Source organism: Oncorhynchus mykiss, chromosome Y (genome assembly GCF_013265735.2).
Source record: "Oncorhynchus mykiss isolate Arlee chromosome Y, USDA_OmykA_1.1, whole genome shotgun sequence".
Classification (NCBI taxonomy): Eukaryota; Metazoa; Chordata; class Actinopteri; order Salmoniformes; family Salmonidae; genus Oncorhynchus; species Oncorhynchus mykiss.
The window spans coordinates 19736414-19859782 of NC_048593.1; the positions used below are offsets into that span (position 1 = coordinate 19736414).

The 123369-nt window shown below is 41.7% G+C and overlaps 6 protein-coding genes and 1 long non-coding RNA gene across 17 annotated transcripts; 3 read left to right on the forward strand and 4 right to left on the reverse strand.

The window, feature by feature from the left end:
- Nucleotides 1–2171: 2171 nt before the first annotated feature.
- Nucleotides 2172–49479, reverse strand: LOC100136307 (atrial natriuretic peptide receptor 2). Its single transcript, XM_021590867.2, has 22 exons — nucleotides 48134–49479; nucleotides 43587–43768; nucleotides 38892–39005; nucleotides 38458–38593; nucleotides 38224–38318; nucleotides 36357–36492; nucleotides 31998–32082; nucleotides 25718–25838; nucleotides 23697–23771; nucleotides 22586–22663; nucleotides 20603–20707; nucleotides 20115–20186; nucleotides 16463–16622; nucleotides 16185–16340; nucleotides 15575–15743; nucleotides 13873–14019; nucleotides 13010–13133; nucleotides 5791–5859; nucleotides 5527–5701; nucleotides 4206–4304; nucleotides 3108–3199; nucleotides 2172–2696 (listed from the first exon to the last, which is right to left on the reverse strand). Exons 1-22 carry the CDS (start codon nucleotides 48834–48836, stop codon nucleotides 2634–2636), a joined length of 3156 nt encoding a protein of 1051 aa, XP_021446542.1. The 5' UTR covers nucleotides 48837–49479; the 3' UTR covers nucleotides 2172–2633.
- On the reverse strand, nucleotides 43643–56481 carry LOC110509772 (anaphase-promoting complex subunit 2). 4 transcript variants are annotated; one of them, XM_036968341.1, is made up of 15 exons: nucleotides 55962–56481; nucleotides 55446–55704; nucleotides 55012–55324; nucleotides 54746–54878; nucleotides 54288–54498; nucleotides 53993–54112; nucleotides 53714–53831; nucleotides 53336–53514; nucleotides 53036–53177; nucleotides 52756–52831; nucleotides 51948–52151; nucleotides 51689–51821; nucleotides 51322–51563; nucleotides 50935–51177; nucleotides 43643–43768 (listed from the first exon to the last, which is right to left on the reverse strand). In XM_036968341.1, exons 1-14 carry the CDS (start codon nucleotides 56037–56039, stop codon nucleotides 50965–50967), a joined length of 2421 nt encoding a protein of 806 aa, XP_036824236.1. In that variant the 5' UTR covers nucleotides 56040–56481; the 3' UTR covers nucleotides 43643–43768; nucleotides 50935–50964. The 4 variants fall into 4 exon arrangements, with proteins under 4 accessions (XP_036824236.1, XP_036824235.1, XP_036824234.1 ...); XM_036968340.1 differs by lacking the exon at nucleotides 43643–43768 and adding an exon at nucleotides 50108–50172 and having other exon boundaries at nucleotides 50916–51177; XM_036968339.1 differs by lacking the exon at nucleotides 43643–43768 and adding an exon at nucleotides 50112–50172.
- Nucleotides 56482–68948: 12467 nt separating this feature from the next.
- Nucleotides 68949–70441, forward strand: LOC110509364 (Sjoegren syndrome nuclear autoantigen 1). Of its 2 annotated transcripts, XM_021590268.2 has the most exons (3): nucleotides 68949–69189; nucleotides 69327–69526; nucleotides 70021–70441. In XM_021590268.2, the coding sequence occupies exons 1-3, from the start codon at nucleotides 69147–69149 to the stop codon at nucleotides 70111–70113; spliced, it is 336 nt and encodes a 111-aa protein (XP_021445943.1). In that variant the 5' UTR covers nucleotides 68949–69146; the 3' UTR covers nucleotides 70114–70441. The 2 variants fall into 2 exon arrangements, with proteins under 2 accessions (XP_021445943.1, XP_021445942.1); XM_021590267.2 differs by having other exon boundaries at nucleotides 68949–69526.
- Nucleotides 70442–70846: 405 nt separating this feature from the next.
- Nucleotides 70847–98856, reverse strand: LOC110509773 (taperin). The gene is made up of 4 exons (XM_021590869.2): nucleotides 96588–98856; nucleotides 74848–75046; nucleotides 73756–73880; nucleotides 70847–73588 (listed from the first exon to the last, which is right to left on the reverse strand). Exons 1-4 carry the CDS (start codon nucleotides 98778–98780, stop codon nucleotides 73526–73528), a joined length of 2580 nt encoding a protein of 859 aa, XP_021446544.2. The 5' UTR covers nucleotides 98781–98856; the 3' UTR covers nucleotides 70847–73525.
- Nucleotides 98857–100821: 1965 nt separating this feature from the next.
- LOC110509775 (transmembrane protein 203) lies at nucleotides 100822–104271 on the reverse strand. 4 transcript variants are annotated; one of them, XR_002471482.2, is made up of 3 exons: nucleotides 104165–104266; nucleotides 101314–102114; nucleotides 100822–100912 (listed from the first exon to the last, which is right to left on the reverse strand). XR_002471482.2 is itself a non-coding variant. In XM_021590873.2 (2 exons), exon 2 carries the CDS (start codon nucleotides 101798–101800, stop codon nucleotides 101384–101386), a length of 417 nt encoding a protein of 138 aa, XP_021446548.1. In that variant the 5' UTR covers nucleotides 101801–102013; nucleotides 104165–104271; the 3' UTR covers nucleotides 100827–101383. The 4 variants fall into 4 exon arrangements, 2 of the variants coding, with proteins under 2 accessions (XP_021446548.1, XP_036823465.1); XR_005040396.1 differs by lacking the exon at nucleotides 100822–100912 and having other exon boundaries at nucleotides 101642–101782; nucleotides 101868–102114; XM_021590873.2 differs by having other exon boundaries at nucleotides 100827–102013; nucleotides 104165–104271.
- LOC110509774 (delta-aminolevulinic acid dehydratase) lies at nucleotides 103253–108402 on the forward strand. Of its 4 annotated transcripts, none has more exons than XM_021590871.2 (12): nucleotides 103253–103436; nucleotides 104866–104988; nucleotides 105147–105197; nucleotides 105955–106051; nucleotides 106167–106302; nucleotides 106407–106490; nucleotides 106620–106708; nucleotides 106867–106922; nucleotides 107029–107116; nucleotides 107229–107315; nucleotides 107525–107654; nucleotides 107756–108402. In XM_021590871.2, the coding sequence occupies exons 2-12, from the start codon at nucleotides 104873–104875 to the stop codon at nucleotides 107812–107814; spliced, it is 993 nt and encodes a 330-aa protein (XP_021446546.1). In that variant the 5' UTR covers nucleotides 103253–103436; nucleotides 104866–104872; the 3' UTR covers nucleotides 107815–108402. The 4 variants fall into 4 exon arrangements, with proteins under 4 accessions (XP_021446546.1, XP_021446545.2, XP_036823462.1 ...); XM_021590870.2 differs by lacking the exon at nucleotides 103253–103436 and adding an exon at nucleotides 104206–104339; XM_036967567.1 differs by lacking the exon at nucleotides 103253–103436 and adding an exon at nucleotides 104439–104473.
- Nucleotides 108403–110609: 2207 nt separating this feature from the next.
- Nucleotides 110610–112737, forward strand: LOC110509777. Its single transcript, XR_002471484.2, has 2 exons — nucleotides 110610–111893; nucleotides 111993–112737. It is a non-coding gene; the product is annotated as an uncharacterized LOC110509777 (long non-coding RNA).
- Nucleotides 112738–123369: the final 10632 nt, after the last annotated feature.

Here is a 123369-nt window from a genome sequence, read left to right on the forward strand (position 1 = left end):
CAATTATCTCTGTTTGTTCATGCTGTTATTTTTGCTTGTAGGTTATTTTTTCTCCACTTATGCGGTCTCATTTGCAACCCCAAATTACCACAATTGAGCACTGCTGAACAACAGAAAGCAACATTTTCCTCTTTCTCCTGCGCTAGGCAAAAATTGATCTGGCTATTGACCTTCCACAAATGACAGAAGCCAGACATTTTCTTAGACGAGGAAACTGTTTATCCACCTTTAGGAACAAGAGAGGCACACAGAAGCCTCCACTGTACCGATGTCAGACATACTGATGTTCATGCAGCCACCTTACATCAGAGAGCAGGGCTCAATTCAAATACGTGTTCTGTTGATCAGAGGACAATTTTACATGGTGTTACTCTCTCCTCTCCCTTTCAGCAGAGATTAGGAGGAGGTAGCTATGGCAACAAGTAATTTTAGACTACATTTATGCAGCTTTTTTCCCAAACATTTCAGTACCTCATGGGATTAGATGGGGAAACAATTGGTGTCTGAAACAGATGCCATTTAGCTACTTACTGCCAAGTGAAATATATTGCCACCTAATTTAAATTAAATGTGATTATGTAAATATTCCCTTCTTGAGTAAAAGTGACTACTCATTTTTCCCTTGGTTAGATTAATAATGTCTGTTGATCTATCCATAAATGTACCTCTGTTTAGGTTTATAAATGATGCATTACAGTACTTACATCACTGTATTCCCCTGTGAAAGGGAATACTGCTCTGCTTAAAATGGATGTGGTGCTTTTGTCAGGGACCAAAAGCACATACCTGAGGTGCAAATTCAGTCAGTGCATTCCCCATCGAAAGCTCACTTCTAAGTTGTTGTTGTCTATCCTCCCAAGCAGCATACAAAAAAGCTAGTGAAATTCTTCTCCCTCGCTTCAAAAAGATTAAACCAGGAGACCTTGTTGACTCAACAATAAGTAACATTTATCCTTAATTAATTCTACAGTAAAAGTCAGTCTATGGCAAATAAATTGTAAATGTATACGCACACACGTACAGAATAGCAAATTGTACACTCCCTGAAAGGGACACATAAGTGATTAGTCTTATGAGACACTGTTACTTGGTTGATAAGTGAATTGGAGCGACTGAACATTTAGTACTGTTAAGGGACCCACCACCTCCTCACTTCATTGTGCGACTTGCTAACAGGCACATTCAGTGTGGCAGTAGAGCTGAGGGGAGTGGGTGGGCGGTAATTACGACTCAGGCCCAGAGGGAAGCTGTTCCCTGCAGAGATGAAGAGACACACATGATGCCATGCCACAGGTGATAATGGACTGGTGAAGTCATTGCAGCTTAACACAACTACATCCTGCACCCCCTGATATTGGCTGTCATTTCTTGATTAACTGTTGCTTTTGAATGAGCTTCTTCTCATCTTTGACATGCAAACAGTTCATTGTACGTGCTTTTAATGTGCAGTTTTTGACAACGTTGCAATGTGAAAAGACAAGATTTTTCTCAATGGTGCATATGCTGGTGTTCTAAAATGTAATTGGAGGTTTGTAACACTGTCAGACAATGCAAATACTAGGCTATGGGTGATTGTATCATGGGCCTTTGGTTTAATAAAATAAAGACAAATGTAACACTAATTAGCTTGGCATAACTTCTGTTATTCATTTGTGAAATGCAATATATTAAAGTGGTACGCTAAAATTACAATTCAGGCTCTCTAAGGTACCATAGCAATTTCAACAGATGGGCCCGTTCAAGATTCCCAACAGGTTATGCTGTGTGCATACAATTGGTTGGATTTCCCTTCAACTGAATAGCATACACTTTCATTCTTAAAAAAGACTAATCATTCAAGAAAGTTCTTACATTTTTAGAGAACGGCTTTAAGGAAACTTAATTCAGTAGGAGTTCAACCTAGGAGAAAATATTTGGTTAAGCATTATCAGGGGAATATGGCCCAGTTATAAATCTTCTGACGTACAGCCAGAAATAAGTAATTAGCTGGCTACAAGGAATGTCCCCCTTATACCGTCAATCATGACACTTCAAAGTGTTATTGTTTTGTAAACAATACTAAATCATGAAATGTTTGGATCAAAAGGACATTAACAGTGCAGTGCACAGACCCACACAAGACTATGAAAACACACTAGGTTAAACCATAAATAATATTCTCTGAACAATGATTTGTTGTATTTTACTCCGTTTATTGAACAAAATATCTTGGATGTACATATATACATATATCATCTTGTACTGTATGACATCACTGTGGAACTCTAACCTCTGCATTGACATTGATCATTACACTGTGCCCATCTGTTATGAACGCTGTATGAACTATTAATACATCATTGACTTCCAAACACATTATACAAATCTTGATATAAAGCACAAAAAAATATGAATTCATCATCATCGAAAAGTACTCACTCTCAGGACAGAAAGATTCTTCATACAAAACACCTTTACAACTTTTTGCAGTTACCGTACACAGGTATTAAACATACCATTAAATATCCCTTCTTTTCGTACTTTAGGAGGGTATCACCTTTAGGACTTATTCTAAAACAAATAAAGCAGTGGCTGGCTGTGCCACTGTGTAGCCTCCTCTGTGGTTGGCTCCAATGTGAGTACAGCAGCGCCTCTCAAATAACGTACACGTCAGTCTTCTCCCCCTGAAGCCAATAGGTTCTCATTTTGCCTTTGCCCTGGAAAAACACAGAAATCAATAGGGTGTCATCAATGGAGACGAGTGGGAGTGATGGCTACACAAAAGGGCTTCTCTTCCTTAAAGGGTGACCCTGACATCTGCAGGTCCTGTTAGAACCCATCTGACATCCCTAGAGAGTATTACTACTCCACATAACCAGATATTATGGTTCTCTTTCATTTTGACAGGAGAGCACGGACATCTTTTCTTCACGACACTCAGAACCCAGAGCTCCACATCTACTGACATGCAATGCATTCTTCCACCAAGAGAGGGAATAAACAGGATGGGAATCACAAGACCACATTTACCATTCGTTCATATTCCTTTGTCTATCAAACAATACTCAATGCGTGAAGCCATTAAAGATAACGCTGACAACACATTCATTCCTCTTTGTTTGCCTCACCTTCATTTCCACGTCTCCTCTTAACTGGAGATCAAAATAGCCAAACTCATCCAGCACTTCTTTGGTGGCTGAGGAGAGGTGGATCCTCAAGGCTGTGAAACACATCAATGAGACAATAGACACATCACAGTGAGTGTTTTGCAGGGAGTGAGACCCGGTTGCATTACATGCAAGCATTTACCCTCTGCCATACGCACTGGGGCAGACAATAACAATTATAATACACACGCATACTGTACGTTAACCAAGTAGATCTGTCTATGTTAGGTGGTCAAAAGTAGAAATGAACAGTGAAATTCCTTCCTGCTGCTATGGATATAGTGCCTAGAAACAACTGTGGACAGTGCAGTCCCAGAGGTGATTCCTACCACTATAGGATATTTTATGGTATACAGTTTTATCACTACGGATGTGACATGGGTATAAGTGTTATTAACTATTTATCAATGGACGTGAAAGCACACAGCAGGAAATGGGCAGGAAGGGAGTGGGTTAATCAATAACGTGATGAGTCACTCACAAAACCTCCTGGCTGGCACAACACCAGTGGTCCCCTACCACCACACCAGTTAAGAACAGCTGCCAGTAATACCAGTCCAGATAATCACTCTTAAACTACGATGACAACCTCCATCCTGTCTGTTGCTTTGTGACTATAAATATCCCATTCCCTGTCTACTTTATGCATCCCTTGACGTTTACGTTTCTTACAGGGACGCACGTGCAAAGAGCTAGTCCACAATTTGTATAATTGGATGGTCATGGACTCTCAGACACAAGATATCAGTCAGATTTAGTTAAGACAAATAATGACGGTGAACCAGTCTTTCACAACACCATTGCATGAGACCAATACAAAAGGGAATACTCGGTGGACGAACAACCACAAAATCCAAATCCGAGCAAATACCACATAAATAACAAATAATGAGTACTTAGTAGTCAGTGTGTCAACTGAAACACATTTATTTTTCCCCAATTGAATTCTAGAATGTGACCATTGTTCCATGCAGCAGCATTTCGTTCAAATATTGATTTATTTAAAAAGCGCTGACAGCCACTAAAATAGAACAGCAGAGATCCGAATCTGACACTCACCCTCTCCATTCGATTCCATCCGAGACGCTGTGTTGACAGTATCTCCAAATAAACAATATCTGGGCATTTTCAGACCCACCACCCCAGCACAGACAGGTCCTGAACAGAAGAAAGGCAGTGAATTATACTGGAAATATACTCCATGGAAAACCATCATTTAGATAAAGTAGCATTTCTTTCATTACCAGAACCTCACATGATAAGTTAAGTGTACTTAAAAGCATGAAAGATTAGATTGAACTCAAACAACGCATGCAAAAAATGATGGGATTCAGCACCTCCCACGCAGACTGTTGAAAGACCTATCAGTGATGTTCATGTCAAGTGTTTGAATAAGAATATACTGTACATTCTGCTTGCATGAGATAATGTCCGAGAGCTACGGACAAAAAAAACCCAGAAAAGCTTGACCTGATCCGCCTGTACTTGTTGAAATATTGTCACTACTGGAGAAATTGCCAGAGATTTCTTAACTGAAATACAGTATGTCCTGAAACCTAGATATTGTAATCAACGGTCATAACCATTCACAACAGTTTATAAAAATGACTGAGCAAAAGCCCTATGCGATCATGAAGCAGGAATAGGCAGGATACGTAAGTGGGCAATTGAATCACAGATGAGTTCTTGGCTAGTCGACTATTTGCAATAGTGATAAAAATAAAACGTTTTATCATTTAAACATTTTTACTCAATAGAGAGTTAGAATAATAGAATGTGCCATTTCAAAACATGGTTGTGCATCAGCGATGACATAATTAGCCCATATCAGCAAAAAAAAAATTATTGGTAAGTTAGCTGGCCGCTAGACTATCTAAACTTGTAGTCAGTTGTCATATTAAAAACTGCAAACATTTTCCTACACCCTATGGCAAAATGTGTAGAATTGCATGAAATGAGTTAGAAAATTGCTAAATCTTCTCCACGCCCAATGGCAAAACAAGTACAATTGCAGGAAATGTACTTTAAAACCCATGAGGCACTGCAGCCCCTCATGAGTACCATTTGTTTTGTGGCCCCCACCCCCATCAAAGTTGCCCTTACCTGGTTTAAGCTATTTGTCATAGAATTAAATAAACTGACAATGGCTAGGGCAGATCATGTAACATTTAGGAGGTATTGAAAGATTGAACTTTTATGATTTATTCAAGTTTTTTAGGCGGTAACTATGTAGGGGCCAAGGATAAGGGAGTAGGATTGGGCAAAGACACAGATTAATTCAACTGGACACAAATCTTTTTATTTTTAAACTGCCAGCTTCCAACAGTAGTTAAGCATAAAACATTTTAACAATAATTCCAAACTCCATGTGAAATGATACCTGTGTGGATTCCTATCCTTAGCCGTAGCTGGTCTTGGGGTCTGTGTCGAATCTTGAATGTTTTCACCTGTTCTAGTAAGGCTAATGACATCCCAGCGATCTCTCTTGCGTGGAGTTTACCATTCCTTACCGGAAGCCCTGACACCACCATGTACGCATCACCAATGGTCTCCACCTGAGATATACATGACAACATGTCAGCAGGTAAAACAGGTGATTTTTCACTGGTTGAAAATAACGAAAAACATAACTACCCTGACTTACCTTGTACACATCAAAATTATCGATGATGGCATCAAAGCAGGTGTAAAGATCATTCAGCACCGTCACAACCTACGGAGAATTTAGAGATACTTTAGGTACTCAGGTAAACTAGAAACAGTTGTTCACGGTTAAAACGGTCAGAAACACCACCACTAAAAGCATATTACCGTTATTCTTCTGCTCCCTCAGTCTCTATTTCAGAAATACTTATTTAGCTAGTGGCAAACTTTTGTGAAACGAAGCAATTTCAAATAAAGTGTCCAAAGATAGTAAATTCCACTTTGTGCGTTCATGAGGCATGTTCCATTTGGTTTGCCCCTGTGATTGACGGAGATGTGGTTCTGCATGAACTCCCAATGGTTCCCCCAGTCAGATGAAAATATGTCTGTCTGTTCCCCCGCCTTGGGCCAGTTCCCAGAACCTCAGATTACTGAGAAATGCATTTGCATGAGTAAAACAATGCAACAGACTAAATACTGGGAACACATTTTCAAAAAAAGGATTCAGAATTTTAAGATAAATAATTACGTAAAATATCAGCTGTTTATTCAAAAAGAGATATGAAGTGTTTCATGTTCTCATTCGTCAAACGACTGTTTCACTATTGTAATGCCCCTGAGTAGCTATTAGTTAGGAGATTCAGTGTGCTCATGGAGAGAGAAATGGGGTTCAGAAAACTATTTCAGTGCTAGTTTATACATTTCTTTATTTCACCTTTATATAACCAGGTAAGCCAGTTGAGAACAAGTTCTTATTTACAACTGCGACCTGGCCAAGATAAAGCAAAGCAGTATGACACAAAGAACACAGAGTTACACATGGGATAAACAAATGTACAGTCAATAACACAATAGAAACATCTATATACAGTGTGTGCAAATGTAGTAAGATTAGGGAGGTAATGCAATAAATAGGTCATAGTGGCGAAATAATTACACTGGAGTGATAGATGGTGCAGAAGATGAATGTGCAAGTAGAGATACTGGGTTGCAAAGGAGCAAAAAAAAAAAAAACAATATGGGGATGAGGTAGTTGGGTGGGCTATTTACAGATGGGCTGTGAACAGGTGCAATGATTGGTAAGCTGCTCTGACAGCTGATGCTTAAAGTTGGTGTGGGAGATAAGACTCTATCGTCAGTGATTTTTGCAATTCGTTCCAGTCATTGGCAGCAGAGAACTGGAAGGAAAGGTGGCCAAAGGAGGAGTTGAGCTTTGGGGATGTCCAGTGAAATATACCTGCTGGAGCATGTGCTGCTATGGTGGCCAGCGAAGACTTATAGATGACCTGGAGCCAGTGGGTTTGGCGACGAATATGAAGCGAGGACCAGCCAACGAGAGTATACAGGTTGCAGTGGTGGGTAGTATATTGGGCTTTGGTGACAAAATGGATGGCACTGTGATAGACTGCATCCAATTTGCTGAGTATAGTGTTGGAGGCTATTTTGTAAATTACATCGCCGAAGTCAAGGATCGGTAGGATAGTCAGTTTTACGAGGGTATGTTTGGCAGCATGAGTGAAGGATCCTATGTTGCGGAATAGGAAGCCGATTCTAGATTTAATTTTGGATTGGAGATGCTTAATGTGAGTCTGGAAGGAGGATTTACAGTCTAACCAGACACCTAGGTATTTGTAGTTGTCCACATATTAAGTCAGAACCGTCCAGAGTAGTGATGTTAGACGAGCGGTTGGGTGCGGGCAGCGATCGGTTGAAGAGCATGCATTTAGTTTTACTAGCATTTAGGAGCAGTTGGAGGCCACGGAAGGAGTGTTGTATGGCATTGAAGCTTGTTTGGAGGTTTGTTAACAGTGTCCAAAGAAGGGCCAGAAGTATCCAGAATGGTTTCGTCTGCATAGAGGTGGATCAGAGAATCACCAGCGGCAAGAGCGACATCATTGATGTATACAGAGAAAAGAGTCGGCCCAAGAATTGAACCCTGTGGCACCCCCATAGAGACTGCCAGAGGTTCGAACAAAAGGCCCTTCGATTTGACACACTAAACTCTGTCTGAGAAGTAGTTGGTGAACCAGGCGAGGCAGTCATTTGAGAAACCAAGGCTGTTGATTCTGCCGATAAAAATGCGGTGATTGACAGAGTCGAAAGCATTGTCCAGGTCGATGAAGACGGCTGCACAGTATTGTCTTTTATCGATGGCGGCTATGACATCGTTTAGGACCTTGAGTGTGGCTGAGGTGCATCCATGACCCGCTCGGAAACCAGATTGCATAGTGGAGAAGGTACGGGGGATTCGAAATGTTCAGTGATCTGTTTGTTATCTGTAGTTGAAGTTAAACCATTTCGACTTAATCTAATATTTAATTATATACAGTACCAGTCAAAAGTTTGGACACACTTACTCTTTCAATATTATTATTTCATTTTTTATTACTATTTTCTACATTGTAGAATATTAGTGAAGACATCAAAACTATGAAATAACACATATGGAATCATGTAGTAACCAGAAAAGTATTAAACAAATCAAAACATATTTAATATTTGAGATTCTTCAAAAGCAGCCACCTTTTTGAATTGAATTCAATTTATTTTGAGCTACAGACATTTACAACATGTGGACCCAGAGGATATCAAAGTATTAATTAAAATGCTTATTTCCAAAGTGGTCCTTGATGGTAAAACAATAACACAATTAAAAGAGAAGACAAAAATACAAACAACCATAAATACATTCATGTATATTGACATCCTAAAAAGTGTCACTTTTCAATGCACTTCTCCCTAACCTTAAAAATCAACCATATTCATTTCACATTATATCAATCTATTAACTGCACATCGTATCGATCCTTCAAATAAATACACCGAACCAGCATTAGGGGCACAAGGGGCAGTGGAGTAGTTTCCCTTACTTAGACAACCTTCCCCAAATTAAAAACGATGCTTTTTAAAGCCGTTTTTACTTTTTATTTGCTTGATCTCCAAGGGAAGGCTATTACATTTAGACAAATGCCTGTATGGAAAAAAGTGCTCCTCGCAGTACTGTTTACTTCTGGGATTTTTAATGTGGTCAAAAAGGTGGATAAGGCAAGTATCAGTGGAATGAGCTATTGTAAAGCCAGATTGTAGATCATAAAGTAGTTTGTGCTCAAGAAGGTATCCCTCAAGTTGATTAAAAATACATCTCTCAATAACTTTGGATGAGGTGCTAAGGATTGACACAGGTCTGTAGATTCCTACATTTGTTTTACTGCTCTTCTTGTGGAGTGGAACCACCCGGGCTATTTTGAGATCCTTGGGAAATGTACCACTACTAATAGAAAGGTTTCCAATATGTGTTATCATTTTAGCATTGACAAAAGCACTATCCTTTATGATTCTTGGCAGGAAGATTATCCAGCCCAGTTGCTTTGTTTGTGCTCATTAAGCATAGTAGATTGTTAACTTTGTCTTCTGTTACCATGCACAGCTCAAACAAATAATTTGTGATACCTTTGCTATGGTAAAAGTTATTAATGAAAGACTGGCCAGTGTCCAGAGCAGATGGGTAACTTCTTAACCAGAGATGAGGCTATAGTAAAAAATGTGTTAAAATAATTTGCAACCTGTGCCTGGTCATAACATAAAACATCATTAATATCCAGGCCAATACTACAGGATTTTACCTTATGGGAATTTTTTAAGCCAATGTCCTTAAAAAAAATTCCACAGTTTACGGGGCTGATGTAAGTTGTCAGTAACGGCATATACCCTTTGCTTTGATGACAGCTACTGTATGCACACTCATGGCATTCTCTCAACCAGCGTCATGAGGTAGTCACCTGGAATGCATTTCAATGAACAGGTGTGCATGGTTAAAAGTTAATTTGTGGAATTTCTTTCCTTAATGCGTTTGAGCCAATCAGTAGTGTGGTGACAAGGTGGGAGTGGTATATATAGGATTGCCCAACTTGGTAAAAGACCAAGTCCATATTATGGCAAGAACAGCTCAAATATGCACAGAGAAACAACAGTCCATCATTACTTTAAGACATGAAGGTTCGGCTCTCATGAAGACCACCACAGCAAAGGAAGACCTTAGTTACCTCTGCTGCAGAGGATAAGTTCATTAGAGTTACCAGCCTCAGAAATTGCAGTCCAAATAAATGCTTCACAGAGTTCAAGTAACAGACATCTCAATATTAACTGTTCAGAGGAGACTCTGTGAAAATCAGGCCTTCATGGTCAAATTGCTGCAAAGAAACCACTACTAAAAGACACCAATAAGAAGAAGCCTTGCTTGGGCCAAGAAACACGAACAATGGACATTTTTCATTCCATTTGAGATTTTTGTTCCAACCGCTGTGTCTTTGTGAAACACAGAGTAGGTGAATGTATTATCTCTGCATGAAGCATGGAGGAGGTGGTGTGATGGTGCTTTGCTGGTGACATGGTCAGTGATTTATTTAGAATTCAAGGCACAGTTAACCAGCATGGCTACCACAGCATTCTGCAGCGATACGCCATCCCATCTGGTTTGTGCTTAGTGGGACTATCATTTGTGTTTCAACAGGACAATGACCCAACACCCCTCTAGGCTGTGTAAGGGCTATTTGATCAAGAAGGAGAGTGATGTAGTGCTGCATCAGATGACCTGGCCTCCACAATCACCCGACCTCAACCCAGTTGAGATGGTTTGGGATGATTTGGACCGGAGATTGAAGGAAAAGCAGCCAACAAGTGCTCAGCATATGTGGGAACTCCTTCAAGACTGTTGGAAAAGCATTCCAGGTGAAGCAGGTTGAGAGAATGCCAAGAGTGTGCAAAGCTGTCAAAGGCAAAGGGTGTCTACTTCGAAGAATCTAAAATATGTTTTGTTTAACACCTTTTAGGTTACTACATGATTCCATATGTGTTATTTCATAGTTTTGGTGTCTTCACTATTATTCTACAATGTAGAAAATAGTACAAATAAAGAAAAACCTATGAATGAGTAGGTGTGTCCAAACGTTTGACTGGTACTGTACATCACACAAGACTGACATATAATACAACCGTTCTACAAAGAAATAGAGCACTAAATGGTTGATGAGATACCTGAACCTCAAAGCCACACTAATGTTAAAGAATACTCTGCGTTCTGTAGTCTTAATTAAATAGATCCGTGACCTGAAAATCAAATGGGTAGAATAACTGACATTCAATATACTGTATTACACTGCTACTAAAAGCTAGTGGATGGATTCTTAGCTCTGGGCTATATGAACATTTGCTGAAAGGTAGATGTATGACTGTTCTTGTAAGTAGCTTTCTGCTGGATGTATAGAATTGATCAGTCTGGGTAAAAAAAAACAGTGGTCCTTCAACTGGTTTTGCCTCGGAACCCAAATTGAACCAGGTTGTCTCAGTTGCGATACAATATTCACATCATGAAAAATAATTGCCAAAATACAATCTGAAAAACAAATTTTTATGCTACACAGATAGTAAATGTAGCAATTACATGACAAGGGAACAACATTCCCACCTCTTTCATTGTTAATAATACAATTTTGCTCATATTCATGATAAAGAATGTTAATAAACTTACTGGCTTGAGACCACAAAATTAACCAAAATAGTACTGCTAACAGCACTATATTGAAAATATTGTGATTGAAGACTTATTGTTCTCTAAATCAAATTATTTAAAACATGTAACCTCATCATTTCTACACACTTTCTACTTGATTTACGTTGCTTCAATTCAGAATGCAGTATTTTTAAAATTATGATGTTTTTTTTACTGACACCCGCAAGCCACTCAAAGCCTCAACACGCCAGTGTAGAATCGCTGCTGTAAAAGTATCTTCACAACTCTAGAAGAAACACTCCAGTAACACCATCTTAATTCCTGGCACAAGTTGCATCAAGAAAAAAACCTGGTTCCTCTGGATACATTTCAGAGTTCTGAATGACCAAAATGTTTGGGGAAAAAAATAACATGTTAGGGCACTGCACTTAAAACCATTGAGACCATTACAACCATCCCATCGGCCTTTCATCCTCAAACAGTACATTTAGACCCTGTTGAAGGGAGTCTCTCAATGATATGAGTGGTCTTGAAATCTTCATCTGAGAAAGAAATTCCATTGCAGCTATGGCATCCAGTGACTCAACAATGCGTCAATACGGTCTCAGCTCTCAGTACTATTTTGAGTTGTGGCCTCAGTGTAGGAATGCTTTATACTAGGAGACATACGGTAGGTGCTCTAATAGGCTCTGTGAGGTTACGTAAGTGACAAAGAAGCTCCTCTTCACATTCTCTTCTTTTCTTATAATGAGCTGTTGGATCAGCATATATTTAAACTTTCATGTCAGCTGCCTCGGAGTGTCTTGGGAGAGTTGACATTGTAGTCATTTAGCAGACACTTTTATCCAACGCGACTTAGAGGAGCAGTTAGGGTTAAATGCCTTGCTCAAGGGCACATCAACTTGATTTTTTTACCTAGTCGGGTCTGGATTAGAACCAGCGACCTTTCGATTACAACATTCTTATCCTCCCGAAAGGCGCAGCGGACTAAGGCACTGCATCTCAGTGCTAGAGGCGTAACTACAGACCCTGGTTCGATTTCAGGCTGTATCACAACCCGCTTTGATTGAGAGTCCCATAGGGCGGTGCTCAATTGGCCCAGTGTCGTCCGGTTTGGCCGGGGTAGGTCGTCATTGTAAATAAATAAATAATGTAAATGCCTAGTTAAATAAAGGTTCAATAAATATAAACGCCACCCATACAGGAAGTCTAATTTCCCACTGTGAATTAATACTTTGACTCAATAAATATTGAGTGCATTTTACTTAACAAAACTAACTGCACATACATATGGTATTCAAAGTCGGGTTCGACACATTTAAAAAACAAAAAACAAATAACACACACACACACACACACACACACACACACACACACACACACACACACACACACACACACACACACACACACACACACACACACACACACACACACACACGAAAGATAGACAAATAAGTAAATGTATTAATTGGTTCTCTTAATTTGGATAAGAGAGAAGAAAATGCAGTGAATTAAAGATCATTTTTTGATGTAAATTTCTTTATCTACCGATTTTATTTTTGAGTCATTTGATTTGGGGTGGGTTCCCAAGAAATTATAGCAAAAAAACAAACAAAAAAATGAGGCTCCCGATAATAAAGTTTGAATACCATTGTGTAAGGTATCTGATGTTGGTTAGTGGTGGATATCTCTACGGACAGTTGTTTACCTGCAGTGGTGTACTCTCAGCTGACATTGATGTGAAGCCCACAATGTCACTGAAGTAGATTGTCACACTGTCAAATGCCTCCGCTTGGACCGTCTCCCCTCGCTTTAGCTGCTCTGCTACTGAGCTGTGGATAAGAGAACACAAATTTAGTAAAACAATGCAGAGTGAAATGCTAATACAGACCTATGAATCAACAGTGACAGTAAGCTTGGCAGCTACGGTCCAAAATGAATAAGGGAAGTTATAGTATAAGCAGATCCTAACAGTATCACTTCCTTTTCATTCATATTTTAAAGTACAGTAATTACATTAAAGAGGCACAGTGTAGCACTAGTAGCTAGGTTAACCCAGGACTCTGGTCAAATAGGCTGAATTCTGCAGTGAGAGAAGGTATCGCTCCATTTTCTCAGGCCCTTTTCTGCCTGTCAAAAGGGCTTAAAGTTGGGGGGAGACATTTGGGCAGACAATGGGATGGTAAATGAGTGTGACTACACCACTGAGACAGACAGCTTAAATAGACTGAGGACATGGCTTGTCATTTGCTGCTTTCGTATTATCAGAGGTGCTTAACCCCCCTATCACATTTCTCCTCCTAGTTCTGGTTAATGAGAAGTTTGCTTGTCAGCTCCCATCTTGCCCTTTCATCTCCTCTCTGCTTACGTAACTGTAAATGTGTATATTTAAAAAAAGTGTGAGATAGAAGTGAAAGCTGATGCACTCTTCCACGCCGTGGAATTTAAACAATGAATAGGTGGAACGGCACAACACAGAAAATAGTCTAATTTTCTCTGTTTGATAATCAGAAGTTCAGATGTATAAACATAATAGTGCAAGAGGAGAATCCAAATAATAATTATTCTGACTGTGGCAAGATCTGGTAAAGTAGATTTTCGGCTTTTCTCTTCTCCTCCAGGTAGGCTTGCGTTCGTTCCTCTACCAGGTTCTCCAGGTTGTTGGCGTACTGCTCCATCCTGGACAGCAGGTTGTTCAGAATGCTTGTACTTCCCTCCCTGTGACACAAACAGACAGAAAGATGACATACCCATTCATTTGTTGACATTCTAAATGACAAATCTTTCCATTCCATTAACCTCACTTAATATGGTCCATTCAATGCGTATTTCAGAACTGACTTCATGGTCGTACTTTTCAGACCCTTTGTCTATACAGCACAGGGGTTGAGTCATTCAGGGCTATACTGTAGCTGTCCAGTACTGTACACTCAGTGTTTGGAATCTTTCCCACATCTCTAATGGGTCATAGATCATACACCCACATGTAGAGGAACACGACGGTAAATCAAGACATTAAATACAGACGGTGGTAAATAGCAGTGCATCAAGGGTAATCACGTGAAGGATACACAGCTTACTCTCTTAAAGTACACGATAGACTGGCCCCGGCCCTGAATCATAAGGATTGTCACTGAGGACCCATAGGAGGGGAGAGATTTCACATTCTTTACCCAGCCGAATGGTTATCATAGTAATCAAGGTCACTTACAGAGAAGTGAATTCAGCCATTTGTAATACACAAAGTGAGAGCCCCTTATGTGGGCTACATCAGATCGTTTACGGCACTGATTACTAAAGACCCTGTTTGTTCTTGTGTCCTTCAGCCAGTGCTTCACACACCAAAAATAACACGCCATCAGCCACTACGTCAATAAAATATATTTACGTAATGAAATGAAGTGCTTCTGAGAGGTATCAATCATGTCTCTCTTACCTCAGGCCAGTGGAATTGGCCAGAAGTATCACTGAGGCTAGTGGTGCCAGTGGCTATATGTTAACGTGACAGACAGACCGATCCAGAGCCCTGCTTTGAGCCACACGGCCAAGCCGCCAGTCAATATAATGAACCACAACCTGTGTTGTGATCTCCCTGTCACAACTGTCAGAATTCAAACGGAGTACGTCTAACTCGCCAAAACAAACAGCCTTCGTACTTGTAAGAAATACAGAAGCGTTGAATGACATGAAAACAGTTCTGCAGCAAGGGGACACATCTGATAGTGGGGGTGTTGTAGGGAAAAGGAGTATGGCCCTGAAAGCTTGATCCGGTGACAAAACAAACACCAGGGTCTGATTTCCTCCCACGGCTCATAAAGCACTTGGTTTTCTTGGTTGCAGAGGTCACTCCACATCTTCAAGGTTTTCTGGATTTTGATCAGCAGGTAGATCACATATTTCTCCTTCTGTGACAGGTCTGCCCAGCTCAAGGGAACACGCACCCACACAGAAACCAAAATATGCATCTGAATAATGCATGGGGTAGGCCATGAAGAACAACAAGATAAATATAAACTCCACACTTGTGGAGGATGAAGACTTCCTATCGCTCTGATCTGAAATTATTTGTGTGTGATAAGCAGCACCACTTTCTTTCATCTTATTTATATTAATGCTATTCCCTTTTCTAGCATCTCTTGATAATATCAACTTCTTTCAATTATTTCCTCCATTCTCCTTTTCAAACATCTTGATAAAAATAAATCCAAAGAAAATATGATCTACATGGAGGAGCTAGGCAGCCATTTTGGGCATGGTGGTGATCAGTGCTCACTTGTTGAGTTTGGTGATGTAGATCTTGATATGGCTAAAGTCAGGCCGCTCGACGGGGTCCTCGGCCCAGCAGCTGTCCATCAGGATGGTCAGCTCCTCACAGTGGCAGCTGTTGTCTGTGGTGGGCCGGAAGTAAGGCTTCTGGCCGTTACGCACCTTCTGCACTATCTCTGCAGTAGTCAAGATAGGGGAGTGTTAGTGTGTGTGTGTGTGTGTGTGTGTGTGTGTGTGTGTGTGTGTGTGTGTTCGTGTGTGTGCGTGCGCACTGCAGTCTCTGGGAAATTGATTGATCCATAAAGTCCTAGGGAGAACTGAAACCAGCAGTACTGCAGCCCTTGAGCCAAGGACTGGAGTGGTCCAACCCGGAAGATGATTTTCTTTATGCATTAGGGAACATGCATTAAGGAGGAAATGGGGCAAAAAGGTTAGTCTTTTTGGTCTTAATTCATGTTAAGGGTTAGGCATTAGGGTTAGCAGAGTGGTTAAGGTTAGGTTTAACATTTGATGACTTTGTGGCTGTGCCAGTTAGTGACCACTCTGCAGAGCTGCCTCCAGTACATGAGTCATTACAATAAATGCCAACCTGCATTTATTAGCATAATTAGTTTTACCTTTGGGGCTCAGATCCATGCCGTCCACATAGAAGGGTCCATTCCTCAAGGCTATCTCCTGGAGTATGATGCCAAAGCTGTACACGTCTCCTTTCTGGGTGCCCTGTGGAGGGTGTCTGTCGTAGATCAACAACTCAGGGGCCGTCCACAGCTTCTCTGGAAACACAACAAACTCACATTAACCACTGAGCATCTTCTCCTTTATCCAATCCTCCATTTTGTTGTCTTCCATTGGTGAAGAGGCAAAGTGATCACCTCGGCTGGCAATGTTGACCTACTTGCATAGAGTGCGTGCGAGTCGTCATTTTCACATGATGAACGGAAACTGGCCAGGCCGTAATCCGTAATTTTCAACACAAATCGACTGTCCACCACACAATTAGATGACTTCAGATTTCCATGGGAGCCAATGTAGCTGTTGTGAAGATAGTTCATTCCCTGACGAAGCAAGCATTAAATTGACTGTTCAAAAAGAAATGTCCTCCAGTATAGCACACATGAAAACATACACATCTGATCATGTGGAAATAATGTGTTTTGAGTTTGATCGAAATGGAAATGTGATGGAAATTCTGCACGGAGCTAAGTGTTTCAAGTAGTACATTTCACATGGGAAATCTAATTCCTACGGGGACACAAAAAGTGCACTGTCATGGGGCGGCAGGGTAGCCTAGTGGTTAGAGCGTTGGGCTAGTAACCGGAAGGTTGCAAGTTCAAATCCCCGAGCTGACAAGGTACAAATCTGTCGTTCTGCCCCTGAACAGACAGTTAACCCACTGTTCCTAGGCCGTCATTGAAAATAAGAATTTGTTCTTAACTGACTTGCCTAGTTAAAAAAATGTATATATGTCTAGTATTTGTAGGAGCATATGTCAGAATGTGGCTTATAGTGCCTTTTGCTTGTTAGAAAGTCCCTGTTGTTGACAGCTTGACGGACTGTTATTTTAACAGTAATTTGGTTAATTTCCTCCATGATTCACATAAAAAAATAAGCAGGGTAAAAATAATTATTGAAAATACATGGATGATTACATTTGATTAAGCGGAAGGAATTTTGTAGCGAGGTTGTCATTATGTTGCTTTCTAAGTTTTCAACCTGGACTCAGGGGTAGATGTAACATAGTAAATGTAAATCTGTTTCCCTGTAGCATGAAATGTTACATTACATATGATGTTACAATTTGTATGATATGTTACAAATTGCAATTCGTACAATATGTTACATTTACAATGCGTATAATATGTTACAAATTCCAATTTTTTTGTGGCTTATATTAGGTAGGTGGCTAACGCTAGCTAGGTGGGTGACGTTAGCAAGGCTAGGGTTACGGTTAAGAGTTGGGTTAAAGGGGTAGTCCTTTCCTGCAGTCAAACGAGCTAGGGGCCTCATGGGTGGAATGTTAAATGTTAAGAATTCCTTAATTACTCAACATCATTTTGAAAAGCCGCCAAAACTCTGGTGTTTCTTTGTAGAACGGTTGTATTATATGTCAGTCTTGTGTGATGTACAGTACCAGTCAAAAGCTTGGATATACCTACTCATTCAAGGGTTTTTCTGTATTTTTACCATTTTCTACATTGTAGAATAATATTGAAGACATCAAAACTATAAAATAACACACATGGAATCATGTAGTAACAAAAAAAAAGTTAGAAACAAATCTAAATATATTTTAGATTTTTCAAAGCTGCCTTGATGACAGCTTTGCACACCCGGCATTCTCTCAACCAGCTTTATGAGGAATGCTTTTCCAACAGTCTCGAAGGAATTCCCACATACGTGGAGCTCTTGTTGGCTACTTTTCCTTCACTCTGCGGTCCAACTCATCCCAAACCATCTCAATTGGGTTGAGGTCAAGTGATTGTGAAGGCCAGGTCATCTGATGCAGCACTATATCACTCTCCTTCTTGATCAAATAGCCCTTACACTGCCTGGAGGTTTGTTGGGTCATTGTTCTGTTGAAAAACAAATGATAGTCCCACTAAACGCAAACCAGATGGAATGGCGTATCAGTGTAGAATACTATGGTAGCCATGCTGGTTAAGTGTGCCTTGAATTCTAAATAAATCACTGACAGTGTCACCAGCAAAGCACCCCCACACCATCACACCTCCTCCTCCAGGCTTTATGGTGGGCACAACACATGCGAAGATCATCTGTCCACCTACTCTCACAAAGACACAGCGGTTGGAGCCAAAAATCCAACATTTGGACTCATCATACCAAAAGACAGATTTCCACCTGTCTAATGTCCATTGCTCGTGTTTCTTGGCCCAAGCAAGCCTCTTCTTATTATTGGTGTCCTTTAGTAGGGGTTTCTTTGCAGCAATTCAACCATGAAGACCGGATTCCTCTGAACAGTTGATGTTGAGATGTGTCTGTTACTTGAACTCTATGAATCATTTATTTGGGCTGCAATTTCTGAGTCTGGTAATTCTAATGAACGTATCCTCTACAGCAGAGGTGACTCAGGTCTTCATTTCATAGCGCATGATGGTTTTTGCAACTGCACTTGAAGAAACCTTCAAAGTTCTTGAAATTTTCCGTATTGACGAACCTTCATGTCTTAAAGTAATGATGAACTGTCGTTTCTCTGTGCTTATTTTAGCTGTTCTTGCCATAACATGGACTTGGTCTTTTACCAAATTGGGCTATCTTTTGTATACCACCCCTACCATGTCACAACACAACTGATTAGGTCAAATGCATTAAGGAAAGAAATTCCACAAATGTACTTTTAACAAGGCACACCTGTTAATTGAAATGCATTCCAGGTGACTACCTCATGTAGTTGGTTGAGAGAATGCCAAGAGTGTGCAAAGTTGTCATCAATAAACTCAAATATAAACTATATTTTGAGTTGTTTAACACTTGTGGTTACTACATGATTCCATATGTGTTATTTAATAGTTTTCATGTCTTCACTAATATTCTACAATGTAGAAAATAGTAAAAAATTAAGAAAAACCCTTGAATCAGTAGGTGTCCAAACACTTGACTGATCCTGTATATAAAATGTAATATTGGGATGAAAATTCTAAATGTAATACATTTCAACTCTATATCTGACATGCTACAGGCGTCTTCTTTTTTAAAGCCCATAACCATGTGTGTGAGGTGTATACTTTAGTTTCAAAGTAAATTTGTTTAAGACTACCAAGAAAAAATTATGTGTGGGGGAAGGGTTAGCTAACATGTTAAAAAGTTCGAAAGTAGCTAGAAAGTATTAAATAGTTGCAAAGTTACTAATTACCTAATATGCTAAGGTGGTCCGTAATGAGATTCAAGCACTCAACCTTTGGGTAGCTAGACGTTCGTGTTATACGCCCAGCCACTGCTGGTTTTGCCTTAAGTAACCGTATGACTTATGTAACCACACCAAACATAACATATCATACTAATTTAAGTGTCCCGGATTTAAATTTACTATGTTACTTCTAGTGTATGAGACCAGAGAGAAGTTTTCGGTCATACTAAGTGTGATGCCAATGTAAAGGGCGTCACACTGCTTGATTAGTGAGCAACACCTCCTCCTGATTTAGCTCATGACGAGGCTCGAACCCAAGACCTCTGTCTTGCTAGCACATGTGACCGACCTCCTGAAACGTGTTACGAGTCGGCGCCACGCAAAAACCTTGCTATTCGCTGGTGTAAGTGGGGACACTTCAGCCTGAGAAGTAAGTTTCACACATCCACATGTGCTAAATCAATACCTACTCTCTCTAATATTCATTAGACATTCTTATTGAACCTTTATTTAACTAGGCAAGTCAGTTAAGAACAAATTCTTATTTACAATGATAGCCTACCCCGGCCAAACCCTCCCCTAACCCGGACGACGTCAATTGTGCGCCGCCCTAATAAGGTACCCAACTGCAGTTACAATCGTAGTACATTTATTGTTGGCTGCTGTCAAACAGGACACATACCTTGACTATGTCGTTGATGAGTGAATAGCGGAACATCCAGTCCAGATTGATGCTCTCATTCTCCAAAATGTCCTGGAAGTAGAAGTACAATTTTCAGCTGACATCACTCTAATTCATCTGACATGTTTCACAATTTTTTTTATTTTTTTTACCTTTATTTAACTAGGCAAGTCAGTTAAGAACAAATTCTTATTTTCAATGACAGCCTAGGAACAGTGGGTGAACTGCCTGTTCAGGGGCAGAACAACAGATTCTTGTCAGCTCGGGGGTTTGAACTTGCAACCTTCCGGTTACTAGTCCAACGCTCTAACCACTAGGCTACCCTGCCGCCCCTCACATAACGTATCCATCATTTGAATGAATAATAAAATTAGCAAGACCACACCGAATGGTCATTTCAATATTCTAGTTGGTCCAAGTGATTCTACTTGGCAAAACATGCAAACACAATTGAAATGCCATTAAACGGAATGATTGTGAGATCTTACCTGAAGACTACCTCTGGGACAATATTCAGTCACTATGCAGTTGTTGGGAGGGTCAATGCAGGCACCGATGAATCTGGTTAAATGATTGAACTGCACATCTCTCATCTGTAAACAAACAAATTGACATTCAAATCTCTCTCTCTCATATGGCTATAGATATGGTTTTTCCTTTCTAGAAATGCAACCCCAAAAAAAGCACCCCCTCAGAATAGTCCATTTACAGCGTGCAGGTTTTGGTACAGTGTCTTTTCTACACGTTGAGTATAGCATTCCCTCATTGGCCATCCAGTTGACACGTGCATGTGAATAACTTGGGCCGGGAGGTTATGAATGAGGCAGTGTTGTGGGAACTTACAGCATGTGAAAAAATGCAGAGGTGTTGAAAGGAGGTACTGGCTCTAATATGAGTGCATAGCAGTCAAACGTGTAAAAGGCACTACATGGAAAATGATCATTAATTCCATGTCCTCTTTTTACAACCTGGGATCTCATCCAAAAATGAATCATGTCAAATAAAAGCATACAAAACAAAATCCTATAAATGATGTTCGGGCTTGTCACATAGGAAAGCGTTGCGTGCTCTGTATTTAAAAGTTCCATATGATGTGTATGTATAAACAACAGAGCGAAATTGAATCCAGTCCACACATCCTCTCTGTTTCAATACATCCATGCCCTGGCAGGGAGGATGTACATAATATCTCGGAGCAGTGTGAAACTTCCAAAAACAGTGAGAATAACCTGTACAGTGTGTTTTGGTTTGGGGCCGATTCACTAACAGAGGTGAGTGACAGCTGCTGAAACACCAAAACCAGGGAGTCAGTTGCTCCTGTTTCACAGCTCAGGAGAAGTTAGCATACCCTTTGGCCTATATAATTTCCCCTGCGGAACACTAGCAAAGGGAGGATAGGAGAGAAGAGGGGGAGGATAGCCTCAAAGACAAACGGTTAAGTTTCCATTGGCAGGCCCCTCTCTCCCTCATCTGGTCGGCTCTTTCATGAGCGGGGAACTGACAGCCGATCAGGTCCCTGGGGCGTCTGATGAGCAGCCAGCTCAGACTGGTGTCTCTCCTGAGTGCGCCGCCCACCCGCCATCGCTGAGTAGAGGCATCCAGGGCCTTCCCATCCACTGGGCCACAGTTCAGAGCGAGAGAGCGAGGGGGTGGGGGCTAGGCTGCCCAGAGCCTTATCCATGGCACAGATGATAACTCAATTAATACAGACCCAGAGATCCGATAATAGCACTGACTAACGTCTGGCCTTTCATTAGCCTCAAACTAATATGTTTCAGCAATGTTTTGTCTTTCCCACATCGTGTTTCAAGTCGGATGTATTCTTCCCCCCCCCCCCCCCCACATTTCTCTGTCACTGTCTCATAAAAAGTAATTCCCAAAATGGAGATCATTTTCTTCATCCACAGCTGTTGCAGCTGATGTTGGAGGACGTTTGAGGATCTGAGTCTTTAACAGCAGCAGTACAGGTTCAGTAATAAGACATCTCTTGTAGCGGCGTGAAAGAGGCCCTCCTTCGAACAACTTGGTAATGATTCAGCACATACCCCCCAATGCCCACACTGGTTTTACCACCTCAGTGGGAGAGCCTCATTCTAATACTGCTGCTGCAGAGGGGTCATAAACAGAGGCATGCTCGCCTAAAACAACATGAGGCAGGGCCCGGGTAAAGGGACATTCAACTCTAGTCCAGGAGGGTCAGACTGTTTACTAGTTTAGACCCAAGTCCTTTCATCGGTGACTGGTTCAAACCTGGGGAAATCAGGTGAGTGGTCTCTATAGCAGCCAATAACACTAAATCATCAATGACGTATAAGAGGGAAAAGACTAATCTTAACAAACGCTTCAGGAATGGATACCCCTCTGCAGTGAGGCAGTAAGGAGCTAAACAACCCACCAGACTTTATGACAATAACTTTAAGTAATAACAGCAGACATACACAGTAAAACATTGGGTACTGGTCTGGACTTACATGTTTGAGCTCGAACAGCACTTGTCTGGTCAGCTCGATCCTCTTCTTGTTCACATGTTTGATGGCCACCAGGTTGCCCTGTGTCAAAGAGATAAAGAGATGGAGATTAAAAACCTTCTACTGCAGGTTGAGCGACAGACTGCTGTGTAGTGTACTGGGACTATAGAGATATGTTCTTTAGTAGGGTTTCCCAAACTCAGTCCTGGGTCACCCCCCTGGGTGAACATTTTAGTTTTTGCCCTAGCACTACACAGCTCATTCAAAGAATCAACTCATCATCAAGCTTTGATTATTTGAATCAGCTGTGTGGTGGGCAAAAACAAAATGGCACCCCTGCGAGGCCCCAGGACCGAGTTTGGGAAACCCTGGCCTATAGTATTATTTTTCTATGACTGTGACAATTCAATAGGAGAGACCTAAATGTGACCATCTATGGGATCTGTGTGACGGACAGGCATCCATTCGTTGGGAAGAATGAAAAGGACAAATATAATGCTAATGGGAACATATCTACGTATATTTTTCACAGAATTCTTGAAAGGTAAAGGGGAAAACACACGGGACAATAGGTGGACTATAGTGTAGATATAATAGTGTATGGTATATATGCCAGCTATATTTAACATCTGTTCTATGCTACCGAGATGGAGAGTTATATCTGTCACTTTGATATGTAAAGATAAGTCAATCTACAGAGAAATACCATCAAATCCAAGGTGTGAATTCTAACTAGAAAAAGTGAGAAAAATACACAAACGTTGGATACTTGATCATAGGGATATAATCCTATATGGTTGAATAGAAGAACAAACTAAATTGTTACATGTAGCCAACAGCCACGTATCAACATTCAAGACCTGACATTGATATTATATTCCTCCACCCTCTCAATAGACTCGTTAAACAGAAACATTAACAACAACAACAAGTTGCTAGCGGTGTCCAGACTGCGAGGTGGGATGTGAACCACACTCTTGTGTCTCACCAGCCATCTGAGCTGAGCTCTGCGGAGCTCGCCCACTCTCCTATCCATCTCCTCTGTGAGCATGCACATGTGTGGGTGTGAAGGAGTGAGCAGGAGTTGAAAATATCAGAACTCAGAAAGCCTTACCTTAAAATAGCCTGTTTTAGCAAATAGCTGATATTTTCCATGGGCAGTTATCAAGGAGCCGTAGCTGGAGCCTCTCTGGAAGGAGTAACAAGTATCCTTTCTCAGATAAGATACAGTCAGAGAAATGTTCAGGTACACTACAATTAGGTTCAGTTTGGTTATTATTAAATGTACAAATATACAATGCAACGCTACAACGTTCACTGATACAATTGAGTTCTTTTCAGAGATTTGACATTTTATTCATATCTCAAAACATTTTTGAAAAAGGCTCAGTGTATATTTGCCAGGTAAATGAAGAATTGGCATGTTTTCATATGCAAAACAGAATTCTGGGGAGATGTACGTGTAGGAACGAGCGTGCACAGGGTGAATGAAAAGGGAGTGAGGGAATATATTAAGTGTCAGCATGCACCACATATTAGTAAATAATGCAAATATTGGCAACACATGGCATACTGGAAAATACATTAGTTTTGAAAATCAACATGCTTTCCACAGTTTTATCCCAGGAATTGGACTGAAAACTTGTAATGAAGAAAGTGTGTGCATGAATTCCTGTACATGTGTACTGTAAGTGTGTAATTATTGGCACCCTTGATAAAGATGAGCAAAAAAAAGACTATGAAATAATACAAATACTGAGCTAAAAAATATATAAATTGTTATTTTATACTAATACAATTGCTCAGAGAAATAGATTTTGTTTAACAAATAATAAAAATATTATTAAAAAAATTAGCAGCACCCCTGTTTGAAATTTTCTCACTCTCCCCTTGTGAGGATAATGACACTGAGCCTTTTTGAAACAAATTGTATGAGATTGGAGAACACATTGGGAGGGATATTAGACCATTCCTCCACACAGAATATTCCAGATCCTTGATATTATTTGGTCTACTCTGCTCTTATGAACTGCCCTCTTCAATTCAAACTACAGGGCTTCAATGTTGTTCATGTCCGGAGACTAAGATGGCCATGGCAAAATGTTGATTTTATGGCCAATTAACCATTTCTTTGTGGATTATGATTAGTGCTTGGGGTTGCTGTCTTGCTAGAAGATCCACTTGCAGCCAAGTGTCAGCCTCCTGGCAGAGGCAACCAGGTTTTGTCTAAAATATCCTGGTACTTGGTAAAGTTCATGATACAAGGGCCCCAGGACCAGTGGAAGACAAAACATAAAAAAGATCCACAACCACATTTTTCTGCATATGCTTCTGTTTTTCAACGCCAAACCCACCACTGGCGTGTGTGGCCAAAGAGCTCTATTTTCATGTCACCTGACCAAAGCACCGGTTCCAATCCAATGTGCCAACGCAGTTGATCAAACTCCAGGTGGTGCTATGGTCAGATAACATGAAAATAGAACAGGGGTGCCAATCATTTTGTTGACAAGCTATTACTTTGTTAAACAAAATCTCTTTCATATGAATTGTATGTATGTATGGGCCAGACTTAGGGATATTTTAACAATCATTTAATATGAGTCTGCCATTGCAAACCCAGCAACCTTCAATAAACCACTGGGAAGACTTTCAAGAATGTGTAAACTAACAAATGATTTGGACCGTCTTTCACTCCTTCTCTGTCTTTCTCTGTTTCTCTCTCAGTGTAAAACATGTTCTGTATGTAGACACTGACATGTTAACACATGTTAATGCCATGTTTGCTATTTTGTTTGCTACTAAACAATAATGACACCAATAATAGTACCCAGAGACAGATATCTATCCTCTGTGATACTTTAGGTCTATAGAGAGGATGAGCCTTTCATTTCACTGACTAAAATGGAATTCTAATCTGCCAGAGAAACAAGAACGTCTTAATCTCTGACGCACTGCAGTGCCAGGACTACTGATAAATTGAAATTCAATATTAAGATCAAATTGTGAGGAAATCTTTTAGGCAACCAGCATGTCATAATATGAGATTGCTCTGAATGACTAATATTCAACATACTACAGACCATTCATTGGTTTGAACTCTTGAGTCTTGACAGGATATTTCAGAGACAAACGTACCTGTGAGAGGGTCAGACGGCTGCCTGCTTTTTTGGGGTATTTGTTGGGGCTCTCAAACTGCAGGTCCTCCCACTTTATCCTCCACAGCATTCCAGCCAACTCCTTCTCTAGCTTCAGCTTCCTTCAACAGGAACAGCAGGAGGACACATTAATAAAGGGGTTTACAACAAAGGCACAGAACTGAACGCTCACATGTGGATGCAGTATGCATGGAATGGTTGTTATCAGATTGGCGAAACAGAAATGACAGAATCATCAGCCATGACAGAATCATTACTGATGAGCAATGTATTTGTGATTTTTCAACAGAATTGAAACTTGCCATTTCAAATGAGATATTCATCTTTTTGTCAGTGATATTTTCTCAGATACTATCTGTTAAATGCAGTTGTTGAATGATTTGGGTTCAGTAGTCTAACACTGTCAGAGGGTATAGTTTGAATTGTAAACAGTTCTACTAAAAAAATGATCAAATATAAGTTGTGGTATAGTGAATAATAAGTCTGTAATAATGTAACGCTACAATGCGTCCTCCGTGATGTTGATCGAACTGCAAGTTACTGTAACTGCAAGTTAACAGGCCAACAGAAAATACTGGGTGACCAAAAATAGCCCACTTAAATATTTATTGACATTTTAATTTTCAGGTCACTGATTTCAGGACATTTTTTCTGGTGTTATTTTTAAAACACCAGTATAACTGGCAGTCACTCCGAGACTTGGAAAAAAATATCCAAGTGAATCAACACATCTGGTGCAGATCTCTCAGGACCTGGTGTTTCTCAGCATTCACCGATTTGCTGCAAAAAGTCCATGTTTTTAAAATTAAACTATTTTCCTCAAGCATAGCTCAAATGTTGAGAAAGTGAGCATTTTGAGGGGGAAATCCTTATTAGTTTGACACATTGAAAAGAGCAGAGCCCACACATTCCAGGCCAATCTAAAAGGTGTAAAACACTTCCAGATGGTGGCAGTGGATTATTGCTGCGTTTGCATATTGGTGGATTTTATGCTTCTACTGAGCCACCCGAGTTGGCCCCAAAAGAGACTATTATTTGTTTCTTTTAGAGCACATTTTCAAGTCAAACAGTCCAAAAACCTTTCGCTGGGTCCTAACATTGAAAACCTCCATGGCCCTGCATTCCAGGCAGTTTAGAGTATTAAAAAAAGGCACTGGGCTTTCAAGTGACTCCTTGACTAATCAGGAAACTGTTTTAAATTCTGTTTTTAATAGGGTTTGAATTCAGAAACTTCAAAAACAGACATAAGTTGTACCAAACAACAATAAGAACTACAAGATAAGTTGGTGTCTGATCAGATACAATTAGTAAAAACAAAAACCAGATACACAAATCAACAAACAATTCATTTTGTAACGTTATTTGTTCCATGCCGGTGGGTATATAAGCTCTCTGGACTGTGCCCGTATGGAAGAATGGAAATTTCACATCATTGCAGGGGAGCAGCGCAACCTTTCAGGGCAGGAAACACCATTAAACCAATTATCTCTTCCCAAAAAGTATTTTTCTATTTAAAGGCCTTCGTTTGCAGGCCTCTGGCAGCCGCAGCACCAGAGTGTGGGGCTCCACACTAGCTCTATTGTTTCATAAATCCCATATGTGAATACCTTTGCTGGACCAACTCTCCATTAAACTACATAGCCTAGTAGGTTCTGCTCAACTTCCCCCTCACACTGCACACACATTTAAACCCTAGTCAGACGTCATTAGAAAGCTAAGCTGACCCTCCTTTGAATGGTGCACGATACACATGGAAGAAAATCACACAATAAATGGTGACGTCCGTGAGAGAATGTGTGTTCACATTTGGTATAAGAGAACCCCATATATGACCAAACCATGGAGTTTAATTTAAAGCTAATGCTCCACAAATATGTCTTTATGCACTTGTTTCTGTATCACTTTTCAGTCTCTAAGGCATACATTTTTTTTACCCCCTTTTCTCCCCAATTTCGTGGTATCCAATTGTTAGTAGTTACTATCTTGTCTCATCGCTACAACTCCCATACAGGCTCGGGAGAGACGAAGGTCGAAAGCCATTCGTCCTCCGAAACACAACCCAACCAAGCCGCACTGCTTCTTAACACAGAGCGCATCCAACCCGGAAGCCAGCCGCACCAATGTGTCGAAGGAAACACTGTGCACCTGGCGACCTGGTTAGCGTGCACTGCGCCCGCCACAGGAGTCGCTGGTGCGCGATGAGACAAGGATATCCCTACCGGCCAAACCCTCTCTAACCCGGACAAGACTAGGCCAATTGTGCGTCGCCCCACGGACCTCCCGGTCGTGGCCGGCTGCGACAGAGCCTGGGCGCGAACCCAGAGTCTCTGGTGGCACAGACCCCTAGACCACTGCACCACTCGGGAGGCCCAGGCATACATTTTAAAGAAACTGTGATAAGGAAAGATAAAGATTTGGTCATTAACATCCTGACAAATAGAGAGGCAAATTAATGTTTTAATATTTAAAACATAATTAATATGAATTATCAAGGTTCCACCTGTGACGGACAATATTAACATCAATATTTGGGGTGACAGCAGATGCTTTTATTTACAGCTCAAAACTCCAACTGCATGAAGAGCAAGCGCAAACATTTCCATGTTTCTCTAGATAAACAGGGTTCAGAGTACCAATTATTTTTCCAGCAGCTGCATAAGCACACGGGCGGGTTTTTTTTGCCACCGCAATTAAAAAGCCAATTATGCAAAACTATAACTTATTTCTGAAAACTCACTACAACTCTAGATCAGTTCACAAAGTTCAATACAATGTGAGTGGGGATCAACCAAAGATCTCAGTCTACATTCAGTGTAAAGAATAATAACAAAGTAACGTGTTAATGATTATTATGCGAGTGTAACGATGCAGGCGTTACAACTACAGTGCCTTCAGAAAGTATACATTCCCCTGGACTTATTACACGTTTTGCTGTGTTTCAGGCCAAATTCAAAATGGATTAAATCAAATGTTTTTCCTCACCCATCTACACACAATACCACATAATGACAAGGTGAAAATGTGTTTAGAATTCTTTGCTAATTTATTTGAAATGAAATACAAAAATATCTCACAGAAAAATATCTCACATGATTCCATATGTGTTATCCATAGTTTTGATGTCTTCATTACTTTTCTACAATGTAGAAAATAGTAAAAATAAAGATAACCCTTGAATGAGTATGTATGTACAGTTGAAGTCGGAAGTTTACATACACTTAGGTCGGAGTCATTAAAACTCGTTTTTCAACCTCTCCACAAATTTCTTGTTAATTAACGAACTATAGTTTTGGCAAGTCAGTTAGTGCATCTACTTTGTGCATGACACAAGTAATTATTCCATAATTGTTTACAGACAGATTATTTCACTTATAATTCACTGTATCACAATTCCAGTGGGTCAGAAGTTTACATACAATAAGTTGACTGTGCCTTTAAACAGCTTGGAAAATTCCAGAACATTATGTAATGGCTTTAGAAGCTTCTGATAGGCTAATAGGCTAATTGACATAATTTGAGTCAATTGGAGGTGTACCTGTGGATGTATTTCAAGGCCTACCTTCAAACTCACTGCCTCTTTGCTTGACATCATGGGAAAATCAAAAGAAATCAAAAGAAGTCCTCAGAAAAAAATTGTGGACCTCCACAAGTTTGGTTCATCCATTGGAGAAATTTCCAAACGCCTGAAGGTACCACGTTCATCTGTACAAACAATAGTACGCAAGTATAAACACCATGGGACCACGCAGCCGCCATACTGCTCAGAAAGAAGACACCTTCTGTCTCCTAGAGATGAATGTACTTTGGTGCGAAAAGTGCAAATCAATCCCAGAACAACAGCAATAGACCTTGTGAAGATGCTGGAGGAAACAGGGACAAAAGTATCTATATCCACAGTAAAACGAGTCCTATATCGACATAACCTGAAAGGCCGCTCAGCAAGGAAGAAGCCACTGCTCCAAAACCGCCATAAAAAAGCCAGACTACGGTTTGCAACTGCATATGGGGACAAAGATCGTACTTTTGAAGAAATGTCCTCTGGTCTGATGAAACAAAAATAGAACCGTTTGGCTATAAGGACCATTGTTATGTTTGGAGGAAAAAGGGGGAGGCTTGCAAGCTGAAGAACACCATCCCAACCGTGAAGCACGGGGGTGGCAGCATCATGTTGTGGGGGTGCTCTGCTGCAGGAGGGACTGGTGCAGTTCACAAAATAGATGGCGTCATGAGGTAGGAAAATTATGTGGATATATTGAAGCAACATCTCAAGACATCAGTCAGGAAGTTAAAGCTGGGTCGCAAATGGGTCTTCCAAATGGACAATGACCCCAAGCATACTTCCAAAATTGTGGCAAAATGGCTTAAGGACAACAAAGTCAAGGTATTGGAGTGGCCATCACAAAGCCCTAACTTCAATCCTATAGAAAATTGGTGGGCAGGACTGAAAAAGCGTGTGGAGGCAAAGAGACCTACAAACCTGACTCAGTTACACCAGCTCTGTCAGGAGGAATGGGACAAAATTCACCCAACTTACTGTGGGAAGCTTGTGGAAGATTACACAAAACGTTTGACCCAAGTTAAACAATGTAAAGGCAATGCTACCAAATACTAATTGTGTGTATGTAAACTTCTGACCTACTGGGAATGTGATGAAAGAAATAAAACCTGAAATAAATCATTCTCTCTACTATTATTCTGACATTTCGCATTCTTAAAATAAAGTGGTGATCCTAACTGAACTAAGACAGGAAATTGTTTACGAGGATTAAATGTCAGGAACTGTGAAAAACTGAGTTTAAATGTATTTGGCTAGGGTGTACGTAAACTTCCGACTTCAACTGTACATAAGTATTCCCACCCCTGAGTCAATACTTTGTAGAAGCACCTTTGGCAGCAATTACAGCTGTGAGTCTTTCTGGGAAGTCTCTAAGAGCTTACCACACCTGGATTGCCCATTTTTCTTTTCAACATTCAACTGTTTGTTGATCCTTGCTAAAACAACCTTTTTCGGTCTTGGTATAGATTTTCAAGCAGATTCAAGTCAAAACTGTAACTTTAGGTTATTGTCCTGCTGAAAGTTAAATTAATCTCCCGGTGTCTGGTGGAAAGCAGACTGAACCAGGGTTTCCTCTAGGATTTTGCCTGTGCTTAGCAACATTCAGTTTATTTTTTATCCTGAAAAACTACCCAGTCCATACCCATAGCATGATGCAGCCACCACTATGCTTGAAAATATGTTGAGTGGTACTCAATGTGTTGTATTGGATTTGCCTCAAATATAACGCTGTCACATTTTTCACAGTATTAATTTAGTACCTTGTGAACAGGATGCATGTTTTGGAATATTTTTTATTCTGTACAGGCTTCCTTCATTTCACTCTGTCAATTAGGTTTGTATTGTGGAGTAACTACAATGTTGTTGATCCATCCTCAGTTTTCTCCTATCACAGCCAAATTCTTATTTGCAAATGGCGACGCTGGGCCAATTGTGCGCCGCCCTATGGTACTCCCAATCACGGCCGGATGTGATACAGCCTGGATGATTACACTTTGTAACTGTTTTAAATTCACCATTGGCCTCTTGGTGAAATCCCTGAGCGGTCTCCTTTCTCTCCGGCAACTGAGTTAGGAAGGACGCCTGTATCTTTGTAGTGACTGGGTGTATTGACACACCATCCAAAGTGTAATTAATAACTTCACAATGCTTAAAGGTATAGTCAATGTCAAATTTTTATACCTTCTTTGCGAGGCATTGGAAAAACCTCCCTGCTCTGTGTGGTACAATCTGTGTATGAAATGCACTGCTCAACTGAGGGACTTTACAGATAATTGTATGTGTGGGGTACAGAGATTCAAAAATCTATATATAATTTTAAAAACACAATTCCACTTTGACATTATGGGGTATTTGGCCAGTGGCAAAACAATTCTCTATGGAATCCATTTTAAATTCAGGCTGTAACAACAAAATGTGAAAAAAGTGTGAATACTTTCTGAAGGCACTGTATTTAGGCCAGGTAGTGTAACGGAGTTTGCCTTGGCAACTGACATACTTCTGCACCATCAGCTGCTGAGCAGTTGCTCCTGGCAACAGTCATGTCAATTCCATGCTGGCACCTTTGTGTTCCTTATAAATAAATATCTCACTCTCTATCGCTCTCTCTCTCTCCGTCTCTCCGTCCCCTCCCTCCAAGATGAAAGATGTTTATTTCAACTACTCCGTCTTCAGAGCACAAGCCTGCGTGAACAAAACAACTCACCTGTAAATGAGGAAGCTGGAGATTCCAAAAATGATGAGGGCTAAGCCAGACCCAACAGCTACAATCCCCAGCACTGGAAGGTGAGCTGAAAATACAGCGAACCAAATTATGATTTAAAAAACCACAATACATTCCTGAAATAAATATATTCTGTATTTGCACTTTCAGGCACAATATCCACCAGGAACATTTCAACACCCTGAAATTCCTAAAAAATAACTAATTGTACTGCCACACTAGCCTAAATTAAACTCAAACTTGTGGCTTCTTGAAGATATATTCAAACCACCACTTGTTACATCGTATTTTCAAATGTGTCTTTTTCAACCATTCTTCTTTAAGTGACCATCTGTGGGGCGTCATTCCAGTTCCCCTTCAGTCCAACTCGTGCTAATTAAGTCAGAAGGTCATTCCTAAACAAGGCAGGATCCTATTGGTCTCTTAACCTTGTTCACCAGGCATAATGTATAGCAACTAGATTCAGCCGTGGGCCGATTTTCTCTTGAGCGTATGGCCTGGGAGCAGGAACATAATTACTAATCATTTGTAGACTGCAAATTAACCGAAAGAAGCCCAAACAGATAAAATATTTGACTAAAACATAACAATTTCAAACATTATACACAGTATGTGATCATATACAAATGTACATAATATATATATATATATATATATATATATATATATATAAAATGCATGGGAATACTTTGGAACAGATTTCCAAAATTACTTGGAGCTGACTTGCTGTTGTTTTTAGTGTTGTATATAAAAAATAAATGTTTTATTTATTTTTATTCCACTTTTATTTAACCAGGTAGTCTAGTTGAGAACAAGTTCTCATTTACAACTGCGACCTGGCCAAGATGAAGCAAAGCAGTGCGACACAAACAACAACACATGGAATAAACAAGCATACAGTCAATAACACAATAGAAAAAAAATAAAGTCTATATATAGCGTGTGCAAATGGCGTGAGGTGGTAAGGCAATAAATAGGCCATAGTAGCGAAGTAATTACAATTTAGCAAATTAACACTGGAGTGATAGATGATGATGTGCAAGTAGAAATAAGTAGAGGGGGGCAAATAAAATCATGCCAGTTGGGGAACCATGCTGTATATCATCATGCCAGTCTTCCTCCTGTGCCACTGGCAACAGACAGCCAGATTCGTACATCAGATCATTATTTGTGGATGGACTCCACTTGTTGGAGAGATTGGGAGGGTGATGAGAAGCAACACTCATTCGTTATCTATAGATACCATATCACTTCATTGCTGTGGCCTACCTAATTATTCTTTATTATCTAATACATGTACATTTATTCAAAAGAAGTGTTTCTCCTTACACAGTGTTCAAATGTTTCATCTATACATGCCTTCCATGAAAAACCATGTTGCACATGAAATACAGCTGAAGTCGGAAGTTTACATACACCTCAGCCAACTACATTTAAAATCAGTTTTTCACAATTCCTGACATTTAGTCCTAGTAAACAAAATCCCTGTTTTAGGTCAGTTAGGATCACCACTTTATTTTAAGAATGTGAAATGTCAGAATAATAGCAGAGAGAATTATTTATTTAAGCTTTTATTTCTTTCATCACATTCCCAATGGGTCAAAAGTTTACATACACTCAATTAGTATTTGGTAGCATTGCCTTTAAATTGGTTAAATTTGGTCAAACTTTTCAGGTAGCCTTCCACAAGCTTCCCACAATAACTTGGGTGAATTTTGGCCCATTCCTCCTTACAGAGCTGGTGTAACTGAGTCAGGTTTGTAGGCCTCGTTGCTCGCACACGCTTTTTCAGTTGTGCCCACAAATATTCAAAAGGATTGAGGTCAGGGCTTTGTGATGGCCACTCCAATACCTTGACTTTGTTGTCCTTAAGCCATTTTGCCACAACTTTGGAAGTATGCTTGGGGTCATTGTCCATTTGGAAGACCCATTTGCGACCAAGCTTTAACCTCCTGACCGATGTCTTGAGATGTTGCTTCAATATATGCACATAATTTTCCTCTCTCATGACGCCATCTATTTTGTGAAGTGCACTAGTCCCTCCTGCAGCAAAGCACCCCCACAACATGTTTCAGATCAAACTAATTTTATATTACACAAATATAACCCAAGTAAACACAAAATGCAGTTTAAGTGATAATTTGATTTATTAAGGGAAAAAAGCTATCTGAACCTTCATGGCCCTATGTGACAAAGCTGTTAAATCATGAATTTACTGGTGGTTAAATCACATTTTTTGGAAAGCTGAGTTCAATTTCACTATCACACCCAGGCCTGATTACTGCCAGACCTGAAATCACTTAAATAGAACCTGTCTAACAAAATGAAGTAATCCAAATAAATTCAAGAACAGATGAGAAACAAAGTAATTGACATCTATCAGTCTGGAAAGGGTTACAAAGCCATTTCTAAAGCTTTGGGACTCCAGCGAATCACGGTGAGAGCCATTATCCACAAATAGAGAAAATTTGGAACAGTGGTGAACCTTCCCAGGAGTGGCCGGCCTACCAAAATTACCCCAAGAGCGCAGCGACGACTCATCCAAGAGGTCACAAAAGAACCAACAACAACATCTAAAGAACTACAGACCTCACTTGCCTCAGTTAAGGTCAGTGTTCATGACTCAACCATAAGAAAGAGACTGGGCAAAAATGGCATCCATGGCAGAGTTCCAAGGCAAAAACCACTGCTGACCAAAAGGAACATAAAGGCTCATCTCACTTTTGTCAAAAAACATCTTGATGATCCCCAAAACTTTTGGGGAAATATTCTGTGGACTGACGAGACAGTTTTTGGAAGGTGTGCGTCCGTTATATCTGGCGTAAAAGTAACACAGCATTTCAGAAAAAGAACATCATACCAACAGTCAAATATGGTGGTGGTAGTGTGATGGTCTGGGGCTGCTTTGCTGCTTCAGGACCTGGATGACTTGCTGTGACTGATGGAACCATGAATTATGCTCTCTACCAAAAAATCCTGAAGGAGAATGTCCAGCCATCATTTCGTGACCTCAAGCTGAAGCGCACTTGGGTTCTGCAGCAGGGCAATGATCTAAAACACACCAGCAAGTCCACCTCTGAATGGTTAAAAAAAAAAAAAAAAAAAAAAAAAAAAAATGAAGGTTTTGGAGTGGCCTAGTCAAAGTCCGGACTTGAATCCGATTGAGATGCTGTGGCGTGACCTTAAAAAAGGCGGTTCATGCTCGAAAACCCTCCAACGTGGCTGAATTAAAACAATTCTGCAAAGAAGAGTGGGCCAAAATTCCTCCACAGCAATGTGAAAGACTCATTGCCAGTTAACGCAAACGCTTGATTGCAGTTGTTGCTGCTGAGGGTGGCACAACCAGTTATTAGGTTTAGGGGGCAATTACTTTTTCACATAGGGCCATGAAGGTTCGGATAGCTTTTCTCCCTTAATAAATAAAATCATCACTTAACTGCAATTTGTGTTTACTTTGGTTATCTTTGTGTAATATTTAAATTTCTTTGATTAATTTAAACATTTAAGTGTGAGAAATGTAAAAAAAACAACAAAAAAAAATACCTTTTCACAGAACTGTACTTTTGTACCGGTTTCCTCCAGCGTCTTCACAAGGTCCTTTGCTGCTGTTCTGGGATTGATTTGCACTTTTCGCACCAAAGTACATTAATCTCTAGGAGACAGAACGCGTCTCCTTCCTGAGCGGTATGACGGCTGCGTGGTCCCATGGTGTTTATACTTGCATACTATTGTTTGTACAGATGAACGTGGTACCTTCAGGCATTTGGAAAATGCTCCCAAGGATGAACCAGATTTTATTTTCTGAGGTCTTGGCTGATTTCTTTTGATTTTCCCATGATGTCAAGCAAAGAGGCACTGAGTTTGAAGGTAGGCCTTGAAATACATTCACAGGTACACCTCCAATTGACTCAAATAAAGTAAATTACCCTATCAGAAGCTTCTAAAGCCATGACATCATTTTCTGGAATTTTCCAAGCTGTTTAAAGGCACAGTCAACTTAGTGTATGTAAACTTCTGACCCACTGGAATTGTGATACAGTGAATTATAGGTTAAATAATCTGTTTGTAAACAATTGTTGGAAAAATGACTTGTGTCATGCACAAAGTAGATGTCCTAACCGACTTGCCAAAACTATAGTTTGTTAACAAGAAATTTGTGGAGTGGTTGAAAAACGAGTTTTAATGACTCCAACCTAAGTGTATGTAAACCTCCAACTTCAATTGTAGCATCAACAAAGACGGTACAACACTACAAATAATTATTCAAACTGCTGTAATACTATATAAGCACCTGACTTAACCATTAAATCACTTGTACAGGAGCCAACCTACTTGACCTACCATCAATGCAGATAGGCTCATCAGAAGAGAAGACGCACGGTGGGTTATCCAGAGGTGGGCTCCCTTTGGGCCAATGAATCCTCTCCGTTGAGGACCAGATGATCTCTTTGTTAGTTCCATTGTAATGGGCCACAAGCTGCAAAACACCAAGGAAAAGTTTTTGCTTTGTTTACAAACTCGATTCCCAAATGATACATTCAGAGGGATGAATAAGAGGCATGTTACATAATCAAAAGGAGCCCTTTTTCTCACACTTCCAATAAATATCACACCGCAGAGTATTATGAAAACGAGAGCCTGTTTAAATTTCACAGTAGCATTAAAGCTGCATATTAAAATAGCTGCTACTCTCCTTCAATGCCTTTAAAACATGAAAGCCCATCAGTGAAGAATGCAAAAGTTTGGCCTGAATGTTTTGGGGGCATGCCCATAATAAATAACCATATGACTAAAATGTGAAACATTAAAATATGCTCATGTATAAAGCAGGACAGGGTATCGTTGACTTACTGGTCCTTCTCAGACAAATTGGTAGTTTTGAAAAGGTTGTCTGAGAAACGGTGTTCTTTCATCTCAGGCGGCGGGAGCTTTATTGTTTGATGATATGGCATTTGCCAGCCCTGTTAATAGCTTCCCTTGTTACAGAAGGGCATTGTGAAACATGACTCCAGTGTCTCTAACCAGCTGCTGGAGAATGTCAATATAGCCTGCCTCCCTTGTGGAGGGCCAGACAGGCATGTTGGGCTGGGTCCTCCCTGCTACTCAGTCTGTGAAGGAGAAGGGCAGCCCCACTGAGAGGGCCACAAGAACTATGCAGGTTGTACAAGTTTGTTGAGGAGCAGGGGGGCCATTCAACTCAACCAGTCATCAATGGCTTCAATAGCTGCTGGTTTCAATAGAACCGTGTCTTTCGAATCAGTGATTTATTCACATCAAGGAGTTTTAGTTAGGTTAGTGGACTCTGATCAATTACCCAACTTATCAGTAAGAGTAATGACCCCAGAATATCTCCCAAACAGTAATAGCCTTTAGTCTTTGCATGATGTTGAACATTTGCTTTTAAATACATTGATGGCAAATTGGCAATGCACAAGCAAAGCATTGGGTTTTCAGCTCCCCAATTCAGTATGCGGAGAGTAGTTGAGGGAAATTCTTGTTACAGTAATTACAGAAAACTAACATCTGGAACGGATTAGATCGGTCCCCCGAAAGTACTGCTCTCACTCACTGTTGTTATTTATTCTCACCGTGTTTACTATTGAGATCCATTTTAAAATCATAAAGTGCACAAATTGATATTTTGACAACAGATATTTTTGTAGTTTAGAAATATACATTTCTATTGAAATGTTGGCTACAGCAATTGACAATAAATAAACAAGAGGCTTTAAAAGAATAGCTCTGCATCCATCTCCACTGTGGGATATTGTAAAAGCAGGAATTTGAAAATGAACACTGTTATTGAATGTTTACATAGGAAAACACATTGATACTGCCAAGTGTTTACTTGGGGAACTCAAGGATTCTCTTGAAAGTCACACTCAAAACGAACCTGAAAGTACCTTCGTCATAGTGAACGTATGGCCACTCATCAGAACATATTTGCATAAAGTATAAAATAATGGTGCACTGTCTACCACTATGGTAAATTAGCAACAAATTGTGTAATGTTGATAAACGATTGGTCCTTTTTGGAATAATAATAACTGTCATGACTTTAAAGTGACTGTAAAGTTAACTTGCCTGAAAGACAAAATAGCAAGTTGTGTCTTTTTGTGAGAGGCTTCTAAAATAGCAAAGCTTTAGATGTCTTGCCTAATTAAATAAAGGTCAAAGAAATAGATCTACCTGCAGAAGTAACACTTACCCCATACTCTCCAGATTCCTGGTTTGTCATTGCCCAGAGGTTGAAATCAGTGTTCCTAGCATTGTTTTTGTCTGTGGTCACAAGTCCTGTAACCCCTTAAAACACAAAAAATCTTCACATTTAGACTTTTCAAATCAGTCATAATGCAAAAATAGGTTTCCTACCCAACTGACACAAAAAGGATGATTGCAAAGTCAACTAAAAGCAGCACCATTATCAACTCATAATATTCACCCCAAAATCGCAGGTTTTGCATCCTCTGTGTGATGTTGATTCCATCGCTCTGGGAGCCCCCCTCCGCCAGCGTCTCCTCCAAGGCCTTAGCATACATCACAAAGCCATCATAGAAGCAGCCAGCGATGAAATCCATCTGAAAGAAATGGAGGTCTGTACATTAGCCAGCAAGAGAGTAGTCTTCATAATCTTCATTCACAAATGCAGCTTTTGTTTACTATTTGCATGGAATTATGTTTTGACCCTAATGTGCATGGCTCTACTCCCTTTCTATCTCGATTTAAATATCTGGTTGAGCCCAGTTAGATGCCAAAACGCCATTAATCTTCACAAAGAAGGAGTCGAGTGTTTAATGAATCAAAGAAATCCATTAATTACTATGTATAAATGATTATAGCAGTGGCTGAGATGTGGCAGGATTTCACACAACTTACCAGAGAGGGTTCTATGTTCACATCAAAGTCCTTCTGGGCTCTAATGTGGAGCTCATCTTGGAACTCTTTATACTCTGGATTATCAGGCTCCCTGTATGTTATTACCAACACAGACTGGAAGAAAGAGAGAGACAACATTGAGAAAGTGGAACATTACTGGGGAATTACACCCAGAGCATCATAAACATGTACCAACTATGACAGATTTATAATCATGGCATGCAGACGGATTTCCTACTGGGTGGAAATGTAAATTATACAATTGTAATTCCAAAATGCTTTGAAGTAGGATTACAAATGAGCAGATGTATCCTGTTTTATAATCTAAACAGTCTAATGAACAGTCCCTTGTGAGTAAACGGCAACAACATTTATGGTGAAGAATGCACAATTAGCTGTGTCCAAATGCACTTAAACGCATGGACATGTCTTGAAGACTAGGGTGAAAACGTTAAAAACCAAACAAACAGCTGTGGTAACTATATACAGTGCCTTGCGAAAGTATTCGGCCCCCTTGAACTTTGCGACCTTTTGCCACATTTCAGGCTTCAAACATAAAGATATAAAACTGTATTTTTTTGTGAAGAATCAACAACAAGTGGGACACAATCATGAAGTGGAACGACATTTATTGGATATTTCAAACTTTTTAAACAAATCAAAGACTGAAAAATTGGGCGTGCAAAATTATTCAGCCCCTTTACTTTCAGTGCAGCAAACTCTCTCCAGAAGTTCAGTGAGGATCTCTGAATGATCCAATGTTGACCTAAATGACAAATGATGATAAATACAATCCAACTGTGTGTAATCAAGTCTCCGTATAAATGCACCTGCACTGTGATAGTCTCAGAGGTCCGTTAAAAGCGCAGAGAGCATCATGAAGAACAAGGCAAACACACCAGGCAGGTCCGAGATACTGTTGTGAAGAAGTTTAAAGCCGGATTTGGATACAAAAAGATTTCCCAAGCTTTAAACATCCCAAGGAGCACTGTGCAAGCGATAATATTGAAATGGAAGGAGTATCAGACCACTGCAAATCTACCAAGACCTGGCCGTCCCTCTAAACTTTCAGCTCATACAAGGAGAAGACTGATCAGAGATGCAGCCAAGAGGCCCATGATCACTCTGGATGAACTGCAGAGATCTACAGCTGAGGTGGGAGACTCTGTCCATAGGACAACAATCAGTCGTATATTGCACAAATCTGGCCTTTATGGAAGAGTGGCAAGAAGAAAGCCATTTCTTAAAGATATCCATAAAAAGTGTTGTTTAAAGTTTGCCACAAGCCACCTGGGAGACACACCAAACATGTGGAAGAAGGTGCTCTGGTCAGATGAAACCAAAATTGAACTTTTTGGTAACAATGCAAAACGTTATGTTTGGCGTAAAACAACACAGCTCATCACCCTGAACACACCATCCCTACTGTCAAACATGGTGGTGGCAGCATCATGGTTTGGGCCTGCTTTTCTTCAGCAGGGACAGGGAAGATGGTTAAAATTGATGGGAAGATGGATGGAGCCAAATACAGGACCATTCTGGAAGAAAACCTGATGGAGTCTGCAAAAGACCTGAGACTGGGACGGAGTTTTGTCTTCCAACAAGACAATGATCCAAAACATAAAGCAAAATCTACAATGGAATGGTTCAAAAATAAACATATCCAGGTGTTAGAATGGCCAAGTCAAAGTCCAGACCTGAATCCAATCGAGAATCTGTGGAAAGAACTGAAAACTGCTGTTCACAAATGCTCTCCATCCAACCTCACTGAGCTCGAGCTGTTTTGCAAGGAGGAATGGGAAAAAATGTCAGTCTCTCGATGTGCAAAACTGATAGAGACATACCCCAAGCGACTTACAGCTGTAATCGCAGCAAAAGGTGGCGCTACAAAGTATTAACTTAAGGGGGCTGAATAATTTTGCACGCCCAATTTTTCAGTTTTTGATTTGTTAAAAAAGTTTGAAATATCCAATAAATGTCGTTCCACTTCATGATTGTGTCCCACTTGTTGTTGATTCTTCACAAAAAAATACAGTTTTATATCTTTATGTTTGAAGCCTGAAATGTGGCAAAAGGTCGCAAAGTTCAAGGGGGCCGAATACTTTCGCAAGGCACTGTATATTGCTTATGTTATATTTAATTTTCTATTTGCACGACTTGTTACAAATTGCTATTAGACCACAGTTGTTTAATTAATTCTGTTTGGATGGAGGCATATTGTTTGGATGGAAAAGCACCGCTTCGGCCTAAGATTTAATATATGGTCATCATTTGAGTTTTGACTTGGACTTTGCCTTGTTATTACTGATACAAGCTAAATCTGTCTGAATGGTCAGATTCAGTAATGATATACAATCGACAAGTAACTTCCAAACGCAATCCACGTTCGATGAGCTGCATATTGCCATAAATCCTTTTACTGCTTGTAGTCAAATGAAGATGTTGTATAATCAGTAAAACAGGGCCAAAATCGTATATGTTACAAGGTAGAAGTATATCACGAGCAGAGGCATCAATTTGAACTAAGTATTAGGTCTCAACAAAGTGCTTTATGAAGAGCTTATCTATCTCCATCTAAGTGCCTTCATATTGTGTCTGTTATATCTAGCCTTTCTATTGTAACGCTTCAGAAAAAAATACTAGCAATAACCTGACAACAGCACACACTATTTCAAATCAAATCAAATCACACTATTTCAGTCAAGTTAATAAGCTTAACTTGTCTTTATCAATCCAAAGCCATTTGTAGCGCCTTTCATTAGGAGTTCTACGCCGGAATGTCTAATACTAAGTGCAGCGAAATCAGTGACATTTAACGACCAAATTGGAAGAGAAGCATCTGTACCCCCCCCTCCCCCCCACTTACTTATTTCTCAACACATCAACATGCAGGACTAAGTGGCTTTTAGCTGAAAACACATGCTCTCCTTTATTAACTCCATCCAATCATTAGTCCTCTGAGCAGAGACAGATTCTTGCCTGCCGAGTCAGAACCGTTATGAAGTTCGTTATCATGTTGATCAGAGAAGCGCGTTCATTTGACATAACTGTGATTCAAATAAAAGCTTTGTCCATCTGCACAATGCAATTTCCATTTGACTTTTGTGGGAAAAAGCATTGTTATCATAGGCAAAGGTCAGTTATGATTTGATAGGATGACTAATGCAGTGAGAGGCTGGTTTAGGGAACGTTTTGGGGTTAGATTGAGAGGATGCCTTGTAGGCCTACTGTAGAGAGAGGGACATGGTTCTCGTTAGCATCCTCATTAGGTTATGAACAATGAACCATAATTGTCCCAAGCTGGTTGTCAATGGCTGGTGACAAACATGCCTGGAAAACATCTCCAACTCTGACGAACAAAAACATGCATTGTAAACAAATACAAATATGCATGAGGTACAAACATCCTAAACGTTTTATAATAAAACTTGACAGCAGTGCTGAGCGATTAGTGTTTTTTGAAGTTGGTTTGGGTTAGATTATTAGAAATTAATCACGTTTTCAAACATTTTTTAAACATTAAATGCATTATGAAATAATGACAATTATTTGTTAGCTTTTTAATGGAAATTCCAAAGCAAAAACCTTGAAAATATTCCATTGTCTCCATCAGGTCCGCACATCAACAGAAAAATAGGAAGTTACTATGAAATAAAAAAAAACATTTTATTGTGTATATTAATGAATTTTTATTTGATTACTTTATTATTTTTTATTCCTTAGGTCATCATCACATCTCTGCTCAGGCACTAGCAGCCAGACAACATTCTATGTGCTCCCCCATACTGTCTTTAGTCATCCTATTTAGTAAGGCTAACCTGCCTACATATGCTGCAAAGCTGTCTGATGAACTAATTGTACTTCTTCAAAGTAAATAATGCATACTTTCACGCACTCTCTCTAGCCCTCTTTTGGTTGTCTTGTGTACATTCCTTTCTCATGCGGTCTGTGTGTATCTAACCTAACATACCAGGTGTAAAAGTGTATCCATCTCGGTCAGAGCTGTAAAAAACAGGCACAATGGATTATGGTCATTGTAGTTAATTACCACGTTCTTGCTCTGAATTAGGTTGAATCTTTGCTTAATGAAAACTAGAACTCCCTTCAGCCCAGTGCCCCACATAGTTATTGGCATGATTTCTCTCATTAATTATTTGATTTCTCTCTGAAGAAACGGTGCATTGGGCTCACAAAAAAAGAAAATTCACTAAATGGAATTCAAGTAATTGAACCGATGTCGCTCGGTTCAAATTAAATGTTGGTTAATCGCTCAGCACTACTTTACAGTAATTCATACTCGTCGGTAAACCTTCAATCAACTTGGTGAACTTTGTGTTCCCTTTGATACAGGTTCAGTTGGAACAGAGGGATGTGGAATGATACTGTTGATGGACAGGCTTGTGATGCACACACAAAGTAGAGGCTTTGAATTGAATTTCCTCAGTGAGAGACATCCATTTCACAGGCCAAATGGCAGTTTCAGACTAGTAAACTTGTCTGGTTCCAATGACCGGAGGGGAAAGGCATTGACAGTTCAACATCAAATTAGGGACAGAGTATTTGGACACAATTACTAAAAAAGGTTTCTGTGATAAATTAAATTAGCAAAACGTAATGAATGAAAGGGAACAATGGCAGGAATATTTATCTGTCTCCATGTCTCTATCTGTCCAACTCTCTGTCTGTGCAGTTTACCTTGAAGACCTTGATGGGATCAATCCAGAGGCTGTCGTTGTTCAGCCAGGGTTTGCGCTCCGTTAGGCTTTCCGCAAACACATCCAGATAGAAGATGGCGTAGTTCTCAGGGTCTGGGATCTCACTCTGGAAAAGCTTCATGATACTCAGAAACGTGTCCGGAGGCCCACAGATATACACAACTGTAGGGAAGACAAAAACACAACACAAAGGTTTCTTATCACTCTTTATAGGAATTATGTTAGCACTATTCAGTGAAATTGCTCCTCTTATCATTGTTAGACTAGATTTAGATATGAACCATAGATATGAAATCAATCCAAATCTCTAACTTTTGGGAAATGCAGTTATGAGGAAGCATGTGTAGGTATTTAGGGGGAGTGTACATGTGTGTTTACAGGGTGTAAAGCTGTCTGTGCTGTTCGCCTGTCTACATTACACAATCCCATTCTGTTTGCATTCCGTCTACTCCATGGACAGCATGTCTGTAGGCATTATTTCCATTCACTGCATGTCAGAGTGACTTCTGCCAGGTCTAAGACAGTCCTCCCAGTTAGCAGACATTTCCTAAAGTGTTAGACCAAAGTCGGCACAGAACACCGCTCAGACCTCAACTCTCATCTCTTCCAAAACAGCTCACAAGGAGCCATGCCAAGTAGTCCTGCTGTCTCCTGGACATCGTCCAAAACAAATGTACAAAAAGGCAAGGAAAAAGTCCTCCTGTGTTGTAGAAATCATAAGGATCTGCCTGGGCTTAAGTTAATACAAAGCACTTCAAATTGTTTGGTACATTTTATTTCACTTCGTGGCAGACAAAGATGGCAAACAACCAACCTCGTCTTCATTTATAATGACTAGTACAAGGCTGCATTCTCTCCCATGACTCACACAACATCTACATGCAGAGAAGGATAATGCTGCACTATTCAACACATCCCTATACAATGAATACATTCAATTTCAGTATTTTTTTCTCTCCAGGTGAGACGCTTGAAAAAAGACCAATAAAACAGTCTTTACAAAATTGCATCTTTAGAATGTAGTCAACTTTCGTGTTTATCTTACTTAGTGTTATATAAATATGACAGAGTATTTTTAGACATACATATGACCTATGAGATCATGTTAGCATTATGGTATAACCATTATGGTATCATGTTAGAGGGACTTTAATAACTCTTGTAAGAGGACTTGTATACTGTACACCTTAATCGCATGTCTTTGTTCTCTTCCAGGAAGATAGTACACAACTACATAAGGTCAGCCATGAGAGGTGACTGTATAGTTCCCCTAAGGAAAAGCACCTTTAGTAATTCTGCATTCTCTGTGAGAGCTTCCCATGTCTGGAATACACTGCCATCAGACACACATAACTGCACCACATATCACACTTTCACAAAATGCTTGAAGACATGGCTAAAGGTCAATCAGATTTGTGAACATGGTCCCTAGCTGTGTGTTGCCGCTTTCCATGTTGTCTGTTGTCTGTAGCTTGTGAGGTGTGGAAACACTTTGTTGCTTTTATGAATTTTGTCTTGCTGCTTTTTGTTTTATGTTGCTCTGTCTGTATGCTACGTCTTGCTTGTCCTATGTTGCTCTGTCTGTATGCTATGTCTTGCTTGTCCTATGTTGCTATGTCTTGCTTGTTCTATGCTGCTATTGTCTATATTGTAATTGTTTTTAATAACCTGCCCAGGGACTGCGGTTGAAAATTAGCCGGCTGGCTAAAACCGGCACTTTTACTGAAACGTTGATTAATGTGCACTGTCCCTGTAAAAATAAAAAATAAACTCAAACTCAACTCAACTTTCACAAACACATTTCCAACTATGAGGAAACTCACTTTGTGTTTGTAGTGAGGGGTCTATACTTTACCTTCGCTCCATTATGTGGGCACCTGTGTTAGCACTCATGTAGCTTTTCAAATCTACAACAAAATATTCACATATGTACCTCCACAAAAAAGAAAACATAGCTTGATGTATTCTTCCTTTCAGCCATGTGGCATTTCCTTTCTCTGTATGTATGCTTTCTGTAGTCTGACAAGCATCAAGTGGTGAGCTTTTCCAGGGGCAACCTGGTGGGATTTTAAAACATAATTGGCTTCATATTAAGTCTAGGAGTTAAGGTTTGTCCATTTGAAGCAGGTAAATGTGTTTTTTTCCATGAACAAAGGTCATTCCGTTTTCCAATAATTAGACCGGTTTCCCATCAGAAGACAAAATAGGAAGGACTGTGTTGAAGTGCATCAATTCACATCTGTACCTGACAACAAGAGGCTGAAAAAAAACAATTGAACTCAAAACTAGACATTATTGCCAAGCCGACTAAAAAGGAGAGACCACACAGTTGAGGTAAAGGTTGACAGCCCAGGGGTTATCTGTTGGTGATCTCATCGGGATAAAAGTGAGTGGAATGTCGAGCCAGAACTCCAAGCCTGGACAAGCCCAGACAAAACCATTCACTTCTGTGACCCCAAGCTCACCATGGGCGTGCCTATAATTCGGCTAAGAGGTTTGGCAGCGTTCAAAGTGCCTGTTCCTGATATAACATCAGTTTGGTACCCCCATATGCAGTGTTTTTAATCATCTTACTGCTGGAAAAAACATTTCAAGTGGATAAACCCAGTCATTTACATGAGTCACTCATCGGCCACACAGTCCCATCTGTGCTATGTTGTTTAGTGCAGAGTCACTCTATAATGTTTTATCTACTGATTTCTCAATCAGTACCCTGACAATAACTACAAATGAAAACAGTGTGCCAAGAGTAACATTTAGTGGTTAGAGTAATCTTTTGGGGTTATTGAGAACACTGGAGGTCAGTATCTACCCAGAAGATGTGAAAGAGTTCAGTGCCTTTACTTCTTCCAGAAGCACTTAAAAATCAACAGAGCATTAGATGTTTCCAACAAACAGAACATTTCTGGGCCAAAGTACACATCAAATATCACTTGCCTGCTTCAGAACATTGAACATTGATTTTTAGCAGCATTGATGTTTCTCTGTTGAACTTTCATCTACTGGTATTTTATCAATATGTTTATATTACAGTATAATGCTAAGGTCCAAGGTGATTTATGCAACCATGTCAGTAGAATGTATCATTAACATTATTCATTCCAATTTTTAAGGATTCCCTGAGTTGCCAACAAATAATCACTGAAAATGTAAAAAGCTACCAATTCTTGAAATCATGTGTGAAATCGAGGTTCAAATAAACCCATATTGAAGCCACTCGATCGTGTTGATAAGATAAACAACAAGGAAGATGTTGACGTGAGAGATGACTAACAGAAAGCAAACACACACAAATGACTGGTATCAAACAATTTAACCAATGTCAAGCTTTGATGTGCCAACACAACTGGTCATTTGCCATGTCCAACAATAAATCAGGGAACAGCACTGTCACTTTCATCTGGTCTCATTGTGACCCTCTCTACAGACATTTCTTAACCTAACGACAATATTTTGCTATTTATCACAACATTGAAATAATGTAAATGTACTGTGATGTGTATAGGATATGGTTATCTGAACTAATTAAACGTTTGAATTATTTTACCATTAAAATTATAGTTTTAATAAACATGTAATAACATCCTACAGCAAGCATTACCATGTGTCAATAGGATTTTAGACTAGGTAAATAATCTGAATATATTGAGCTAGCCTACTAATTGTCTAATTCTAAGCATTTCTTATAAATGGCTCTGAAATAAGCAAGACTGTACTGTGGACTCAGATGGCTTACTTTTAAATAGAATGAGCTGCAAATGTAAAAAAATAAAATATGATTGCGAATCAGCATTCCAAGATATTGTAAATTAACATGGGGCCATTGTAATTAATTAACGTCAACAATACATACATAATATTTACAACAATAATTTACATTTCAGGTTAAAATGTCTGTCTACTAAATTGGAATATATGTGATAAATAAAATGCATGCAGGGACCCTTGAAAAAGAGAAGAAAGAACCCACGAGCCCATCACAGAGAGAGAGACAGGCACACACTTATTTTTCTTCAAAAAATACGCAGGTGGACAAGAGCAATAAACCAGTGGTCTGGTCACACACGGTGGTGCATAAAAGTGTATTCTTTCTCGTCTACCTGTTATTTTAGATAAGAATGGCAAGAACAGGTTTAAAATCCACTGTAGGCCCATGTCAAAACCAAGAACTCAAAACTAAATATTATTGTTGGCTAATATGCTTACCTATCACCAACACCAAGTTCACTATGCTAGTTAAAGGCCCAACTAGTATCTCATTATTGTCGAGACAATGTTGCATGCATTTTGGAAATCTGATCAGATTCTTGGAGCTAGGCTATTATGAAAACATCTACATTTCCATATGGCACAGGTGGTCAAAAAGCACATTTTTGTTTTCATGACTTTTTACAATATAGCCAATTTTGACATTGCAGCTGGCCTAGTTTAGGGGAAATTACTCAGTTCTGCCTCCAGGACCAGACTCGTGACAATACAAGTCAACCTGCTATCGCACATGTGTAAATAGCCAACTAATAGACTTACTTCTTCCGTGGTCTTTCATGAAAGTAATGATTTCTTTATAATAGCTTGGTGAGTCTTCATATGGAAAGGCACCAACTGTGACATTTTCATCCTTCAAATTTAGGTAAATTCCTTCAGAGAGGAAGTAGTGAGGTCGGTCATCTTTTTTCAAATCGTGGAAAATCAGAATGGCACGAGAGGTCCAATTATAGTGCGCGTGAATAATGTTTGCAAAGTCTCCCAGTTTGGTGGTCGAGGGTCCGGTGCGAACAATCGTATTGTACTCGTCCCCTTTATCAAACCCATATGCAGTTCCTCCCGCAGTTATCAATGGGAGTTTCCAATGGGATGCAAATCTTCCAACTGAGGCCACTGAATACACGCAACCTGGTCCAAAGAAAGCATCTGGTTTATTATAAAGTTTGGTGTCCACGGCGATAATCTGTGCCTTATTTTCTGCGCAGACACCGGTTGAATCCTCCGTGCTGAAATTCAAGAGTTGAATAGAGTGGCCCTTGAGAAGTCCGTGCTTCTTCTGGAGATTCTCGTTCGCCATAAGAATTGCTGGGAAAACCCGAGGCAAAGCCCATGGATACTTGTGGTAATTATCGGGAAGCATCACCGCAACTGTGATATTATTTTCCATATTCATTCGACACCTGGATATGAGAGAATATGTGAATAACACAAATAAACAATATCCAAGTTCCGTTTTATATCCCATTGCTCAAATTTGACGTTAAATAAATCCAAGAAAACGGACCTCGTGAGTTCACCTGGGAAGTGGTAAAACGCCTTACTGTCCTGAAACCGAACCATATGGTACTCTATTGAAATGCAATTTCAGTCAAAATAATAAATGCTTAGGTAATCCATGTGTAATTTATCCTCTATAATTTTGTTCTAATTGTTCTCCAGCAGCGTGATTCCATGAGTTGTTCACTTCGGTGCACTAATTGTTCTCTAGCAGCGTGATTCCGGGAGTTGTTCACTTCGGTGCAGTTTTCGGACTGATGTTCCTCAACTCCCCCCTCAAAGTGTGATAACATCCATCCATATGACTATAATCACTGCAACCTTCAGTACACCCCCCCACACGTGATATCACAGGTCCGAGAAAGACAGGGATGAGGCGCCCCCTGCCTGCTGTCACAGTTCTTCAATCTTGGTCCTGGAGACCCACATGGTGTGCAAGCTTTTGTTCAGCCACAGCACTAACAGAACGGATTCAACTACCATTGAATCAGGTGTGAGTACTGGGGGCTGGAACAAAAAACTGCACACCATGTGGGTCTCTAGGACCAGGAAAATAGATAATCAGTTAAATATAAACTGGCTTGGACAATAATCTGAAAGACAATTTAGCAGTTGTGTTGAAGTAGTACACATGACAAACTCCGATGCCGAATTTGATATACACAAATCTAAGATTCCACAATGATCCACTAGAGGTCAGGAGTTCCTCACAGGACTTCATTTCAGCAAGCTCTACTACATCAAATCAAATGTATTTATATAGCCCTTCTTACATCAGCTGATATCTCAAAGTGCTGTACAGAAACCCAGCCTAAAACCCCAAACAGCAAGCAATGCAGGTGTAGAAGCACGGTGGCTAGGAAAAACTCCCTAGAAAGGCCAAAACCTAGGAAAAAACCTAGAGAGGAACCAGGCTATGAGGGGTGGCCAGTCCTCTTCTAGCTGTGCCGGGTGGAGATTATAACAGAACATGGCCAAGATGTTCAAATGTTCATAAATGACCAGCAAGGTCAAATAATAATAATCACAGTAGTTGTCGAGGGTGCAGCAAGTCAGCACCTCAGGAGTAAATGTCAGTTGGCTTTTCATAGCCAATCATTAAGAGTATCTCTACCGCTCCTGCTCTCTCTAGAGAGTTGAAAACAGCAGGTCTGGGACAGTTAGCATATCCGGTGAACAGGTCAGGGTTCCATAGCTACAGGCAGAACAGTTGAAACTGGAGCAGCAGCACGGCCAGGTGGACTGGGGACAGCAAGGAGTCATCATGCCAGGTAGTCCTGAGGCATGGTCCTAGAGCTCAGGTCCTCCGAGAGAGAGAAAGAAAGAGAGAATTAGAGAGAGCATACTTAAATTCACACACAACACCGGATAAGACAGGAGAAGTACTCCAGATATAACAAACTAACCTTAGCCCCCCGACACATAAACTACTGCAGCATAAATACTGGAGGCTGAGACAGGAGGGGTCAGGAGACACTGTGGCCCCATCCGATGATACCCCCGGACAGGGCCAAACAGGAAGGATATAACCCCACCCACTTTGCCAAAGCAGAGCCCCCACACCACTAGAGGGATATCTTCAACCACCAACCTACCATCCTGAGACAAGGCCGAGTATAGCCCACAAAGATCTCCGCCACAGCACAACCCAAGGGGGGGCGCCAACCCAGACAGGAAGATCACATCAGTGACTCAACCCACTCAAGTGAGTTGAGTAATAATCAATGTTTTATTAGCTCAGGCAATTGTAATGTTTTCATAAGGGAACCCCAAATGACAAAGTCCAAACACATGTCAATTCAATATGTCCCCAAAAGTCATGACAAGCAGTCCGAAACAAAGTCAAGCAACCTGGATGATCAACAATAAAGAGAGAATAATTGGTTCATGCTCATTATAGCCATTTGTATTGTAAGACATCGTAATCAGCACAATGCTTGGCACTTTCAGTTGCCTTCCAAACCTTTTCCTGAACAGGTTAATCTTGGAAACTGTAGCCTCTGACTGCAATGCTGCATCATATACATTTAGAAAACAAATCAGATACCTCCGTTTTTCAGTTCTACCTCTTTCCTCCTCCTCATCTCCTCTCCCCATCAGTTGGTGGACTTTGGCAGTCTGTAGACACCTGCGGACACGATGAGCTGATGGTCTCGCACTTTCCTCTGCAGGAAGGCCTGCAGCTCATTCACGTCCATCTCTGTGACAACGGGTCCCGTGGCAACGAACATCCGGAGCATGGAGTGGATGCGCTCCAGGGTCATGGTCTCCAGGTTGGTCAGCATAGCCTGGATGTAGGCCCAGAACAACTGCACAAAGAGGAGAGAGAACCTGTGCTGTTAGGGATAGCTTGATTTGTATTTGACAGGAAATGTGTATTTATATTTTAATTACATGCCTCCAATGTGTGTGTGTGTTTGTGTGTGTGTCTGCGTGTGTGTCCGCCTGCATACCTGTAGTTTCTCTTCCCTCTGTTCTGAATGGGTGGTGGTATTGGAGTCTCCCTCCTCGTCGCTGTCGATCAGCATCTCCCCTCTCTCAGGTTTCTCCCGGGACGAGCCGGTCTCCAGGATAGAGTAGTGTCCCCCAGCCTCCTCCTTCAGGACCCCCTGCTGCTGCCACAGAGCCAGCTTCCTTCTCGCCACCTCCTGCGGCACCCCCAGGACCCCACTCAGCTCCTCCAGAGTCCACGAGCCTTCAGGAGAGAGAGATAGAGAGAGAGACAGATAGATGGCAAAAGTTAACCGTAGTTACTCATACAATGTCTGTATACAATGATAAGTTGCACAAAAGGCAGCCTGTGACGGCCAGAGTTCTGACTTTTGTCCTGGAAGTGCAGGATGATGGCAGCGTGGATGGGGGACACAGTCAGGTTAGTCAGAGTCCTGTCCTCCAGCTCCACATCTAGTGTCACTGAGCCCAGATGAGGCTTCCAGCTCAGTGTCCTCATCGCCTGGGAAACCATTTGAATTATGGAATTATTTGATATCAAAATGCAATTTCCCTATTCTCTGTTTATAAGGACTTGAGTAAAACAGACACAGACTGGCACCTATGCTACATCTTCATCATCAGGTACCTTGAGTTTCTCATAGCGGTGTGTGTAGGCCTCCATGGCCTGGGAGGCCAGGAGCGGGAGCTCCATCTTCTCCTCCTTCAGCGTGGGCCAGAACTCAGAGGACAGGATCATGGCAGTCAGGGCCATGGGGGGCTGCTCCTCCTCACCTAGCCTGGACTCCTCTTCACGGATGTTGGTGTTGATCCTCCGTGAGTCAGCCACGTCCTGAGAGAGAGAGGAAGAGAGAAAGGGAGAGAGAGAAAGAGAGAGAGAAAGAGAGAAAGAGAGAGAGAAAGAGAGAGAAAGAGAGAGAGAGAAAGAGAGAGAGAGAAAGAGAGAGAGAGAAAGAGAGAAAGAGAGAAAGAGAGAGAGAGAAAGAGAGAGAGAGAAAGAGAGAGAGAGAAAGAGAGAGAGAGAAAGAGAGAGAGAGAAAGAGAGAGAGAGAAAGAGAGAGAGAGAAAGAGAGAGAGAGAAAGAGAGAGAAAGAGAGAGAAAGAAAGAGAGAGAAAGAAAGAGAGAGAAAGAAAGAGAGAGAAAGAAAGAAAGAGAGAGAAAGAGAGAGAGAAAGAGAAAGAAAAAGAGAGAGAAAGAGAAAGAAAAAGCGAGAAAGAGAAAGAGAGAGGCTTTGTCCTAAAGTGTTTCAATGGTCTCTGTTCTTTGTCTTGGTTCGTTAACTTGTGTCTCCATGCCTTATTCTATGAAAAACACTGGTAGGTGAAAGGACTATACATTTTCAAAGATACTAGGAAGTCACTTTGAGAATCATGTTGTCATAGCACATTCTAACATAAATGGTACCTCAAGATTTCAAAGTCACGCCCTGCTTTACCTTCAGCATCACCTCACAGTAGTGCATGTGGGACTCTCCGAATCGCAGCTTGAGTAACTCCACGTTACGTATCTCCCTGGAGGCACATGAGAAAAGTTAATTACTATAAAAATAAAAATATATTATATATATTGATTTAATTTAACCAAAATGTCCACACAGAAATACCAACACCAATATGCACATAATATTAAGAGTGACTGCAAAAAGTTGAGTAATGTACTGTATAGTGCTGAGATACAGATGCTGGTACTAGCTACTGTAAATTAGTGTTGTGTACCTGGCGGTATTGTAGTTGAACTGGTGGAGAAGTCTGTCTGCCAGGACAGTTCTGTACTCATCTATGAAGATCTCTTTACTGCCGTATATGCTGACCAGCAGACTGATGATGTCAGACGAACGCCGCTTGGAGCCCGTCTTGTCTAAAGGGTGAGAAAGAAAGATGAGTGTATTTAGTAAAAGAGACGTGACAGAGAGGTGAAACATGTCTAGTTCAATACAGCAGAAACAGGAAAAAGCAACGGACACAGTTTGTCTAGTCTAGTGTGATGAACTTTGTGGGTCCACTGAGGGTACTGACCTGTGACAGCATCCTTAGGGTCTGGGGTCCATTCCTCTGGGTCGCTGCCCTCGTCCTCACTGTCCTGGGTCTCCAGGGTCACAGGGTCGGCACAGGACAGCTCATTGGCCAGGTCACTGCAGCCCTCCGCATCCCCAGTAAGACTGGCCACTATCTGACGTACCGTGTCCTCCCGCGTCCTGGCAACAAACCACAGACATCACATCAATGTCACGTCAACAACAACACAATATGCTATGGGAGTCAAATCAGTAAGTAAAGAACAATCTTCTCTAACATTTTGCCTCCCAATAAAGGTTTGCTTTGTACATAAATACTCATGAGGGAATAAAATAATAGATAACTAAATAGAGATTACGATAATACACATGCACCCACCTGAGGTACTTGCGGATTGGTTGGCAGGCAACCTGCAGGATGACCATAGATGGGTCCAGCTCCCGTAGGGCCTTTATGGCTGAGATGTATACAGTGATGATGTCAGAGGTATGGACTCCTAGAAGCAGAGAAGAATGTTGTTGAGAAGGGATTAACTAACACAAGTCTTATCACTCCAGCTTCTTCTGCAAACCTGTATTTGCAAACAAAACGTAAGTCTTCACATCAAAAAGAGCCAAACACCAATCACTGTTCCTAACCCATCATTGGTTCACTGACCTGGGTGAAGCAGACGGGTCTCAAAGGCTGTCTTAAGGGAGGTGAGGAGCTGCTGCCTCTGATTGGTTCTCTCTAGACAGAATTTGAGGTCCTCAATGGCAGGCTTTGACTCAGGGAAATCTGACAGGGACAGAATGTGAGGGCAGAAGAAATGACAAAACACTTTCTACCTTCTTTCCCCCTTATCAAATCTCTTCCCTATGCCATCGACACCCACAGGTGACAGCTTTATGTTCTTACTCTCTGTTTCATAAACCATCACCCTATCTCCTCTCTCTGTTCCCTAACCCCTCACCTCTAATGATGCTGAAGAGCTCCTCGATCCTCATGTTGACATAGATCCTGCAGAAGAACTGGTGCATGTGACACCTCCAGCGCTGCAGCACGGCGTTGGCTGGCTGGCCCACCTCCCCAGCCCTGCTGCCTGTGCTATTGGGCACCGTACCCAGTCCACCCTCTTCACTGGCAAACACCCTGCTCAACCAGCCTAACACCAGCTCTAGCCACTGGAGAGAGAGAGAGAACAACAGAGGGACTTGAGAAAGTGTTTGTAAGTAAGTGTAAAACAGATAAATGATCACATTTCTGAGATTTGGACTTGGTGTAGTAAATTGTTTCATAGACAAATCATGTTTGGTCAGCAACCTATTCTGTTAAATAATGCAAGCTAGAAAATAATAACTTGTTGATAGGTCATGTCACATTATTATGTTAAGTGGTCCTCTCATAGACAGGCTCTCTAGTATACTGTACCTCCTGAAAGCTGAAGAGGAAAGAGCTCTCGTACTCCCCCCTGCAGTGCTGCTCCATCCGCTGCTCAATCAGTTTGTGTAAGATGGACGTCACTGCCTCTGAACTAACCCGCTCCAATAGCTGCAACCTGGACCTGGAGGGTGGGAAAAGTGGGTAAAGACAGCTGCAGAGACACTACAAACACGGCTGGCACAGATGTAGACAATGGTTGTTCTAGCACAACGTATAGAGCATACAGTGACATGGCCACGCCTCTATTCACTCACAGTATGTGGCTGAGCTCTTGCAGCTGCTCCAGGGCCTCCTGACACCAGCACTGCTGAGTGGGGACAGTGCAGCCCAGACAGACACCCCCATCAGGCCCCCTGACCCCTTCCTCAGCCTCCCCCTTCTGGCTCATGTGCACAGAGAAGGTCCTGCTGTAGAACTCCAGTATTCTCATCTGGAGCACAGCCGAGGGGGAGAACAGTAGAATGGCCCTGATGACGGAAAAGGCCCTCTCCCGGAGACCCCTGGCCCCAGGGCCACACAGACCACCCCGGCCCTCATCCTGCCAGGTACCCAGCCTCTCCAACCCTCCTGTGAAAAGGGACAGAGGGCAATTCTTTTACGCATTTGACAGCATTCTGTTCAGTCAAAATTCCAGTATTAATTAAGGGTGTAGTCAACTGTAACCTGAATGTTTAATGTTGGAACCCACCTAGGAAAGGTTCCAGTCTGTCCAAAAGGGTACGGAAGGCAATGAGTAGGATCCTGGTCCTATCCTTCTCCCCAAGTTCATTCTCTGGCTGCTTCAGTCCAGCCCAAAACTCAGGGGCCACTGCAGTGGTCAAACGCACCTGCAGAGTCTCCAGGAGCCATCCCTCCAGAAACTGACCCAGACCATTTGAGCACAACAGGCTAAGCCCCTCACAGAGAGACCCATCAGACATTGTGTCGTCATTGGACACTGGAGACACCTACAGACAGAGGAAATTGGTCATGTTCTTATAAACAGACACGGACTATGGTTTGTAGGTATATTGATAGATAGATCAACATTGGTCTTAACTAGCTATGTAATTCCTAATATCATGTGAATGTGTTAGCTAGCTACATGTCCAGCAATCAACTACAGTAGCGCAATTGATCTAATTTCATTCTCACATAAAAGGAAGGCAACCTATGTCAACAACACAAGGTACCTTGCGTAGGCAAGTTAGGTCCATCTACTCACCAGAGCTGCAGTTACAGTGTCCCAAGCAGAAGGTAGCCCCTGTGGTACTGAGAATAACCTCTCAGCGGAGTCCATCATCACCACGGTTGGACCAAATTACTCAGCGAGAACCATTCGATTGTGTATTGTCAAAGTTATCGTCTGTGTTATATCACTCATCCATATTAAGGTGTACCTAATATGGCTCATAATACTAACATGTCTCTAATACTAATATGTCTCTGAAGTTATTGCGCTCTCGCGCAAGCCTGTGGCGCATAATACTGACGTATGTGTGGTTGCGGAACTTAAAAAGTGTAAAAGTGTGGCGGAAGTGTACGTGCTATTTTGTTCGTTGGAGAGATTTTGAAGCTACGTGGGTGACGAGAAGGATTTTATTTCGACTGCCTCAGTCTTTACAAATAATAGCCTATTTGTCAACTAGTTAAACCTAGCGCGAGAGAGAGTTAACTGTAGCACAATTGGCTTCAAACTAGTGATGAGAAACCGAAGCATTCGCGTGCTAGTCCAAAATAGGAAACGTCCGACTTGCTAATTGGTTGTACTTATACACGTGCGCGTTTATCCAATTAGCGAGTCAGAAATGTCCGAGTTTCCTCGTTCGGAATAGTATGTCAACGCTGCATTTCACCAAATTGTGCAGAAAATGGCTAATTACTGAGCTTTTTTTAGTGACATCTGCTAGTCAGTAATGAAAAGCATCGTTTGATGTTGAGATACTTTTGGTAATGTAGTGTATGTGGACACCTACTCGTCGAATATCTAATTTCAAAATCATAGGTATTAATTTGGAGTTGGTCCCTCCCTTTGCTGCGACAACAGCCTCCACTCTTCTAGGGAGGCTTTCCACTAGATGTTGGAACTTGCTTCCATTCAGCCATGAGCATTAGTGAGGTCGGGCGATTAGGCCTGGATCGCAGTCCCGTTCCAATTGATCCCAAAGGTGTTTGATGGGGTTGAAGTCAGGGCTCTGTGCAGGCGAGTCAAGTTCTTCCACACCAATCTCGACAAACCATTTCTTTATGGACCTCGCTTTGTGCAGGGGGGCTTTGTCAAGTTGAAACGGGAAAGAGCCTTCCCCAAACTGTTGGAACAAAATTGGAAGCACAGAATCATCTAGAATGTCTGGAGGGTAAAGATTTCCCTTCACTGGAATTAAGGGGCCTAGTTCATCCACCAAACTTTACAGTTGGTACTATGCATTTGTCCATCAGACTACCAGATGGTTAAATTTGACAAACTGACTTGTTGGAAAGGTGGCATCCTATGACGGTGACACGTTGAAAGTCACAGCCCTTCAGTAAGGCCATTCTACTGCCAATGTTTGTCTATGGAGATTGCATGGCTGTGTGCTCGATTTTAAACAGTTGTACACAACAGGTGTGGCTGAAATAGCCGAATTCACTAATTTGAAAAGGGTGTCCACATACTTTTGTATATATAGTTTATATATATTTTTCCACAATATTAAGTAAATCGCCCCATAATCAATTGCCATTGAAGGTTCGCCCCTTCCATCATGCTTCCCTCTTTTGCTGTCAAAAACGGAATATATGCCATTATTTCGGATGCTTTAAACATAATCGTATACTTGACTCAAAGCGAATTGTTTAAACAATGTGCTGAAAGGGTGGTGTCACAAAACGATTCTCAAAATATACCTAGTCTGGTCCCCAAGATCCCAACTCTACCTGCTGAGCAACTGTTCAGGTAACAAACCCTGGATGAAGAAATACTAACTACATTGAAGTACGGTGTCCAGTAGAGGTCGTTGTTTGAAAGCAGCTTGAAATCGAAGAAAAACCCGGAACCACGTTGAAATTGCTGTCAGAGGAAGGCCCTAAAAATGATCAGAGACTCCAGCCAGTCTAGTCATAGACTGTTCTCTCTGCTACCGCACGGCAAGCGGTACCGGAGCGCCAAGTCTTGGTCCAAGAGGCTTCTAGCCACAAGACTCCTGAACATCTAATCAAATGGCTACCCAGACTATATGCATGCACCCTATTATACGCTGATGCTACTCATCTATGCATAGTGTTAGTGTTCAAATACTGGAGAGTTGAGACCAAATCACGGACGCTGGACAGAGTGGATTTCAGTTGTAACAAAAGACAGTTTTAATGAGTCAGAGATATCTTGTCCCGCAGTTTTACGTGCACGGACCTAGTTCACATGACTCGGCAAGGAGCCAGGTGAAAAAGAGGCCTATACAATGGTTACACACATTTTTATACATAGAATAAAGTAGGTGGAGTCTTGTCGTTTCGGTCTTCTTGACTGGTCGGAGGGTTGGAGGCGGGCCTTGCTCTAGCCAGAGCGGGCCCCATTGGTGCACAGCAAAAGTTCTTTGCTCTTGGGACCGGCCAGTTAGAGGGAGATGAGATGTGTGTTTATATAAGGAAGAGGGGGTCAGTCTTCTGGCTGGGTGTATGTGTTCTTACGACGGAATGTCTTTGTTTATATGAGCTATGTGTATGAATATTTATATAACAAATCCCCCTCTTCACGTCTATTAGACGTGAAACTTATAGCAGAAAGGTGGCGGTTGCAATCGTGGGTATACATAAGGTGGTGCTCCTAACCTTGTCTGATTTGCATGGTGGGTCTGTAGGTGTAGTGCTACGTTTGGGACGGGAGTGATTGGAGGGAGTGATATCAGGAAAGGAGTTAGGGACATGTGTAGGGGTTGGTGTATGTGATGTGGCAGGGTGAAATAGTTGTTCAATTAACCATGTGAAAGTCCTAGGGTTACTCCAAATATCAGTATGAATATCACAAATAAGGGACCAGATATCCCCAGCCTCACCCAGAGAGGGAGAAATTTCCCTCTAACTGGGCGAGGTTCCCTTCTCAGGGGAGGCGGAGTTTGATGCCGCATCACCTGAGGAAGGAGTGTCTTCATTTGGAATCGAATTTAGGCCGCTCAAATCAGCTCTGACTTCAGTCAGTGTTCTAGAAGGAATTGGGGCTGGGGTGCAATGTGTAAGGCGGTGTCAAGGTGTGCCTGATTTACCTTTGACCTGGACTGAGTGTGAAGTAACCTCCTTCACTTCGTACGGTCCAGTCCACCTGGGTTCCAGCCACTTTCTCTTGTGGACTGTAACCCTCACCCCGTCACCAACCTTTACCTTCAGTAGTGTCGTGTCCCCCGGCAGCTCCCCCTCCTGGACCTTGTGAACCTGGGTAGAGAGTGCTGCAGAGAGAACCGTCAGTTTTTCACATAATTAGACATTACAATTTGTTGTACATCAAGGGCGGGCATATGACCTCCCTCCCTTGGTGGACCATGCATGACTCTACCAGTCATTATCCCATGAGGCACATACTTTAGCTATCTTAGCTTTTGCTTTTGGTTTGACGTTCCACCAGATTTTGGGATTGGGGCCTGTACACAGATCCAAATCTGTGGGTTATGCCAAATCTTTCTTCCACCTGTCTCAGGTGTTTGTTAAATGTGAGCCATTTGTCAAATTTGATTTGTCTTGGGATGCCATACCTGGGTATTAGTTTGGTTTGTAGCCACTTAAAAGACTGACCTAGCATCCTCCCCTTTTGTTAGTATTGCCTCTACCCATTTGGAGAACCTATCTACTATGACTAGGAGATAGAGTTTGCCTTTAGATAAATTTTTGGGGCCCATGTCGGTGTAGTCTATCCTAATATCCTGAAAACATGCATTAGGTATTACGTATGAGCCCATTGGTGTTTGATATGGTTTCTTTGGGTTGTGTCTGTCACAACCATTGCATTCGTCACAAAATAAATAATCGTCATAAAATAAGTCAGTCATATTTTTTATGTGAGGGTGCCACCAGATGTGCAGGGCTTTTTGGAGGGTCTTTAGTTTGCCTTCGTGTGTGGGGCCATGTGCTTCTCATAAAAGTTCTGGGTCCATCAGTGTGGCCTGCTTCATGGGCATGGGCTGAGTCTGTATAGATATTCAGTCTTTCCTTTTCCTCTGATGAGGACCTGCGTCAATCCGATGATTTCAGCTAATTTGGCCGATGCTGGTTGAGGGATGATGGCTGATTGAAGGGTGACATCACGAGGTGAGCTGTTTTTTCAATAGCTTTTGCTACTGCAGCAACGTATCTGGAGCATGTTGACTGTCCTACCACAATGTGGTCAAGTTTGAAGAGTAGTACATCAAGACCCTTCTCTCCCCCTCTTGTTTCTGGAATAGGACGGATGAGGTGAATCCTTCCCTTTCAGAAACATCCAAATGGAACTTGTTCTTGTAGTCAGGTGCAGTCAGAGCTGCTGCCGCTGATAGATCTGTTTTCAGGAATGCTATGGCTGTTGATGCTTCAGCCGTCCAGGCCAGGGGTGCATGGAGGTTCCTTGATCGTAGGATGACCGGTGCTGCCACCCCCTCTGGGCCACACCCAATGGTACAACACCTGATAGGTGGGGTCAGGTGCATCATGTCTTCGTCCCAGTCTGCAGTGTAGAGGCAGTCATCAGTTTCTGTTGCATTGAGTGTGCAATGGATCTCAGCTTGGGGAGTCTTATATGGGTGCAGAGTGTAGATTTGAGCTTTCAGTTGGTTGAACTTAAACTGGATGTGAGGGGTGGCAGGCCCTGTGGGTAGGCATTTTAGCCAGTACACTTCTTGGGCTTCAGACAGTGTGGTCATCGGCAGGAGTGGCATCCTCATCATTCTTACTGGGTGATCAGGTGTTGAAGTGGGAGGGTTGGTTGTAATCTTGCTGCTCCTGTTGCATGTGGCTAGATTCTGGGTGGTTGTATGCTGGCTGTTGCTGATGCATGGGTGTGGGTCCTGGTTGCTGATGTTGCAGAGGTGGGTTTCCCCCACTTCCTCTTGCTCTCCATTGCTGTTGCTGCGGGGAGAGTGGTTTCATGCAATCTCTGGCAAAATGACCGGTAATTCCGCAGTTAAAACACTGGTAATTTCCCCCTCTGTGTTGTCCAGTGTAGGGACCCCGTCGAGCCCATACTGGGTGTTGTTGTTGCAGGATATACTGCTGTGGGTGAGGGTATTGGGGTGGTGGGGCTGCCTGCTGTTGGATCATCTGAGAGACAGTCTGTGCCACGATTTGGGAGATGTCTGTTTTGGTTCCCGGCTCCTTCGTTTCTTCCGCCACCATCTGTTTCTTAGGTTTTTCTCCTTGTTGTGCTTCCTTCAATTGGAGTTTCAGGAGTTGTACCTGGAGGGACTGCACCTGGCTCTCAGCACCCCCTCTTTCCTTGTTGTGCTGGGTCACATGGTGGTGCACATGCGTATTGAATTGGGTCAGAGGAAGTGCAATCAACCCTACCGTTCCTCTGAGTTTGGTTTTAACATCTCCAGGACACCCGTTGACCACCATTTCCTTCCACATGCTGAGTGTGGTATCAGTGTGATCGAATGGTTCTTCGTGGACCGATCTCCATGTGGTCTTAGCCCTGTCCAGGTATGCTGCAGGTTGCTCACCTGGGTTGATTGTAAAGGAGGATAAGGTGGCATGGTTTCTTTCTGTAGGGTATGCTCTCCGTAGAACTTCCCATAATCTGGTACGGAAGTGGTCTATGGGCAGTGTTGGGGCCCGCCATCCAAGGTCAGCTGCTGTCATGAGGGCCTCCATGGTTCCGTGGTCGGTGGCTCTTGCTAGAAGTGCTTTCATGTCTCCTAGGCAGAGTTGCAGGCCTGACGTAAGTGTCTGCAGTTGAAGTAGCCACGCTGAAGCTCCTCCATGTAGGCTGGGCATCTGTCCCATCAGTGTTGTTAAATCAGTCATTTTCCAGGGCTGGTACTCCACAGTGTGTGCATCACCTGGTGTCGGTCGCAGGGGGTACTGTCCTGCCATCTCCTGCTCTCGCTCTCTTCTATCAGCAATTCTGGAGGACCGACGGAGTGTTTCGGACCCCATTGATTCGGTAACTTTGGTTACTGTTCCTCTCCTTATGCCTACCACACGGTAGGCTCCCTCTCTGTTGTTATCTTGGTTAGCTATTAGCTCCCTGAGTTCCTTAGCTCGAGCTATTGATGATTTCAGCAGCTCCTGCATCTTAGTCACGTTTGGAGCTCCCATCGGAGCTGGGGTGAGCACCATGTCAATTTCTTCTTCGTTTTCGATGTCCATGTTCTGATGACAGTCCTCCCTATCCGTCTGATAGAAGTGGTTTGAATCTAATCTTGTTTGTAGGTGTCCTCTGGTTTCAGAGGTGAGAGAGTTCACAGAGGAGCATTGCGGCCTCCGTTCCTGGGGGAGGTCTCCTGCTCCTGGAATCCCAGTTTCGAACTGTTCACATACCATATGGCCAGCCGTTATCCCCAGGGTAATTTCCCCTTTTAACTCCCCTTGGTCTATTCTCAGAACTGGAGCCTGTATTGTGGGAGGTGCCCTGGGTAGGAATGGGTTGTGTGACGGGCTCCGGTGATTTTGTCCCTTTGAGTATGGCTGGGGCTGAACTGCCTCCATTGTCAATTGTGGATATAGTGAGGGAGAAACGGCCACAGGGGGATCCGTGGGCAAGTTCTCAGGCGGAGCTTTAACATCCCCCGACGCCACAATAGCCACGCCCATCATGTCTGGTGTGTTTTTGGGCAGCACCCTCCTACTCTCCTGTATGGCCCATGTACCTATCTTGAGCTCCCCCTCTGCTCTCTCTCTCTCTCTTGTACCTACTTTTTTGAACATGTGTATGTTGTTTCTCTCCGCCTCACTCGCTTTTGCATGCTCTACTGCGTCCTCTAATTCTGTCTGCATATCTTGGAGTTTCCCCCCTGTAGGTGGTCCTCCGCTAAAATAACCTGCTTGTGTCCATCTTATCCGTAATCCTTTCCACACTTTCTCCACTTTCCCATACTGTTTTTTACCTCCCGCTCTATCAATCATACTCTGATCTAAATAATCATTGAATTTTAGTTTGGGCGTGGTAGCTGCAGACATTTTATCTAGTTCGTCTGATAATGTGTATAATGCGTTATTTAGGTATATTCAATTCTTACTATGTGGTGTTTATTTCTATCGTTGTATGCTTAGCCTGTCCCTGGTCGAGACAAAGGGGGTTATCAGTATGTGACGCCCGCCACGTGTGTATTTCACCGGTATTTTATTTGAATTTGTTCAGCGATTCGTTTAGGTATTTTCTATAAATGATTCTGCGATTTCCTTTTGGAACAATATATCAGTGATGCGGTTCTATAACAATTTTCAGAGTAATTCTAGCTCTTTAGGAAATAAAGATAGAATTTCTAGACAACTAAGAGTTGTTCAGTGAATTATTTAAATACTTTCTGTAAACAATTCAGTAAATTCCTTTATGAACTTATATCAGTAAATTCCAGCGATTCTATAGCAATTGTCAGAATAATTTTAAACTTTAGGCAATATCAACAGGAATGAAAAAAAAAAACGAAAATCAGTATTCCAGCCCGGCTGCTGTCAAAGTTGCACGGCCATTCGATACTAAGGTGGCTTTGTCTTTCAGCACGTGTGCCTAATAGCCCAGTTACGTATCCCAACCTACTCCGCGACAAACGTTTCTTTCAATTTAATTTCCCCCATTCCCAAATCATGGAATGTCAACTCTGGTTCATCTTATGTTTATTGTTTGATGTGCAATAGCCACATCATTCCCGATCTCTGTCTAGTGGAAGGCCAAACTTACATATCCTGTATCTACTCGACTACACCTCTTACAAAACCTATTAAATAATACACAGCTTTTTTAATAGGGCATTTTTCATGCAGATTCATTCAATCCAACCACACCTCCACAAGACCTATTCGATGTTATATGTATCAACAGGAGATTTTACTTGCAGATCCGGTTCATCTATCATTCAACTATAACCACACCTCCACAAGACCTTACTTGCAGATTCGGTTCATCTATAACCACACCTCCACAAGACCTTACTTGCAGATTCGGTTCATCTATAACCACACCTCCACAAGACCTTACTTGCAGATTCGGTTCATCTATAACCACACCTCCACAAGACCTTACTTGCAGATTCGGTTCATCTATAACCACACCTCCACAAGACCTTACTTGCAGATTCGGTTCATCTATAACCACACCTCCACAAGACCTTACTTGCAGATTCGGTTCATCTATAACCACACCTCCACAAGACCTAACTTGCAGATTCGGTTCATCTATAATTCATTCATTCGTATGAAATTCTCATTGAATTTCCAACATCCATAATTGTGTCCATTACGTGTTAAAACACAGCCACTATTTAACGTCACCTCTATACACAACCCAATACATATATAATTAGGACAGTTTTCTATGCAGATTTCAGAACAAATAGGGTCCCTGGAGGAATTTAACACATTGGTCAATCACAATTCACACATTCCTATTAAAATAACTGAGTATAGGCCCATTAATAAGAATATATATATATATATATTTATTTTTTTTTTTTACAAAACAAGATATCTTTAATCAATGTCTTAGGTTCTTATGTAAAAAATTTGGGCACCGATTCATACTCACGCCCAGTACTTTCTGATCAAAATTTGGTTTAGACTATAATACAATATGCAGATTTCGATATAACGGGCTCTGCTCACCTTTATATAGAGCGCTCCGATCAGATTTCCTGAGGCAAGATGAATGGCTGGGGAAGTCACTCTTCCGTCTGATTTTTAGCCGTGATCAGTCTCGTCCTCTCACACTAACTTATAATAGATCGAATTCAAGAACAACCATCCTCTGCTACCAATTCTGTTAGTGTTCAAATACTGGAGAGTTGAGACCAAATCACGGACGCTGGACAGAGTGGATTTCAGTTGTAACAAAAGACAGTTTTAATGAGTCAGAGATATCTTGTCCCGCAGTTTTACGTGCACGGACCTAGTTCACATGACTCGGCAAGGAGCCAGGTGAAAAAGAGGCCTATACAATGGTTACACACATTTTTATACATAGAATAAAGTAGGTGGAGTCTTGTCGTTTCGGTCTTCTTGACTGGTCGGAGGGTTGGAGGCGGGCCTTGCTCTAGCCAGAGCGGGCCCCATTGGTGCACAGCAAAAGTTCTTTGCTCTTGGGACCGGCCAGTTAGAGGGAGATGAGATGTGTGTTTATATAAGGAAGAGGGGGTCAGTCTTCTGGCTGGGTGTATGTGTTCTTACGACGGAATGTCTTTGTTTATATGAGCTATGTGTATGAATATTTATATAACAATAGTCACATTAATAACTATATTTACATGTACATATTACCTCAATTACCTCGACACCGGTACCCCTTGTATATAGCACCGCTATTGTTATTTTACTGCTGATCTTTATCTGTTTGTCTCTTATTTTTTTAAAGGTATTTTCTTAAAACGGCATTGTGGGCTTGTAAGTAAGCATTATTTCACTGTAAGGTTGTATTCGACCGATGTAACAACAATTTGATTTTAAATCAGTGGGATTTTGCAACCAATTGAACTACAATCCCCAAAGCACACACATCCCTGGATCGTTCCTCTTTTCAATTCGCTGCAGCTAGTGACTGGAACGAGCTGCAACAACCACTCAAACTGGACAGTTTTATTTCCATTCAGTCATGTCTCTTCATTCAAAGACTCAATCATGGACACTGACAGTTGTGGCTGCTTCGCCTGATGTATTGTTGTCTCTACCTTTTTGCTGTTGTCTGTGCCTAATAAGGTTTGCACCATGTTTTGTGCTGCTACCATGTCTTCGGTCTCTGTAGTGCTGTGGTGTGTTTTGTACAATATTTTTAATCTCAGCCCCCGTCCCTGCAGGAGGCCTTATGGTAGGCCGTCATTGTAAATAAGAATTTGTTCTTAACTGACTCGCCTAGTTAAATAAAGGTAATAAATAAGACCCAGAGACAGCCTCCAAGATGGCCGACCGTTGTTATCAACATACTTTAACTCACGGTCGCATACGCCGATTCGTGGGGTCTGACATCTTACTAGTTACGGTTTCAGAAGTCCATTATTATTATTTTATTGCATTACACGAACCAGTGGTGGAAAAAATACTTAAGCATCATACTTGAGTAAAAGTAAAGATACCTTAATAGAAAATGTCTCAAGTAAAAGTAACCCAGTAAAATACTACTTGTGAAAAAGTCTAAAAGTATTTGTTTTCAAATATACTTGAGTATCAAAAGTAAAAACATCAAAGTATACATCGTTTTAAAAATGATTATATGAAGCAAACCAGACAGCCTAATTTTATTTTTTATTTATGGATAGCAAGGGGCACGCTCCAACACTAAGATATCATTTACAAATGAAGCATGTGCTTAGTGAGTCCGCCAGATCAGAGGCAGTAGGGATAACCAGGGATGTTCTACCATAGGGCGGCGCACAATTGACCCAGCGTCGTCCGGGTTAGGGGATGGTTTGGCCGGGGTAGGCCGTCATTGTAAAATAAGAATTTGTTCTTAACTTGCCTAGTTAAAAAAAACAAGGGTGTGTGAATTAAACCATTTTCATGTCCCGCTAAGCATTCAAAATGTAACAAGTACGTTTGAGTATCAGTCAAAATGTATGGAATAAAAAGTACATTATTTTCTTTAGGAATGTAGTGAAGTAAAAGTAGTCCCAAATGTAAAGTGAAGTACAGATACCCCCAAAAAAGACTTACGTAGTACTTTCAAGTATTTTTACTTAAGTACTTTTTTCACCTTTATTTGACCAGGTAGGCTAGTTGAGAACAAGTTCTCCCTTTACACCACTGACATGAACATTGTACAAAATAATATACAGATATCACACATAGGAAGGAGCCCATTACTACATGCACACTAGCACTGGAGCCCAGCATGAACCGTGAGCTAGAGCTGGGTTCTGGATCTTGGGGGGGAGGGGAAATATGCAGGCAAGAAGCACAATGGAGGACCAAACCTGCCATAATTAGAATTAAATACATTCACACAAATGTATACATAAATATATAAATCCACACATAATTAAATAAATGAGCAAGGAAATAAAAAACTGCCAAATGTAATTAATTTTCTCTACATATCTGTATGTATTTAATTATTTATCTATGTATTATAATTATTCAAACTTTAATTCATTTTATTAAATATTTATTTCGGTACTTCTTCCTCCAATATGATAATGAGGGTTGTCAGTCAAACGTCTGTAGGCGGTATCTAACAAACTATTGGTTGATCAATGTCACGTGTTTCTCCACTGCTTTTTCCTGCTTTTGCACCACCTATGTGAAGCTAGCCACAATAACGATTTGCCAGAATAGTAGAATTTACGGTTTGCCTTCAAAATAAAAGTCCCACATTGAAACTGTCAGACAGACACAAATACTGGAATCATCCCATATTTTAACTGGATACTGCTTAACAAGTTTGGAATGTTATATCAATTCAACAAAAGACAATTTGCCCCCCAAAAATTGTTAATCGCACTGTGGATTTATTAGACTTCACAATTGCAAAATGTGTGGGCTCAAAACAGGTGGGGCTATTAAATTAATCATTGTTAATTAACAGCAAGCTGGAGAGGTCACAGTCAAACTTAGATGCATAACGTGAGCTCTGTTGAGGCTGTCCCGTTAGATCTCTTATATACTACTTACACAGACAAGTCACATAGGCATTTTTCATAGGATTGGTTCCTGCAAAAAAATAATACAAATTTCTGCAAATTTGTATTTTTTTAAATAAACATTTTTAAAAAAATGATTGGTTCCTGCATGTGTCTGGCACGTCTCCTATCTTGATTTATATAACATATTCTGGGCGTTCTGCCAGATGGTCCTAAAGAGGGGATCATGACGCCCCCCCCTCATATCGTTACCAAGCACAGGCAGGAAACAATACTTTTTTATGACACGAAAGACAAGATGAACATTTAATGCTGTCTCTTCACATGATACATTTTCTCTCACAAAATGTTATTAACTGTGAAGAGTTTACACAAATAGTAGCGTCGTAGCTCTTTTTGAAGGACTTAAACTGTGGGAAATCACCTCACTATTCAACATATTGCACATTCGTATTGCAATGTACAGCTTTACCTGCGGATCTTGGGTACATGAAATGGGGTGTCCAGAGCACAACTGTGAAGAGTTTACACAAATATTAGCGTAGTGGTTTAAAAATGACATGATCAAACTAAGCTTCAGACGTCATTAATCACGTAATAATGTTACTTTGAAACGAGCATCAGTACATTTGGTGCTTTCAGGACAACTGGTGCCGCGTTCAAAACAACTGGGAACTCGGAAAAAACGAGGTCAAATCATGATGTCAGTGATTTCATATCGGAAAGTTGGAGCCAAATTGTGGTCGCGGGCCAAGAAAGTTAGGTAACACCTGGTTTAGTGGGAGGGGATATAACTCAAGAATGCTGGTATCATCCAAGTAGTATGCTATTGTGTGTGTGTGTGTGTGTGTGTGTGTGTGTGTGTGTGTGTGTGTGTGTGTGTGTGTGTGTGTGTGTGTGTGTGCGTGGACTGCAGATACACTGCAGCCCTTCTATGCTACAGCAGACCCTTGGGAAATATCCACATACTATATTTCACCTTGCTGTAGCACTGCCATAAAACCCCTGACACTTGGGGTTAAAATCAAGACAAGGCATTCTGCTTATGTATAATTTAAATGCTTCCAACTCTGAGTAACTGTTTCAATCAGAGTCCATGTATCAGAAGCCCATTCGATGTAACTGTCTGACATGACTGGATAAATTAACCAGGATAAATTATCTAACCATGCAGACATGTCTCCTGTCAAGTTTAGCCCAAGTGATCTTCGTTATTTTTCAATGACATTGTCTCTGAGATCAATTGTACCCTTGATTCTCAATCCCAGTTATTTACAGTTTTGCTATATTTCATGTCAGCAGTTGTTATGAATCGTAATGAATGGCTTTGAAAATATAGGCTAGTGTTATGGAGCTGGTTAGATGGAGTGTTGGTGCGAATAGAGCCTCTCTTAAACCGGGAAGGAGATCTTTAGTCGGTAGCTGTGGTTTGAATTAGACGTGACCTCTAGCAGTGGGATTCAGTTAATGTATGATTGACTCTCTGTCACACACACACATCCTTCATCCATCATAGGCTGGAATGGGCTGATTCAGTAGGAATGGCCTGCTGAGTGAGTGGGACCTCAGCTTAGACATCCGCCTCCCTTTTACATTGTGCACAACAAGTCTGACACGTATTTAGGAGGATAGGCTATAGGTCTCTAGGTTGTTTTCTCTTTGAAATACCCAGATTTTCTACAATTTTCATGATGTTCGGACTCGGAATGCAGGCCCAGGCTATATTTGATGGTAAGCCTTCATAATTATAAATAATTGATCTAGGCTACAGCTCAAACACTGTAAAAACCGAGAAGTTGTTTTCATGAGTACCTTGGTTGTTTCCACATTCCACCTCTTAACAGCCAGTGTTGTTTCTTTTACCTCAGGTATCGAGAAGCTGTGTTCTAAGAGGGATGAGCTGAACCGTCAGATCCAGCAGGAGGAGGAGGAGAAGGGTCGTCTGCAGCACGACATCCATGTCCTCACCGAGAAACTACGCCGCGTCAACGAGAGCCTGGCCCGACGACACTCCGTCCGCGCTGACTTTGACCACACCATCGGCGAGACCGAGGGTGCCTTTATGAAGGTCAGGACCAGCCAGGGTTTAGGGTTTCTATTTTTCATGAGAATTTTTTAAAATGTTTTTCAGTGTTATTTAAGTCTCACAAAACCATGAAAGCATATTATGTGAGCTTTACAGTACATATCAATTTGACTGCAAAAGGACCTGTAAATGTACTGGGTAAGATAACATTCTCCATGTCTTCTGTTCTCAAAGAACACTGGATGGAATTATTTGCAGCAATTCCAGACAGCAAACATCCCACGTGTTATCTTAATATCCAACTCCCTTGGTGTTACTAAGAGCATAATAGCAGAGCAAACAAACGCCCGTAAGTGTTGTTAATTAAAAACCACTGAGTGCTCAGAGTCAGACTCTTCAAATCAAATTGTTGCACAGCAGATAGTCTGATTAAGTGGTTGTCTAGCTGTATCCCGATCCCACTTGACTCAGTCTATGGTATTTCATACAGTAAATGCAATGAATCTTATGTTGATTCATGTCTTACTCTCTCTAAGATTCTGGAGAGCTGTCAAACACTGCTGAGTGTAATAAAGAAGGAAGCAGGAAATCTCGGCAAAGCCACTGAACCCGGAAGGAAAGACCACTGACATCCAGACTACCGCTCCTAAACCTAACCTCTCACCCAGGCACCAGCATTTCCCCTCACCCTTGTAACTGTGCACTGTTTGTACACTGAACAAAAATATAAATGCAACATGCGACCATTTCAAAGATTTTACTGAGTTACAGTTCATATAAGGAAATCAGTCAATTTAAATAAATTCATTAGGCCCTAATCTAATTTGAAGGTGTTCCTAATATTTGTATATACAGTATATTTATGTAAAATGTTTTGACTTTGTCTAATACTGCTGTTCACTGGCATACTTATTTTATACCAATTGAATCATTTTAATAAAGATGATCTGTGAAGAATCCGGTCTCATTTGCCTATTGCAGTGTATGGGACACGCCCAGAAGTCATTCCTTGGGTTGTTTTTCTTGAGTGCTAGTGTCTTTCAACAGCGGCACACGAGACAAACACACACACACTCCCGGTGAGATGCTGTCTGACACTTTGATATGTAATTACAGGTAAATATAGCACAGATAAATATAGCACAATGCCGGTTTAGGTGGAAGCACACTGCTCTATTCTTTCTACTAGTAAATCTCCTTCACAACAAATAAAAGCTATTCTCTGAGATTTCTGAAGCTTTCTGTCCGCTTTGTTGATGTTGTTTATTCGGTCAGGTTTAACAATGCATTTATGAGTTTTGGCAGGGTAACGTTTCGCAATTGGGAGATCAGAAACACGATAACAGACTATTCACACGGTCCTTCAAGGCTTCATCTATTTATTGAGCTTTTATTTGTACAGTTCTGACATCTTTTTTTGCCCAAAGCGTTAACAAGTACACATTTTACAGTAAGCACATCTCTTTGATGCTGGAGATTTAGACAGAGGAAGAGAAAAACAAGATGAGATGGGGCTTCTAGCTACAGTATGACAGACAAGTACTGTTTCTTCTCAACAGGACCAAACAGATAGGACAATATCAATCTTTCAAGTGAAGCAGTCTTCATCACGATAATAGCCATCTCAGTCTTGCTTGTGTCACATTCAGTATGACCACGGGAACATCCAATGATACAGCCCTGGCTTTTGGGCCTCCACTTTGATGAAAGCCAACATTAGAAGCGCATGATTCCCAGGAAAATCTGTCGGCCTCCTTAGGGATTTGGTCCTCAAAGACAGCAGTTAGCACAGATGAATGGCATGCGTGCTCTGTATGCTGTGTGAGATAGTCCTTCGATCTAACAGTAGACACTAACCAGGGATCATTCTCTGGTCTTCCACTAACGTTTCAAGGTTGTGGCAAAGATTTTAAGAGATCATGGCATTATTGGGCAGTGCATTCTTCATATTCACCTATTTCTATCTGATGAGATGATACATATATGGATTGATGAGCACCTTCACTGTATTTCTTCTGAGGTGCATAACAAAGCTAATACAATGACAGTGCAAATGGAAATACAATCTTGACATAAAACATAATCCAAGTCTGTCTAATCATGATACAGTATACAGAAAAATGTAGCCTCCCAATAGCGCAGTGCTTTTGTGTCTGTTCAATCTAAACCCGTTCTTTTGATTGAAGATATGAAGAAATAAAAAGCCCTAAGAGATGCAAGTAATAAATTATTCGTATGAAAACATCATTGTAGATTATAGAAACGACATCAATACTGGCCAAAGGAGAACATTGGAAAATTATGAGAATGCGAGTGGTGGCCACCACAGCAATAGGTGGAACACTTGAGTCAATTGGCATTTTAAGAAAAATTCTTTCGAAGACATAGGAGCAACCTTAAAATAAAAATAAAAAAAGCTTTTTACTTCTTAATCTTTCACCACAGGTCTTAGATATACACACAATCATTAGTTTCATAATCAATGTCGTCTTCATTACTAAAATGGACCAGCTCACGCTCTATGGAACGTGAAGGTTTATGAGGTCAGGCTGTAAAGGTCAAAAGATATTCAATGGTCAATGTGAAGGAAACACACACGGCCATGAGGACGCACCCTTCCCTTCTTACCAGCTATTTGATCCATATACTATACACGAACGAGTCTCTGGCATGCAAACTTCAACATTAAGAGGATAACTCAAGCTTTCACAAACCAACGTGCTGGCGAATGGGTTCTCTCAATATTTGCTATTCGTGGTTTATGTTGGACATTTTTATCTTTCACACTTGGTGTTCAAACATTAACACTGAAAAGGGGAAATTGTTCTAATAACATTGTAGACAGTGAGTCTAACACCAAGGCATTTATGCTCTATGCTTCTTGACATGAAGCTTCTCTCAGAAGATATTCATAGTATAAAATTTCCTGCCAAGGCAATCTTTTAAGCAGTACATCGCAGATCTTTGATGATAAAACATTAAATTGAGTAGGTCTACAGAGCTTTGCATAATCTTAAAAAGGGGGGAGTGTTGAAGTTTGCTTGCTCCTGAAGTCTCCAACACAGCATTGTTGTAAGGAAACATACAAAACTAAAAGCATACAGTACGAGGAACCAAGTCAATAGAAATCAGAACATGCAGGTACAAAACAACAATAAACTAGGCTTGTGGCACCCTTTCACTATTTCAGTCTTCAGTTTTTTTATTTTGTTTGTCTGCCATCCCCTACGGAATGTGGAGTCCTCGGCCTACGTCCTGGGACTCCAGGACACGATAACGCCGAGTCTCTTCTTCACCATGATAAGGACGGCACTGATGGCTTCCTTGTTTTGAAGGAATTTGGTCACTTACCTTCACAAGGTGATCTCCACCACTACATACATCCCCTTCAGAAGGACACATGGAGACCATAAAACACATTATGTATATTATGACATTATTGATGGGAGACACAAAGGCTGCGTTTAAACAGGCTGCCCAATTCTGATCTTTTTTTTCACTAAAATTGGTCTTTCAACCAATCAGATCAGCTCTGAAAAAGATCTGTGATTGTTCAAAAGACTAATTAAATGGAGAAAAGAAAGAAGGATTGGGCTGCCCGTAAAACACAGCCTTAGAGACATTGAGGCAGACAGATTGGCTTCTTCTGGGGACCGTAAGCCTGGGAAACCGCATTATAATGCATGTTTATCTTGAAAACAAGATTTATTTTGACAATCAAATAGTCTGTCAGATCTGGTTCAGACTTCACTGCTCAATGGCAGTCAATGAAAGTAGGCGGAGGTGGAGAGCAAAGACAGATCAACTGTACAGGTAAGGTGAGGACAGTCCAGCTGCTTGAATCTGTGGTGGTTGATTGGTTGGTTAGTTGGTTGGTTGGTTGATGTCGGTGTCAAACTAAACTTGAAAAAGAGGAGTGCTTTGAAGTGCGATTTGATGTCCAGTTCTGTTAAGTCTCACTGGTCCCAGGTGGGGGTTGTGGTTACGGCTGCTGGTTCTGGTACTGGAGGGCAGTGGTCAGTCCTGTTTGGTCCAGGCAAATCAGAAGTACAGCGCAGGTTCACTGTTGAAGTCTGACAGAGAGGAGCTATCTGCTGGGGTGAGCTAAGAGATAGATAGGGAATGAAGAGCAGGGAACGGGTGGGAAAACATTTAGCTACCTTTGTAAATAATGTGCTGGTAGGTAAATCTTATCGTGTACAAGTATCCCTGTACAAGTTAAGGTTGATGAATGAATGCGTCAGTTCATATACTTTAAAAAGAAGTCTCACCATAACTTCCTCTGACATCTGTGCGTGCTGGGAATTGGTGGCCCCCTGGTAAACAGGGTCATCAAGCTTATGTTCCTGCCAGGTGTTAAAATCCACAGTGTGCCTGGGAATGTAACTGGACAGATCTGAAGACATAGGAAACAGGGCAAAGCCCAATGTAAATCTGTAGCACAATGGGAATACATATTCTGCATGAATTCTTGCAAGAACATAAGCATGAGCTCATGTACGGGTTAGTTAAAGATTGGCAATAAGCTGTGTAATGAATAACTAATGTAGAGACATACTGCATGGCTACTGTTTACTGTTGATCAATTTTATGGGAGAGCAGATAAACTTGTTCAGTTACATCCCACTAAAAGATTGCTCTTGCCTGCTCCTGAGTGGCACTGCATCTCTGTGCTAGAGGTGTCACTACAGACCCTGGTTCAATTCTAGGCTATATCATTTTTTATTTTATTTTACCTTTATTTAACTAGGCAAGTCAGTTAAGAACAAATTCTTATTTTCAATGACGGCCTAGGAACGAACAGTGGGTTAACTGCCTGTTCAGGGGCAGAACGACAGATTTGTACCTTGTCAGCTCGGGGGTTTGAACTTGCAACCTTCCTGTTACTAGTCCAACGCTCTAACCACTAGGCTACCCTGCCGTGATCGGGAATCCCAATTGGCTAGTGTCGTTAGGGTTTGGCCGGGGTAGGCCGTTATTGTAAATAAGAATTTGTTCTTAACTGACTTGACTAGGCAAATAAAGGTTCAATAAAAATGAAATAACAAATAAAAGCAGAGTTCCTATGTGTTTGGATGTAAAGCTAACTCTGACCAGTAGGTGTCTCCCATGCTACATTATAACCATGAGCAGTAGTTCAGCACCATTCAGCCACTTCCAGATTACTAATAAATTGGAAGAATTAATTTCTCTCCCTTTCCTTATCTTACCCTTCTTACCATGAGAATAGGTTTCGCTTAGTCTGTTCGATTCATTTTCCTCAAACCATTTATCCTTCTCACTCCTCCGATTCCATCCCCTCTCTCATCCTATCCATTTCCTGCTTTCCTTTCCCCCTCCCCCATTCCCTCTAGTTCTCTCACCAGTGCTGTTGCTGGTGTGAGATGGGGAACTGGTGAAGCTTGGACGAGGGAGGTGGATACGGCCCACCATGCTGGGCTTATCTTCCTCTTCTCCTCCCTTCACGTCCTCCTCATCCTCCTCTTCGCTGTCCCATACGCTGCTCTCGGAGGGGTACTCATAGGTGCTTTGGATGCTCGACTCATTGAACGAGATATTCAGCTGAAAGAGGGGGAACGGAGGAGAAGTGACTCAGTGTTTAAACATTCAAAACATAAAAGACGGTGGTTAAATGCTAGGACTGTTGTTCTCTTTAGGATTTAGTGCTATGCATTGAATATATCAGGTCATTTCAGCACTTTTAATAGTAAGTGCAGCAGAGGGAAAATGTCTGCTTCAGTTTAATGTACAAAGCCTGATATCATTAGGCTAACTCGATGCTTGGGATTTCCCATAGCTTGCCACAAGAAGCATTAGTTCAGTAATGACAGTGCCACCGGTTTATTGTGCATACTTAACTTTACCCGCCTATGATGACAGAATCATTTTATGACCACAAAACAATAAAGCATTTTGTTTCCTTATTACTAATAATTAAAATCAGGCTGGCCTACTTTGATTGGATGCATTTCTACACCAGCATTATATGTATGCATGTGTACATGAACCAAACTGAACCCAAGCACAATATCTTTATTGATTGGGATTACCTTAAAAGGGCACATGTCATTTATGATAATCTGTTCTTGACCTGTGAGTTTAATTTCCCAGTTTCTGTCTCTAGTACCATAGCACAGGGCAGGTGGCAGCCTTGCAGGGGCTGCTGGCATTGTGATTGACGGCTGGAGAGCTCGTAAAAATCTCCATTTGGCAACACTCCAGCGTTCTACAAACATGCCACCGTGGGGTGAGACTGTTGCGATATGTTGCGGAACACGACTGTCAACTTCACAACAGCAAACAATGGTCTTAAGGCTTAAAGAAGCTCTAAAGAATGTTCAACTTCAACGTCCAATAAGTTGTGACAATTAAGAGTACAATGCAGACAGTGCACACAGTGTACTGCTGTGTCTCCCAGGAGTCAGCTGATATCAGTGCTGAGGATCTGATGTACCCCTCTCCCCCATCCCCTTCAGTAGGCACTGCTCTAAATCACCCCTAATCTCCATCACATAGCCCAGCCCTTACCCTTCCCTAGCCCCTACCCCAGCTCCAGTCTGGCCTGCTAGACTTATGGATATAGGGGCCAGACAGGGAAATCTAAAATGTACACGGGCTAAGCATTGCTTCAATGCAACCACAAAAGATTTAAACTTTTCTCCTCTACTGACAGAATTTACAAGATGGATTAAACTGTTCTAAAATGGCTTCCTTTTGATCAATATTATAATTTAGTTGAATCAAATTGAGAATAGGCTCTACCTCATCCCATTCAAATAACTCAATGCTTTCTCAAACTTGTCATTTGATGAAAATCATGAAAATCATTTGATTCTTATTGCCTTAGAGGTCATTGCTAATTTGGGAAGTGCTTTAAAAATATTTACTTGTGGTGCATTCAGCTAATCATTAAAACACGTGCTTTGAGTGAAGGGAAAGGCTAGGGCTGCAGAATATGGGCAAAACATTGCGATTTGACGTGCAATAATCGATCAAAACACTTGGGTGAACTGTTGGAAATCACAGAAATAGATTGACTTGTCATATTAACAAGCGAAGTGGAATGCGGCATTGTCTTGTTGGAACAATCAGTTGACCTAACAGAACAACATGCAAACCTATAGTGACTAACAGCGAGGAGTAGTAACTGCGCTGCTTGAGTGGGTGGGGCTTGGAGAAGAAAATATACTAGAAAAATGGACATGCTGCTGAGATGAGTTTCAAAATATTGCGTGCGATATGGATATTGATGTGAATTTGATCAATTGTGCAGCGTCAGGAAAGGGCTAGCTAGCAGAGTTAAGTTGTGACACGTTTGGGTGCTGATATCCTTAGTTCTTTATAAAAAACGAGTGACTTCAAAATGTGCACTACCACTCCATACTTAATGGTATTTAACCGGTACTTTGACAGAGGCGTGCTGAAAAGGTCTCTTTTACAGATACGAAAAAGCACTGTTTTACATTAAGAAAGGCAAAACAGATTCAAAATCATAGAAAACTAAATACATTCCTCAGTAAAGGAAAAAAGGTCCTCAATGAGCCATCTGAATTGCCTTAGAGGCACCAAATCAGAGTTTGTGATTATTCCACAAGTAAGGTGAAAAAAACTAAAAACTAAAAGCAGATTTATCTAACTCAATAGAGATCGAAGAGTTAGCCATCCCCGAGACCGGGTCTGGTAGCTCGTACGTCTGTAGATTAATAACGAAGTAAGGTATGGCAGGTTTATGCAAGACGGCTGTATAAAACAAAAAGAGTACAATGCATTGATCTACGAGACTTCAAGGTAGGGCCAGCCTTCTTTCTGGTACAGAATGCTGTGGTGTATACTGAACCTATCGCCCGTAATAAAGCTACGATAAACAGTGTCCAATAGCTTCAATACAGTGGCAGCTGCATTAATAGACAATCTATAACTATACTTGTCCTGATTGTTATAGAGTGGTCAGTGAGAGTTGGAATCCATATTTTTTTACTACCCAAAAAATACATTAACAGAGACACCTTGGCAGAGGTCGGGTAAAACAGTCATTTTTAAAGGTAAATGTTAAAGAATGGACATTTAAAAAAAATATTGACTGATAGTGACTCGATGTAGTTGGCAGTACACTCTTCTGGATGTGTCAGTGTATGACTAAGAAGAGAAAGATTTGTAAAATGTATTGTTAGGAATACTGTAGATATATACCTAGAAAATAAGGCTGGGAATTGCCAGGGCCCTCACGATACTTAGGTGCAGACATGATATGTATTGCTATTCACACAATGCTATATGTACTGCGATTCGAAACTGGGGTTTTATAGGGCTGGGCGACAAGGCAGAAATATATCACAATATTTTTCACATTGATGATGGCAGAGGATTATGTTTTTGAATAATCATTTAAAAAAATTAAAAGGTCAGTGCACACAAGGGGCACTATTTGTTCCTGTACTCCAGTGAGGCAAGGGCCCCTGAGCTTTAGGAAGGCCCCAACCAAAGCTGTATTGAAAACGATAACATGGGTATTTCAAAATACCCCAGCATTAAAGTATATCGTCCAAGCCAAAAACACTTTTTTAATTCTGTGATCCTATCATACAGTTGCTGTGTGTTTGGCCTCAAATGGCCATGGCTGATCCAAAATGACAGCCGTGGCCTATCAGTGACAACGACCAAATGAGGTGCACAAATACTATTATTTCGGGGCACATAAATCCATTCCTTTGGAGTCTAAAACCATATCACTGGATCTCTAGCCCCCAAAACACCATCAGCTCTGTCTAAAACCCTCCAAGGTTCCTGCTCAACTTAATCTCACCAAAGCATTTTGGTGAGATTAATGTCCTGCTTTAGGAGTCTCCATGCCAGAGGAGTGTATCAATAAAATCAGACTAGCCGCTGGGTTAGCTTCCTCTCTGTGTAGATCTGGGCTGAGACTTCAAGGCTGCCCCCCCTCTCTCTCGCTCTGCCCACCCGTGGCTATGAAGGCCTGTATTATTGAAGCAGAAGCGATTGCCCTCCTCCTCTCTGGGCACTGAAACAGGCCAACAGAGGGCTGATTCAGGCCCCAGACTCTTCCAATTCACCAATGCACACTTCAGCAGGACGGAGACCACAGAACCGGATTGTTTGAGCACTCTCGCTCTCCAATAATGGGACAATGATCAAGAAATGACTCAGCGGAAGAGAAATGGCCAATTTGAGTATGTTTGGTGTTGGTTGTTCGTGATTTTTTTCCCTCAAGACACTAGTGAGTGTATAATTGTGGTGTGTTGAATATCATGTTTCTTTGTTTGCAAATCTTTGTGCGGGAGAGAACGAGAACAAGCGAGAGAAGGAGTAACAAAGCAAGAGAGGGAGAGAAAAAGCAACAGAGGGAGAGCGTGGGTTGTCTGTATGAATGTGCCTTGGCAAATAGGCGAGATGGGAATCGAGACAGAATTGAAGTTTTACAGGCCACCCAAACATGCTCTGTCCTAGTTTGGTTGAGGGTAGAGAGAGACATGTTGCCCACTGACAGACGCACAGCAACACACACAAGCGAGGGTAGAGTCTGGTCGAGTTCCTCCAGTCTGGCAGCAGATTGGAGGGGAGCGCTGCTGTGGATGTTGGGAAGGAGCTACAGCAGCAGTAAGTACAGGGTTTGTGTGGGTGTGTGTTGTGATAGGAGAGGGGAGGGAGGGATTGCCTTGTTAATGCCTCTCATTGAGGTGTGGGACAGACTGACCAGATGCCTGATTAAAGCTAATCTCCTGCCAGGCAGTTGCAATTAGAATCCTACTACACTCAAGGACCCAGGCAGCCACACACATACATTGTCACATAAGGAAAGAGGAGATTGAGCATGGCTTGGAGTTACTCTACTAAATCACCCACCTAAAAATGTTCATTTCAATTCCAATTTTGAACAGGACTCAAAAAGGAAAACCATCTACTAAACAGAATATAAAATAGCAGCAGGAATAATTTGTTTCTGAACTCAAACAAGCATTAGAAAATCTTAGGGCTGGTAGAATTACTGTAGAAACCATGTAAATAACCATTTCTGATGAAGACAGTGATGAAAATAAAATCACCAACATAACATGTTCAAATGGTTATTTATTTTTTAATTGTGGAATGAACAGCTGACTGAAGACTGGACGGTGGGCATTTGTGAGGAAAACAGTCCTAATGTTGGAAACACGCAGCTTTATGTTGTCACCCAGAATCCAGTTTCTTTTCCGAGCTATAGCGCACAATATTTTACATAAAGTATGTTTTTTAAAGGACCAAAAGAGTTTAGTCTGCTTTGTGTTTTCCTTTTTTCTAAGGAAAATCAGGTATCGTAGGATTGCGATACTGGTATCGTGACAACCCTACTCAAGAGTGTGAGTCACTCCACAGTTTGCCCTTTGTAGCTGTGTGTCTCGGTCGGTCGGTCCGACCATTTTTGTGTGCGTACACCTGTTGGGCAGAGAATAAAGGTGTCTCTCTCCAGGCTATCATAGAGGGATTACAGTGTTATGAAGCTGAAGTGAGTCAGACAGAGAGAGGGAGGGAAGATATTACAAAGTGTTTGTTTGCCGCAGTGTGAGTTGTCTCTTAGATACAGTCGAAGAAAGAGTGAGTGTACGGGTGAGAGATGTCAAATGAATGACAAAAGTGAGCTACTGTGCCCAGCCCCAATTAAGAGGAATGAAATGCAGAAATATGAGTCTCAAGATGAATCATCCACTACTTAATTACAATGTCAAAGCTAAGGTGAATATAAGACTGGAGTAAGAATGTGTACACAGTGCCTTCAGAAAGTATTCCCACTCCTTGACTTTCCACATTGTTGTTGTTTCAGCCTAGATTTAAAATTCATTAAATTGAGATTTGTGCCACTGGTCTACACACAATACCCCATAATGTCAAAGTGGAATTATGTTTTTAGCAATGTTTTCAAAATAAAACCTGAAATGTCTTGGGTCAATAAGTATTCAACCCCTTTTATGGCAAGCCTAAATAAGTTCAGGAGTAAAGATGTGCTTAACAACTCGCATGGACTCCCTAATAGTGAGTAACATGATTTTCGATTGACTACCTCGTCTCTGTACCCCACACATACATAATTATCTGTAAGGTCCCTCAGTCGAGCAGTGCATTTCAAAACAGATTCAACCACAAAGAACAGGGAGGTTTTCCAATGTCTCACAAAAGGGCACCTATTTGTAGAAGGGTAAAAAAAAACATACATTGAATATCCCTTTGAGCATGGTGAAGTTATTAACTACATTTTGGATGCTGTATGAATACACCCAGTCACAACAAAGATACAGGCATCCTTCCTAACTCAGTTGCTGTTGAGGAAGGAAACCACGCCGGGATTTCGCCATGAGGCCAATGATGACTTCAAAACAGAGTTTAATGGCTGTGATAGGAGAAAACTGAGGATGGATGAACAACATTGCTGTTAGTCCACAATACGAGCTTAATTGACAGAGTTAAAAGGAAGGAAAAGGAAGAATAAAACATATTTAAAAAATGGCTCCCGTTTGCAACAAGACACTAAAGTAAAACTGCAAAAAATGTGGCAAAGAAATGTACTTTTTGTCTTGTATAGAAACCGTTATGTTTGGGGGAAATCCAGCACAACACATCACTGAGTACCAGTTTCATATTATCAAGCATGGTGGGGCTGCATCATGTTATGGGTATGCTTGTCATCAGCAAGGACTGGTGAGTTTCTTTAGGATAAAAATAAAAGTAATAAAAGCTAAGCACAGGCAAAATCCTAAAGGAAAAACTGGTTCAGTCTGCTTTCCAACAAACAAATTCACATTTCAGCAGGACAATAACCTAAAACACAAGGCCAAATGTTCTAACACACCTACTCATTCAAGGGTTTTTCTTTATTTTTACTATTTTCTACACTGTAGAATAATAGTGAAAACATCAAAACTATGAAATAACACATATGGAATCATGTAGTTCCCAAAAAAGTGTTATATCAAAGTATATTTGAGATTTTTCAAATAGCCCCCCTTTGCCTTGATGACAGCTTTGCAACACTCTTGGCATTCTCTCAACCAGCTTCATGAGGTCATCTGGAATGCATTTAAATTAACAGGTGTACCTTCTTAAGTCAATTTGTGGAATTTCTTTCCTTCTTATGGCATTTTTGCCAATCAGTTGTGTTGTGACAAGATAGCCCTATTTGGTAAAAGACCAAGTCCATATTATGGCAAGAACAGCTCAAATAAGGAAAGAGAAACAACAGTCCATTACTTTAAGACATGAAGGTCACTCAATCCGGAAAATGTCAAGAACTTTGAACAATTCTTCAAGTGCAGTCGCAAAAACCATCAAGCACTATGATGACTGTCTCTCATGAGGACCGCCACAGGAAACGAATACCCAGAGTTACCTCTGCTGCAGAGGATAAGTTCATTAGAGTTACAAGCCTCAGAAATTGCAGCCCAAATAAATGCTTCACAGAGTTCAAGTAACAGACACATCTCAACATCAACTGTTCAGAGGAGACTGAGTGAAAATCAGGCTTTCATGGTCAAATTGCTGGGGGAAAAAAACAACACTAGTAAAGGACATTAATAATAAAGAAGAGAGTTGCTTGGGTCAAAAAATACGAGCAACGCACATTAGACCGGTGGAAATCTGTTCTTTTGTCGGATGAGTCCAAATTGGAGATTTTTGGTTCCAACCGCCGTGTCTTTGTGAGACGTGGTGTGGGTGAACGGATGACCTCCACGTGTAATTCCCATCATAAAGCATGGAGGAAGAGGTGTTAGTGTCACCAGAAAATCATCCCCACACCATCTGTGATTTATTTAGAATTCAAGGCACACTTAACCAGCATGGCTTCCGCAGCATTCTGCATTCGATACGCCGTCCCATCTGGTTTGGGCTAATTGGGACTAACATTTGTTTTTCAACAAGACAATGACCCAACACACCTCTAGGTGGTATATGGGCTATTCTACCAAGAAGGAAAGTGATGGAGTGTTGCATCAGATGACCTGGCCTCCACAATCACCCCCAACCTCAACCAAATTGAGATGAGTTGGATCGCAGAGTGAAAGAAAAGCAGCCAACAAGAGCTCAGCATATATGGGAACTCCTTCAAGACGTTTGGAAAAGCATTCCAGGTGAAGCTGAGAGTGTGCAAAGCTGTCAAGGCAAAGGGTGGCTATTAGAAGAAACTCAAATATAAAATGTATTTTGATTTGTTTAACACTTTTTGGTTACTAGATGATTCCATGTGTTATTTCATAGTGTTAATGTCTTCACTATTATTCTACCATGTAGAAAATTATAAAAAGAAAAACCCTTGAATGAGCAGGTGTTCTAAAACTTTTCACAGGTAGTGTACACTGGAGTCTGTTACCACGAAGACAGTGAATGTTACTCAGTGGACAAGGTATAGCTATAAAAAAAGACAATTAAATCCATTTTCATCCCACTTCGTTTTTTTTTTTTTGTCAAGGGGTGTGAACAATTTCTGCAACAATTTCCATGATTTTACGGAGTTAAAATCTATATAAATAATCGTTCAATTGAAATAAAGTCATTAGGCCCTAATCTATAAATTTCACACAAGCGGGAATACAGATTAGAGGTCGACCGATTATGATTTTTCAACGCCGATACCGATACTTGGAGGACCAAAAAAGCCGACACCGATTAATTGGACGATTTTTTATTTTATCATTTGTAGTGATGACAATTACAACAATACTGAATGAAAACTTATTTTAACTTAATATAATACATCAATAAAATCAATTTAGCCTCAAATAAATAATGAAACATGTTCAATTTGGTTTAAATAATGCAAAAACAAAGTGTTGGAGAAGAAAGTAAAAGTGCAACATGTGCTATGTAAGAAAGCTAACGTTTCAGTTCTTTGCTCAGAACATGAGAACACATGAAAGTTGGTGGTTCCTTTTAACATGAGTCTTCAATATTCCCAGTTAAGAAGTTTAAGGTTGTAGTTATTATAGGAATCATAGGACTATTTCCCTCTATACCATTTGTATTTCATTAACCTTTGACTATTGGATGTTCTTATAGGCACTTTACTATTGCCAGTGTAACAGTAAAGCTTCCGTCCCTCTCCCCGCTCCTCCCTGGGCTCGAACCAGGAACACAGCGACAACAGCCACTCTCGAAGCAGCGTTACCCATGCAGAGCAAGGGAAACATCCACAGGCTCAGACCGAGTGACGTTTGAAACGCTATTAGCGTGCGCTAACTAGCCAGCCATTTCACTTCGGTTACACCAGCCTCATCTCGGGAGTTGATAGGCTTAAAGTCATAAACAGCGCAATGCTTGACGCACAACGAAGAGCTGCTGGCAAAACGCACGAAAGTAATGTTTACGCGCCTGCTTCTGCCTACCACCGCTCAGTCAGATACTTAGATACTTGTATACTCAGTCAGATATGCAACGCACTACACGCTAGATAATATCTAGTAATATCATCAACCGTGTGTAGTTAACTAGTGATTATGATTGATTGTTTTTCATAAGATAAGTTTAATGCTAGCTAGCAACTTACCTTGGCTTACTGCATTCGCGTAACAGGCAGTCAGTCTCCTTGTGGAGTGCAACGAGAGAGAGGCAGGTCGTTATTGCGTTGGACTAGTTAACTGTAAGGTTGCAAGATTGGATCCCCCGAGCTGACAAGGTGAAAATCTGTCGTTCTGCCCCTTAACGAGGCAGTTAACCCACCGTTCCTAGGCCGTCATTGAAAATAAGAATGTGTTCTTGACTGACTTGCCTAGTTAAATAAAGATTAAATAAAAGGTGTAAAAAAAATGTATATATAAAAATAAAGTAAAAAAATTGGCAAAATCGGTGTCCAAATATACAGATTTCCAATTGTTATGAAAACTTGAAATCGGCCCTAATTAAAATTGGTTGACCTCTAAAACAGATACCGTAAAAAAAAGGCGTGGATCAGAAAACAAGTCCATAAAAGTGAGACCACCATTTACTTCATGCAGAGCAACACATTTCCTTCGCATAGAGAGTTGATCAGGCTGTTGATTGTGGCCTGTGGAATGTTGACCCACTCCTCTTCATTGGCTGTGCGAAGTTGCTGGATATTGGCGGGAACTGGAACATGCCGTCATACATGTCAATCCAGAGCATCCCAAACAAGCTCAATGGGTGACACGTCTGGTGAATATGCAGACCATGGAAGAAGTGGGACATTTTCAGCTTCCAGGAATTGTGCACAGATCCTTGTGACATTGGGCCGTGCATTATCATACTGAAACATTAGGTGATGGCGGCGGATGAATGGCACGACAATTGACCTCAGGACCTTGTTGTCCGTGGCTTATGCCTGTCCATACCATTGCCCCCTTGTGGCGGTGGGGTTCTCTGCTCACAACGTTGACATCAGCAAACCGCTCACCCACATGACGCCATACACATGGTCTACGGTTTTGAAGCTGGTTGGACATACTGCCCAATTCTCTAAAACAAATCTCTTATGGTAGAAAAATTTACATTAAATTATCTGGCAACAGCTCTGGTGGATATTCCTGCAGTCACAGCATGCCAAATGCACTGTTCCCTCAACTTGAGACATCTATGGCATTGTGTTGTGAGACAAAACGTGCACGTTTTAGAGTGGCCTTTTATTGTCCACAGCACAATGTGCACCTGTGTAATGATCATGCCGTTTAATCAGCTCATTTATGCCACAACTGTCAAGTGGATGGATTATCTTGGCAAAGTGATGTAAACACAGGAGTGTAAACAAATTTGTGCACAAAATTTGAACATACACGTGGACACCCCTTCAAATTAGTGGATTCGGCTATTTCAGCCACACCCGTTGCTGACATTGCTCCCGAGTGGCGCAGCAGTCTAAGGTACTGCATCTCAGTGCTGGAGATGTCACAACAGACCCTGGTTTGATTCCAGGCTGTATCACAACCAGCTGAGATTGGGAGTCCCATAGGGCTGCGCACAATTGGCCCAGCGTTGTCCGGGTTAGGCCGTCATTGTAAATAATAATTTGTTCTTAACTGACTTGCCTAGTTAGATAAAAGGTCAAATAAAATAAAAAATAAAATGTTTAGCACAATGCAATCTCCATAGACTAACATTGACAATAATAGCCCGTACTGAAGAGCTCAGTGACTTTCAACTTCAACCGTCATAGGATGCCACCTTTCCGACAAGTCAGTTTGTCAATTTTTTTGACCTGCTAGAGCTGCCCCGGTGAACTGTAAGTGCTGTTATTGTGAAGTGGAAACGTCTAGGAGCAACAATGGCTCAGCCGCACAGTGGCAGGACACACAAGCTTAGAGAACAGGACCACAGAGTGCTGAAGCGCGTACAAATTGTATGTCCTCGGTTGCAACACTCACTAGAGTTCCAAACTGCCTCTGGAAGCAACGTCAGCACAAGACCTGTTCGTCAAGAGCTTCGCGAAATGGGTTTCCATGGCCGAGCAGCCTCACACAAGCCTAATATCACCATGCGACGGTTGGAGTGGTGTAAAGCTCACCGCCATTTGACTCTGGAGAAGTGGAAACTGTGTTCTCTGGAGTGAAGAATCACACTTCACCATCTGGCAGTCTGGGTTTGGCGGATGCCAGGAGAACGCTACCTTCCCGAATGCTTATTGCCAAGTGTAAAGTTTTGGGGAGGAAGAATAATGATCTGGGGCTGTTTTTCCATGGTTCGGGCTAGGCCCATTAGTTCCAGTGAAGGAAAATCTTAACACTACAGCATACAATGACATTCTAGACGATTCTGTGCCTCCAACTTTGTTGCAACAGTTTGGGGAAGGAACTTTCCTGTTTCAGCATGACAATGCCCCTGTGCACAAAGCAAGGTCCATACAGAAATGGCTTGTCGAGATTGGTGTAGAAGAACTTGATTGGCTTGTACAGAGCCCTGACCTCAACTCCATCGAACACCTATAGGTTGAATTGGAACGCCGACTGAAAGCCAGGCCTCGTCGCCCAACATCAGTGCCTGACCTCACTAATGGTTGTGGTTGAATGGAAGCAAGTCGTTCCAACATCTTTCTTGTGGAAAGCCTTCCCAGAAGAGTGGAGGCTGTTATAGCAGCAAAGGGGGCGACCAACTCCATATTAATGCCCATGATTCTGGAATGAGATGTTCGACGAGCAGGTGTCCACATATTTTTGGTCATGTATAGTGTAATATTTTTGTGCATTTGGAACATTTCTGTGATCTTTTATTTCAGCTCATGAAACATGGGACCAACACTTTACTTGTTCCGTATAAAATAGTCTTTGCGTAAGTATTTAGCCCCTATGTCTAGGCAAGCTTAAATTAGTTAAGGAGTAAAATGTATAATAGGGGTAGACATGATTTTAGAATGACTAACCCCTTCCTGTTACACATACATACATCTGCAAGTTCCCTCAGACAACTATTGAATGACACTGCTCTTAGACAACCTAAGAAGACTCACAGCTGTAATCGATGCCAAAAGGTGTTTCTAACATGTATTAACTCTTATGCAACGACTAGATTTTTGTTATTTCAGAGTATTTTGTGTAGATTGTTGACACTCACTTTGTAACACAGTAAAATGTGAAGAAATCCAAGGGGTCTGAATACTTTTGCAAAGCACTGTGTGTGAGGGAGTGAGAGAAATGGGAGAGCGAAAGTAGAGTACAAGCAGGCTGTACAGGGCTGAGCGAGGGAACGAAAGAGAGGAACAGGCATGCTCCTAGAGACAGACAGACCGTATTATATATGCTCATTGAAAAAGGGAGAAACAGGGCAGTGTGAGAGAGCATTAACAGAGTGTGATCATACACTTAACACAGAAACACTTAGTACAAGAATAACCCACAGCACACAATGGCACCACAGACATGGGTGAGAAAGACTAATTACATGTGGTTGGCGCTGTAGCTGTCAGTGGGTTAGAGGGGAATTTGAATATTATTTGTTTGTATATAAATAGACATTAGAACTGAACACCCACAGTGTGACATATACAGTCCGGCACGATTATCTACAAGAACACAATGAGGGCTCTATTTTTGGCTGGCAGTAAGCCAGCGCAATCGTCACACACGCTCGCTTGCTATTTCGACCTGTTAAAGCCAGAGCTCTTCTGTTTTAAAACCCTAGCGCCAGGACGGGTCATTTACCTTTCTTATATGAGCTCACTTGCACAGATGTGACAATATCTGAGGTGAGTCCTTAAAAACGTGCCAAATGCCAATTTTAGACAGCGCTGGTGGGGATATTTAAAAACCAATCAAATGCTGGTCTTAGCAGTAACGCGGTTGGTTGTGACCCATCATTCAAGGAAGGTGGGGCACAGCCGTGATTGGTTCCTTGTTCTGTCACTCATGGGGACACTAAGTCACTGCAAAGTCTACAGGGAAGCTAAAGAATTCAAGCCCCTTGGGTGCTGCCATAGAGTTACATTGGAAGTGCCCATCCAAGAAAGTTCAAGCTCATTGGCCACAGATAAAATGACGTTAAATCTACAGTAGCTTTGATTGGACTGATCTTAGTTGTCAAGCTTGCAGTCATCACGAATCAAGTCGACAATCTACTGGCAAATCCTTTTCAATCCTTGACATATGAAGATAAATTATGGATAAAACATATCTGTGCTCATCGGCCATTGGGCATAAACATTACACAGCAAGTTTAAAATTTAAAATTCAAACAATGAGTGGTTTGGAAGGAATCAGTGGTTAACTGCAAGCATTGCAAAGCAATCACTAACCTGCTATTTAGTGGAGTGGGTGTGTGGTCCAAGTCTGGGTTTAAGATTCTCTTTTCCAAGCTTAAAAAGATAAAACATTCACATTGCTTGGGCCAGAAAAGGCTGAATACATTGGCCATGCTGTCAATCCAGCATGACTTCTACCGCGTTCAAAAACTGGAAACTCCGAAATCTCAGACTTCAGTGAGTTCAAGACAACTGGGAACATACATTTTCAACGGTCATCCATGTCACAATTCCAAGTCGGGAACTCAGGCCTCTTTCTAGAGCTCCGACCTGAAGATCACTGACGTCATGTTTCAACCTTGCCCGCCCCCAGAGTTCCAGGTTGTCTTGACAGCACCATAAATCCAGAGATGACAAAATTTGATGACAAAATCTGCCCACAAAGGACCGCAGCGCCACCTTCCTGTTCAAGTGAGTCCAAAAATATATTGTATGCTGCTGCATAAATGTTATATGCAAGGGAGATATGTATACTGTAGCTAAGAAAGTAGAACTAAGTGTATGTTGTGTAATAAGCTGTTATTAGCCCATCTGCCTCACTAATAATTTGGAATATTTCCCCCTCATAACTTAGCCTACTGTTCTGACTTGGTGGTGCACATGTAGCCTATAACCTGTTTTAGAGAAATGTAATCATCTAATATTGTAAGAGCTTTCATTATCTGCTTACATGCTCCCTTTTTTATCCTACGGTTCTGACTTGGTGTACAGGGAGAACACTAAGAATGGCCCATGTCCTGAATTCTGTCGATGTGCATTTCAAAATAGTTACATTGACTACGTCCGTCTTAGCTCACTCATTCATTTCTTAATCTAAATTACGGATTGCCTCGTCGCTGCTCGTCGTCCCCTTATGCCTTAGTTGGTACATCTCAATTGTCATTAGAAACCACATTTGTTTTAGCAAGTCAGCCATATCAACTATCTTTTTTTAAAGTCAGTAAATGAGGCTGAATGAGCTGTTTCGATGCCAGACAAGGTTCCGCTGATAGCCAGGTGTAGCAGTAAGGATTCACTCCATTGTGCTTAAAAGAAAGCTCTGCTGTTGGGACAGCTTTATGTAGTCCCGACAGCTTTTTGTAGTCCCTAACAGTTAGTGGGCACCATTTGTCCCTGTTATAGTGCAATTAATGTATTGTTTAGATGTGTGGCTTTGCTGGCATGCATCTAAAACATAGTTGTTTTTTTGCCCGACCAAGATTTACATGCTAAAATCCCCACTGGCTATGACCGATTTTTATAGCGGAAGCGCAACCTATCCAGCCGTGATGCTCGTTACTGTAGCCGATGCTATTTAATAAACTGTATCAATCCACAATGGACTAGGAAGAGAATATTCCGTGCCCCCAGTCGAATTGGAGTGGATGACAATGCGAAGACCATCAATAACCTACAGAACTTGAGACAAAGGCATGCAGAATTAAGCCATGAAACACGCTGATTGGCCAGTGAGTGGCCAAGCCCTCGTCACACCTATCACTTAATTATCAAAACCCAGCCCCTTCGCACCACCGCCAGCCTTTGCGCTCATAATTCCTGCAGTGAAAATAGCCCACATTTTTCTGACACACCGCCAGAGCTAAGACATACCATTATGTTAGGCTTGTTAAATACAGCCCTCAGAGGTGGTGATATTAATAGGTGCCGTTCCATCTACCCACCTGACATGATCTCGCCATCTTTTTTATTTATTTATACACCTCTGAAACCACCTCTGCAGAATTCTGTCCATCCTGTTCTCAAACACTTTCTCTTCCCCTCTTAAAATCTCTGGCACACACACAGGGGTCAGGCCTGAATTAAAACATGACAATGGCACTTTGCTGACAAATCCAATTACAGTGACTAGCGGGGCTGTAAAAGTGACATGGGGCTGTATGAGTCTGTGTGTGAGTGTCTGTGCTAGAAGTGGGACAATAAACGTACAATTATCGACACCGACCATACATCGCAGACATTTTGCGGATATCTTTCATTACAATAAGAAGCCTATAATAGAGAATTTGTGAAGGTTATGCATGTGAAGGTTATGCATGTGATGTGTGTGTGTGTGTGTGTGTGCGCCATCATCCTGTTGGCATGTCCCCATTTCAATCGTCCCGTTTCTCACTCTGCCCGCTCAGGCTCACAGAAGAACCCTGCAGCCAGATAACACTTACTGGATATGTCACGCTTGTCACAGGCACACCAGAATTAAGCTGTAGCCCCAGTATCAATGGCGTAATTACACCTCTCCATGTGTCCGGAGGGAAACACTGTTCTACGCGGCAGTAGCTGCACATTAAACACAGACCTACTGGAGAAGCACAGGCAGGCATGCTTGAGACAGTGAGACACAGTCACGTTAACTGTTCAAAAAGATGCTGAGGAGAGTGACTTAAACAATTCATCTAAACTGCACTGCGCCTCTTGGGTATGAGAAACACACAAAAAAGGTACACACACACACAGTCAAGGAGGGAGCATGGAGAGAACAAACAGGGAGGAGTGCAGGAGAAAATGAAGACGTAGAGTTAAGGTAAGAAGGAGAGAAGGGTGTGGTTACAGAAAGTGTGATGAGGGACGAGGAGTGACTCGATGTGGTAAATAATTAAAATACAATGGACTTTCACACTTCGAGGCCAAGAACACGATAAGAATGTAGGAGTGAGGGACCTCCCATGTGGCACAGCGGTCTAAGGCATCACTACAGATCCAGGTTCGAGGCCCATGAGTGGTAGTTTAATCATAGCACTTGATTGTTTTTGCGACTGCACTTTAAGAAACTTCCAAAGTTCTTGACATTTTCCTTATTGACTGACCTTCATGTCTTAAAGTAATGATGGACTGATTTTATTTTTTGAGCTGTTCTTGACATAATATGGACTTGAGCCCTATTTTTGTAGAAGACATCTTCTGTACCACCCCTACCTTGTCACAACACAACTGATTGGCTCAAACGCATTAATCAGTGGTCTAAGGCACTGCATAACAGTTGCTTGCTGTGCCACTAAAGATCCTGGTTCAAGTCCAGGCTCTGTAGTAGACGGCCGCGACTGGGAGACCCATGGAGCGGCACACAATTGGCCCAGCGTCGTCCGGGTTAGGGGAAGGTTTGGCCGGCAGGGATGCCCTGAGGCGGGCCGTGCGCATGCACGCTGACACGATCGCACAGTGTTTCCGCCGACACATTGGTGTGGCTGGCTTCCGGGTTAAGCGGGCATTGTGTCAAGAAGCAGTGCGGCTTGGTTGGGTTGTGTTTCGGAGGACGCATGGCTCTAGACTGTCGCCTCTCCCGAGTCCGTACAGGAGTTGCAGTGATGAGACAAGACTAACTACCAATTGGCTACTACAAAAATAAAACATAAAATATTGGCTCGCATGAGGACCGCCACAGGAAAGGAAGACCCAGAGTTCCCTCTGCTGCAGAGTTCAAGTAACAGACACATCAACAGTTCAGAGGAGTCTGTGTGAATCAGAAACCACTACTAAAGGACACCAAAAAGAAGAGATTAGCTTGGGCCAAGAAACACGAGCAATGGACATTAGACCAGTGGAAATCTGTCCTTTTGTCTGATGAGTCTAAATTTGAGATTTTTTGATCCAACTGCTGTGTCTATGTGAGACACCGCAAAGCATGGAGGTGGTGGTGTGGGGGTGCTTTGCTGGTGACACTGATTTATTTAGAATTCAAGGCACACCTAACCAGCATGGCTACCACAGCATTATGCAACGGCACTCCATAGTGGGATTATCATTTGTTTTTCAACAGGACAATGACCCAACAAACCTCCAGGCTGTGTAAGGGCTATCTGACCAAGGAGGAGAGTGATGTAGTGCTGCATCAGATGACCTGGCCTCCACAATCACCTGACCTCAACCCAATTGAGATGGTTTGGGATGCATTGGACCGCAGAGTGAAGGAAAAGCATGTGGGAAGTCCTTCAAGACTGTTGAAAAAGCATTCCAGGTGAAACTGGTTGAGAGAATGCCAAGAAAGTGCCAAGCTGTCATCAAGGCAAAGGATTGCTATTTGAAGAATTAAAAATATATTTTGATTGTTTAATACTTATCTGGTTACTACATGATTCCATTTGTGTTATTCTGTAGAAAATAGTCAAAATAAAGAAAACCCTTGAATGAGTAGGTGTCCAAACTTTTGACTGGTACTGTATGTATGTATGTATGTATGTATGTATGTATGTGTGTATGTACCAAAAAAAGCCGATACCGATTAAAATCGGCCGATTTTATTTTATATTTGTAATAATGACAATTACAACAATACTGAATGAACACTTATTTTAACTTAATATAATACATCAATAAAATCAATTTAGCCTGAAGTAAATAATGAAACAGGTTCAATTTGGTTTAAATAATGCAAAAACAAAGTGTTGGAGAAGAAAGTAAAAGTGCAATATGTGCTATGTAAGAAAGCTAACGTTTCAGTTCCTTGCTCAGAACATGAGAACATATGAAAGTTGGTGGTTCCTTTAAACATGAGTCTTCAATATTCCCAGGTAAGAAGTTTTAGGTTGTAGTTATTGGAATTATAGGACTATTTCCCTCTATACCATTTGTATTTCATTAACCTTTGACTATTAGATGTTCTTATAGGCACTTTAGTATTGCCAGTGTAACAGTATAGCTTCCGTCCCCCTCCTCGCTCCTCCCTGGGCTCGAACCAGCAACACAATGACAACAGCCACCATCGAAGCAGCGTTACCCATGCAGAGCAAGGGGAACAACTACTAGAAGGCTCAGAGCGAGTGACGTTTGAAACGCTATTAGCGTGGGCTAACTAGCTAGCCATTTCCCTTCGGTTACACCAGCCTCATCTCGGGAGTTGAAGTCATAAAAAAAAAGGCTTAAAGTCATAAACAGCGCAATGCTTGACGCACAACGAAGAGCTGCTGGCAAAACGCACAAAAGTGCTGTTTGAATGAATGTTTACGCGCCTGCTTCTGCCTACCACCGCTCATTCAGATACTTAGATACTTGTATCTAAGTAGGACGCAGGACACGCTAGATAATATCTAGTAATATCATCAACCATGTGTAGTTTTTTAAATATTTTTTTTACCTTTATTTAACTAGGCAAGTCAGTTAAGAACACAATGACGGCCTAGGAACAGTGGGTGGGTTAACTGCCTCGTTCAGGAGCAGAACGACAGATTTGTACCTTGTCAGCTCGGGGGTTTGAACTTGCAACCTTCCAACGCTCTAACCACTAGTCTACCCTGCCACTAGGCTACCCAGTTAACTAGTGATTATGATTGATTGTTTTTTATAAGATAAGTTTAATGCTAGCTAGCAACTTACCTTGGCTTACTGCATTCGCGTAACAGGCAGTCTCCTTGTGGAGTGCAACGAGAGAGAGGCAGGTCGTTATTGCATTGGAATAGTTAACTGTAAAGTTGCAAGATTGGATCCCCCGAGCTGACAATGTGAAAATCTGTCGTTCTGCCCCTGAACGAGGCAGTTAACCCACCCACTGTTCCTAGGCCGTCATTGTGTTCTTAACTGACTTGCCTAGTTAAATAAAGGTATAAAAAATGATATATTTTTTTTAAATCAGCGCCCAAAAATACAGATTTCCGATTGTTATGAAAACTTGAAATCGGCCCCCATTCCGATTAATCGGTCGACCTCTCGTATGCACACACACGCACTACATTTGATTAATTTAGCTAACACTCTTATTCAGAGCAACTTAAAAAGGAGCAATTAGGGTTGCGTTGCTTAAGTGCATATCAGATCTTTCACCTAGTCAGCTCGAGGATTCAAGCCAGCGACCTTTCGGTTACTGGCCCAACGCTCTCAACCACTAGGCTACCTGCTGCCGACAGCATGGGTCTAAACTATAGTAGCCTATACTACTCATCAGCAATCCCATATCCGGATAACAGGCCCTAAACTCAACAGTAATGAACAGTAAACAAACCGGGCTGACAGACAGCTGCTACCTGATCAGCCTGGAAGACAAACAGACGTTATGAGTGTACCATCAGACAGCCAACACAGCTGACAGTCACAGGCCCCTCCACTCACTTCCTGATGCCGAGTGACATGGCCTTCTGCTGAGACAACAATATGATGATTCCTCTAGAAATGGGGAAGCGAGCTAGAGGTTTTAAGTGGGACTGCTATTTTATGTTCACTGATCGATAAATATGGAATTCAGTGCAAAAGAGACAGGGATCAAAGCATTTTAAAAGGTTCTACGTTTTCAGTGATACGTTTCTGGAAAAGGTTTAGGCCTTATGAGAGGCATGTACATTTGAAAATAGACGAATCCTTTAGGCTACGACCAGAACATCTCGTTAGTACAGCCAGGAGCTTACCTCTATGGGTATTTAGGTTAAATTGGGTATTATCAGCTTGTCACAGGCTATTTTCCGTTTGAACCAAGGTTATTCACAAGTTGAATACAGTATTTGTAGTCTGGAATGACTGGCATTACTACCACACAACAGTACTTGACAGAACTGCACAGTCACCAAACCTCTAAATCATCAACTTGAAGACATAATTACCTAATGTGTTGTATCAATTACACAGCTGAGCAGGGCAAGGCCCAGGCCTTCCACTGAGCAAACACATGGAAAATGGCAACATGGATATGCAGAAAGAACATAAACGGCAAGAATGGTCTCTGCCTGTTACGTCACAAACACATGGGCTGTCTCCTGTTTCCCATACTAGCTGGTCACCAACCTCACAAACAACCAGCCACTCCTCCCCTTTCCATTGTCATGTCTTCCTGCCAGCTCCATCTCTATTCAATGACAGGGAAGTACCATGTAGTAGACCTTACGAGAAAATACAACAAAGGGTACTGAACACTAGTCTATAACCATGTTATTAGGGCGAGACACTTTGTAACACAATCCATTATAATTCCTAGAGAATCTAGGCCAGTTGAATTATAAACTCAATCTAAGCATGCGCCATACTTTAAGGACTTCCTAGATTTCTCCTTATGCAAATCAAACTGGTGCAGTGTAAAAGCTCCACTTGACCTTCATAAACAAGTATCACTCCTTGAAGAGAAGATCAAACAAAACAGGAAAGGAGCAGAGGACAAGATTGATAATCCAACACAAAGAATACATGGTCACAGCTGGACTAGGTACACGTAAGGGCCTTATTTGAGTGAGTCAAAGATCTGAGAGCGCAGCAGAGATTTAACGCCAACATTCTGCGGAATCAACAACAAAATAGCAGAAGTACAACCTTTAGAACTGAACCAGCAACCATGGCCAATAAATAAGGGAGTGGAAGTTATTTTGAGAAACTTAAGAGCCTAGTAGGAGGCGATACACTCTGTTCAAGTTCTTCTCTCATCATATTGATGCATTTGAAAAAATATATCCGGCAAGCTCAGTACCTCTTAAAATTTGAATGGGAAAAAGAGCATACATTTTTTTTTTTTATACTGAAAAGGAAACCAAACTCAGCCAGGCTGGTTTCACATAGCCAAGGAATTCCACACAAATAACATAGGCCTACACTTGATGCTTTTGTAATTGCTTCCGGCCCTGCCCTAGCTTTAAAACCAGAGAAGCCTTGGTCATGTGAAATGATGACCGGGAGGAGAAGCACGCATGCTCAAACAACAAAGGCGAGGGAATTCGGTGAACCCAAACTTAGTACGCCTAATGAATTCAAAAGGGTTCAGAGGACAAAAACACTGAATGCTTCCGAGGGGCCTGGCCTCATTACTGCCTGTGTTCTCTATCTGGCCAGGGACAAACAACGACACACACGCTCAACCTGGTTGGGTGTGACCGGAGCTGAGGTTGAAAGGAGTGAGGGCAGGAGACTGGTAATACCTAGAGACCAAAGGATTAGGATACGACAGAGACAGTGCTGCACTGCCAAGTACATAGGATAGATCTCAGGTAAATGCCAATAAACACTGATCTCCATCTTGGGGGGGACATTCAATTCATAAATTGAAATGTATAGGAGGGGTATGAAAGGAAATAGTATGGATTCCAACCCTGGTCACAAAAACACCAACATCTCCATGCTGCAAACCATGTTGAAGGCTGGTGCTATGAACAGCGGCTTCTGCCTTGTTCAATCGTACTACTAAAGATGCAATAGATCCTGAAACTATCGCACATTTCAGCAACCCGTTTTAGCTACACACACACACACACTAAACAATCTACAAAGGCATGCCGTAATGAGATGGGCAGAAAAACAGCCCTAAATTCTATGCTTAGCCTAGTCCATTGATTTGCATACACACATATTGTGTTGAATTATACTAAATGACAAATCTTGAATGGAGAAATTAATTAATGAGTGTTACATTATTGGTGTAAAAAGAGCTCTGCTGATGTTCACTTGATGTATAATAGAAGTACTCAGTTGGGCATCATCTCTCACCTTTTTGCCAGTGGAGCCTGTCTTGGTCAGGCAGGAGCGTCCCAGGGACTGGTACCCACCGATGACCTCGATATCCTCCACGGCAGGGTAGCGCTTCTTCAGCAGGGAGCCCAACTGGGAGTAAGGGGCCTGTGGTGGCGTGGAGGGCGTCTGGGTCCCTCCGGAGGGCTCCTGGGGCTCTGGAGAGCCAGGCTGAGGCTCTGACTTACGTTTAGGCACCACAGTGAAGGTATTCCCCTTCCGCCTCTGCACCACTGGAGTGGGGCTGGGGGCAACGGGCTGCGAGGGGTCCACGTCTATGTCATCTATGTTGGTGACAGGTAGCTGGTCAGCAGGGGCTTCCTCTGGAGGTGGCGACTGGACAGAGGGGACTGGGAAGGGTACTGGAGGGGAGGGGGTCGCAGTGATGGTGGGTGGGTCTGGTTTGGTTAGCCCGGCTGCCCTCACCTCATCCCGTTCTTCCGCTTTACTCTTGGAGATTGCTGGGTTGGGTGGAGGGGTGACAGGGGTTGGCACTCCTAGAGTGGGCATCTCTGCCACTCTCTGGGAGGGAGGAGACTTAATCGGGCTGGAGGGGGCCGTGCTGCCCGGGGAGGCGGCGGCTCTGTGGCGTTTGGGGAAGACTGTGAAGGAGTTGCGGGACTGGAGACGCAGGTTGGCAAGGGCACGGGCCTGGATGTCCCCGGCAGGCAGCAGGGAGAGGTCAGGGCGGGGTGAGGGGCAGATCTCGAATCCAGGCGAGGGGGGAGACATCGGGGGCGTGGTGGGACTGGCAGGGGACTCGACATGGCTGGTATCCGGAGAGAATGGCACCTTGGGTTTGGAGGGCACCTCTGTGCTCTCCCAGTCTCTCTCTCGGAAAGGCTTGGTCTGGGACCCCTCTGCCTCCTCTATGGGGTTGACCACCACACTGCGGCCCCCACTCACCTCAAAATGCTGGCGGTAGGAAGACACTGACTGAGCGGGTCCAGCAGAGCAAGTGGTGCTGTCAGGCTCACAGCGAGGGGGCTGTGGCTTTGGTTTGGAAGACTGGGAGCTGAGGAAGACTGAGGATGACAACTGTGCGTTACCTAGGGTGCGGACTGGTGAGCTAGGCTGGGCTTGTGACTTGTATTTTGGCACCAGATCTGGCTGTGGCTTGGGTCGTTGTCTTGGCCTGCTTGAACTGGTTTCCAAGTCCAGGAGGTTCTCTGTGCTGCGAGACTTGGGTTGCAATTTTCCATAGTTGCTGTCGAATTTCTGCAGCATGCGGCTCACCCTGCCATGACCCTCTCCTGTCTCGAATGCGGCCTCGTGACCAGGACGACCCAACGTGCTCAAATTCTCCTCGCTCCGGCTTAGTGCGGTGTCATAAATGACCACCTCCTTTGCCCGTATCTCGGTAACCCCACTGCCTCTCCGGTCCAAGAGGTCGTTGAGGGAGCTGTAACTGCTCCCATTCTGCTGCAGATAAGACTCGCTTTTTATTCCACTCGCCTCCGGAAAGTAATCCGGATCGGATTCTATGATAATGATATTCTCAGCGCGTATAGTCCGAATTCCAGGAACACTGCCATACAATTCCAGTATGTGCTGAACTGGACGAGTGGCGTTCTCCCTGTCCTGTTGTTTCTTTCGCTCCTTCTCCAGTTTGATGAAGGGGTTCTCCTGCAATGGGCCTAGACTGTCCTGCAGAACCAGGCTTTCCTGTCCCTCGCCATCGCTTACCGTTTTCTCCGAGTCATAAGGGTCGGTGGCAGTCCAGGGGTCTTTGTTTGTTTTCACCGGCGAGAGCTCTGGGGACGTGGGGGCGCTGCCACGCTTGCCTGCAAAATGCTGGCTCGCTGGAGTGATGGTGTAGTTCCGAACTGAATTAGCACTGGTTCCATTGTCTGTTTTTGAGGCGCTGCTGTTTCCCGTTACTTCGCCATTAACCCGCGATAAGATCGCGCTTGGGCAAGGCTCAGTTGCACCTGCTCCAGACGCGCCGCCCTTTGCTTTCCTCCGCTCGAGAATCTCTCGTTTCCAGGCCGGCATCCTCGGGCTCTCCTGCCCAGCCTCCTGGCGGAGCACACGGACTTCTCCTCCAACAGACATTTGGGGGAGAAATGTAATATCTCCGGGGTTTGGGAGATTGTATTCCCCGAATGGGACGGAAAGCTGTATCCTCTGTCTGTCGCTGTACCTGCAGCGCCGATTATAGTATACACACATACATCCCCACGGTCTTTTTCAGTCTTTCTACGTTCTTCTCCCTCCCTCCGCGACTCCTGACCCGCCCTCTGCACCTGTAAACCTACGTCATTCTTCAGATCTGCGCCCAAAGAAGCAACCTCATTTGCTCATATCGATTTAGAATACACCCCCTTTTCACAGAACACCCACCAAAGGAAATCCCTCCTCTTTCTATTGTTGAGTAGGCAAAGAGGACCTGTCAGTCAAGGAAACTCAGCTCAGCCCCCTTTTACTGATTAACCCTTTCAGTGAATACATGTTATTTTAAGATCCCGTATCGACAACTAAATTGTTTTTTAAAATAATAACATTATGGATTTAATTTTTAATTGAATTCATGAACTAAACATGGAAAGTAAACCAACAAATTGTTTGAAAAGATGAAAGGCTATGTAAAGATAGTGATTGTGAGGCAGGGTGAGAAAATTGTCGCCTATCAGTCACTCGTTACTTACGTGTAGGCTTTGCTGTAGCATCCTATGGAAAGACCCATGTCATAGCATAGTTATTCATATCTATTCAGCAAGAGGTTGATGATACCACCTGACAAATAATCCTGAGATAAATGCATTACGAAATAAATGAGGCGGTATTACAGAGGTCTATTCTGAGTACAGCATGTACGAGATTACTATTGTTCCTCATCAAACATTCATCACTGCACTGCCACTACGAAACGTGAATCCCAAGGAGACATTAACATACGGACGGACACTGAAGAAAGTCGTGTGTTATATGGAGCAGTCTCAGTCAGTCGTAAATTCTGTTATAGAATGATTTGTAAAAATGCATCCTATATGCAATGGATTTTTTTTGTAATTTGTTTTTATCTGTGGTGTGCCTAGAGAAAGAGCGCAAAATAGTTCAATTCCATATTTTAAACTTCTTTTTGATATGCTGTGCTTAAAAATAACAAAGCTCTGAGGTTTTCATCTGAGGAAAGTCCAAGACAAAACAAAAAAAAGTTATTGCTGTTGCCTCTAAAGAAAAATGTCTTAGATATAATATAATTAATTATGACAGGCTATGCCTGCTACTAATCTACAAGTTATTTAGGAAGAACATTAGATGGAATCCTGTTAGACTATAGTTGGTGAGTGGATCATGTTCGATTCACTGTCATCCACGTAACAGGAGAAAAAAATGTAGATTAGTGCTTGATGAGCCCAAAATGGTCAAACAGCTAAATAAAATATTTTATTTTATTACGCTTATGACTTTTCCTTCCATGAACTCACGCCCATGTGAACTTTGCTTTAGTTTTATAACTTGAATGTCCTTCCCAATGTTGACTTGGGCATCGGAAATTGATGAGTCGGTCACCACTCCCATCTTCAATGTAAATAGCGACACACCGTGGTCACACTTCGTCATCACAAGGGATAACAGTGAACATACTGTACCAAATATCCAAGTCTACAAAAGACACAACGGTATTGTGTCTGTTCAGAATTGATCCAAAATTGACTGATTAATGTTTCATAGATTTTTGAGGAGCTGAAATAATATTGCATGATAAACTTTACCAGCTCAAATGTTTATTTACACATACAGTGCCAATCAAAAATTGACACACCTAATCATTCAAGGGTTTATCTTTACTATCTTCTACATTCTAGAATAATAGTGAAGACATCAAAGCTATGAAATTACACATTTGGAATCATGTAGTAACCAAAACAAGTGTTAAACAATTTATTTTTGAGATTCTTCAAAGTAGCCACACTTTGATGACAGCTTTGCACACTCTTGGCATTCTCTCAACCAGCTTCATGAGGTAGTCACCTGGAATGCATTTCAATTAACAGGTGTACCTTGTTAAAAGTTCATTCGTTTGAGGCAATCAGTTGTGTTGTGACAAGGTAGGGGTGTGGTATACAGAAGATAGCCCTATTTGGTAAAATACCAAGTTCATATAATGGCAAGAACAGCTCAAATAAGCAAAGAAAAACGACAGTCCATCATTACTTTAAGATATGAAGGTCAGTCAATCCGGAAAAGCTTCTTCAAGTGCAGTCGCAAAAATCATCAAGCACTCTCATGAAGACCGCCAAAGGAAAGGAAGACCCAGAGTTACATCTGCTGCAGAGGATAAGGTACTTTGATTGGTACTGTATAGAGAAACACAACAAGGGTAACAAAAACAAGAACATAATAAATGGGCTAAAACAAACAAAGCTGCAGAGTCTTACCAAATTCAAAAGACCAATTACTTCAATTCTCAAATGTCCCTCTCCCGCATCACATCAGGAAATAAATTACAATGAAGGATAAAATGAGGCCATCAATACATGCTTGAGCAAGAGGTCCATAACAGATCAAACACAAAAAAAGGTATCCACAGGAAGCAATGTCCAGGAGAGCCATACTGACAAAGGACTGCTCATGGAAAACACATTCTGTCACACTGTCCTCAGACAAGGTTAAAAATGGAGGGGAAGCCTGTGACCCTCATCTCTCCAGCCATTAGTACAAAACTATTTCTCAATATTCAGTTAATTAAAACAGTCACCTAGTATGAATAAACCTGGATCTTCTACGGCTGATAAACGACTCCTGCCCTCATCACACCGCCCTTGGAATCAGTTGATACGGCAGGCGCGGATCATCAGTAGCTGCAGGAGGATGAAGAGCGGTGAGACGATAGGACCAAACCACAGGTCGCGTGCCTGTTCCTGCTCAACCAACTTCTGGCACAGCAGCACCTCACACACCAGCTTGAGGCCGAGCACCATCAGCACCCACAGCAGCCTCAGCACTGCTAGCCTTTTCTCATTCTCCTGGTACAGCCGGATGGATACAATAGCCGTGAAGTAGGTGCTGAGGCCATCAGCGGCAAACAGAGGGACGAAGACCAGCCACCAGCTCATGCCAGGGGTAAACAGGTCAGCCCGCAGCGCTACTAGCACACTGAAGACCAGCAGAGCCCCCAGGTGGAGGAAGAGCTCGAACGTGGCAAAGCCCAGCCATTGGACCAGCTCCTGCAGGGAGAACAGCATGGCCTTAGGGTGGAGGGAGTGGATTCAGGTGGACTGTTCAACCAGGGACTGAATGGGGTAGACTCACTGGTTCTACTCAGGAGATGTGACGTTTCCAGACTCAGGGTGGTAAAGTGTGAGGGAAGGGAGACATTGAGGTCTGGGCAGAAATCCACAGAAGGCAATAGGAAATGGCCCTTAACAAGGAACTGCTGCACAGACGATCAAGCACACCTACATCATTGAAGACAGTGGGGGCAGAGAGGACGAAATACTGTGAGCCAATGAAGAGCTTCACATGTGGAGGATGTCTTCATGGAATCAAGATGTTCTGCCTTTATTTAGAAACATAGACATTTTATTCAGAGCATGACAACAGTTTACAATGTATTGAAATTGACCTAATGTTACATTGTAAACATCAACAAAGTGACAGTATTCACTTCACTTCCCTTTTACCAAGCTATATTGTAACAAGCGTGAAGTTGATTGGAACAACTACCAAAAGTTGCAAACATTGTTACAATCTCATTCTGTCTTCTAGACTAATGTTAGTCTAGTAGTATGTGTCCTTCACAAATAGCCTACAATATATCAAGGGTTGATGACAGTATCCCAATAATGGACTAAAGGAACCTATCGTTACTCCTTATAGTCCAAGGACCTTACATGTTCTGTTAGAATCTAATTGGTTCTGGCAACCAAAACAGCCAAATACTCCATCTAAACGTGAATCGATTCTCAATAAACACTCGGAAAAGATTTTCCAGGTAAGCCCAATTCCCCATTAAATAATTAGTGAAATCCCCTCAAAATGATCCGAAACAATGTTTCTAATACAAAATTAAGTTAAAACAGACTACCCCTTGCTCATCAGGAAACTATTGTGTACGTTGTGATGGACATTACAATTGCTTCACAGGAGCCTGGCAAAATTATGTTTGTAGTGTAGTTAGCCACTGAATTCACTGCCAGCATGCAGTCAAAGCTATAACCACTTTAGAGCAAACTAGTGCTCTCAAATATTATCCTAATGTCAACATCAGATGGGAGTTGTATCAAAAAATATATATTGCTGCCGTTATATTGTAAAAATTCATGAAAACAGGTTTTAATTTAACGCTGCAATATGTAACTTTTTGGACGAAACGACCAAATTCACATAGAAATGTGAGGGTAAACTAGTGAAATCAGTAATACTCTATTTGGGATCAACCAGTTAAATGTATTGATGTTGCTAGAGATTAATGTGACAGAAGAATAGAAACGAACTAGATTAACTGTCGTAATGAGCCTTTGTGCGCCCCAATCAGTCGGCAGCTCTGCCAGCCAATGAAACCAGTAGGTCAATAGGAGAATAATTTTCATCTGTTCTAATTATTAGCTAGATTTGGTCGAAGATGTGCTCCCTGCTGAAAACCATTCTCCAGCCTTGCGAAGCACATGTGCATCAAGTACGGAAAATGTGGGCTAGACATCTGGCAAAAACAACATATGGCAAAATACATGTGCATCTGGTGGACATACGGCCCAATGCTCACACAGCTGTTCGGAGCATGCTAGATAGCTAATTAGCGCAGGCGGTCGCCTACTGTCTTCCGTAAACAAGCGCTGTAACGTGGAGATACGGTCACGTGGGAACACTAACCCTATCAAGGTGTGTATTTTTTATTTATTTTACTAGGCAAGTCGGTTTATACAAATTCTTATTTACAATGACGGTGTACTGGGGAACAGTGGGTTAACTGCCTTGCTCAGGGGCAGAACGACATATTTTTACCTTGTCAGCTCGGGGATTCGACCTAGCAACCTATTGATTACTGGCCCAAACACTAACCTTTTTTTTCTTTTTCTTGCTGATATGAAAGATAAGTCCTTAAGCGTCCAAATCCGTACGGCAAGCAATGCATGTTAATGTTCAGACCGAGCGTTGGGGATCTTCACAAAACTCCCCCCTACAAGACGCCTTTGTCCAATTACTTATGTGTAATGTAATGAGACTGAGTCGTGATCAAAGACGACTGACTATATATACTATGGTGACGGTTGAAATCGTTCGCCAGCTAGCTAACTGCCTGGCTACATTCATGGTTTTAACTGACAACAATCGCTCACAAACGATTCCCGATAATGTTACAGTCTAGCTAGCTGGTAAAATGCTGTATTGTCAGATCATTAGGTTGACGTTAGCTGAGCTACAGTAACGTTACAGCAAAGTACGTGGTTACAGTGCTCGCACAATCAACAACTAGCTAGCTAAAGTTACCTCGTAGCCCTTACTATCTCATACTAGCTACAGATACGTTATCCATCTGTTCATGTGTCAAGTAATATGGGTTATTATAGGACATGACAAGGTTTAGCTTTTTTTCATATTTTTTTTACCTCAATTCCGATTCAAGTGTCAGGTTAGCCTTTTCATAATGTTTTCATTCCGTCACTTAAATCTACCGTGTACTATCGCGGGAACTTGCACGTTTACGGAACAATTTGTGCAGTGAGGTGGCTGGTTAGTGTCTGCGTCTAGTGCAAGTCAAGGAGGACGTACGTACTGTACAAGGCAAGAACACCGAAATCCATGTATTTATTTTAGTAGAGTTAACATTGTTGTATGTAAATTAATGCCGACAAGTTACGTTTTTTTTATGTTGCAAGGTTTACAAATCTGCGGAATATGACCAGGAGGAGTTGCAAGTGTGTTTTCTAGTCGTGTGGTGCATGGAGCGTATCATTGGCCCATTTGAGCACATGATTGTTGATAGTCAAAGTTAGCTTTCTGTCGTTCATTACATCTGTCGTTCGTCACATCCCGATATAAAACTGTTGTTTTACATCGGATTTTGCTTAGTTCTCATAAATGTAGACCTTGAATGTCAATGATCTTGAAATTATAGAATTAAAGGGATCTGCAATGGGCTTTCATAAATGTGAGCAATTATTCTGCCTCCAGCTGTGTGAAAGCAAGCATTATCACTGCTGTCACTCAGGATCATCCAATTGTTTAGTTTAAGTCAGGTTATAGCCTAAATCTCAGAAATGTGGGGGTGAATAAAGGTGACACTGTCAAACCTCTCTCTTTCTCTCAGCGCAAAGATGCAGCCGGTTGATTCTCTCCTCCACAGTGGCTATTTTCACGCAACACTCAGATGCTGGCAGAGCTGCTCCTCAGACTTGAGACCTGAGAATCTTATTTACCCCATCTTCGTCACGTAATGGGTCCTCTTCCACACAGACACTAGGATGTCGAATTGATGTTGTGATACAAATGCCAGATTCCCCTGTGTCAAAGTCAGTTATACTGTGGGCTATATCTGAGTGGCTATGTGTTTTTATGACATGGCAGCTTTCTTGTTCTTTTCTCCAACAGTGACAGTCCTGATGCTGTGGAGCCCATCGCTAGTCTACCAGGCCAGGCCAGGTAATGACTCCAGATAACCTGTTCATGTGGTTGATTATCTCATCTATGGTAATTGCTTATCTACATTAGGTACAGTAGTTGAATACCCATAATGTCCTGTTAATGTGTCATTTGTTGTAATCAAATTTTAAAACATAAATTACTTTGAAAGATCATTTTTATTCAAAGTCTTTATTTCAAAGTGATCTGAGAGTGGGAATGAGTGGGGGATGGGAACCATTGAGATCAAGGCTGTGACCTCCAGATAAGTACTGTGAGGCAGGGTGGATCCAGATAAGGAGAGAATCCGTTAGCTGTTTGTCCCACACAACCCTCCCTGCTCATGCACCATTTGGTTACAATAAAATAGGCCTTGCTATTAGGGGCGGCAGGGTAGCCTAGTGGTTAGAGCGTTAGAGCGTTGGACTTATAACTGGAAGGTTGCAAGTTCAAATCCCTGAGCTGACAAGGTACAAATCAGGCACTGTTCCTAGGCCGTCATTGAAAATAAGAATTTGTTCTTAACTGACTTGCCTAGTTAAATAAAGGTTAAACTATTATGTGTCAGTGTTGAAATGACTGTTAATAGTTCTCTCACTCAGTCTGATTTGGTTTGTTGACCAAAACAAATGTTATTTTAGGCTATAGAGATCAAATGCATCCCAGTGCATTGATAATGAAGTGCCACTTTGTAATTGCTTGCCTCAAAGTGGTATTGAATTAGCACTTTAGTTTGTCCATTCCCTGTGTCCCCCTCAATCTCTTTTTCTCCCAACAGATATGGAGTGAATAAACTGGAAGGCATGCTACGCCCCCTTGTGGAGAAAGGCTTGAAGTGTGTGCTGATTTTCGGCGTGCCTGCCAAAATCGCTAAGGTGCATAAAGTATATGCACTCGTAAAATGTGTATTTTTTTTTGCCACCACATCAACTCCGAAGGGCTTATGACTGCAACCTTGCACACTGTCATAACTTTGACCTTTCTTCTCAGGATGAGAGGGGTTCGGGTGCAGACACAGGTGATACTCCGGCAGTATTGGCTGTGAAGAAGATAAGCTCTCTGTTCCCTGACCTGCTGATGGCCTGTGACGTCTGCCTCTGTCCCTACACCTCACATGGACACTGTGGTCAGTCACTCTCTATCACATCTTTTCGCCTACAACAAATGCAAATCTAACTTCCTTTGATTAACACTACAGTGTTATAAGACTGCACTCTCATTCGCCCTCAGGAATCTTGCGGGAGGATGGCACTCTGGACAATGGTGCCAGTTGCCAGCGTCTGGCAGAAGTGGCATTGGCTTACGCACGTGCTGGTGAGTCTGGTCACTCCTCCCCCCTCTGTTATCTACTCACTTCTAAAAATAGGGTACTGGACCGATGTTGATACTGCTCAATGGGGCACCACACCCATGTCAATGGGATCTCTTGTTCGTCTCGTACAGGCTGTCACATCATTGCACCCTCTGATATGATGGATGGGCGAGTGGGAGCCATCAAACAATCACTGATGTCCAATGACATGGGCAACAAGGTAACAGATTGGTAGCACTAGTTTGTACATAACCTTATATTCATATGAACTCAATAAGGAAAGGAAAGCATTTGCCATAAGGAAACCCTTAGTAAAGAAGCCATTAAGGTTGAATCTCCTGGGGAAAAAAAGTTATGTTTTTCCTCCTTCCCCCCCAGGTTTCAGTACTAAGCTACAGTGCTAAATTTGCTTCCTGTTACTATGGTCCCTTCAGGTAACTAATGATTGTAAAACCAAGTATGGACAGAAAAGGCATTTACTTACCAGTTATTATTTGACAGGATGCTCTAAGGAAGCTCTGTTTTTTTTTGTGTGTGTAGAGATGCAGCACAGTCCACACCAGCATTTGGAGACAGGCGTTGTTATCAGCTGCCACCTGGTGCAAGGGGCCTGGCACTGCGAGCTGTGGTAAGAGTGTCTGAATTGCATGCATGTGTATGAAAGGTAGAGAGAGTGTGTTTTTGTCAGAGCTAGTCAATTTACCCAGGTGGTTGAGGTTTTGTTTATGTTTTTCTCTCAGGACAGAGACGTCAAGGAGGGGGCAGATATGCTGATGGTGAAGCCAGGACTGCCCTATCTGGACATAGTGAGGGAGGTCAAAGACAAGGTTAGTATGTTCTGACTCATTTCTCTCTGCATGGTTAGAGTTTCAGGCTTCAGGATCAGTATCGATAGTTTCAGCGAAATAACCAAACATTAAGTTCACATCCAAGGGTACACACACAAGTCTATCATTAGTTGTTATGAAGACTCCAAAACCCTTCTGCTTTTACCTGCTCCATATTTTTCTCACCACCCTCCTCTGCTCCCTTCCAGCACCCCAATCACCCACTGGCGGTGTATAACGTGTCAGGGGAGTTTGCCATGCTGTGGCATGGAGCTCAGGCTGGAGCCTTTGACCTGCGCACCGCTGTACTGGAGTCTATGACCGCCTTCCGCAGGGCAGGTGAGAGGGGAAGGAAGTCATTGGGTCTGGAGGAGCAGTGCTCTGTTCTCTATAGAGAAAGAATGAGTTCTACTGCTCTAGTTTTATATTCTTCCCTTTAGGTGCTGACATCATCATCACCTACTACGCACCTCAACTGCTCACCTGGCTGAAAGAGTAACAGACAGAAGGATGGACCTACGGATTGACATGCGATTAGCTCCTTTTTACCAAGCTGTTCAATGCTGAACTACACTGACAAATGGGGTCTACTGAAGCCAAACTGACATGTGAGAACAGGCAATCTATCTTCATACATTAATTTACAGTTTATTTTTCTATATAACATTGATATTTTATTCTGGGACTCTTTTTTTATCATGTGCAGCAACCACAAATTTTCACCAAAGATGGTATTCTTCTAGCTCGTAACCACAGCATATCAAATAAGGTTTGAAGGGTTAGCCTAATGTTAGCTTTTACAGTCCCGTTTTTTCATCTATCTGTTGATTGTCTTGGTGGGTTTATGGGTATTTTTTACTATTCTATAGTTTTCCAAATTGAGTAATTATGGACTTTTATTTTACTTCTATTTTATTCTGTGCCTTCTGTAATAGCCACTCTGGCTTCAGCACTGATATTTACTAGTGTTTGTAAGGTTGGGTTAAGAAACCTGTAAAGCTCTTATTGACCAGGGTAAATGGACCTATCCAATATCCACATTTTTTTGGATAACAACAATAAAGCTACAATCGAGTTTGAAATATGGTCCATAGACTTACTTTGGTTTTATTACGTATAACTTTGTTCAATTTTTTACCGTTAAATGTTTACTTGAAGGAAATAATACAATAATGAGGCTACAGTATATAGGAGTACCAGTACTGAGTCAATGTGCAGGGGGGTACTTTTGTAGTTGAGGTAATTGGAGTAATATGTACATGTAGGTAGGGGTAAAAGTGACTAGGCAATCAGGATAGATAAAGAGTATAAGTAGCGTATGTAAAAGTGTGTGTGTTTGAGTGTCCATTGAGTGCATAGAGCTAGTGCTAAATAAATAGGAGATCAATGTAAATAGTCTGGGTAGCCATTTGATTAACTGTTCAGCAGTCTTATGGCTTGAGGGTATAAGCTGTTTTAGAAGCCTCTTGGACCTAGACTTGGCTCTCTGGTACCACTTGCCATGTGGTAGCAGAGACAACAGTCTATGACTACAATTTTAAGTGCCTTCCTCGGACACCGCCTGTTATAGAGGTCCTGGATGGCAGGGAGCTAGGCCTCAGTGATGTACTGGAACGTGTGCACTCACTACCCTCTGTAGCACCTTACGGTCAGATGTCAAGCAATTGCCATACCAAGCAGTGATGTAGCCAGTCAAGATGCTCTCAATTGTGCAGCTGTATGACTTTGAGAGTCTGAGAGCCCATCTTTACAGCCTTCTGAGGGGGAAGAGGCAATGTCATGCCTTCTTTACGGTTGTGTTTGGACCATGACAGGACCTGCTCCCTATAGGCCCTCATCGTCGTCAGTGATCAGGCCTACCACCAGGAGTCATTAGCAAGCTTAATGATTTTTGTATTTTATTAGGATCCCCATTAGCTGTTGCAAAAGCAGCTCCTGTTCCTGGGGTCCACACAAAACAAGTAACATGACATAGACAACAGAACTACATACGTTTCAAAACAGCACACATAGTCCACATATAAATACATACAAAATATCTCGGTCAAATAGGGGAGAGGCGTTGTGCCGTAAGGTGTTGCTTTATGTTTTTTTAAACCAGATTCTGTTCATTTGAGCAATAATGGCTTTATATAATACAGTACACTTTTTTGAATTTGTTCTGGATTTGGGGACTGTGAATACGCCTGGTGGCATGTGGGGTGGCATGTGGGGTAAGTGTGTGTGCCAGAGCTGTGTGTAAGTTGAGTATGCAAACAATTTGGAATTTAACGTTTCTTGTAAAAAAATATTTTAAAAATTCAGTCTCTCCTCAACTCTTAGCGAAGAGCGACTGGCATGCATAGTATTTATATTAGCCCTCTGATTACAATGAAGAGCAAGACGTGCCGCTCTGTTCGTTGGAGTCATGCATAGCCACGCAGTTGTGGGTAAACTGAGTACAGGAGGGGTCTCCGTGTTGTTGGTCAGTGTGGCAGATGTGTTGTTGCCTACCCTCAGCACCTGGTGTCGGCCCGTCAGGAAGTCTAGGATCCAGTTAGAGGGATGTGTTCAGTCCCAGGTTCCTTAGCAATAGTGATGCGCTTGGAGGGCACTATTGTGGTGAACGCTGAGCAGTAGTCAATGAATAGCATTCTCACATAGGTGTTATTTTTGTCCAGGTGTAGCTACTTGGACATAAATAATGGACATTATCAAACAAATCAAACATTTATTGTGGAACTAGGATTCCTGGGAGTTTATTCTGATGAGGATCAAAGGTAAGGGAATATTTATAATATTATTTCTGTTGACTCAAACATGGCGGATAAAAAATAAATTCTGAGCGCCATTCTCAGATTATTGCATGTTTAGCTTTTTCCGTTAAGTTTTTTTAAAAATCTGACACAGCGGTTGCATCAACATTTATGATGACTCTTTCTGTAAATTTGATGTGGCTATGCAAAATCACTGGATGTTTTTGGAACTAGTGAACGTAACGCGACAATGTAAACTCAGATTTTTTAAATAGAAATATGAACTTTATCAAACAACATACATGTATTGTGTAACATGAAGTCCTATGAGTGTCATCTGATGAAGATCATGAAAGGTTAGTGATTCATTTTCTCTCTTTGTGCTTTTTGTGACTCCTCTCTTTGGCTGGAAAAATGGCTGTGTTTTTCTGTGAGTTAGTGGTGGCCTAACAATCGTTTGTGGTGCTTTCGCTGTAAAGCCTATTTGAAATCGGACACTGTGGTGGGATTAACAACAATATTACATTTAAAACAGTATAAAATACATGTATGTTTGAGGAATTTTAATTGAGATTTGTTGTTTTGAATTTGTCCCCTGCACTTTCACTGGCTGTTGTCATATCGATCCTGTTAGCGGGATTGCAGCCCTAAACAGTTTTAAGCTCATCTTTCTATGTTTGACATTATTATAGAATATATACTAGGGCCCTTCACTAGGACAGCAAATATGTTTATTTTGCACCCAGTGAAATTCAAAGGTCTATTTGTTATCTATAATTGCCCCTTCTACATTTTCATACACAAAATTGTGTAGTAGACCTTTACAGTAGATCACAGTTCAGGTTATTAACACAATCCTGCAAATTTGTCTACCTACAAGGACAACCAGCATAGCAATATGACAGCCTGGTAAGATACCACTCCGATCACGTTTTAGGTTGTAACTCCTTGGCCAATGGAGAAAAAAATACAAACCATTCTCTTATAGGTGTCTTGTTTTAATGAGCAATGAACACTGTTAAATTACTGAATTAATTTAATAGTGCATAACTCTTATTTTGGTTAAATATTGAGTAAACCAAACTGGTTTATTAGACTTATTTGCTGTATAATCGTCATTTTGCTGAGTCACAACATGGCTTGGCTTCAGAAGATGGTTTTGGTCATAGACTGTATGGGTTATAGACCGTTTACACCCCGACCCGAGTACTTGTTCTGACACCTCTGGGCCCTCATTTATAAAACTGTGCGGAGGATTCACTCAAAAGGTGGCGTACGGACAAAACACAGAATGTGCTTACGCACATGATTTATAACACAGTGCGCACGCATGTCCCACGCCGGTTACCCTTCACAAATCATAATTAACTCGAAATTTGGCGCACGTGAGCGAGCGTCTTGTCCCACCCTCTTAACGCTCATAGTTGCCTATAAATAGTCAGTGAAACGCCCCTAATTAATGTTCAGCCATACTGACGGCAAAGCACGACAGAAAGGCAAAAAAAAAAAAACAATTTCACGAAGTTCTTGAAGGGGAGATTGAAGCAAGAACAAATATATTGTTTGGTGGACAAGGTGTGGGCATTACAAATGCCAAAAAGCGTTAGTGGCAGCATGTGGCGGACGCTGTGAATGCAGAAGGTAAAAAAAAGACGTGGTCCGACAAAAGTGGAGGCCGAAAGGCACACAGCCGTACACAGACAGTGTTTGTGCCACGAGCGGGGGAAAGGGGACACCGGAGCCCAACCCCCTTAATGGGCGACTTGCCAGTTTTATAGGGGAATCCCACCTGAGTGGAGTAGCGACGGAGGAGGACACGGACATGCAGGACGGGATGACCCAGGTATGTAACTAGTATCCCCTTGTTTGAAAAGAGTAAACCAGATGCATTCAAGTTGTTTCAACATTTTATTTACACAAACAATTGTGACTTTGTTTCTAGTCCCTGAGTGTTCCAGCGGGCCGGTGGCGCTGCAGCGGAGCAAGAGCTGAGTGCCCGGTGGCGCTGCAGCCGAGTAAGAGCTGAGTGCGCCCAGCCCTGGCGTCTCCACTGCACCTCGTGCAGTCCTGCAAACCCAGAGACACCATCGACGCTATTAACGTCACTCGCTCCGAGACCTTGAAGTAGTTGCAGAGGGTCCATGGTTCGAGCCCAGGTTGGGGCGAGGAGAGGGACGGAAGCCACACTGTTACATGGGTGCTTCTCTGTAAAGCTGGGCCCAGTACAAGACAGAGATCCAAGAGAACAGCTCTTGGTAATTGGAACCTGCTCATAAGCCACTCATTGGCCAGTAAATCTTCCATTCGCCAAATCTTTTGACAGTACTAATGCAGCCATTGTGCGTCATTACGCATTGTAATTGCATGCCTTGTTATACCCACCCATTTGATTGTCAAAGCTACCCAATTGCGTAACACCGTCAGGTGTGGTAATTACCCTGATTGTAACTGACAATGACAGGGCCATTATCACATTGACAGTTCTGCACAACGAACATGTGACCTATCTGCCCGACTGAGGCATTGAAAACAGCATCAGTTTAAACGTAATTTGTCCTACTGTTCACCTTATTATTTATGAGAATACATTTCATAACATTCAAGTATGGTTTAATAATTATAGATTCAATTAAATATGATTCCCGATTAAACTGTACAACATAATTTGAGGGGTTCTTTTGCGAAAACATGTCTCCGTTTATTTATTATCCTAAGTCATGTTTTTTGTGTGCTCGCCAGAGAACTCATATGTAATATTTCGATTTATTTTACACAATGGTATCAATTTCGAATCGTTTCTCGAGTTTCATCCTTCTGCCATCGGAGTCGCGGGTTATACTTTCTCCAATTTATGTGCGTACCTGTGGGTCAAAGTATCCGTGGAGAACCGCACATTCTCCAGTCAAGTTCGTATTTTTTTATATATATATAAATTCTAAAGTTTGCTTAGAAAGTGACGCTTTCTTTTGTGCCTACGCAGCGTGTATAAATAAGGCCCCTGGTCTCTTGGCCGTTCCACCCCTACGGAAGTTCCCCTGCTCCCGCTCATCCCAGAGAGGAAGAGGCGACGAGGGAGGGATAATTTGGCCAAAAAACTGTCTTCGCCAACAGGTGGCGATGTTTCTTTTCGGTCACCAAGCGAGGAGTTTTTGTGTGGCGGTCAATAAGTGTGGAATTTGGTCAAAAACAAAAAAGTAATAGCTTATTTGCTACGTGACGTTTATTTGATCGAATATACGTTTCGTAATGCTTAGGTTATGAGTGTACTAACACTTTACATCGGAATTATCTCAAGATGGCTATGCATATAGTAACATAGCATCTTTTTTGTTAAATTATTATTAACAAATCAATACAGGAAGTACATGTGGGAACACGTGTGTGTGTGTAAATAATATACAAAGGACGATTGGGGTGGGGCGAGGGGGTACAATATCACATTACACAAGGACCTTTAAGGGACATGCATAGAATAAGTGTAACAGCTTTTTTGTTAGAGTATTTAATTGTCTTAAAATTACAGTTCAATTTCTTTTTATACGGTAAGAAAATGTGATGTTTTGGTAGTAAATTTACATTTGTGAATATGAAATTTGGCCAAAAGAAGAATGAAATTAATTACATAATGTTTCAGCTTATTTCTATCATAGGTAAAGAATCCAAGCAGTACATCTCCACAATAGTGTAGAAGATCTTCATAAATGTGTTCAATTATAAATCTACTGATGTCTTGTCACAGTTTTCTTACATGAATACAATGCCAAAAAAGATGTAACACTGTTTCTGGGTGGTCATTACAAAAAGGAGTAATTTGAGTTGTTTTCCTTAAACTCCTTCATATAATGGTTGGCAGGATAATATTTATGAATAATTTTAAAGGAAACTTCCTTCATTTTGTTAACAAGTACGTATGTGTGTGGCAACATCCAAACTTTTTTCCAACAGATATTATCAATAAATCCATTCCAATAAGGCATGACATAAGGTATAGATAGATACAACATCCTGCTGACACAAGGTTCGTATCGCTCTGTTGTTGAATGGACCAAAAAATAATCAAATCTATCCTACTGATAAGTCAACCGGGTCAATGGAAGGTAGGCTCTGAGGGTCAGGTCTTGACACATTCCTGAATCATAAAGCACCACCTGAGGAAATGGCATCTAAAACAATTGCAAAATCTTTAGGTGTTACAGGGACTTTGTAAAGTGATAAAAATTCCTTAGAACTGAGTAAAAGACCCTCTGCATTTACCAGTTGGCTCACCAATAGGATATTATTTCAGAACCAGTATTCAAAAACAAAAAAAGATTTTTTTATACAATATATCCCAATTATTCCATATATAATATCTGTGTGGAGAAAAATTCTGTTTATAAATTAAGGACCATGACAAGAGAACCTGCCTATGAAAAGCAGAAAGTTTCACTGGAACTTTGTCAATATTATAATTGCAAACCAACATGAAGTTAAGGCCACCAAAAGAGAAGACATGATGAGGAATAAAATTCCACATAGAAGTGGGTCTTCTTAGGAATTGTTTTATCCAGTTGATCTTAAATGTATTATTTAAGGTAGTAAAGTCCAGAATATTCAGCCCACCATTCTCTTAAGTGTTCATTACAACAGTGTTGCTAATGTAATGGGTACGGTTTCTCCAAAGAAAGTTGAAAAGCATCTGGTCTATGTCCTTGATAATTTTACTGTCAAGATTTAAAGATAGAGTGCCATATGTTAGTCTAGAGATACCTTCAGCCTTGGTTATCAGGACTCCCTTTTAAAGATAAGTCCCTCTGTAACCATTGATTTAGCTTCTTCTGGGTTTTTTTTAATTAAGAGGGTTCAAATTTATTACGCCTCTAGACTTCTGATTCTTTAATGGTTATGCCTAAATATGTAAGTTCTTCTTTTACTGGAATACCATAATATGAAGGTGTCACACAATCTTTGACAGCCATGAGTTCACATTTATTAATGTTAAGATATAGACCAGACGCTTTGGAAAAGGATTGTATCACATTGATCGACATGCAAATTTGGTTAGCATCTTTCAGAAAAAGTGTAGTATCGCTTATAATTTCTCTACCAGCTATGGAAATACCTTGTACAGGACTATTATTTAAAGAATTTGTAAGAAGTTGGGTGATTAATAAAAACAGGTACGGAGAGAGGACAACCTTGCCTAATTCCTCTCTTTAACTCAAATCTAGGTGAGGTGCCATATTTCAATTTGATAGAGCTGTTACCATTTGAATAGAGAGTCTTAATAGCCTTACCGAATAAATCCCCAAAGCCAAGTCTCTCAACGGAGTGTAAGAAGAACTGATGCTCTACTGTGTCAAATGCTTTATAAAAATCTAAAAAATGAAGCTATCCTCGGGTATTAGGTCTGAGTAGTCATGTATGTCTAATACTAGTCTGAAATTGTTAGAAAAATGCCTGTTCCTCATAAAGCCAGACTGTGTTTCATCAATGATTGCATCCAGGACTTCTTTAATTATTTTTAAGGCTAATATCTTATCGTCATTATTAAGAAGACAAATTGGACGCCAATTATCAATGAGTATAACTTATTTTTTAGGCTTATGTATCAGTGTTATTAACCCCTGACTCATTGTAGGAGGGAGAACATTGTTTTTAATACTCTCTAAACTTCAAATAGGAAGGGATCTACTTGTTCAGAAAATTATTTGTAAAATTCTGATGTAATTCCATCAACACCTGGTGATTTATTGTTCTTTAGATGTTTGATAGACTATAATCTCTTCAACCTTGATGGGTTCATTACACTGTTTAGATTCTATATCACTGATAGAATTAACATTATTCAGTGAGTCAAAAAACATATCTGTGGATTCTTGACAGTATGTAGAGCTATTCAATTTCCTGTAAAAATTGCTACAGTATTTAGCGATTCATTTTTGGTCATCTGTAATAACACCATCAATGTTTAACTTATGGATAGTGTTATTTGTAGAGTGAAATTTCTCAAGTCTAAAGAAATAGGATGAATTCTGTTCTCCCTCCTCAATCCATTTCTTTCCTAGATCTAAATAAAGGCTCCTTCTGCTTTTAATCTATATACACTGCTCAAAAAAATAAAGGGAACACTTAAACAACACAATGTAACTCCAAGTCAATCACACTTCTGTGAAATCAAACTGTCCACTTAGGAAGCAACACTGATTGACAATACATTTCACATGCTGTTGTGCAAATGGAATAGACAGCAGGTGGAAATTATAGGCAATTAGCAAGACACCCCCAATAAAGGAGTGGTTCTGCAGGTGGTGACCACAGACCACTTCTCAGTTCCTATGCTTCCTGGCTGATGTTCTGGTCACTTTTGAATGCTGGCGGTGCTTTCACTCTAGTGGTAGCATGAGACGGAGTCTACAACCCACACAAGTGGCTCAGGTAGTGCAGCTCATCCAGGATGGCACATCAATGCGAGCTGTGGCAAGAAGGTTTGCTGTGTCTTGTCAGCGTAGTGTCCAGAGCATGGAGGCGCTACCAGGAGACAGGCCAGTACATCAGGAGACGTGGATGAGGTCGTAGGAGGGCAACAACCCAGCAGCAGGACCGCTACCTCCGCCTTTGTGCAAGGAGGAGCAGGAGGAGCACTGCCAGAGCCCTGCAAAATGACCTCCAGCAGGCCACAAATGTGCATGTGTCTGCTCAAACGGTCAGAAACAGATTCCATGAGGGTGGTAATGAGGGCCCGACGTCCACAGGTGGGGGTTGTGCTTACAGCCCAACACCGTGCAGGACGTTTGGCATTTGCCAGAGAACACCAAGATTGAGGGACGCCATGTGCGACTGACGTGTTTTCCGTTTGCTCCCGTGGTATTCTTAAAGTTTATGTGAATTTTGCAGCAGAACCGTATTTATTTTCAAATATTAATTTGGTGATCCCTTTCCTTAAAAACCAAGACTACTTTGCTTCCGAATGTCAGCATGTCGACCAAACATAAGGCCAAAAGCATTACTTTGAGAAAACCCGGCCTACAAGAGCCGCTCTCATCACGCCCTCTCCTGAGTCTGAGGGCCCAGGGACGCACACTTTACCCGGAGGTGTGGCTTGGCCTGGCGGTGCTGAAATGAACATTCTCGAGGCCATCAAACTACTACGCTCTGAGATAGTTGAAATGAAAACAGAGGTGGTTGCTACGATTGAGGCCAGAATACAGGAGGTTTCTGATACTTTAAAAGCAGATTTAACCATCCTGCGGAACGAGACTGTGCCAGCAATCACATTACTCAAAACAACAGCTGCGTCACACACTACAACGATTGCAGCACTGGAGACCTCCGCTACTAATGTCTCCGACTTAACTACATCCCTGGAGGCTGAAGTTAAACACCTAGCTGCGGATTTGAAAAAGGTGAAGGAGAGCTGTGTGAGTTTAGAGGGATTATCTCGCCGCAATAATCTGAGACTTGTTTCGGTCCCAGAGTCAGCGGAAATGCATCGCGCCACGGATTTCGTTTCAGGGCTGCTGAAGGATGTTCTTGCCTTAGATGAAAAGCCCCTGATTGATCGAGCCCACCGGTCGCTGCGCCCAAAGCCCCGGGATGGGGGGAGGCCCCGTGACATAATTCTTCGAGTGCACTTTTTTCATGAGAAGATGGAGATCCTCAGACGAGCCCGCAATACCACTCTGAGCTTTCAAGGCCAGAGCTTCACCATCTACCAGGACTACTTCCCCACTGTTTCCAGGCAGCGCGCAGCTTTCAGACAGGCCAAACAAGTACTTCGGGACCATCCAAGTGTGAAGTATGGACTGCGATTCCCGGCCCGTTTATGGCTATCTCATGAGGGTAAAGACTACACATTTGAATCTCCGGATGAGGCTATGGTTCACATTCAATGTCACATCAAGAAGTCTTGAACATGCTCACAGTTCAGCAACTGTTGCTTGCGAACTGTGGATAGTAAGTAACCCACCTGTGGTGCAATTATGTTTAGATATAACAGGCTAATCTTTTTATCATCTAGTGTGCGTGCCTTACAAGCATTCAGTCACTTTAATTGAATTGTATTAAGGTTTTACTTAACTCTTGTGTTTCTAGGCTGTCTCGCTCACCTATTCAGTTTGTTTACACAGTGTCTCAGTGACTCAAAATATTTTTGGTTATTTGTTTACTGCATCCGTTTGCATTGACCCAGTAAACAGTAAATGTCTCCCGAGGCTACACGGTTTTTGGGGTCTCACTTCAATTTTAAAAGTTTTGAGCGTCATTTATGCCCAGCAAACGTTCAACGTTGCGCGCACACACAGTTTTTTGGTATTGGTTGTAAGCTGTCTCAGCGTCAACTAGACTACTATTATAATTACTATTATTTTTAATTGTCTTACTTCAAATTAGATTTTTGGCTGAGAGCCTTTTTATATTTTATTTTTTCTTTCAATGCCTGTTATAAGACTGGGAATATAATTATATACATCTACAGGTGGTGCTTTTGTCATTCCGTTTGCACAAGGGACTCACTTTAAAAAAAAAAAAATGTTTTTAATACATAATCTTTCTTTTTGCTGCTTGATCCACTAACAAAACGCGACTTTAAAGAGCGGGACTGTGGGTTTAGGTTTAAGACTGCACTCTCACAGACATACTGTGCGAAGAGAACATGTTCTATTTAGGCTTGTACCTCGTTTGGGGAGGTATTGTCTGGGATTGGTGGGGGGGAGGTTGAATTGTTCAGTTCTAATGTTGTCATTCTGTTTTTTTAGTTATTTTTTTCTGTACTTTTTCCAAACATCTACCACCATACATTATTACTCTGAGACAAGTTATTCTTGGGGTTTTGGGCGCTCATTGCTTTTCCATTCTATGCTCTAATGACAGGGTTGAATAACGGGAATGCCCAGAGGGGCCGAAATAATGCGATCAAGTACATTTCATGGAACACCAAAGGGGTTAATAACCCGGTGAAGCGTAAGAGGGTGTTGACACACTTAAAGGGTTTGAATGCAAATATTGCATTTCTACAAGAAACTCACTTGAGGACTGGTGAGCATTTTAGGATGCATAAGGACTGGGTTGGTCAAGTGTTCCACTCAAACTTTCATAGTAAATCAAGAGGTGCTGCTATTCTGGTTGATAAAGCTACTCCCTTTGTAGCTTCTGAGGTTATTGCTGATCCTAAGGGACGATACGTCATAGTAACCGGTGAACTGTTTTCTACCCCTCTTGTTTTGGCTAGTGTTTATGCTCCCAATTGGGAAGACACAAGTTTCATTTCTTCCTTTCTGTCTGCTATTCCCAATTTAGATTCTCATTTGTTGATTTTAGGGGGGGATTTCAACTGTAAAATGTCCCCAGTTCTTGACAAGTCCTCAAACAAATACAGGCCCATCTAAATGTGCCCTACTTATTCCATCCTTTCTTCAGAAATATGCTATGTTTGAGGCCTAGCGTTTCCTACATCCTACAGATAGACAGTATTCCTTTTATTCTCATGTTCATCAAACATACTCCCGGATTGATTACTTCTTTTTGGACAAAAAACATCTGCCTAACCTTTGGCAGTGTACTTACGAGAGTATTGTTATTTCTGACCATTCACCATTAGTGCTTGAACTAGAGTTCCCCCAGCGATCTCCTATGTGTTATCAATGGCGTCTCAACCCCATTTTACTCTCAGATAAGGAGTTTGTCAATTTCATTTCTTCTGAAATCACCTTATTCCTAGAAACTAATTCAACACCAGGTATGTCCTGCTCTACCATATGGGAGTCTCTCAAAGCATACCTACGTGGCCAAATTATTTCTTATAGAGCCAACCAAAACAGAGTTCGCTCTCAGCGACTTCGGGACCTGAGTGAGTCCATAGCCACATTGGATGAGAAGTATGCTACGGATCCTTCCTCTGATCTACATAAAGAGCGCCAACTACTCCAATCTGAATTTGATGAGCTTTCTACCAGGCAAGATGAACAATTACTCTTGCGAGCTCGATACAAAGTCTATGAACAAGGCGACAAGGCCAGTAGACTCCTTGCACATCAGATCCGTAAATCCGAGGCCTCACGTTTAATCCCACAAATAAGGACCCCGTCTGGTGCCACCACAGTTATACATAAAGAGATCAATGATCAATTCAAAAATGTTACTCTGCGCTATACACCTCTGAATCCCCTCAAGACCCTTTGCTGATTGATTCCTTCTTTAATGGCTTGAATATGCCTTCAATTGATACAGACTCCCATGACTGTCTAGAAGAAGAATTTACGCTTGAGGAGATTGCAACAGCAGTGTCCGCAATGAAAAGTGGTAAATCACCGGGTCCGGGACGGTTTTCCAACCAAATTTTACAGGACGTTTTCTGGTCTGCTTTGCCCATTTTTGTCTTGACTATTTGCAAAGTGCCTTAATACTTCAAAGCTACCGCCTAGTCTTTATCAGGCTTCATATTCATTACTATTAAAGAAAAACAAAGACCCCCTGGAATGTGGATCCTATCGCCCAATCTCGCTTTTAAACTGTGATTACAAAATCCTAGCTAAGCTTTTAGCCATCCGTATGGAAGGCTTGCTGCACCAAGTAATACACTCTGACCAGACTGGCTTTGTGAGAAATAGGCATTTATTTTTCAATATTAGGCGCCTTATGAATATACTGTACTCCCCGGCGTCGGAGGACCCGGAGGTGGGGGTCTCACTTGATGCCGAAAAAGCGTCTGACCGCGTTGAGTGGGATTACCTAACAGCTGCCCTTTATAGATTTGGCTTTGGCCCCAGATTCATTGCGTGGATAAAGATTATTTGTTTTCCCCCATGGCTTCGGTACGGACTAATAACTTGTCCTCTGACTATTTTCCCTTGCACCACGGATCCAGACAGGGTTGTCCACTCTCCCCTTGTTGTTTGCTTTGGCAATCGAGCCTCTCGCCATTGCACTATGCTCTAATGATGCCATTCTAGGTATAATCAGGGCGGGCTGGGAGCAGAAAGTCTCGCTATATGCTGACGACCTCCTTTTGTTTATCTCCAACCCTGATACCTCATTGCCACGTGCCCTATCTGTTCTTAAAAAGTTTGGATCAATCTCAGGGTACAAGCTGAATCTAGGCAAGAGTGAGCTTTTTCCGGTAAACAAGGCTGCTTTAAAGTGCTCTTCTACATGTTCTCAGTTTAGGATTGTCCGGGATCAATTCACCTACTTGGGAGTTAAAGTGTCAAGGAAATATTCAAATTTGTTTCAGGAAAACTTTGTTGCTCTAGCAGACAGTTTGAAACAATCTTTTACTTTTTGGAATTCACTACCCCTTTCTCTTATCGGAAGGATTAATGTCATTAAAATGAATGTGTTGCCCAAATTTTTATATTTATTTCAATGTTTACCCATTTTTATTCTAAAATCTTTTTTTATTTCACTGGATCAAACATTCATGCATTTTATTTGGGATGGCAAGGTACTTTTCTCTATCAGGCCCAATCAATCAGAACATTTTATTTCCTCCATCTTTGAATGATGGGGCTTTTGGCATTTGGCACTCACTAGGCCTCTCCTCGCTAGCCCAATTATTCTTTGATGATACATTTGCCTCTTTTTCTCAGCTGCAGGAAAAGTTTGATCTCCCCCAATCCCACTTTTCCCGCTATCTCCAGACTAGAAACTTTGTCAGAGCTAACACACCTGGATTCCCCCATAGGCCTGTGAATACAGCTATAGAGAGCATCTTGGAGTTGAACAAGCTTCCTAGGGGCGCAATTTTAGATGTATATGCAATCATTCATGACTTACAGAACCCTTCTTTGGTGCCTTTTAAAGACTCGATGGGAAAAGGATTTGGGGGAGGAACTTGGGGAAGATGCCTGGGAATCTGTGCTGCACAGGGTGCACTCGTCCTCTTTTAGCACTAGACACAGCCTCATTCAATTCAAGGTGGTTCACCGTATCCACTGGTCGGGGGCCAAACTTGGAAGAATATTCTCTGATTTTGATCCTACCTGTGTCAGATGTAAAGTGGAACCAGCCACACTGTTGCATTTGTTTTGGGGCTGTCATAAACTGTCAGGTTTCTGGGAATTAATATTTAAATGTTTCTCTGATTTATATATGACACTGTTATAGATCCGTCTCCCCTTACAGCCCTTTTTGGAGTACTGCCCATGGGTACCCCCCTATCAAGAATCCAGTCGGACACTGTTGCTTATACAACTCTTTTAGCTAGACGGCTAATACTACAGAACTGGAAGATGGCAGCTCCCCCATCTTGTAAATATTGGGTGAGAGATGTGTTGTGCTCTCTGATACTAGAAAAAAATTAATTAAATTCACGTGGGAACCCCAAACTGTTTAATGAGGCTTGGGCTCCATTCCAGTCTTACTTTAAACAGTCCATCCTCCGATGGCATTCCAATTAAAACTAAAATAAGTCTGTATTTGACCCCCCTGTGACTTAAGGGTTGGAGGAGCCTCTCTTTGTTTTTTTGCTGGGGGGGGGGCATTAAGGTCCATGTGCTTATTGATTGTGACCCATGGATGCCTTGTTCATCTTGCCCGGGCAGAGACTGAAGTGTGAGCTTGTTTTTCCCAGTTATTTTTACATTTTGTTCACGCCTACATGAATAATCATTCTATTTTTAAAAAAAAAAAGCATTGTAAACTTTATTTGAAAGCATTTCTCCGCCCTTATCCCTTGACTGTTTACAGGAACAATGGTGAGGTGTTTGTTCTCTCCCTGTACTATAGATTGCCCTTTAACCTTTGTAGCCTTCTCCCTGGTGTGTTTAACTTGTCTAAAGTATGGTATCTTTAAAGCTATTTTTTTATTTCTATTTTTATTTGTATTTTTTTTTCTAGTTGAGTATATTATTTATATTGCTTTGTGTTGTCATGTATGTGTGTGTAAAACTTAATAAACAGAGTTAAAATTTTTTTTAAAAAGGATACCTTGGTCTCAATTGGGATTCCCTGTATAAATAAAGGTTAAATAAAAATAACCACAGATTTATAAACACAAAATATCAATAGTAAGCAGTAAACAAAATAAAATATCTGTTGTGTGTGTAAAAGGTGGGCCTACTCAAGGTCTCCTTGGGTACAGGAAAATGGAATGTGCAAAACCATGTAGCTATTTGTTGATAGAGGAATTTGTTGACAGCCAGAGTGAGTGCATTATTCATCCATAATTACTGGTGCAGACATCTGTGATGTACAAAGCATCATGTTCAGGGAAAATCCAACATAATACATCACTGACTACCACATTTCATATTTTCAAGCATGATGGTGGCTGCATCATGTTATGGTTCTGCTTGTCATCGGCAAGGACTAGGAAGTTTTTTGGGGATAAAAATAAACAGATT

Bases quoted from the DNA above. Each gene is read 5' to 3' on its own strand.
- LOC100136307 (XM_021590867.2), bottom strand. From the start codon at position 48,836: ATGGGATATAAAACGGAACTTGGATATTGTTTATTTGTGTTATTCACA. The intron at 43,769-48,133 runs GTAAGTCTATTA...TCTTCCCTACAG, and splicing joins CATGAAAGACCACGGAAGAA to TTGTGTATATCTGTGGGCCT. The intron at 14,020-15,574 runs GTGAGCACTGAT...TTTGTGTCACAG, and splicing joins TACATCACCAAACTCAACAA to GGAGGGAAGTACAAGCATTC.
- LOC110509772 (XM_036968341.1), bottom strand. From the start codon at position 56,039: ATGATGGACTCCGCTGAGAGGTTATTCTCAGTACCACAGGGGCTACCT. The intron at 53,515-53,713 runs GTGGGTGCATGT...GTTTGTTGCCAG, and splicing joins CCAATCCGCAAGTACCTCAG to GACGCGGGAGGACACGGTAC. The intron at 51,564-51,688 runs GTCAGAACTCTG...TCTCTCCTGAAG, and splicing joins CCTGCACTTCCAGGACAAAA to GCTCGTGGACTCTGGAGGAG.
- LOC110509364 (XM_021590267.2), top strand. From the start codon at position 69,263: ATGAGTACCTTGGTTGTTTCCACATTCCACCTCTTAACAGCCAGTGTT. The intron at 69,527-70,020 runs GTCAGGACCAGC...ACTCTCTCTAAG, and splicing joins CCGAGGGTGCCTTTATGAAG to ATTCTGGAGAGCTGTCAAAC.
- LOC110509773 (XM_021590869.2), bottom strand. From the start codon at position 98,780: ATGTGTGTATACTATAATCGGCGCTGCAGGTACAGCGACAGACAGAGG. The intron at 75,047-96,587 runs GTGAGAGATGAT...CCCCTCTTTCAG, and splicing joins CAGGCTCCACTGGCAAAAAG to CTGAATATCTCGTTCAATGA. The intron at 73,589-73,755 runs GTGAGACTTCTT...TCTATCTCTTAG, and splicing joins AGATGTCAGAGGAAGTTATG to CTCACCCCAGCAGATAGCTC.
- LOC110509775 (XM_021590873.2), bottom strand. From the start codon at position 101,800: ATGCTGTTCTCCCTGCAGGAGCTGGTCCAATGGCTGGGCTTTGCCACG.
- LOC110509774 (XM_036967567.1), top strand. From the start codon at position 104,454: ATGACCAGGAGGAGTTGCAA. The intron at 104,989-105,146 runs GTAATGGGTCCT...TTTCTCCAACAG, and splicing joins ATTTACCCCATCTTCGTCAC to TGACAGTCCTGATGCTGTGG. The intron at 107,117-107,228 runs GTAAGAGTGTCT...TTTTTCTCTCAG, and splicing joins GCCTGGCACTGCGAGCTGTG to GACAGAGACGTCAAGGAGGG.